The sequence below is a fragment of the Oncorhynchus tshawytscha genome, linkage group LG31 (assembly GCF_018296145.1).
Source record: "Oncorhynchus tshawytscha isolate Ot180627B linkage group LG31, Otsh_v2.0, whole genome shotgun sequence".
In the NCBI taxonomy this organism is placed as follows: Eukaryota; Metazoa; Chordata; class Actinopteri; order Salmoniformes; family Salmonidae; genus Oncorhynchus; species Oncorhynchus tshawytscha.
This window is the reverse complement of record NC_056459.1, coordinates 12,231,063-12,351,101: the sequence shown is the minus strand read 5'-3', so window position 1 is coordinate 12,351,101 and position 120,039 is coordinate 12,231,063. Positions and strand designations below refer to the sequence as shown.

Genomic DNA, 120,039 nt, shown 5'->3' with positions numbered 1-120,039 from the left:
GCCTGTCAGGGGTTTAGCTTTCTGCCTGGCTGACCCAGCTGAGTTCTGCTAAGTAACACAAGCGGGTTAGGTTCCCAAGCACCTGTCACGCTTGGAGGAGCTCATCACTAATCAATAAGATTGTTGCCTTGAATACCCTCATCTATATCCACTGTGTTGAGAGACTAGCTTTGACCAAGGTAGGTGCGGTTTGTTACCATGGTAAAAACAGTGAAGATGTATGTATGTTTGCCCATATTCTCAACCATAAGGTCCATAGTAGAGTTTTGATATGTCCAAGGATGGCGTGTTAGTGTAACATTAGCACCTTTGCTCCCTAGTGCCTGTACTTTCCAAGATTTCTTAGTCAGGTCAAGTGCACAGACTCACACGTGCCGCAGCTCATTCTCTGGCTCTGAGAGGCTCTTTTCACAGGTGGCCATCCAATAAAACCACCCTCTTTGAGCCACTGCTGGTCATCCAATCAGGGCCCCGCAATTATCCAAGCGCTGGCACTGATCCAATTGGATGCTTCTTTCACCATTGAAGGGTAAGCTGGTCCTGGTTAGCATGCGGGATAACCGGATGGGCTTATCCGATTTTATCCTTCTCATTCTACGTCATCACCCCCAGGTCACCAAGTTCTGACCCCGTCCTTCAGGTGACACCGCATGGCGCAGGTTACCGCCCCACTGCCAAATCGAGCCAGGTGAAAGTAGAGGATGGAAGAGGAGGTACTTATAGGACCAGTGCTAGACTTTGCTTTAATCCAGAGTCGGAAAGATTAGAACGCAGTAAGTAAAAAAGAGGATTTGACCAATGAGAATGAAGAGGGTGCACATGTCACAACTTCCCATGGTGTCACACCAGACGGGGAGAGCTGATCAGAAGGAGAGAGGAAGAGGACAACAGGAATATTACAGCAAGGTGATCCCTGTGAAGTGTGCCCAAACCTACGTTTACTGACGCCATAGTGTAGATTCATGCTTCTCTGGTCTTGATGAATCTCTTCTTCCCTAATCTAGCGGCAGGAATAGGGAAAACAGGTTAAAACAGCCGTGATTGTCCGCCGGACCATTACTACCCTTTTCCGAGCCTCGTAAGAATCAATTTAATGAGGCTCTTATTTATGTCCTAAAGGACTGACATACTATTGCAGTTCTGTGGCTGTGAACTATGAATTCAGCTTTCAGCCATTCCTATAGGAAGGGAGTATTACAGGGTAACCGAGAGCCATTACTCTGTGCTAGAACTCCTGACCTCTTAGTTATGAGCCCTACATCCCACATCTCAGGCCACAGGCTGTCTCGAATCTCTAGCACGGCGCTTGAAATACGAGGTCTTCCACTTTGGCCACATCAATGTTATCACCGTATGGCCCCGGAGCAACAGCTCCAAATGACACCAGTCAATTTTGTGCCGTTAATTGTTTGATCCTCTTTCTAACTGTGAGGAGAGAAACTGGTGGGTATTGTCTTTACAGAGAGCTACTTGCTTGTCAAGAGGCATCAGTCTCATTTCCATATCAACTTCAGGTTTGGCTGTCTCTTATGTCATGGCTTCAAAAAAGATCAATCTGAAGTGAAGTTGAAGTGGCTGACAAAAAAGTATCTCTTGTTTGGTATATTTGGCTCAGCCAATGTCTTTTCAGTCTTGTAATTGGTTTAAAACAAAACAGAAAACCGTGACCTCTTGCTGTTTTATGAACATAGCCACTGGTGATTAACACAGGTTCCCTCCTACTTTACCTCTCTTACTCTGAGATAAACTAATCCAAGTGTAATAAACTAATCTAAATCTAGGATTTATCAGGTTCTCGCGAAAGCCATCAAGCCACAGTTGGATTATAATGTTTATGTCCTGTAATCAGTTTATGCTGATAAGGGAGCATATGTGGTCTTTTCTTGCTGAGGCTGACCCTTTTTTCCTCCGTTAATTTGGTGTGGCGTGTCTCCTGACTCCCACAAGACTCCCAGCCTACAAAACACTTCCTGTTTCACCCACAGAACAGAACAAGCTATTCGACAGTGTTTCCAGTCCGGATGAACCCTGACTGTGGGAGGGTCTGCATTAGACTTCCTCTGTTTGTTCGTTTTACAGCTATCGCTTCCTCACAACTTCCTCTGAAATGGGCTTGCTACCCTGAGACTGCATGCTCTTATTATTTCAACAAACAAAGTGTTAGTGTTTCACTCTTACAAAGGTATCAGTAAATATTAAATATATTTCTAATCAAATACCTCGTTGTAATAAACGGGGCATATGATGTAAGACCGGTTTCACACTTTCCCTTTTCTCTGTTTTTCATGTTTCCTCTGTTTTGGATATCTAATAACAAATTTATTTTCTTTCTCGGTTATTATATTACTATGTTGTACTGATCCAGTATCTTACTTACTATATTTTCAACATCAAAGGTTATGTTCTTTATGGAGGAATCACTGATCCGATGAAGCCCTTGTCCCCCAGTTCTCATGATGACCTTTTAAACTTCCTAGATTCAACCAATTACTGTATGCTCTAAACAGTCTGCCATGGGAACAGCCTGTGGCCTGGGACAGCTAACGCAAGAGACACTTTGTTGAAGCCCTACCAGCTGTCAACACTTCCTATGTGGGTGCATGTGGGCCTTCGATAGGACTTGATGGCAGTGTACTTCCACAAGAGCAGCAGATCACTGAACTCTAACGCTTATGAATGAGGAAGTTAATGCTGACGTTATCGCTACCTATAAGGCATAGACCTATCAGGGCACTACATTATATATAATCTATAGTGCTGTGTATTGCGTAGTCATTTGAACTCATTGGCATATTGTACCTTTTGTGGTGGATCTGGACATTTCACATTGCTGTAGGGGTTATGAATGTTATGTAATGGATGTAGGACTAAGCTAAAGGAACATTACATGTCATCTTTAATAGGAAATGACTGGAAGTACAATGATAGACAGAATCGTAACTGTACTTTGAAGGGCAGACCTCTGAAGATGGATGTGCCGTTGTTTTTTGAAGGGTTGTTGCATTGCAAAGTGAAGCACACTCCATCTTATCCAACCAAACTCAAAAGCAGTTTACAGCCATTGGTATCAGAGAGCCTATGCAATATCCATGACAACAATGCAGGCCATAGCCATTTAAATTATTTTGGATGAGAACATAGAGAAACAAAACAACAATATGCTGAAATCTAGTATTTAGCCATAACACAGTATGATACTCGGAACAAGCCAAGGTCAGTAGTGTGTGGCTAAAGTGATTGGTTTTCTTCCATCCTTTGGGAGGATTCCAGTTTTTCTTCTCTGATGTCCTTCCATACAGAACAAAGATTCAGCAGCTGCATCTTAGCAGCATCCACCTGGACAAATCTGTATCCTTCTGCATCCTGAAACACCTGTAATGTAATGCAATCATTCAAACAAATTGAAGTATAGTCTACCCCTTTTCTGTCTACTTTTTTCCTCAAATGGCTCTTTCAAGACTTATATCTCCTTCAATTACACTTGTGCAGAACAGAGGCATGGGACTCCCTGGTCTCTTTCTCTGGCATCCAGCCAAAACCCTCCATGCTCTGTATCCTCTTTATTCCTTACATTAAAGCGTCTCTCTAAGAGGGCCAATCTGTGATATATCGTCATTCGGTTCCTTTGCCAATCCCATGTCAACAAGTTGACACTGAGACAGCGCAACCCTAACCCATGGTGAGACGGTGGGGACATCCATGCTCCGTATTGCCACAACCAGCAGAGCTCAACAGGCCGTGATTGATGCTATTATTAGCCTAGGGTAGAGGGACCGTGTTATGGTATAGTGAGAAGGGCATTTCCCTGCAAGGCATTGCAGCTGCATCGTTACATTTACGTTTAGGGGTAATGGAACTCTCTGGCACATGCAATGCTGTTTAGAGCTTGAAGATGTCCATTGAAATTTTACTGTTGAAAAGTGATATCCCATGTATAAATACAGTAAAGTATGCACATTAAAGGGTAAAGAAAATATGTTTTTGAGCAAAATAGTTTTTTTAGACACAGCTGCAAACTTCAAGGAGTTGATCTCATGGGTATTCGTGATGTCTTCCACTTTTTGCTATGTCATGAGGATACCTGGACCACCTATTGAGATGGGCCTTTTGTTAAGTAAATCAGTTTTTTTTCACCTTTATTTAACCAGGTAGGCAAGTTGAGAACAAGTTCTCATTTACAATTGCGACCTGGCCAAGATAAAGCAAAGCAGTTCGACACATACAACAACACAGAGTTACACATGGAGTAAAACAAACATACAGTCAATAATACAGTAGAAACAAGTCTATATACGATGTGAGCAAATTTTATTTATTTTTTATTTTACCTTTTATTTAACTAGGCAAGTCAGTTAAGAACAAATTCTTATTTTCAATGACGGCCTGTCGTTCTGTTCAGGGGCAGAACGATAGATTTGTACCCTATCAGCTCTAGGGTTTGAACTTGCAACCTTACTAGTCCAACGCTCTAACCACTAGGCTACCCTGCCGTCCCAAGGGAGGTAAAGGCAAAAAAAAGGCCATGGTGGCAAAGTAAATACAATATAGCAAGTAAAACACTGGAATGGTAGATTTGCAGTAGAAGAATGTGCAAAGTAGAAATAAAAATAATGGGGTGCAAATGAGCTAAATAAATACAGTAGATAAAGAAGTAGTTGTTTGGGCTAAATTATAGATGGGCTATGTACAGGTGCAGTAATCTGTGAGCTGCTCTGACAGCTGGTGCTTAAAGCTAGTGAGGGAGATAAGTGTTTCCAGTTTTAGAGATTTTTGTAATTCATTCCAGTCATTGGCAGCAGAGAACTGGAAGGAGAGGCGGCCAAAGAAAGAATTGGTTTTGGGGGTGACCAGAGACATATACCTGCTGGAGCGCGTGCTACAGGTGGGTGATGCTATGGTGACCGGCGAGCTGAGATAAGGGGGGACTTTACCTAGCAGGGTCTTGTAGATGACATGGAGCCAGTGGGTTTGGCGACGAGTATGAAGCGAGGACCAGCCAACGAGAGCGTACTGGTCGCAATGGTGGGTAGTATATGGGGCTTTGGTGACAAAACGGATGGCCCTGTGATAGACTGCATCCAATTTGTTGAGTAGGGTATTGGAGGCTATTTTGTAAATGACATTGCCGAAGTCGAGGATTGGTAGGATGTTTGGCAGCATGAGTGAAGGATGATTTGTTGCGAAATAGGAAGCCAATTCTAGATTTAACTTTGGATTGGGGATGTTTGATGTGGGTCTGGAAGGAGAGTTTACAGTCTAACCAGACACCTAGGTATTTGTAGTTGTCCACGTATTCTAAGTCAGAGCCGTCCAGAGTAGTGATGTTGGACAGGCGGGCAGGTGCAGGCAGCGATCGGTTGAAGAGCATGCATTTAGTTTTACTTGTATTTAAGAGCAATTGGAGGCCACGGAAGGAGAGTTGTATGGCATTGAAGCTTGCCTGGAGGGTTGTTAACACAGTATCCAAAGAAGGGCCAGAAGTATACAGAATGGTGTCGTCTGCGTAGAGGTGGATCAGAGACTCACCAGCAGCAAGAGCGACATCATTGATGTATACAGAGAAGAGAGTTGGTCCAAGAATTGAACCCTTTGGCACCCCCATTGAGACTGTCAGAGGTCTGGACAACAGACCCTCCGATTTGACACACTGAACTCTATCAGAGAAGTAGTTGGTGAACCATGCGAGGTTCAGGTGATAAATGAGCTGAAAAAGAGACTGGAGTATGACTTTAAAGGGGTAGTTTACTCCAAAATCATAGTTTGTCAGACATCTAGAGATCTTTTAATGTGGTGTATTTCCAGGATATCTCTATTTTCTAAGTCCTCTATTATGGAGATCCAGCTATCGGTATGTGACTCAATCCCAAATTAATGGAAAAGGCCATTGAAATGCAGTTGCATTACAGTTGACTGCCGTGTTTTGCAACCCTATCAACAATCAAGCAATACAGTGAGTCATTATCAGATACCTAGTGTAGAGCAGCTCTTTACGAGGGGAGTTAACCTCGTGGTGTCTCTTGTTTTGTTCTCTTTCGCCTGGTATGCTGAAGCTTCAGGTAAACAGCACATTCCGATCCCTCGCAGAGTGTGGGATGGATGTGTTTGCTCAGCCTCACTGCTTGCTCAGCCTCACTCTGCGTGCCTCTGCATGTCCACAAACACACATGTGCACTCATACACCACATGCACGCACAACGCACACACACACACACTCTTTCCCTTTCTGTGTACATTCGTTAACGATCTTTCCCATGACGTTTTGATTCTATCTTCTAATTGTCTTAAAGGAGCACCAAGTGTTTTTCACACATTTGCACAGTCTGAATACAGAGTATTCAGGTCATTGATAGGCTTACTGTATCTCTGTATGTATACTGTATTTTACTGTGCAGAGCAGTGGACTTTACTCTTTCTGTCATGCCCTGGCCATAGAAAGGCTTTTATTCTCTTTTGGTTAGGCCAGGATGTGACTAGGGTCTGCATTCTAGTTTCTTTATTTCTATGTTTTGGCCGGGTATGGTTCTCAATCAAGGACAGCTGTCTATCGTTGTCTCTGATTGGGAATCATACCTAGGCAGCCTTTTTCACACTTGTGTTTTGTGGGTAGTTGTTTTCTGTATAGTTTATGCACCTTACAGAACTGTTTCGGTTTTCCCTCGTTTATTTTGTTCAAGTGTTTTGTGACCAAATAAAATCATGAACACTTACCACGCTGTGCTTTGGTCCAATCCTCATTACGATGAGAGCCGTGACACTTTCATTACTATGATCCAGAAAATGGGTGATAATAGCCGGTTAAACCCAGACTTGGATTAAGCCTAGTCTAGTTTAGTCCTGGACTAAAAAACATATCTAGAAATTCTCCAATTAACTTTTTAGTCCAGGACTAGGCTTAATCTGTGTCTGTGCGAAACTGTCCCTAAAGAGTTTAACCTGGCATGTAGCTACAGATTATGTCTGTGTGTTGTGGGCGGAATAGCAGGTACTTTCTCTTCTTTCAGCAGAGAGCATGTACATGACCCCATTTGAGACATGTGACCGCAGTATCTCAAATTCCACCAGCCCACATCCTGCTTATATCTTTCACCAGTCCTTGTGTTGTGTTTTGTCTTTTACAGTTTTTCTGTGTTAGCTGATCAAATTGATTTTACGCAGCCTGTGTCTCATGTCTATGTGTAAGTCAGTACAGTCCTTGACCATGAAAGTACCTTCTATCTGCGGTAAACAAAGAAGACGTCAAAGATTAGTTTAGTGCTCCGGGAAGTAGTGGTTCAAAACGTGCAAATGTAAGGTAAAAGTGGATGACGTGAAAGAGATGTCACTAGATTTGTTGAAACAATATGCTATGTTAACTTTAGTAGCGTATGCAGACTTGTTTATGTAACTTTAACTGTATGATTTCCACACCCCTTCAGAGCGAAAAGAGACATGTGGTCAAGGGATTCCTCACCCTCATGACTTGAGTGAACATCTTGTCTCCCTCTTCATTAAACTCCATTTTGCCATGGAAGGTCACACAGAATAGAAAAAAAACTTGACCGTCTAAATTCAACCTAACAGTTTAATAATTTGTTTTTCATGTGTTCCCTTCTAGGTTAAGCTCTCTCCTGTTTAACCTCTAGCATCGAGCAATCCCATATCCGGGAGCGTAATCATAGCCTCAAGCTCATTACCATAACGCAACGTTTCCTATTCATGAAAATCACAAATGAAATGAAATAAATATATTCAATCACAAGCTTAGCCTTTTGTTAACGACACTGTCATCTCAGATTTTCAAAATATGCTTTTCAACCAAAGCTACACAAGCATTTGTGTAAGAGTATTGATAGCCTAGCCTAGCATTCAGCAGGCAACATTTTCTCAAAAACAAGAAAAGCATTCAAATAAAATAATTTACCTTTGAAGAACTTCGGATGTTTTCAATGACGAGACTCTTAGTTAGATAGCAAATGTTCATTTTTTTCAAGAAAAAGACCGGAAAATGCAGTCACTTACAACGCCAAACTTTTTTCCAAATGAGCTCCATAATATCGACAGAAACATGGCAAACGTTGTTTAGAATCAATCCTCAAGGTGTTTTTCACATATCTATTCGATAATCTATCAGTGGTGGCAGTTGGCTTCTCATCAGAAGCAAACGGAAAAATACTGCAGCTGGAGATTACGCAATAATTGCGACTGAGGACACCAAGCGACCACCTGGTAGATGTAGTCTCTTATGGTCAATCTTCCAATGATATGCCTACAAATACGTCACAATGCTGCAGACACCTTGGGGAAAACGTAAGCTGACTCCTAGCTCCTTCACAGCCATATAAGGAGTCATTGGCATGAGGCAGTTTTAAAAAATGCGGCACTTCCTGATTGGATGTTTTATCTGGGTTTTTTCTGTAACATCAGTTCTGTGGCACTCACAGACAATATCTTTGCAGTTTTGGAAACGTCAGAGTGTTTTCTTTCCAAAGCTGTCAATTATATGCATAGTCGAGCATCTTTTCGTGACAAAATATCTTGTTTAAAACGGGAACGTTTTTCATCCAAAAATTAAAATAGCGCCCCCTATATCCAAGAAGCTAAACAGAAGACTCATAGCAAAACAGTCTAGGACGGGATTCAATCAAAGATCACTTCCTTGATGTTCACAGAGATCGGATTCACATTGAGAGAACGCTGTGGATATCGGCTCAAGCGTAAAATACCTTGAAGTGCACTTTTGAATCCCTGCCTAAGGAGGAGTCAAACTTAACTGGCGTGTTTGGAGTAATTATTTAACATTTTATGCTTCAGAATTGACTACAGTGGGTACAGTCAAATAGATGGGCAATGGCATAGTTTGGGTTTCAGACGAGTTCCGTGTTATGCCATAGATAGGTTGGTTGTTTAGCACATCTAAAAACAGACAGGGTTGGCTTAGATTGTTTACAACATATATTACTGAAAACATAAATAAGTTTGCACAATGAGCACTTGTCTCTCAAATACATTGTTACAGTTGTTGGTTAGCTAGCTAGCTAGCGAATTTTCACCATATATGTGACATCAGTCAAAACACCTCAGTCAAGACATGGTATCAACAACAAGATAGTCTAGCTGAAACGAGCCACCTATGATTCCCCACATGGCAGCTTATTGTCATTGTTGCTAGCAATTTTCCCATCCAGAATCACAACAACACATGACCTTCTGCCCCATTAAAAAGCGCACATTGTTTTCATGACGTTGTCAGCTAACCTGTCTAGGAAGAGCATAGGCTAGAAGACTCAGCCCATTTAACTGACACGTGTGCCCACTCAATCATGGAAGATGTAGGTCAGTGACTGAGTTATGTGGACGCCACCAATGTAACTTCTACCCAGGGGAGATAGGGAGATTGGAGTGGGGCCCAGGGGTGTAGTGCCATAAGAGTGTGGGAACAGGGATTGATGTAGCAAAATTCACTGGGAACCAGATAAACCAGTGTTTCACATGTACTGTAGCAAAATTCAATGGGAACCAGATAAACCAGTGTTTCACAAGAATGAAAGAAATGGGAAGAAATATTTAGTAACCTTTTAGTAGTGCACATTGAGTGGAGGGGGAAGAGACATTTCTAGCACACCTTGTTCTTCAGGTCCAGTCCATTTGAAGTTGGGCTCCAACGTAGGAATCGGGAGCTCACTCTTAAAACAAAGTTAGTCAGTCATTAGTGGTATGAGGGAGGCCCTGGAGAAAGCCTCTCTTCTAAAAAAAGTACTGTCTCAAGACCACAGCCTGAACTGAACTGCCAGCAGGGGATTCTTACATGCACTCCTCGCATGGCAGCCGCATGCACATGCCCTTCAGCCAATCAGAGAGCGAGTGATAGCGCCTGTCGGCCAATGGGGGTTCTCGTTTTTGTTGAGGATAAGCAGAGAGGAAAAGACTGAGTTCACCTCAAGCGAGGGCCTGTTGTACCATAGCAAATGTTCTGAAGGTCATAAACATTATCTCACCTCATAGAGTATGTGATGAGTTTATTTGATACAGGCTATTAGATTCTTCTAAAACAATATAACCTTCACATGTTTAAATCCACTTTTAACCTGTGATATATCCACGTTTTAGCCCATTTATCACCATCAATTCCGTATACATTTCAATTAGTAATTCCCTATTTAATCAGTGTAGTTTGTACACACATCTGCTTTGACTTTGATCATCCCTGCCGTGAGATCCTCTACTGCTGTCAGATCAGCTCTTCTTTCTAAGCATTTACACAATGACCTAATCAGTTTCCTATTTCAGAGTCAGACTGGGCTATACTGGGAATGAAAGGATCCATGCTTGCATAAGAGAAAGACAGTTAACTAGAGTCACAGAAGCGCCAGTATAGGTTATCTAATGCCTGTGTCAACTTAGTTAACGAAACTGGAGTGACAAAATGTTGGTCAAGTTAACATTCACCTATTCATCAAATATCTTGTGTGTCATGTAGTCTACATACAGTAGGACTACCTCACTCATTTGTCCGGCAAATTGTTATAGGTGAAAAAGGTGTGAGGGGTAGTCTCGGGTCTGTATTTAGAATGGTCAATAGTCAAACTTGTCGAACAGGACTGTGATGTAATGTAAAGCCAGCACGCCAAGTAAGCCTTTGCATTTATCCGGACATGCTCTCCCTTGGGAACATGAAAGAGAAAGGCACAGAAAGGAAGACTGCAAAGTTTGATGAGAGATTTTAGGGACAGAAATTGTTTGCCCGGCCAGTGTGATGGCTTATGGCATTCTTTCACAGACCAGGCTTCATTGTTATCTTACATATAATTTTTACTCACAAACGCTCTACCCCTCTTTTTACAATAAATATGTTAAATATTTGTACAAATATATCAGTCTTTTACATTAATCTATTGTAAACCATGTTATATCAAACTATATTGTGTGCCCTGATTTTATGGCAGTCTTTTAGCGGTGCCTAAGCCTAATAGTTGTAAAAGCAGGTCTATAATTGATCAGAGATGCTTTTTGTTTCCTTTAGCAGCTAGCTAACACATGGTGGCCTGGATTCTCTCAACCAGCTGTAATAAAAGTAGAACAGAGAGGAGGAGGAGAGAAGAGACAAAGGCTTACTTGACTCAGGCCTCTAGAACAGAAACAGGAAATCCACAAGTGGGAGGGCAGGGGTGTCTGATGCAGGGTGTGGTGAACACGCGCTGACTGAATGGTAGCCCTCGTGAACAACCAATATGAGTGATCAAGTGGCTGAGCCAATGAGAAGCCCAAAAAAAGAAACCAGAGAGTGAATACTGAGTTGAGTATAATGGTTTCATACCATCAGAGGGTTTTCTGTGATGAGACAATACTCAAATTTAGAACAAGGGCAGGATAGTCTGTTGCAATGTTGTGCATATTTGCGGAAAGGAAAGTTAGAACACATCTTCCAATCCAGGGGATGGTAACATGATCTTGTTTTTCCTTTTTGATGATGAACAAAAGTTGACATGAGGCTTATTTCCAAAGCTATTCAGAAAGTGAATAGAATTACAGAGAATCATTATTGTAATTTGTGTTAACTGGGTGTCATCCTGGCAAATCTTCCCACAAAATGTAATATTCTATTAACTGTATCATACTTGCTTGTTTCAGAATATGGAATGATTACTGAAGAGAACGACATACACCAAGGACTGCAAACTCTGATTCAAGAGTGACCAACATACAGTAACCACACAATGGGCACAATTCTTGTGTCTGTGTGTTAGTGACTGAAAGTTAGCTGCAAAATTAACTATTACTACAGTAGCTTCAGCGTCCACTGTTTACAATTGGTGGGAAAAGTATTAAATTGTCATACTTTTGTAAAAGTAAAAATACCTTAATAGAAATTGAATCAAGTTAAAATCACCCAGTAAAACACTACTTGTCTAAAAGTATTTGGTTTTAAAAAGACTTAAAAATACTCAAGTATCAAAAGTAAAAGTGTAAATCATTTCAAATTCTTTATATTAAGCAAACCAGATGGCACAATTTTTAAAAACATTTTTAATCGATGGATAGCCACCTCAGACATAATTTACAAACAACACATTTGTGTTTAGTGAGTCTGCTAGATCAGATGCAGTAGGGATGATCAGGGATGTTCCCTTGATAAGTGTGTAAATTAGACAATTTTCCAAGTACTTTTGGATGTCAGGGAAAATGTATGGAGTAAAAAGTACCTTATTTTCCTTCGGAATGTAGTGAAGTAAAAGTTGCCAAAAATATAACATGTAAAGTAAAAGTACAGACACCCCCCCAAAAATACTTAAGTAGTACTTTAATGTATTTTTACTGAAGTAATTTACACCACTGCAGTTTACTAGCCTGGTCAAGTGTGGAAACTGGATGGGGTGTATTTCCTTTTTTCCTAGAAGACCGGCTGCACATATCTTGGCAAGAGACCAGTGTAAGTGTACGTGTGTCAGGAAATCTTGAAGCACATGCCATAGTAGTCAAGGCATACCAGAGCAGCACTGAGCAGGGAAGGAGAGCATTGCAGCAAGACAGAGTAACCTTGTTTGGTCAGAGAGAACGGCTAAGAGAACATTGGGTACTTCTCTCAGCTTTACAATGCTGGCCAAGCTTTCGGTCACAACACAATACTTAACACCGACAGGTATAACATATTATGATCCATTTATAATGCACTGTAAGACTTGTTATCAGCACGTATGACTTCCGGACTAAATAACAGCCATTTTGAGTACGACAATTTGCTACATAGAGAGACATAACATACTGTATAATACAGGAATCCTTAAAATAATAACACATTATAAAGGCTCATAAATGTTATAACAAGTTATAAAGCTTCATGTCTGTCAGGTTTATGTGAAGTAGTTTCCCTTCAATATCACTGGAACATGAATAATGCATTTTATCCTTTCCAACAGTTTGTCAAATGACTGACCACTTCTGTTACAGAAAAGCTATAGGGAACACAAATAATCAAATCAAAACTAAACAAAGTTGTATTTGTCACCTGCGCCGAATACAACCGGTGTAGACTTAACTGTGAAATTCTTACTTACAAGCCCTTTCCAACAATGCAGAGTTAAAAAGTATGAAAAGATTCTCAAAGATGTCACGCCCTGACCTTAGAGAGCCTGGGGACCGCAGCTACGGTGCCCAGTCCGGGGCCCGCAACCAGGGTGCCCAGTCCGGGGCCCTCAGCGAGGGTCCCCAGTCCGGGGTTGGTGGCCAGAGGCGCCACCAAAGCGGGGTGAGCCAGAGGCTACGTCCCCGCACCAGAGCCGCCACCGTAGATAGATGTCCACCCAGACCCTCCCCTATAGGTTCAGGTTTTGCAGCCGGAGTCCGCACCTTTTTGGGGGGGGGGTCTTCTTAGAGAGTCTTTTTTATGTCTCTTTTTGGTTTGGTCAGGGTGTGATTTGGTCTTTGACCATTTTTAGGGCCTTCCTCTCACACCGCCTGGGATAGAGGTCCTCAATGGCAGGGAGCTCGGCCCCAGTGATCTACTTGGCGGTATGCAATACCCTCTGTAGCGCCTTGTTGTCGAATGCCAAGCAGTTGCCATACAAAGCGGTGATGCAGCCAGTCAAGATGTTCTCAATGGTGCAGCTGTAAAACTTTTTGAGGATCTCAGGGTCCATGCCAAATCTTTTGAGCTTCCTGTGGGGAAATAGGCATTGTCGTGCCCTCTTCACGACTGTGTTGGTATGTTTGGACCATGATAGGTCCTTAGTGATGGGGACACTGAGGAACTTGAAGCTCTCGACTAGCTCCACTACAGCCCTGTCAAAGTGAATGGGGGATGCCCATGCCCTCCATTTCCTGTAGTCTATGATCAGCTCCTTTGCTGACTTTGAGGGAGAGGTTGTTGTCCTGGCACCACATTGCCAGGTCTCTGACCTCCTGCCTGTAGGCTGTCTTATCGTCATCGGTGATCAGGCCTATCACCGTCGTGTTGTCGGAAAACGTAATGATGGTGTTGGAGACGTGCACGGCCAAGCAGTCATGGGTGAACAGGGAGTACAGGAGGGGACTAAACATGCACCCCTGAGGGGCCCCCGTTTTCAGGGTCAGTGTGGCGGATGTGTTGTTGCCTATCCTCATCACCTGGGGGCGGCCCACCAGGGTGTCTGGGATATGATGGTGTGATGTGAGCCATGACCAGCCTTTCAAAGCATTTCATGGATACAGATGTGAGTGCTACGGGGCGAGTTCTCTTTACACTAGGACACATACAGAGAGCAAAGAAATTAAACTACAGTATACAACAAAAACTTCTTTGAACAATTTTAACTAAATTTAAGGTTAGATTCATATGATATTTTGAGTGTAAGATCAAGCTGATAAACAACAATGACATTTTTTCACAGCATTTTTTTGTTCATATCTACCTAGGGTGCCATCCTCAGGAGGACACTGTATATACTGGAACCAACATACAGATCGCATTCCCAGTTCTCCAGAAGTTGCATTGCATGCGCACCATGGCGTTCTCCCCATAAGAATCAGGACAGTGAATCATTTCACTGGGTTTTAGTCAAATTCTACGAAAAACCAGCAATCTGTTGTGTTTTGGGGGTTTTTCAACAACAATAAATAAATGTAAAATGTAATGATATCATAAAATCGCAAGGATAAAAAAGACAATCCATTGCTGTTGAACCAGCCTTCGTTAAAGTAGGCTTAGGCGAAGGGTAACCTACAGAGGGCTTGGGTTTAAAAAATATGAAACGGAAAACAAACCTTTTATTACAGGAAAATAACTTATAAATACGAGGTTCACCAGTATTTACCGAGATCCTCATCTCTTGTTTCATGATGGACATGGACACATGTAGCCTACATCATGGAGGGGTTTTTACGCACGTCTAAACATGGTTAAAATAATGTAAGCCTGCCTACAATACATAGATAAAAAAAGGACTGTCCTCTCACTGTTTTTCCCCTCTCAAACTTGATATTTTATTAAAGCTTTATTGATTAAGATTTATTTCCAAGTGGTTGGACTTGACTAGCCTACTTGATTACATTGGGCAGGACAAAAATAAAACAGCCTTCATTGAGAGGAGGAGAGGCTATTCTTGGTTTTGAATCAAACAAAACAAAAGTTTTATGTTTGTAAATACAAAGTAGCCTACACAAGTACCAAAAGCACATCTTGTTACATGCGCATATGGGCAGTGCACGCCCTGACTGGTTAGGCTGCATTTCCGCTGTCAAAATTCACGCCATAACCAACTGTGTTGCCACTAAAATCACTTAAATATCCCAACCAGTGCTGCCTGAAATTTGCATTTTGGATCATGTTTTAAGGTCACATCTCAAATATTTCCATCCCTCCCATCTGAGTGCAAGCAAGCTGATGTTAGACAGGTAAATTGCCGAACCTGGCATTAGGGCTGGAAAATACCAGTGTGCCAGTTTGTACATGAGAAAATTCCAAACTAATGTGCATTTGACACTAGCACTGCCTTAATTCCAGCTGAAAATAGAGCCCTGGGTCAGGGAAAAGGTTGGAAATGTCAGTGAAGACACTTGCCAGCTGGTCAGTGCATGCTCTGAGTACGCGTCCTGGTAATCTGTCTAGCCCTGTGGCCTTGTGAATGTTAACCTGTTTAAAGGTCTTACTCACATTGGCTACCGAGAGCGTGATCACACAGTCATCTGGAAAAGCTGGTGCTCTCATGCATGGTTAAGTGTTACTGGCCTCGAAGCCAGCATAGAAGGTATTTCGCTCATCTGGTAGGCTTGCGTTGCTGGACAGCTCGCGGCTAGGTTTCCATTTGTAATCTGTGATAGTTTGCAAGCCCTGTCACATCCAACAAGCTTCAGAGCCTGGATATGGGCCCTGCTCGGGATAATCAATATGTCCTTCGCCCCCGACTCATTGAAGTAGAAGTCCTCATCCAAATCAAGGTTAGTGATAGCTGTTCTGATGTCCAGAAGCTCTTTTCGGTCATCACTTTCTATTATTCATTTTACCCTCTGAAGAGCAAACCAAAACTTGAAGGGCATTGTGCATAACACAGTAGTGAGGACTTTGTGTTTGTTACAAGTTAGGTCTGTCAATTCATCCATTGTTCATTATTAAACAATTGAGTGCTCCTATTGGATATGCCTGGATGGTGGATCGTAAAGGTGACTAGTATATTCCACATACAGATGTTCTAAGATAACAGCCAGAGGGAAAGAGTCTCTCCTAAAGTACATTGGTTTCTGATATTTGCCATCACCAAGGACTTCCTATTTCACATGCTGACTCAACTCGCTTCTGATTGGCCAGAGAGCTAAATCACTTGCAATGCAATTGGCTGAGAGCAGTTTCACATGGGCTGCCACATGCACTCTCCATGCACAGCACTTCCCAGAGCTCTGGGTCATGCTGGATTTATAATCATGAAACTCTTGATGAACATGAACTGGCAAGTAAGGCATCATCACAATGATTTCACCCTTCAGGAATTTTCATTAAGCAAACACATACAAAAGGCAACATCGTCAGCTTTGTCATAAACATCCTCATTTGTTCAGTTGTCCTTTCTCTTAAAAATACAAGTTCAAGACTTATAAGACTTATCTAGGTTTTGAGTTCTGTTTTTCTTACAAAGTTATATAATGTTTTGTGAGATTGACTTGCTGTGACACACCAAAAACATGAATGGGAGAGGTGGTGACTACTAGAGCCTGAGGCAAGTTATATTGCAAAACAAGAAAGTAATTAGTGGAACAGAAAGTAAAGGCAAAATGAGAACCAAAATCCCCCTTCACCACCACTCTGTCACAGAAACAGAGTTCTTTGAAATTCCCCAAGAGTGAAAACTCCAAGCCAACCAGACAAAACAACAGTTAAACTCCAACATGTGTCACTGAGAAATAGTGGCTTCTCGAGTGTTCTCCGTTAGCTGACCTAAAGTGTTTTTTTGGTTTTGGTGTCCAAGAGAACTCTCTCTACGAAGCCCACACCCATACCAGATGCCATCCTGTTCACCTCTGTAGTCTAGGCCATGCACACCTCAAGGTGATTCTGCAATCTGCGAAGACAACCAAGACTCATACAGTAAAACCATTAGTGTGTTTACTTCGTGTCTCAATCTCTTTTGCCTACGGCCAAAGAAATCTATGAAACTCGAGACATGCTCCAAACTGTAAGGAGCCAAGCAAGTGTCTGGGACATGGCAGCCAATGGGAGACTGGATGAACAACTCCCCTTAACCAATCAGAGCTCTAATAAAGAGAATCTGCAATGCCTTTAGCTACCTGAGATAAGGATGAAACTTCCCATGCTGTTTTTCCTCCAATTACCTCACAAGACTCACCAATCATATACAGTTGAATTCGGAAGTTTACATACACCTTATCCAAATACATTTAAACTCAGTTTTTCATTATTCCTGACATTTAACCCTAGTAAAAATTCCCTCTTAGGTCAGTTAGGATCACCACTTTATTTTAAGAATGTGAAATGTCAGAATAATAGTAGAGAGAATGATTTATTTCAGCTTTTATTTTTTTGTATCACATTCCCAGTGGGTCATACGTTTACATACACTCAGTTAGTATTTGGTAGCATTGCTTTTAAATTGTTTAACTTGGGTCAAATATTTCGGGTAGCTTTCCACAAGCTTCCTACAATAAGTTGGGTGAATTTTGGCCCATTCCTCCTGACAGAGCTGTTGTAACTGAGCTAGTTTTGTAGGCCTGCTTGCTCACACATGCTTTTTCAGTTCTGCCCACACATTTTCTATAGGGTTGAGGTCAGGGCTTTGTGATGGTCACTCCAACACCTTGACTTTGTTGTCCTTAAGCCATTTTGCCACAACTTTGGAAGTATGCTTGGGGTCGTTGTCCATTTGGAAACCCATTTGAGACCAATCTTTAACTTCCTGACTGATGTCATGAGATGTTGCTTCAATTTATCCACATAATATTCCTCCCCCATGATGCCATCTATTTGGTAAAGTGCTCCAGTCCCTCCTGCAGCAAAGCACCCCACAACATGATGCTGCCAACCCGTGCTTCCGGTTGGGATGGTGTTCTTCGGCTTGCAAGCCTCCCCCTTTTTCCTCCAAACATAACGATGGTCATTATAGCCAAACAGTCCTATTTTTATTTCATCGGACCAGAGGACATTTCTCCAAAAAGTATGATCTTTGTCCCCATGTGCAGTTGCAAACCAAAGTCTGGCTTTTTTATGGCGGTTTTGGAGCAGTGGCTTCTTCCTTGCTGAGCAGCCTTTCAGGTTATGTTGATATCGGACTCATTTTACTGTGGATATAGATACTTTTGTACCTGTTTCCTCCAGCATCTTCACAAGGTCCTTTGCTGTTGTTCTGGGATTGATTTGCACTTTGCGCACCAAAGTACGTTCATCTCTAGGAGACAGAACGCGTCTCCATCCTGAGCGGTATGACAGCTGCATGGTCCCATGGTGTTTATACTTGCCTACTATTGTTTGTACAGATGAACGTGGTACCTTCAGGCGTTTGGAAATTGCTCGGCTGATTTCTTTTGATTTTCCCATGAGGGCAAGCAAAGAGGCACTGAGTTTGAAGGTAGGCCTTGAAATACATCCACAGGTACACATCCAAATGACTCAAATGATGTCAATTAGCCTATCAGAAGCTTCTAAAGCCATTTTCCAAGCTGTTTAAAGGCACAGTCAACTTAGTGCATGTAAACATCTGACCCACTGGAATTGTGACACAGTGAATTATAAGTGAAACAATCTGTCTGTAAACAATTGTTGGAAAAATTACTTGTCTCATGCTCAAAGTAGATGTCCTAACCGACTTGCCAAAACTATAGTTTGTTAACAAGAAATGTATTGAGTGGTTGAAAAATGAGTTTTAATGACCCCAATCTAAGTGTATGTAATCTAAGTGTATGTAAACTTCCAACTTCAACTGTAAATAGGCTTTCTTACATCGTTAACATTTTTATAAGGATAGTGATGTTGTTTGTAGAGTTGTCATATATCTTTCTAAAAGTCAAATCTAGAACTCTGAATTGTATTCCAAGATGTGAATTGACCCTCTGTTTTTAATCCCATTTGACTGCTCGTGAATTTGGCACTGTGACAGTGATTGCAGGTGTAAAAATACTTTATCCTACAGTATGCCAGGGCCTCAGAGCACTAATGAGCACTGTATAAAATTAGCCCCCACTAATCTAAGGATTTCAATGGCTTAATCAACAAGCTGCTATCTGACAGTGTGCACACTTGCCCTGTCCCTGTAAAGACATTACAGCACCTTTTAAGTATGGAATGGATGGCTCAGCAATCATTTGCAATGCTTGCATTAACATATGCACATTTAAAATAGAATTATATATATTATATATATTAAATTATATCATATGAATATTGTCTGGCGGTGCGGGAAGCACTAGCTAGCTTTACACGTATTGTCCTGGGGTTCAATGGAGTGGAGTGTCTTCTGTGACACAATTCTCAGATGAGTTTCCTGAAAGGCACAGTGTACAAAACATTAGGAACACCTGTTCTTTCATGACATAAACTAACCAGGTGAATCCAGGCGATATCTATGATCCCTTATTGAGGAGACACGTTAATAAATAAGGATATTTAAGCCTTGAGACAATTGAGACATGGATTGTGTATGTGTGCCATTCAGAGGGTGAATGGGCAAGACAAAAGATTTAAGTGAATTTGAGCAAGGTATGGTAGTAGGTGCCAGGCGCACCAGTTTGAGTGTGTGAAGAACTGCAACGGTGGGTTTTTCACACTCAACAGTTTCCCATGTATCAAGAATGGTCCACCTCTCAAATGACATCCAGCCAACTTGACTCAACTGTTGGAAGCATTGGAGTCAACCTGGCAATGAATTGAGGCTGTTCTGAGGGCAAAAGGGGGTGTAACTCAATATTAGGAAGGTGTTCCTAATGTTTTATACACTCAGGGGTCCTTTATTTCTTTTGACGACCCAAAAGCACACCACTCACAGAACTGCTTTATTTGATGAATTTGGTTTGCTCATAGACAGAGGATTCACTGTCTCATGTATGTTATACTTATTACTCTATAACGACTGAGCTTTAGGGAAAAAAGAACCGTGTTTCTTATAAGATCCTGAGATAGGCTTCTTTACTGGACCTATAAACTGAAGTGGATTTTTATACATTTATAACCACGTAATTTCTGCGTATATCTCAATACATGTATTTTTCATTGATTACGGACAGAATAATTTTCACAACTGTCTCAGAAATATAATCCATTTTGTTCTTGAGGATTCTTATCTTGCCAACTGGGTGAAAGGGAAGATGGTAATGAGATCAGTCTAGATGGGGCTACTCAGTAAGCCCTGTTTTGATATAATTCTCTCAGAAAGATCCCAGAACAGGCCTCATATTACGTCCTCTTGTCGCAGGACATGACCTTGTTTGTTCCACCTCTTGGCTTCGCTTGGCATTGAACATTCCAAAACAAACACATTTACACCACATGTTGCATGTCTCCCAGAGTGCCAGGATAAAAAAATATTTAAGAGAAATGTTGATGTCGCTGGCTCCCCAGCAGGTGATGGAAACTGGAGAACAGGTTTATCCTCTCACCTTTGTTCCACATGGCGTAATGTAACGTAAAAGGCTCATCAGGCCAATTTTCCCACTCACACTGTACACATACTGTACTCCCAGCTCATGCTGCTCCACAGTACATTCAGTTCCATTTGTGATGCTAAAGATATGCCTCTTCAGAATGCAGAGATTCTAATACTGCTTGATTCAAAGTTGTTTGTTTTTGTAGCATTTAAGGGCCAATCCGCAGTTGAAACATTAACAAAGTGGACACCACGCCTCTGTTTTGGTCAAAAGCTGAGGGATGGGGCTGGAGAAAATGTAACTACTCTCAAATTCATAGACTGCGCTGTGGATGCAAGGACTGACCATCCATGATTAAAAAATATATCGTTTTAACAATTTTCTGAGGCTATACAGGGTTTGTTTACATTTGCTATGTTTACAAAACATTGGAGTCAAACAAGCTTATATTCTGAGTTCTGTTATATTCTTCAAGAATCAACGGCTATATATCATAAATGTATAGGTCCAAAAATGTATGTAGCATCTGCAGATTGCCGCTTTAAGTTGAATTTAGTTATTTCCATAGTCTATAATGCTATAGTTATAGTTATATATATATATTTTTTTTATCCCAGCCGCTGTCCCCGCAGGAGGCATTTTGCCTTTTGGTAGGTCGTCATTGCAAATAAGAATTTGTTCTTTAACTGAGTTGCCTAGTTAAATAAAGGTTCAATAAAAATAAAATAATTCAACTAATAGTTCCACAAAGATCCAAAGGATCTCAAGAAAAACCTTCAAAATAGAGTTCTCGGTTACAAAGGGTTTATGGGATGTAAGGGCATAGTTTGGGGTCAGTGCAAAAACAGCTTAGATGTAAATAGAGCAATCCTAAGCTTTTTTATTTATCCTTTATTTACCTCAGGTGGGTTGTACCAAAAGATTGGTGGGATCAATGACGTCTAACCGAACATTTAACTGTCACATTTCCAAATTACATCGACACTACCTTCTCTCACAAACACAACAAAGTATCCATGACTTGCCTAGTTAAATAAAGGTTAAATATTATATATATATTTTTTAATCCATGGAAATAGCATGAACCTGGATCATAGGATCCAGGTTCATGCTATTTCCATGGATTTAAAAAATATATATATAATATTTAACCTTTATTTAACTAGGCAAGTCATGGTGAGGTGGGGACATGTTGACAAGGTTGGTACTATCATTAAAACAAAGCCAATTGTCATAAGTTGGTGATGAGAGGATAGTAAATGCTCACACATTATGGGGAAGTGGTGATGGAAGGGAGGAGGGCAGGGTTTGACCTGGCCTCACTTGACGCTCCCTCGTGTCTGGTTTCCCCTGTAGTTACCTGGACTGCTATTTTGACAGCTAGGGGTTTGATTGGCCAAGGGGTGAGGGTAAGGAGGTGAGAGGTAGTGGAGTCAAGTCCAAAGGGGAGTCTTGCTCTATTCTAAGAATAGTTGCAGGTGGAGTAAACAACAGTGTTGGGTTGCTAATGGGGTGTCTGTAGGGGCTCACTAGGAGACGGACCAATGGGACTGCTGGGCTATGTTGGTGGACAGAGGAGCCAACAGTTAAATGTAAATGGCCAATGCATTAACCAATGTGTTTTTACATTGCTGACATGATTGTTATCATAGTATACAGTGCATTTGATTTCAGAATTTTCATGTCCACTGTGTAATTGCATTTTGTAAGAAAATTAATTAATAAAGAACAAATTGCATTTTTTTTTAACGTCATATAGTGTGTGGAGTATGCATTTCTATGAACATATATTGTCACCATTATTCCTTTCAATTCCAATCACATTTATTTTCAATACCAGCCATTTGAACCTTACCGCTTCAAATGATAATGGTGCCTTGTGGTGTGCAGGGCCTGCGGGGGTAAGGCATGAAGCTTTCAGCGATGAGTCTCCCGAGTGAAGAGGCTACCTCCGACAGCAAACTGCACAAACCTTGCCACGCTTGATATATTCAACTTTTACCATAGCCAGTTGGCAAGCATGCCACAGTACAAGGTCTCTGCCAGTCAACCTTTTAAAACACATCTGTTGGAGTGACTTTAAACAAAGGGATGGAATGGACATGGCTAAGATTCGAAATAGCAGTGTCGAAAACATGCTCGCACACTTTCATGTTGACACTGCATGGGTGGTAAACACAGGTGAAAGGAAGGGTGGGGGCTTTGGCAGAGAGTTTCCATTTACAAGGCTGGAGACTTCGCAAATCCCGTTATCACATTTTCTAACATGTCTCTCCCCAGAGCATCTGACCAAATTACATGAGGTTTTAGTTCTGGGTTAACCGAGATTACGCTAATGCTAACCGTTCCCTGTCTCCGCTAGGTTTAGGGCCTAAGATTAGAGGTATGCCCTGGCTAGGTCATGCAACGGACAAAGGGAGCGAGGGATCGAGGATTACAACGCTCTCACACTCTTTATTTATAAATTGCTTGTCTATCTGAGTGCACAAATGCAATGCCATGGAAAAAGTTTGAGTTTAGAATGAAAAGCCTCTTCTATATATTTCACCAACCTTAAATGACCTCAGAAATTGTGCACAGAAATCTGAGTGGAAGAAAGTAAGGAGCTGCTCACAAACTAAACTATTTATATTAGCAGATAAGCAGTCCACACAGATAAGGTTTCTGCCTTTGTACTTAGCAAAGTACTGGTTACTCCCAGTGCCCTATATTTCCCATTGAGTAACACTGTTTACAGCACACGCTATGTACGTATATGCAATTACAGGTTTTGTTTTGGGATAAATACATGCAACAGTTTTCTAATGACAGAAATGGGGAAACATAGCAATAGCATGTCGATTTTGGACATCGAGTTGTCCTCTTCATAACCTGGTATGACTATGTGAAAGACGACCATAATGTAACACCGGAGATATCTTTCCACACTCGGCTGAGAAATAGTTTCTGTCATATGCCAATGGAACATAGCGAGACTTCCAGTAGTGATTTTAAGAACTGGCTCTAGTGTTCAATTGATTTTAGGGGGCCTTGATCATTTGCATACATGTCTGAAATAGAGTGCCTTTGGAAAGTATTCAGACCCCTTGACTTTTTCCACATTTTGTTACGTTACAGCCTTATTCTAAAATTGATTAAATAATAAAAATCCTCAGCAATCTACACACAATACTTCATAAAGACAAAGCGAAAACAGGTATGTCGAAATTTTAGCCAATTTTTATACGAATAAAAAAAGATACCTTATTTACATAAGTATTCAGACCCATTGCTATAAGACTCAAAATTGAGCTCAGGTGCATCCTGTTTCCATTGATCATCCTTGAGATGTTTCTACAAATTTATTGGAGTACACCTGTGGTAAATTCAAGGCACGCATCTGTCTATATAACTTCCAACAATTGACAGTGCATGTCAGAGCAAAAACCAAGCCATGAGGTCGAAGGAATTGTCCATAGCGCTTTGAAAGAAGATTGTGTTCAGGCACAGATCTGCGGAAGGGTACCAAAAAAAAGTCTGCAGCATTGAAGGTCACCAAGAACACAGTGGCTTCCATCATTCTTAAATGGAAGTAGTTTGGAACCTCCAAGACTCTTCCTAGAGCTGGCCACCCGGCCAAACTGAGCAATCGGGGGAGAAGGGCCTTGGTCAGGGAGGTGACCATGAACATGATGGTCACTCTGACAGAGCTCTAGAGTTCCTTTGTAGAGATGGGGGAACCTTCCAGAAGGACAACCATCTCTACAGCACTCCACCAATCAGGCGGTCACGTATACTGCCTCCCCAGCCTCTAGGTCATCAGGCTGCTGATTATCCCGCACACCTGTCACCATCGTCAAGTGCACCAGCGCCTCATGACACTCACCTGGACTCCATCACCTCCTTGATTAATTTCCCTATATCTATCACTCCCCTTGGTTCTTTCCTCAGGTGTTATTGACTATGTTTCATGTTGGTGTGTTGTTTGTGTTTCGTGTTTATCATTTTGTTTATTTATTAAAACACTCACTCCCTGTATTTGCTTCCCGACTCTCAGCGCACTCGTTACACAGGCCTTTATGGTAGAGTGGCCAGATGGAAGCCACTCCTCAATAAGAGGCACATGACAGCCCGCTTGGAGTTTGCCAAAAGGCACCTGAAGACTCTCAGGCCATGAGAAACAAGATTCTCTGGTCTGATGAAACCAAGAATGAACTCTTTGGCCTGAATGCCAAACGTCTGGAGGAAACCTGGCACCATCCCTACAGTGAAACGTGGTGGAGGTATCATGCTGTGGGGATGTTTTTCAACAGCAGGGACAAGAAGACTAGTCAAGATTGAGGGAAAGATAAACAAAGGTACAGAGAGATCCTTGATGAAAACCTGCACCAGAACGCTCAGGACCTCAGACTGGGGTGAAATTTCACCTTTCAACAGGACAACGACCCTAAGCACACAGCCAAGACAACGCTGGAGTCTCTGAATGTCCTTGAGTGGCCCAGCCAGAGCCCGGACTTGAACCCTATCGAACATCTCTGGAGAGACCTGAAAATAGCTATGCAGCGACCCTCCCCATCCAACCTGACAGAGCTTGAGAGGATCTGCAGAGAAAAATTTGAGAAATTCCCCAAATACAGGTGTGCCAAGCTTGTAGTGTCATACCCATATATCTGACAAAGGTGCTTCAACAAAGTACTGAGTAAAGGGTCTGAATACATATGTAAATGTGATATTTCAGGTTTTATTTTGAATAAATTTGCAAACATTTCTAAAAACCTGTTTTTGCTTTGTATTTATGGGGTATTCTGTGTAGATTGAAGGTTGATGAGGGAAACAAACAATGTAATACATTTTAGAATAAGGCTGTAACGTAACAAAATGTGGAAAAAGTCAAGGGGCCTGAATACTTTCCGAATGCACTGTACATGTGGGTGGTATCCCCCATTACATAACACTGGATCACTGGTCAGCCAATCGATTGTGAGATAAACAGGGGCTGCTGACAGCTCTGGTGGTGGTCAGTCAGCTACAGAGATATACAGTATATAGCTGTCAAAAGATGGTACTTGTATTCATAAGGCTGGCTCTGGGGGTGGGTTGTGGGGGTAGTAGTTGAATAGTTGGGTTACAGACCAATATCTCTTCTACACTGCAATTATAAAATACTCAGAATCAGGCTGTTTAAATAGCCTTCTGTTGTACCCAAACTACAAAAAATATTTTAGTTGCGCAATTTTACATCTAACTATAGTGTTTGGTGCAGTATTTCGCAAGTATTGTGTTGTGTGGTCTTATGTAAACAAAATCAGAACTACTGGGCAGGTCTGTCTCAATGTCTGTAGATGGGTTAGCTGACAACGTCACGAAAACAATGTGCACACTTCAATTGGGCAGAAGTCCATGTGTTGTTTTGATTTTGGATGGCCAGATAGCTAGCAACAATGACAAGAAACTGCCATGTGGGGAATCTTAATTGGCTCGTTTCATCTTGTTCTTGATATAGCATGTCTTATTTTGAGGTATTTTTACTGATTTCATGTAAACGCTAATATGGCTGAAATTCGCTAGCTAGCTAACCAACAACTGTAACGATGTATTTGAGAAACAGCAAGTGCTCATTGTGCAAGTGTATTTATGTTTTCAATAAACGTTGGAGACAAAATATTTACTTGTTGTCAACAATCTAAGCCAACCCCGTCTGTTTTGCCCCATAGTTGTGCACGCGTCGGTTTTGTTGCTAAACAACCAACCCGTCTATGCTATTGGATAGAGAGCAATCACCACAGCTGTTCACCCCATGTTAGTGGGAAAATGGACATTGTGAAATCAAAATCCAACCTTCATTTACCCATTGTGACGCACGGACAATTCTGTTTTAGACAATACTGACTTTATGACCAAAGTTATAATATTTACACTCTAGTCAATTTTGACTCTAGATGAACTGTTTCTGACTCATATCGATGCCACATACAGTACGCCATTTTCAAAGGGATTCATTGCATTAAGTCCAGGGACTCTGAAGTCTATTTTGTGTGTTCTTATTTAATTGCTTACATATAGACTGAGTATACAAAACATTAGGAACACCTTCTTTATATTGAGTTGCAATTGTTTTTTTTCTGTCAATGACGTTTGGCTTATAGATGTGATGTGATTGGTGTGAAGTCAAATCCAGACTGGCTTCCCTTGAAGTTTGCTAGCAAACGTGCAATCTTTGGACAATAAAATAGATAACCTACACGGAAGATTAAACTACAACGGCACATTCAAAACTGTAATATTTTATGCTTCACGGAGTCGTGGCTGAACGACGACACAATCAACATTCAGCTGGCTGGTTATAAGCTGCACTGGCAGGATAGAACAGCGGCGTCTGGTAAGACAAGGGGCGACGGACTATGTATTTTTGTAAATAACAGTTGGTGCACGATATCTAAGGAAGTCTCGAGCTATTGCTCACCTGAGGTAGAGTATCTCATGATAAGCTGACCACACTATCTACCTAGAGAGTTTTCATCTGGATTTTTCATAGCTGTTTACATACCACCACAGTCAGAGGCTGGCACTAAGACAGCACTGAATGAGCTGCATTCTGCCATAAGCAAACAAGAAAACGCTCACCCAGAGGCAGCGCTCCTACTAGCCGGGGACTTAAATGCAGGGAAACTTAAATCCCTTTTACCAAATGTCTATCAGCATGTTAAATATGCAACCAGAGGAAAAAAATCTCTGGACCACCTTTACTCCAAACACAGAGACGCTTACAAATCTCCCACTCGCCCTCCATTTGGCAAATCTGACCATAATTCTATCCTCCTAATTCCTGCTTACAAGAAAAAATTAAATCAGGAAGCACCAGTGACTAGATCAATAAAAAAAGTGTTCAGATGAAGCAGATGCTAAGCTACAGGACTGTTTTGCTAGCACAGACTGGAATATGTTCCGGGATTCCTCTGATGTCATTGAGGAGTACACCACAACAGTCATTGGCTTTATCAATAAGTGCATCAATGACGTCGTCCCCACAGTGACACAGTACATACATACCCCAACCAGAAGCCATGGATTACAGGCAACATCCGCACTGACCTAAAGGCTAGAGCTGCCGCTTTCAAGGAGCTGGACTCTAACCCGGAAGCTTATAAGAAATCATGCTATGCCCTCCGATGAACCACCAAACAGGCAAAGCGTCAATGCCGGACTAAGATCGAATCATACTACACTGGCTCTGACGCTCGTCGGATGTGACAGGGCTTGCAAATCATTACAGACTACAAAGGGAAGCACAGCCGAGAGCTACCAGACGAGCTAAACTACTTCTATGCTCGCTTTGAGGCAAATAACACTGAAACATGCATGAGAGCACCAGCTGTTCCGGACAAATGACTACTGACCCGTAGCGCTCACGTCTGTAGCCATGAAGTTATTTGAAAGGCTGGCCATGGCTCACATCAACACCATCATCCCAGGAATACTAGATCCACTCTAATTTGCATACCGCCCCAACAGATCCACAGATGATGCAATCTCTATTGCACTCCACACTGCCCTTTCACACCTGGACAAAAGGAACACATATGTGAGAATGCTAGTAATTGACTACAGCTCAGCGTTCAACACCATAGTGCCCTCAAAGCGCATCACTAAGCTAAGGACCATGAGACTAAACACCTCCCTCTGCAACTGGATCATGGACTTGTTGATGGGCCACCCCAAGGTGGTAAGGGTAGGTAACAACACATCCGCCACGCTGATCCTCAACACGGGGGCGCCTCAGGGGTGCGTGCTCAGTCCCCTCCTGTAATCCCTGTTCACTCATGACCGCATGGCCAGGCACGACTCCAACACCATCATTAAGTTTGCCGATGACACAACAGTGGTAGGCCTGACCACCGACAACGACGAGACAGCCTATAGGGAGGAGGTAAGAGACTGACCGTGTGGTGCAAGGACAACAACCTCTCCCTCAACGTGATCAAGACAAAGGAGATGATTGTGGACTACAGGAAAAGGAGGACCGAGCATGCCCCCATTCTCATCGACAGAGCTGTAGTGGAGCAGGTTGAGAGCTTCAAGTTCCTTGGCGTCTACATCACCAACAAACTAACAAGCACACCAAGACAGTCATGAAGAGGGCACGACAAAACCTATTCCCCCTCAGGAGACTGAAAAGATTTGCCATGGGTCCTCAGATCCTCTACAGCTGCACCATCGAGAGCATCCTGACGGGTTGCATCACTGCCTGTTATGGCAACTGCTCGGCCTCCAACCGCAAGGCATTACAGAGGGTAGTGTGTACGGCCCAGTACATCACTGGGGCCAAGCTTCCTGCCATCCAAGACCTCTATACCAGGCGGTGTCAGAAGATGGCCCTAAAAATGTTCAAAGACTCCAGCCACCCTAGTCATAGACTGTTCTCTCTGCTACTGCATGGCAAGCAGTACCGGAGCACCAAGTCTAGGTCCAAGAGGCTTCTAAAAAGCTTCTACCCCAAGCCATAAGACTCCTGTACATCTAATCAAATGGCTACCCAGACTATTAGCATTGCACCCCCCCCTCCTCTTTTACGCTGCTGCTACTCTCTGTTATGATCTATGCATAGTCACTTTAATAACTCTACCTACATGTACAGTTTACCTTGACTAACTGGTGCCCCTGCACATTGACTCTGTACCAGTACCCCTTGTATATAGCCTCGCCATTGTTATTTTACCCTTTAATTATTTGTTACTTCCTTGGTGGGTAATTTCACTGTAAGGTCTACACCTGTCTACATGAAATTTGATTTGATTTTGAGTGGGGAATATGGGTGAAATGCCTTGCATTTCTCAGGACATGCCGAGCATGTTACCAGCTGTGTTCATGCAATGTCCCTGTGACTGGCTTCATAGTTTGAAAAGCTGCTGGGGATAGGGTGAATAATCTGACTGATTTGTAACTCTGCAGGAGTTCAATGCTAATGCTTTGGTGCCTTGATGGAGAACACAATATCTGAGAAAAATATGCTTTGTCGGAGAGGCTTTATTTCAAGGGAAGCAAAATGCTACAAAGCATTAAATATCATTAGAAAGTGTACATTTTTTACATTTTGTCAGTGAAACAGTGTTGTTATTGAAGACTTTGAACAATTGAACTATCCCCAGCAGCTTTTCAACCTAGGAAGCCAGACACAGGGACACTGACAGCTGGCAACATGCTCTGCATGTCCTGGGAAAAGCACCCATATTCCTCACTCAAATTCAAATCAAATTTAATTTGTCACATGCGCTGAATACAACAGGTATAGATAGACCTTACAGTGAAATGCTTACTTACAAGCCCTTAAACAACAATGCAGTTTTAAGAAGAATGCCAACAAAAAAAGTGCCATCCAATGATCACACATGCATATTATTAACAGCTGTGTGCTACAACCTGTTTGAGCATACAGCATTGGTGTTATACACAACCGTTTTCATTTTGAGAATATAATCGAGTAATCTACATTGAAGAAAATGTATACTGTAAATGCAACATGTAAAGTGTTTGTCCCATGTTTCATGAGCTGAAATAAAAGATCCCAGAAATTTTGCATATGGACAAAAGGTGTATTCCTCTCACATTTTGTGCACAAATTTGATTACATCCCTGTTAGTGAGCATTTCTCCTTTGCCAAGATAACCCATCCACCTGAGAGGTGTGGCATATCAAGAAGATGATTAAACAGCATGATCATTGTGGGGACAATAAAAGGATACTCTAAAACGTGCAGTTTTGTGTCACAACACAATTCCACAGATGTCTCAAGTTTTGAGGGAGCTTGCAATTGGCATGCTGACTGCAAGAAAGTCCACGGGAGCTGTTGCCAGGTAATTTAAATGAAATGCTGATGTTACGTCTTTTAATGTTTGTTATCGGTGTCCATTCTGGTCAGCTGACAGAGTTATCTATGCAGCCCCTCACCACATCTCATCTTTAGGGAGCCATGCCCTCTGCACATCATCCCCACATTAAAAAATACTATAGTTTAATATAGAATTCTACAGTTTTTAATTTTACCTTTATTTTACTAGGCAAGTCAGTTAAGAACAAATTCTTATTTTCAATGACGGCCTAGGAACAGTGGGTTAACTGCCTGTTCAGGGGCAGAACGACAGATTTGTACCGTGTCAGCTCGGAGATTTGAACTTGCAACCTTCCGTTTACTGGTCCAACACTCTAACCACTAGGCTACCCTGCCGCCCTGTAGAACACTATACTACACACTGTAGTGTCCCTCGATCATGTGTAGAATATGATAGTAAATACTACAGTATTATCCCCCACAAGCTCTGTAGTAAGTACCACAGTAATGTCCGCAAAAACACTACAGTTCGCAAAAACACACACAACAGATCCACCACTTCTTAAACTTGCTTGCAATTAAAATGACAGATCTATAACTCATATTTCTATGTGAATTTGGTCAGGTCGCCCAAAAAGTTACATATTGCAGCTTTAACTGTAAATACTACAATATTAGTCCGCAAAAACACTACAGTGTATAATATATATATATAATATATATATATATATATATATATATATGTATAATACTACAGTGAATAATATATTATTTATAACATTTCCTATAGTATATTTTAATGTGGGTAGCTCTGTTATCTGCTGTTGATATTTCTTCCACAGCCACCACATTAACCATACCCACTCATTAAGTTCAGAATGGGCAAGTAATGGTGACTCAATGGAGTGGAACAATCTCAAGGGAAACAGCCATTAACCAATATGCGTGGGTGGGTTTTTCAACCATTTCAGTTCGCCATCTGCTACTCCTTTGGTCAACCATTAACTTTGGGAATGTTTCCAGAAGGTGGACATTACAGTTTTTTTTTTCAAATCTGTCCTATGCCACCCTCATCCTTTGACCACAGGGAAGTTGTGTACACCTGTACATGCAACTACCCACCCATGACATATGGCCAAACCAAACAGTTTGCCCATGTACATTAGTGCAGATGTTGGCAAAATGGCAACGGAAAAGCATGGCACGGCATGAGGATGGGCACTTCTACTACTAATGTAGCTAGTCGGTGTGCCCTCACAGAGCTGTGTGAGGCCATGTGTCCACAAACGTGAGGGGATCCTGAATGGATACGAGGGATGGGCCCAGGAAACAAATTTGTTAAGGTTTCCCCAGGGCATGTGACCGGTGACCCTATGACGTCTGAAGAGTCAGGCCTTGCGGATCTCATCTTAGGATCAACCCTATATGTTCAGACAGAAAGTGAAATTGAAGCATAGGCTTCAGAGGTTAAGTCAGAGAAGAGAGGGGGTGGAGCTGCTGGACAGAAGATAAGCGACGGCCCTTATCGCTCTACCCACAGGAGCACTCAGGCACGTCAGCACCGAAAGAAAAGAGAATATGCTTAGGAAAAATGACCCCTGTTCATGCTTCTCAGTCTTGACTGAATCCATCACTAACTAGACAAGGGCACAAACAATTAAGGAGTCCTCTCCAAACTCCATATCTGCCTGTCTCCCTCAATCAAGCGTTAAAAGGCCAAATTACCAAAATATTCTGGCCACAGGCTTGTAGGATAACCATCGCATTCAGGTAATATAAGCAAGATTACATGACTTTGGATTCCCACGCTAGACAGACAAAAAGGAGAAAACATCTCATTTGGGACATAAACTCAGCAAAAAAAGAAATGCCCCCTTTTCAGGACCCTGTTTTTCAAAGATAATTCATAGAAATCCAAATAACTTCACAGATCTTCATTGTAATGGGTTTAAAACACTGTTTCCCATGCTTGTTCAATAAACCATAAACAATTAATGAACATGCACCTGTGGAATGGCCGTTAAGACACTAACAGCTTACAGACGGTAGGCAATTAAGGTCACAGTTATGAAAACTTAGGACACTAAAGTGACCTTTCTACGGAACCTGAAAAACACCAAAAGAAAGATGCCCAGGATCCCTGCTCATCTGTGTGAACGTGCTACAGGCATGCTGCAAGGAGGCATGAGGACTCAAGATGTGGCCAGGGCAATAAATTGCAATGTCCGTACTGTGAGACACCTAAGACAGCGCAACAGGGAGACAGGACGGACAGCTGATCGACCACATGTAACAACACCTGCACAGGATCTGTACATCCGAACATCACACCTGGGGGACAGGTACATGATGGCAACAACAACAGCCCGAGTTCCATTAGTGCTCAGACTGCCCGCAATAGTATGAGAGACGCTGGACTGAGGGCTTGTAGGCCTGTTGTAAGGTCCTCACCAGACATCACTGGCAACAACGTCACCTATGGGCACAAACCCACGGTAGCTGGACCAGACAGGACTGGCAAAAAGTGCTCTCCTCTGAAGAGTTGCGGTTTTGTCTCACCACGGGTGATGGTCAGATGTTGTCGTGTTTATCGTCGAAGGAATGAGTGTTACACCGAGGCCCGTACTCTGGAGCAGGGTCGATTTGGAGGTGGAGGGTCCGTCATGGTCTGGGGTGGTGTGTCACAGCATCATCGGACTGAGCTTGTTGTCATTGCAGGCAATCTCAACGCTGTGCGTTACAGAGAAGACATCCTCCTCCCTCATGTGGTACCCTTCCTGCAGACTCATCCTGAGATGACCCTCCAGCATGACAATGCCACCAGCCATACTGCTCGTTCTGTGCGTTATTTCCTGCAAGACAGGAATGTCAGTGTTCTGCCATGGCCAGCGAAGAGCCCAGATCTCAATCCCATTGAGCACGTCTGGGACCTATTGGATCGGAGGGTGAGGGCTAGGGACATTCCCCTCGGAAATGTCCGGGAACTTGCAGGTGCCTTGGTGGAAGAGTGGGGTAACAATCTCACAGCAAGAACTGGCAAATCTGGCAGTCCATGAGGAGGAGATGCACTGCAGTACTTAATGCAGCTGGTGGCCACACCAGATACTGACTGTTACTTTTGATTTTGACCCCCCCTTTGTTCAGGGACACATTATTCAATTTCTGTTAGTCACATGTCTGCGGAACTTGTTCAGTTTATGTCTCAGTTGTTGAATCTTATGTTCATACAAATATTTACACGTTAAGTTTGCTGAAAATAAATGCAGTTGACAGTGAGGACATTTCTTTTTTTGCTGAGTTTAGTATTATAAGGTGAAATGGTAAAAACCTGGGGACAGGTGTTCTTTTAATCTCCCTCTATTTACAAAACATAATTGGGATCACTAGACATGGAGGTAACTTGAAAGGATAAAAGTACAAGCTTCCCAAAGACAAGAGGTCACAAACTCAATAGTGTATGCACCATGTATGCATTGCAGTTGGTAAGGGAAGTTTTTAAAGCGCAATCGGATTGAATCCTGGTTCAAGTATATTTGCTCTCGTTATTGTGGGTCTCTTGAAATATTGTACCCGATTTTAGTTCTGAAAAGGTGCTACCTCCAATAGTCGTGAAGCTGTAGTTACACAAGTTCAATAAAAATAAAGTCAGTATGACTGGTTATAAAATGGAATTTGGTGAAACCGAAGGTTTCAGAACCAGTGTAAATACTAGGGGCAGAACTCAATCCATATCGCAGATCTGCATTAAAAAAAAAAAATCCCATTGCGCCGTAAAATTGAGCTATTACGAGGATTTTTCTGCAATACAGATTGAATCCCACCCTAGACTTTTAATTAAAATTCCCTTTCAGCGAAGGGATCGTCTCTATAAGCAATTGTGGCCTCGTACCATTAACACTTGGCTAAACCGTAATGATTGTAGGTTGTCGTCATGCACATTAGATTTGTACCACAAGACAAATTAATTCCAACTTTTTATTAATAGATACTAACCCATAGGGTCTCACAAAAACAAAATTTCATTTATGATCTGCACAAAATATAAAAGATGCATTGCATATGTGTCCTCACAGATCAGTCTTAAGTCATTCAGTTGAGGGCCTGCTTAGGCATCCCACAGTGCAACACTGTCTAGGAGAAACCAAATATGTTGACAATAATATTCACATATCAACGTCTGATAGCATGTGCGAGGAGTTAAGCCTAAATACACCTGTTTGGCTTAGTGATTCAGCCCCCATTTGGAATAAGAAACCATTTGAGCCCTTGCCATAATATATTGAAGTTTGTTTTGGACACTCAAACATAACATTTCTCTCTCAACAGAAACAAATCTAAACCAGGAGATCTCCTGTAGGCAGTTACAGAGCAATAGAATCAACATTTTCAAAAACACTGGTACAGAAAAATATATGGACTCGGCACGATTGTCTTGGGAGAATATATCTCTCTCTCAACATGTCGCAATTATCAAAAGCAACAAATATTCTCTTAACATCAGTCTGTCAAACAAACTCCATAATAAAATTGCTTACTTTCATTTTAGAAATAAACAAAATATGGTTGCTCAGATGAAATCCCAATTTTCATGAAATACAGGAATTATAAGAATTGACTACACACTATGAAGGACGGACACCCAACAAGCAAAGAGCTTATTCATAATCAGTTGGGGACTTGTCAACGTGTGCTTGGCCCCGGTGGGAAACTAATGGACAAGACATCGCAAACCACAAGGTCTGCAGTGGCACGTTCAGAAACCGGAACAGCAACAGAACAAGATCAGCTTAGATGGCGCAGCAAAGATTGCCGACAGCGCAGGCACAAGAACTCTTCAGCTTCTTGCCCTTCACATCCTCTTCCTTTCTCGATGCAGGGCCAGCTCCGATATCCGCCACATCACTTCTCAAAGTCCGTCCAACACTTCTCCATAAGTAGTTTGGCTCTTCTACTCAATTGAGCTAAGTGCCGAAAGTGGCCCTTGTGCAGTGGACCAGAGTTCTGGAAACTACAAGGTAGTTCAGCAGACCTGCAGCATGTGAGCGTTGCCACTGAACTCCTCATCAACCTGAAACATATGAGACACTTTGTTAGATCACCTGCTCATCAATTCAATCACCCTTCAACTAGTGCCATCATGGAGATATCACTTAATCACTCTGCATTTATTTTCGAGACACTCACCTCAGAGTAGGCAGGCAGGTTCGGGAACTGGAACGCAGAGGCGTGCATGAAGATGGGGCTGTCGTCACCATCGTAGTCATTCAGAAGGGGCGTGAGGGGCTGGTCCAGGCGGCAGTCACGTGTGACGTCACAGTAGCTGGGGGGAGCAGAAGGCATGCGCAGGGACACCCAGCTGGCTGAGGCGTTGCTGACCGAGCCATCTGTGCTGCTCATGCTGTTGGTGCGGCTTCCCAGGCCGGCTGTGCCGATGACCAGCGGCAGCTCCAGGATCAGCTTTTCGCTGCCTGGGATGTGCATGTAGATCTGGAGGTCGGGATAACATTAGAAACCAGACTTGCCGAGTGGCCATTTCAAAAGGCTGCATGTCTAAACTAGTGCGGTCACTTGGCTAATCCCCTTATCAAACTGAAGGCGGATTTACTGATCTGGCGGATTTACAGTAATGACCATAGTATTACAAGCATGTCTATGATGTGTTAGTTTGAAGGTTGATCAATACACTTAATTTCCCCAATGAAAGTTCTTTGCTACTCGAAACGGCTGCTTACCACCAAAGCCATTAGCACTCTGCTATTTTGCTAGTTGGAGGGGATCAAGATGCTCACCATGAGGGCGTACTCTACACGGATGATGTTGCAGCCCAGCATAGAGGGCTTGATCTTGGGCACCCGGATGGTCTTTCCCTGCCAGGCGTCGCACATGCCGGAGATGATGTGGTTGCCGCGCACAGAGGAGAGCTTCTGCCGGAAGACCTTGGTCCTGCCATTGGCCTGGTAGGTGTGCTTGGAGATGATGGCCGCCTTGGGGACCACAATCCGTGAGCAGGTGTTCTCAAACTTGGCGCAGATGCAGATGTCTTCACCCTCACAGAACCCCTTGCGGTCAATCTTGGCATTCAGGGATACCTGGCCATCAGGAATGAACATGCAGGTGACCTTCTTCTCCTTCATGCCACCTGTAGGAGACTAAAGAGAGGACAAGAAAAATAGTGGTTTCACAGGGGCTCACTTGAACAGATGTTTAACCATGTTTTTTAGAGCTCCAATTCAATATCGCTCTTCCTTCATGTCCACATAAATGCCAAGTTAACGTAATAATTTGAAGACTTCTAGGGACAAATCTGTCCATGCTTTAAGGCTTTACAAGGCAGATGCGCAGCATATGACAGACCCGCCCGACCTGAAGCTTTACATCAGGACCCGACTAATCCCACATTTGAAATTATAGTGCAAGGGAAAAGTCTGCGATACAGACTGCTCACTCTTAACTTTTTAGGGATAGGGGGCAGCATTTTCACTTTGGATGAATTGCGTGCCCATAGTCAACTGCCTCCTACTCTGTCCCAGATGCTAAGATATACATATTATTATTACTATTGGATAGAAAACACTGAAGTTTCTAAAACCGTTTGAATTATGTCTGTGAGTATAACCGAACTCATATTGCAGGCAAACTTCCAAACAGGAAGTGGAAATTCTGGGGCTGGTTGATTTTCAACTCATCGCCTATTCACATCCCAGTAAGATATAGATCTGTTCGCACTTCCTACGCCTTCCACGTTCTACTGACTGAAGCCTCTAGTGTGATGTGGGACCAGATGGCAGCTATTTGAGTCAGTGGTCTGGCAGAATGCCAGGTCCTGGTCAGGTGCATTTCTCATGATATCGCCATGCGTTCTATTACTCTGTAGACAAAAACGAATGCTCCAGTTGGAACGTTATTGGATATATATGATAACATCCTGAAGATTGATTCTCTACTTAATTTGACCAGTTTATTCGACCTGGAATATAACTTTGACGTTTTCGTCCCGAGTTCGCATGGACTGGCGCCAGCTTTTGGACATGTGAACTAAACATGTCAGCAAAAGTAGCTAATTGGACACTAGTAATGGACATTATCGAACAAAACAACGATTTATTGCGGAACTAGGATTCCTGGCACTGCATTCTGATGAAAGATCATCAAAGGTAAGGGAATATTTATGATGTAATTTCGTAATTCTGTTGACTCCAACATGGCAGAGAAATATTGTGTACCTCTGAGCGCCTTCTCAGATTATTGCATGGTATGCTTTTTCCATAAAGTTTTTTAAAAATCTGACACAGCGGTTGCATTAAGAACAAGTGTATCTTTAATCATATGTAAAACATGTATCTTTCAAAGTTTATGATGAGTATTTCTGTTATATGACGTGGCTCTCTTTAATTACTCCGGATATTTTGGAGGCATTTCTGAACATGGCGCCTATGTAAACCGAGATTTGTGGATATAAATATGCACATTATCGAACAAAACATAAATGTATTGTGTAACATGATGTCCTATGAGTGTCATCTGATGAAGATTATCAAAGGTTAGTGATTAATTTGATCTCTATTTCTATTGTGTAACATGATGTCCTATGAGTGTCATCTGATGAAGATTATCAAAGGTTAGTGATTAATTTGATCTCTATTTCTGCATTTGTGACTATCTTTGGCTGGGAAAAATGGCTGTGTGTTTTTTTTGGATTTGGTGGTGATCTAACAAATATATGTTGTGTTTTCGCTGTAAAACATTTTAAAAATCGGACATGATGGTTAGATTAAAAAGATTATCATCTTTAATTTGCTGTATTGGACTTGTATGAAAGTTAAATATTTCTAAAAAATATTTTTGAATATCCCGCACTGCCTTTTCAGCTGAATGTTGGGGGGGGCTCGCTAGCAGAAAGTGTGTCCTAGACAGGTTAATGCTTTCAAAATGTCATATGTTGTGTATCAGAAATACTATTAAAAGAGGAGTTTATTTTCAGACTTCCAAGTGGCAAGTTAGCGTGCACCTCAGCTATTTCTACCTTTGCAGTTCAGGCTGCAGTAAGTGAGAGATTAACTCACCAACAGATCTGGTGTGTTCACATCCAGGGGCTCCTCCACCTCAAAGTGTTTCTTGCACTCCAGGGCAGGCTGAGCAGGTCTCTCCATAAAGGCCTTGACGTAGTATTGGACATAGCCAAACTTGCCCTTGTAGGAAGACACAATCTGCCTTTGGGGAAACAAAAATGTAAAGATAAGACAGAGACACAGACCCAGAGAGGAAGATGTATTGTATTGACAATAAAAGAATACAGGCCAATGCAGAGACATACCCTTGCTGGGGGAGCTCAAATCCAAACATGTACTCATACTTGTTGCCAGGTCTAAGGATAACTGAGCCATCATGATCTGAAAATGAAAAAGAAAGCCATTTAATAAAGGTGATTTATCTTGCCAATTCCACTAATCAGGCAAAAGGTTGGTTTATTTTATTTTTACTTTAGACAATCAGCTATGTTAACTTCCTGCCAAGCCTTGTGTTGGGGGGGTTTGCAAAGGACACCATGCCACTCTGCCAAGTATGGTGAAACATGGATACTAAATGCTTGACACCTCATACGGGGATTCCCTGTATCGACTGACCATGCACTGCTCAGTTAATGCTGCCAAAATCTTTTGCGTTGTTCATTCCTTGAAATTCAACTCTAAATCAATGACTCCTCATAAGTAGGGGACACTTTCAGTCTAAATAACAGCTCGGTAAACTAATCTAATAATGTTATTTCACATTAATATGTAATTCAACCCTTAGTGACATTTGAAATGCATGTCAATCACGAAAATGATTTGAGTCACTAACCTTAGCTAGCAAGTTAATCATCATCGACAGCAGCACCAGCTAAACGGGCATCCACATGGCTACACTTGAAAACAAGTTATCATGTTGATTGCTTGGAAGATTTATATGAGGATCTTACCAGCTGGCTGGTCATCAAGTTGAACAACCTCTTCGTATCTCAAGTACTCATTCTCCTCTCGGCATTTCTGCTTTCCTTTGGCATATTCCACCTTTGCGCATCCAACTCCGAGCACTTTCATAGCCGAGACTCTCGTCACCTCAGCTACTTCCACCAGGATCTTCCCGGCTACTTTGTCTCCACTGCAGTAAAAAGTCTTGCTAGGATCGCTGAAAATAACCTCGAAGGTCTTCACTCTCTTTGACATAACAACCATGTTCGCTATTTAATCGATATCCAAGTCGAAGAAGATTTGAACTGCAAGAAGTTCAGAGCTATTCCAATTCTTAGTTTTGTTGTTCAATTAGACTGTCAATATGATTGGGCGAGGTTCAGAGGTCTACGATTGGGATGCAGCGCAAAATGCTTGCTTTGTAGCGTCCGACTAAACTCATATGTTACCTTCTCTCATGTTAACAGCGTGAGCTATAAACCAAGAAGGCGCAGCTTTTATATGTGGAGACCAGCCAGTGATTCACCAGGGTTGTCGATCACCTCAGCTGAGCATGTGGAAGCAGAATGCACAACATGGCTCAGCGCATGCACATCACTGTCATTGGTTGAAAAATATGCTTGTGTCGTCTTTAACCAATCACCACCCGGGAACTGCGCGTGGACACCTCGTGGCTGAGAAGCGAGCGCGAGTGCTCAGCAGTTGTAACGGATGCGGAGGAGTGGCTAGACTAGACGCTTGTCTGGAGAAAAAAATTAACTTCACAAGCCCGGGACAGGAATAAGATAATTAATTTGCCCTCAAATCTATAACGTGATTTAGTATTTTACAGCCCCATCGATTTACATTTTCCATCTTGGTAGTGGATAAATGAGTGTTAATGGCTCTAACTATTGTCAGGTCGTCTTGGGAAAACAATTTGACAGAGTTGTTTGAGGACAAGCTTGCTTTGGAATATTTTTGTAAAACCTTTTGGTCATATTTCTACATAGGCTTGGCCATGCCTTCAGTAGGCTTTCAAGGAAGCACATCGTGATTAGGTTCACAGTCAGACATGTCACTGCACACAACATAGAACTTACAACCATCCCCAAAAATGATCAAAATGAACTACATACATTTTCCTCAGGTTTGTTATTCCATGAAACCAATTTAGAAAAAGTAGCCAGATCTGCATTTTAACGAGATTTATGAGGGGTGATGTTCAGTGTACATCCACTGCTATTATCAAATCAACATCCAAAACGACATATTGATAACTAACATATGGACTCTATAGTTCCCAGCATAGGCTGTAGACCTTGTAATTAAGAAATCATTGGCCCCATGGCTTTGTTTTTTTTCATGCAATTCTAAGTAATTTACATGACAGAAGAGAATAGCTGATTATTTTTTAATAACAGACAAATTACATAAATGAGTGGCAACTATTGACTGACAAACTGAGATCAATTGGTATTGAATTCGTCAGGGCATGGACTCTAAAAGGTATCGAAGCACTCCACCGAGATTTCGGCCCATGTTGATTCCAATGCTTCCCACAGATGTATAACATTTGCTAGATGTTCTTTGGGTGGTGGATCATTCATGATACACACAGGAAACTTTAGCGTGGAAAACACTGCGCCGTTGCAGTTCTTGACAAAAGCCGGTACGCAAATTGATAGCGGGTGCCAGAACAAGGGGGAGTTCTTATAGACCGCCAGCAAAAAAAGCCTCTATTTACATGTTTGCATATGAGTGCATTTCACACTACTTTTGGATTATAATTTTACTTTAAAACTGGGATGAAATTCGTTCTTAATAGAATTTTTGTGTCATCATCGCAAATCAACTGCATTATACTTTAAAAAAAACACTTCAACTTCAACCAGTAAAATGGCTCTTTGGCTAGCTTTTGGTATTAAATTAGTTAACGTGACAGCCTATCCTATATCAATGATTTTAGCTAACAACTGCTGCATCCAAAATAGTTATTTATGCAAAGATCACAAGCAAATATAATCTTAGCGACTGTTCAAGCAATAATCAAAACATCATTATAAGCGTATGATAACCCAACAGTCCTTTTATTTAGAAGTAATAAAAACGTACATCTATGCTATGTTGAAAGGAGGGCGGTTGGCGATGGCTTTCTTACCGCCGCCTAGAGTCGCGCACATCTGGAAAAGGGTCTATGGCTTTCACCTGTTCAGTCTATGTCATGGAAAGAACATATGTTCTTAATGTTTTGTATACTCCGTGTATATCATAGGCTACAGTAGGCTACTAAATACAATTTCAAGTGGCACACTGACTCACCTAATGATGAAGGTGTTAGCCATAGCTAGGCTACTCATGGACCGTTGGTGGCCAATGCGCTCGTAGTGGCAGTCGCGTACTGTTGTTACCTAATCTCAAAATGCTGTTAGCAAAAAAATAGTTTCTAACGGTTCTACAGACAGATAAGTACTCTCTTTTCAGCTGTATGCATTTTCTTTCCAAACTACGTTTTTCCTTCGGTTTCTGAAACCAGCCCTAAATATAATCCATACATGGCTGTTCCCATTCAAGTCAGGACTGGCATACATTGCTAGGGCCCATGAGTTTAACATTCGAATTGCCAGAGTAAGAGGTTACAAGTCCCTTCTATGGGGTATATGTCTATGACCACAAGGCATATTTGCAGTGGTGGGAAAAGTACCCAAGGTTATACTTGTAAAGATACCTTAATAGGAAATGACTCAAGTAAAAGTGAAAGTCACCCAGTAAAATTCTACTATATTAAAAGTATTTGGGTTTAAATATTTTTAAGTATCAAAAGTAAATGTAATTGCAAAAATGTACTGAAGCATCAAAAGTAAAAGTATAAATTATTTAAAATTCCTTTTATTAAGCAAACCAGACTGTGGAGCGTTGGACTAGTAACCGGAAGGTTGCAAGTTCAAACCCCCGAGCTGACAAGGTACAAATCTGTCGTTCTGCCCCTGAACAGGCAGTTAACCCACTGTTCCTAGGCCGTCATTGAAAATAAGAATTTGTTCTTATCTGACTTGCCTGGTTAAATAAAGGTGTAATAAAAATAAATAAAAAAATAAAAAAAGACTGCACAATTGTTTACGGATAGCCAGGGGCACACTCAAACAGTCAGACATCATTCAGAAACAAAGCAGTTGTGTTTAGTGAGTTGCCAGATCAGAGGTAGTAGAGATGACCAGGGATGTTCTCTTGATAAATGCATGAATTTAACTTTTTTTGTCCTGTTAAGCATTCAAAATGTAGTGTTTCAATAATACATCAATATTGCTACAACGAGTACGTTTGGGTGTCAGGGAAAATGTATGGAGTAAAAAGTACATCATTTTATTTAACAATGTAGTGAAGTAAAAGCTGTCAAAATATAAATAGTAAAGTACAGATACCCCAAAAAAACAACTTAAGTAGTACTTTAAAGTATTTTTATTTAAGTACTTTACACCACTGCATATTTGGTGCACGCTGCCCAAACTGTGGCCTTCCCAAAGGTAGGCATTCTGGTAACTGCCAAAATAAAGGATACATTTTCCTGGCATGGTTAAGGTCCACTTGTAGAATTTATTGCCAAGGCGGATTGAGGCTGTTCTTGCAGCTCGTGGTGGCCCAACACCCTTTTAAGACTCTTTGTGTTGGAGTTTCCTTTATTTTTGTCAGATACCTGTATGTGCTTGTGATACAACTTAATCCACAGTATTTTTTAAGGAACTATTGATCCTCTGTAGCTAAATTATGCTCTCTGGTGTATTTTGAACATTGAGAGCAGGCTCCTGTGGTTGGATTTTAAAAAATATTACAATAAAACAAAATAACCTCATTTTTTATTTATTTGTTTATTCTTTTGCCTCTTGGGCCCAGCCCCTGACTCACACAATTGACCAGTCACATTTATTTATTATGCCAGTTACCCATGTGTATCTCCTACCTTCTCTCCACCCCCCATATGATGATTAGCAGAGTGGCAGCAGCAAGCAGTCTACTCTCATTGCGAGCAGGCTCTTGAATCCTCCTGTGATTGGTGGTTGCAGTAAAATAAAAAGACAAAATATATACTACATATATAATATATACTGTATATACAGTATATATTTCCTTTTTATACAATTTTTTTGCTTCCTCATGGGTCCCCCACTGGCCTGGGCCCTGGGGCTTCAGCATAGGCCTACATGCATGCATGCAGGAGCACGCACGCACGCATGCATGCACACACACACACTTAATGGCTTTGGGTTCTTTTCAACCATGACAAGGACTGAAGACCCTGCAACCTTGGGTCACAGGAAAGCTTTCTCAACAACTGTCATCTTTTTAGCATGTAGATCCTATGTCTTATCATTATCCCATAAGTAATGATCCTAACTAAATATCAGCCATTTTGAGTCAGTTCAAAAAATTATACATAGAGAGACATATTACATAACCCTTATAATAACACATCATGAAGGCTCATACATGCTTATAAAAAGTTGTATATAACAACCTCTCCCTCAACGTGATAAAGACAAAGGAGATGATTGTGGGTGGAACGAGCACGCACCCATTCTTAATGACGGGACTGTAGTGGAGCAGGGTGAGAGTTTCAAGTTCCTTGGTGTCCACATCACCAACAAACTATCATGAGGGGGTATATTATTGTGGCCGTGGTGGCACAAAATCAATAGTCTGACTGCATGGAGATGCTTGGGAATATGGTCAATACGGGGGACCGTGTTGTGGGTGTTTCAGGGGAAAGGGGTACATCTAGGACGTGACAATGGTTAATAAAATCTCCCCATTTCTGTCCATTTTTTGCAGTCTTGCAGGCCTTCTCATACAGCTGCAACTGTATATGCATTCGTAAATCAAGACCTTTCTTGAGTTGGGCTCTGGGATGGTGCAACTGTTGAAAATGTGAGCCTATGGTTGTGTGAGGGAAAGGGGTTAAGTGTGTATGAGTGTGTGGGTGTATGTGTGTATGCCACAACTGTTGCGAGGGAGTAAAATATGTTAGGAACAATACAGGATGATTCACAATAATTGTTTGCTAATATAATAATGGCTTGCAATAATGTCATTTTGGTAATGGCGAGACTGGTGAGAGGTAAAATCCTTTGCATAAATTGCCTACATTACTACAAATATTAATAGCTAATTATGGAAAATAAGATAAACAGGATTTTTTTTCTCTCTCTCTATATATATATATATATATATATATATATATATTATTATTATTTTTTTGATGGCTATATTTATACAAATCGAGGTGAGGGCGATGGAAATGCATTTGGCAATTGAGGTACTTCTGTTCTGTGAGTGGCACTGTGTGCTCTTTTCGAAGGATGGTTCCCAGTCTCTTCAGGGCTATGGGATCCGGGGGGTCGGGGGTGGTCTGCCGGGCATTGGCGATGACAACCCAACTCGGGATGAGGAGGGCTTTTAGTGGGTGGAATAGTGGGGACCAATTGGAGGTTTACTTAGTAGCAATGCAAATATCATGGTACAGCTATATAGACACTCAATAATTATGTTACTTTTTAATGGTATGTTTACAAACATATATTTTGATAAATAGAATTGAAAGTTGTGTCACATTATGGAAATGATTGTAATGGCTTAGCAGATAATAACAAAAGATTATCATTTACCTGGCTAAAAGAGAAGGGATATCATTTCTATTGTTTACAGGAAACTCATTCAACAATTTTAGATAAAGTTTTGTGGAAAAAAGGAATGGGGGGACGAAATATATTTCTCCCATGGGTAAAGAAATTCAAAGAAATTGGAATGAATTAACAGTCATTTTGATCCAATTGTGCAAATTGTCCAAACAGATCATCAAGGTAGATGGATTATTTTAAATATGTTATTGGACAATAAACAGATATGGCTTATTAACCTATACGGTCCAATAATGATGATCCAAGCTTCTTTGAAAATATATATAAGAATTGATCAACTCTATAAGCAACACTAGACTCTATTATTATGGTGGGAGATTTTAATACGGTCTTAAATACCTCTATTGACCGTAAAGGAAATCACACTACAAACTATCACCCTCAGGCACTTAAGGAAATCATGAATGTCATGGATATATTGGAATTAGTGGATATATGGAGGCTTAAATACCCTGACCTAGTGAGATATACATGGCGGAAGCTTAATCAAGCTAGTCGTTTTGATTACTTTCTTATGTCATTCTCTCTGGCACCAAAAAAGTGTTGATAGGTGTTGATAGCGGACAGGATGTGGTCGGATCATCACATAATTGGCATATATATTACTCTTACAGAATGTCCACGTGGGCAAGGATATTGGAAATTTAATCGAAGCCTACTAGATGATAAATTGTTTATAACTAGGACAGAAGAATATATAACAGATTTTTACAGACATAACATAGGTACTGCAGATCCCCTTATTGTATGGGACACTTTTAAATGTGCCTTTAGAGGCCATGCAATTCAGTACTCATCTATAAAACAAACGCAATTTAGATCAAAAGAGTCCATATTAACAAAGGAAATTGAAGGGCTAACAGTGCAGTCAGATAGCAATAAAAAGTGTACCATAGGCAGAGAATAAGTTATAGGAAAATCAAAAAGAAATGGATGAACTTAATCAAGAAAGATCCAGTGTAATATATTAAAGAAATAAAGGAAACTGGATGGAATATGGGGAAAAATGCACCAACTTCTTTTTCAATCTTCAATATAGAAATGCTACCAAAAATAATGTATTGAAACTTGTTACAAATGATGGAGTCACGCATGATTCACCGAATGATATTTTCGTTTCAGTCTCCTCCATCTCCACTAACCAAAGCTAATTGTATGGATTTTTGTCCTAGTAACAATGTAAAATTAACATCTGAACAGAAAGACTCATGTGAAGGCCATATTACAGAGGAGGAACTTCTTGATGCAATTAAAGCCTTTAAGGCTGGGGAACACTACAGGGCTGGATGGCATACCAATGGAAGTATACCAAACTTTTTTTGATATACTCAGAGGACCATTATTAGCATGTTTTAAGCACTTCTATATAAATGGTAGATTATCGGACACGCAACAAGAAGTTCTGATATCATTATTACTGAAACAGGACCCAAGTGGTATATATAAAGATCCAGTCCATTTAAAAAAATGGAGGCCTCTTACACTTCAGTGTTGTGATGCAAAAACCCTAGCTAAATGCTTGGCGCATAGAATTAAAAAAGTATTGTCAGATATTATTCATCCTAATCAGACATTTTTTTTTTACATGGACGATACATTGGAGATAATATAAGACAAGTACTGGAAACAATAGAATACTATGAAATATCGGGAACATCAGGCCTGGTTTTCATAGCTGATTTTGAAAAGGCTTTTGATAAAGTACATTTGGAGTTTATATAAAAATGCCTAGAATATTTCAATTTTGGGGAATCTCTTATAAAATGGGTAAAGTTATGTATAGTAACCAGGTGTAAAATAGTAAATATTGGCCACATCTCAGAACGTTTTAAACTGTCTCGAGGAGTAAAACAAGGTTGTCCACTATCGGCATATCTATTTATTATTGCCATCGAAATGTTAGCTGTTAAGATTAGATCCAACAATAATATTAGAAAGAACAAAGGTGTCATTGTACGCTGATGAATCATGTTTTCTTTTAAAACCACAATTAGAATCCCTCCATGGCCTCATAGAGGATCTAGATACTTTTGCTAACCTTATATTACGTTTAAAAAAATGCTAATTGTACATTACCGTGTAGTTTACCAATAAAATGGTCTGACGGGGATGTGGACATACTCAGAATACAAATCCCAAAAGAAAGAAATAATCTCACTCCAATACATTTTTATAGAAAGTTAGCAAAAATAGATAAGATCTTGCTACCATGGAAAGGAAAATACCAGCCTATTTGTGGAAAAATCACCCTGATGAACTCTTTAGTCATATCACAGTTTATCTATTTGCTTATTGTTTTGCCTACACCTAGTGACCTACTTTTTATATTATATGAACAAAAAATGTTACATTTTATTTGGAATGGCAAGCCCGACAAAATTAAAAGGGCCTATTTATATAACGAATATGATTTTGGAGGACAGAAACTATTAAATATTAAAGCATTAGCCTATAGTCATAGAAAAGTTATACTTAAATCCAAACTGGTTCTCTAGTAAATTGGTAGGAATGTCTCACTCCATGTTCAAGAATGGCCTTTTCCCTTTAATCAGATTACAACTGCTCACTTTCGGTTGTTTGAAAAGGAAATAATCCCCAGACTATTTCTGCTGGTACACTGTTTATTATCTATGCATAGTCACTTTAACTCTACGTACATTTACCTCAATTACATTGTCTAACCTGTGCCCCCATACATTTTTTATTTTACCTTTATTTAACTAGGCAAATCAGTTAAGAACAAATTCTTATTTTCAATGACAGCCTAGGAACAGTGGGTTAACTGCCTGTTCAGGGGCAGAATGACATATTTGTATCTTGTCAGCTCGGGTTTTTGAACTTGCAATCTTCCAGTTGCTAGTCCACCGCTCTAACCACTAGGCTACCCTGCTGCTACATTGACTCTGTTATTTTACTGCTGGTCTTTAACTATTTGTTATTTTAAATTTTTCTTATCTATTTTTTACTTAAGCACTTATTTTTCTTAACTGCATCGATGGTTAAGGGCTTGTAAGTAAGTATTTCACTGTAAGGTCTACTACACCTGTTGGATTCGGCTCATGTGACAAATACAATTTGATTTAAAGCATTATACCATTCGGCTTTAAGAAAAGTGTTACTAATATACCCTAGTCCTTCATCAATTCATACAGTATGAACATGCACCAGGATATGGAAACGGAAGTGTAATGGAATTCTAATCAAAACTGTTACTCTGTAGCTTCGCTTGGGTGATATTGCTGTTTTGCAATGAGAAAAGCGCCCTCTAGTGAGAAACCACAGCATGAATAAAATATTCAGTAAAACACCAAACATGAGACAAACTAATTTGGGGTTGAAGACACATTTGGTAAACAATCTCATAATAATGGGTCACACACATAGCTCATTCCTGAAATTGCTTGTAATATCCATTACAAAACGACAGCTGGCTTTGTGCCAATTACATAATGTATGAATAAAGTTTGAAGAGAGGTCGACTGCTGTTGCTTTTGCGGCGGATGTTTATGAGTATGCCAGGTGCTTTCTTAGAAGCAGGAAAACAACTGACTCAAGCAATGTCAATGTTTAAACGCTGGCTTCATAGGTAATATTCATACTGTAAGTTTGACCTATGACTGAATATGAGCCACATTACAGAGTTCCAAATAGTTATAGATTCTTAAGTTATAAAACGTACACCTGGGTGTTTACCTACATTCCTTACTTTTTTCTGTGACTTTATTTAAATGCTGCAAAGTTATCAAGACTTCAAGTGTTACCCTTTTTTCCGGAGACATTAGATTGTTAGATTGGATGTCATGACATACAGTGCCTTGCGAAAGTATTCGGCCCCCTTGAACTTTGCGACCTTTTGCCACATTTCAGGCTTCAAACATAAAGATATAAAACTGTATTTTTTTGTGAAGAATCAACAACAAGTGGGACACAATCATGAACTGGAACGACATTTATTGGATATTTCAAACTTTTTTAACAAATCAAAAACTGAAAAATTGGGCGCGCAAAATTATTCAGCCCCCTTAAGTCAATACTTTGTAGCGCCACCTTTTGCTGCGATTACAGCTGCTTGGGGTATGTCTCTATCAGTTTTGCACATTGAGAGACTGAAATTTTTTCCCATTCCTCCTTGCAAAACAGCTCGAGCTCAGTGAGGTTGGATGGAGAGCATTTGTGAACAGCAGTTTTCAGTTCTTTCCACAGATTCTCGATTGGATTCAGGTCTGGACTTTGACTTGGCCGTTCTAACACCTGGATATGTTTATTTTTGAACCATTCCATTGTAGATTTTGCTTTATGTTTTGGATCATTGTCTTGTTGGAAGACAAATCTCCGTCCCAGTCTCAGGTCTTTTGCAGACTCCATCAGGTTTTCTTCCAGAATGGTCCTGTATTTGGCTCCATCCATCTTCCCATCAATTTTAACCATCTTCCCTGTCCCTGCTGAAGAAAAGCAGGCCCAAACCATGATGCTGCCACCACCATGTTTGACAGTGGGGATGATGTGTTCAGGGTGATGAGCTGTGTTGCTTTTACGCCAAACATAACGTTTTGCATTGTTGCCAAAAAGTTAAATTTTGGTTTCATCTGACCTTCTTCCACATGTTTGGTGTATCTCCCAGGTGGCTTGTGGCAAACTTTAAACAACACTTTTTATGGATATCTTTAAGAAATGGCTTTCTTCTTGCCACTCTTCCATAAAGGCCAGATTTGTGCAATATACGACAGATTGTTGTCCTATGGACAGTCTCCCACCTCAGCTGTAGATCTCTGCAGTTCATCCAGAGTGAACAAGGGCCTCTTGGCTGCATCTCTGATCAATCTTCTCCTTGTATGAGCTGAAAGTTTAGAGGGACGGCCAGGTCTTGGTAGATTTTCAGTGGTCTGATACTCCTTCCATTTCAATATTATCGCTTGCACAGTGCTCCTTGGGATGTTTAAAGCTTGGGAAATATTTTTGTATCCAAATCCGGCTTTAAACTTCTTCACAACAGTATCTCGGACCTGCCTGGTGTGTTCCTTGTTCTTCATGATGCTCTCTGCACTTTTAACGGACCTCTGAGACTATCACAGTGCAGGTGCATTTATACGGAGACTTGATTACACACAGGTGGATTGTATTTATCATCATTAGTCATTTAGGTCAACATTGGATCATTCAGAGATCCTCACTGAACTTCTGGAGAGAGTTTGCTGCACTGAAAGTAAAGGGGCTGAATAATTTTGCACGCCCAATTTTTCAGTTTTTGATTTGTTAAAAAAGTTTGAAATATCCAATAAATGTCGTTCCACTTCATGATTGTGTCCCACTTGTTGTTGATTCTTCACAAAAAATACAGTTTTATATCTTTATGTTTGAAGCCTGAAATGTGGCAAAAGGTCGCAAAGTTCAAGGGGGCCGAATACTTTCGCAAGGCACTGTATATTATACCCAGATAGCACACATACATCTCGCCGATGTTGTACACATGATACATCGGGAAAATGTTGTATGGAGAATGTTTGCTAACTGGCAAGACGTGGTGAGACTATCTGGGTAGTGTGCTAGCTGGGTAGTCAACGGTCGAAATTGGTCAAATTTCATCAAATAATCTGCATCACCCACATTTGACTGGTGTTTGAATTTGAATGTCTGGAGCGTGAATCAGTGAAATGCAGAGAAAGTTCATGTTTCCCCTGTCACCACTAAAACTGTGACCACATTGCTCCATCTAGAGGTCAACGTGTGCTGCTATAGTTATTTTCTATGTAAACGCCTGCCTCGTCTTTTTTTAAATCCATGCCCACGGTTGTTCCCTGTGAGAAGGAAGAACGCTAGAGACCAAAACAAAACATTTCCAACCATACCTTGCATTTTCCCAAATGTGAATATAAAGCTGCATTAAAATAGATTTTTAGTGAGCGATTTCAGCCAGACTGACTGACCAGATGGATAGCATCAACATCAATGATAGTTGCATTGTTTTTGGAGGTAATTAAACTGTGAATTCTAACAAGTGTTATTTCTATTTGACACCGCTAACTTTTTTATTTTACTAGGCAAGTCAGTTAAGATTCTTATTTACAATGGCGGCCTAGGAACAGTGGGTTAATTGCGTTGTTCAGGGGCAGAACGACAGATGTTTACCTTGTTGGCTCGGGGATTCGATCTAGCAACCTTTCTGTTGCTAGGTTGAAAAGAAAGAAACGGAGAGGGACCTACCTGAATTTTTTCAATAGAAATGATCGTTTTCGTCTCAAAATGTTTTCTGTTTGGAGTAAATGGTTTCAGTTGCAACAGACGAAATGTTTTGCAACAGAGTCTGCGTAATGAATACACCCCTGGTTATAACATGAATCCTGTGTCCTGATCTTGTCCTCATTCTTTTTGTGCCCACATTTTCAGACTTGTCTACACATGGTGTTAAAATGTATTTTATCCATGCACTGTGTATGCATTGTGACCAGATTTCCCGGCCCTCCTGTAAGACGCACAGCCTGCTGATGCCATAAGTCAGTGGTGCCAGTTGTAAATTATTTTAGAGGGCAGAATAATAATTTAAATGGATTTCACTGTCCAGAGCCGTCTACACTTGTAAGATATCCAGACACAATGCGTGCCTGACTACCTCCGAAGATGAGCAAGAGGATCTGATCACATTCAGATCACAATGCATCTTAGTTTTTTGCCCCCCATTTTCATGATATCCAATTTTTAGTTACAACCTTGTCTCATCCCTGCAACGAGGCGAGGGTTGAGACACGCATCCTCTGAAACGTGACCTGCCAAGCCGTGCTGCTTCTTAACACACTGCTCGCTTAACCCCGGAAGTCAATGTGCTGAAGGATTCCAGCTTTTATCCAAAGTTGGCATTTTAGCTAACCTTAAGCCTATTCCTAACCTTAATCTAATTCTCCTAACCTTCTACTTTAATTATCCTAACCTGTTGCATAAGATCTTCTAATTTGCTACAAACAGTCAAATCTGACGTTAATTTGACCAAAGCTGGATGCCTTCTAGCCATGACCTGTTTTCTCCGACACATTGGTAAGGCTGACTTCTGGGTTAAGTGAGCAGTGTGTTAAGGGTTACATACAAACAGACTCAGTAAAAAAGATGGTGGATGGAGATTTGGATGTTTATTACTGTGAAATGTGTTTCTCGCAGGCTTCCACATAGGTCTGTCTTATCTCATTCTTCACAAAAGTCAGTGAGATATACAGTACTTCTCTTGAATTACTTCCATATCTGTAATAGCTATGTATAGCATTATTTCCTTATTGGGCAAAAATAACACACACACACCTTTGTTTTCGATGATCCTCATAGAAACAACAAGTATAGAATTCATTATAAACTCAGCCTTGTGTTAAACCCTTCATCATGAGAAATATTGTACAATTTAACAGTGGATTCAGTGGTGTGTAATATGACAAGTGTGAGTCTGAAACCTTCATGATGCTCAGTTTAAGTCTAAGATTAGGCTTTTACATTTTTCCAACATATATTCACTACTAAAAAAAATGCATTTAATTTTCCATTCTACACATACACTGAGTGTACAAAACATTAGAGTGCTTCAAAGGGTGAGTGGGCATGACAAACAATTCAAGATCTGCAACGCTGCAGGGTTTTTCCACGTTCAACAGTTTCCGTGTGTATCAAGAAAGGTCCACCACCCAAAGGGCATCCAGCCAACTTGACACAACTGTGGGAAGCATTGGAGTCAACATGGGCCACATCCCTTTCGATACTTTGTAGAGTCCATGCCCCGACGACTTGAGGCTCTTCTTATTCAATATTAGGAAGGTGTTCCTAATGTTTTGTACACTCAGTGTCGTCCTGTACCTTGGGATTTCACAATCTTGATTTATTAAAAGTATACTGAACAAAAATGTAAATGTATAGTGTTGGTCCCATGTTTCATGAGAAAGATCCCAGAAATGTTCCATATGCACAAAAAGCTTAATTTCTCTCAAATTGTGCACAAATGTGTTTTCATCCCTTTTAGTGAGCATTTCTCCTTTGTCAATATAATTAATCCACTTGATAGGTGTGGCATATTAAGAAGCTGATTAAACAGCATGCTCATTACACAGGTGCACCTTGTTCTGTGGACAATAAAAGGCCACTCTAAAATGTTCTGTTTTGTCATACAATACAATGCCACAGATGTCTTAAGTTTTGAGGGAGTGTGCAATTGGCATGCTGACTGCAGAAATGTTCAACAGAGTTTACCCAGAGAATGTAATGTTAATTTCTCTACTATAAACCGTCTCCAACATAATTTTAGAGAATTTGGCAGTACGTCCAACCGACCTCACAACCGCAGACCACGTGTAACCATGCCAGCCCAAGACGTCCACATCTGGCTTCTTCTCCTGCAGGATCGTCTGAGGAGATGAAGAGTATTTCTGTCCTGTGATAAAGCATTTTTGTTGGGAAAAACTCATTCTGATTGGCTGGGCCAGGCCCACCCATGGCTGCGCTCATTGCCCAGTAATGTGAAATCCATAAATTAGGGCCTAATTTATATATTTAAATTGACTTATTTCCTTCTATGAACTGTAACTAAGTAAAATCTTTCAAATGGTTGCATTTTGCTTTATCATTTTTGTTCAGTATAGCTTTCATTCTTCATTTTATATAATAATAATAAAAACTATTATTTTGTCAATCAATCTTTAACTCTTGACTTGGCCAACCTGTAGTCGGGTGTAAGGTTGCTGTGGAGTTAAAGACAGAAAGAGCACCACTGTAAATTAAATGTACCTTAAAAACACACAAAAGTATGCATGTATATGCGCACACACAGACACACAGGATACAGCGAAGGCACAGGTGATGTAATGTAGCTGCACAGATGCTGTGCTAGGCTTAAAATCACACCCTGATGTGGATCTGCTTGCGGTAGAACTCATAGTCCTCTGGTACAGTATCTGATGGGAAAAAGAAAGAAAGGTTATAACCAGGAAGCCATAACAATTTGAATTGAATTAATTCAAGACGTTAAATTCCAATTCAAGAAGGTTGACATACCGTTGCAGCGATAGCCCAGGTTGGACCAGATGATTTGCTCCTGGGAGAAGCAGAAGACGCCCAGCCTCCCGCCCCTCATTGAGGTGTCCACCAGCACGCCCGAGTCTGCCACCAATGTCATGCCTTCATACAGCCTCACTCTGGCATAGATATACACAATGAAAAGCTGTACATATCGCGCTATCATCTGAATTATATATAGATACTGCATAGCCATAAAGAGCTATAGATCTATCTCTATACAGTAAACAGCTCAATGAAACAGTGAGGAAGGCCCTACATAATAACCTTCCATCTTCTCTAAATTTGCTGTTGAATTACAGATATCTGAGTTACCTAACTTTTTCACATGATTGGTTAACTTGATGTTCCTAGGGCCTCCACCGAGCTACTGTATGTATATGTATGTACAGTCATGGCCAAAAGTTTTGAGAATGACACAGATATTAATTTCCACAAAGTTTGCTGCTTCAGTGTCTTTAGCTATTTTTGTCAGATGTTACTATGGAATACTGAAGTATAATTACAAGCATTTCATAAGTGTCAAAGGCTTTTATTGACAATTACATGAAGTTGATGCAAAGAGTTAATATTTGCAGTGTTGACCCTTGTTTTTCAAGACCTCTGCAATCCGCCCTGGCATGCTGTCAATTCACTTCTGGGCCACATCCTGACTGACCATTCTTGCATAATCAATGCTTGGAGTTTGCAAGAATTTGTGGGTTTTTGTTTGTCCATCCGCCTCTTGAGGATTGACCACAAGTTCTCAATGGGATTAAGGTCTGGGGGGTTTCCTGGCCATGGACCCCAAATATCAATGTTTTGTTCCCCGAGCCACTTAGTTATCACTTTTGCCTTATGGCAAGGTGCTCCATCATGCTGGAAAAGGCATTGTTCGTCACCAAACTGTTCCTGGACGGTTGGGAGAAGTTGCTCTCGGAGGATGTGTTGGTACCATTCTTTATTCATGGCTGTGTTCTTAGACAAAATTGTGAGTGAGCCTTGGCTGAGAAGCAACCCCACACATGAATGGTCTCAGGATGCTTTACTGTTGACATGACACAGGACTGATGGTAGCGAACACCTTGTCTTCTCTGGACAAGCTTTTTCCGGATGCCCCAAACAATCGGAAAGGGGATTCAACAGAGAAAATGACTTTACCCCAGTCCTCAGCAGTCCAATCCCTGTACCTCTTGCAGAATATCAATCTGTCCCTGATGTTCTTCCTGGAGAGAAGTGGCTTCTTTGCTGCCCTTCTTTACACCAGGCCATCCTCCAAAAGTCTTCACCTCACTGTGCGTGCAGATGCACTCACACCTGCCTGCTGCCATTCCTAAGCAAACTCTGTACCTGGTGGTGCCCATGTCCCGCAACTGAATCAACTTTAGGAGAGGCGTCCTGGCGCTTGCTGGACTTTCTTGGGTGCCCTGAAGCCTTCTTCACAACAATTGAACTGCTCTCCTTGAATTTCTTGATGATCCGGTTGATTTAGGTGAAATTTTACTGGCACAAATATCCTTGCCTGTGAAGCCCTTTTTGTGCAAAGCAATGATGACGGCATGTGTTTCCTTGCAGGTAACCATGGTTGACAGAGGAAGAACAATAATTCCAAGCACCACCTTCCTTTTGAAGCTTCCAGTCTGTTATTTGAACTCAATCAGCATGACAAAGTGATCTCTAGCCTTGTCCTCGTCAACTCCCACACCTGTGTTAACGAGAGAATCACTGACATGATGTCAGCTGGTCCTTTTGTGACAGGGCTGAAATACTTATTTTCCATCAGAATTTGCAAATAAATTCATTAAAAATCCTACAATGTGATTTTCTGGATTTTTTTCTCATTTTATCTGTCATAGTTGAAGTGTACCTATGATGAAAATTACAGGCCTCTCATCTTTTTAAGTGAGAGAACTTGCACAATTGGTGGCTGACTAAATACTTTTTTGCCCCACTGAACAAAAATATAAACGCAACATGTAAAATGTTGGTCCTGTGTTTCATGAGCTGAAATAAAATATCCTAGAAATGTTCCATGCACACAAAAAACGTATTTTTCTCAAATTTTGTGCATACATATTTTTACATCCCTGTTAGTGAGCATTTCTCCTTTGCCAAGATAATCCATCTGACATGTGTGGCATATCAAGAAGCTGATTAAACAGCATGATCATTACCCAGGTGCACCTTGTGCTGGAGACAATAAAATGCCACTTAAAATGTGCAGTTTTGTCATACAACACAATGCCACCGATTTCAAGTTTTGAGGGAGCGTGCAATTGTCATGGTGACTGCAGGAATGTCCACCAGAGCTGTTGACAGAATAGATAGTTAATTTCTATACCATAAGCTGCCTCCAATGTCATTTTAGAGAATTTGGCAGTACGTCCAACCAGCAGACCTCGCGTAACCACACCAGCCCAGGACCTCCACATCCGGCTTCTTCAACTGTGGGATCTGGGGGATGGAGGGGGGGGGGGTATTTCTGTCTGTAATAAAGCCCTTTTGTAGGGAAAAACACATTCTGATGGACTGGGCCTGGCTCCCCAGTGGGTAGGCCTGGCTGCACCCCTGCCCAGTCATGTGAAACCCATAGATTAGGGAATTTATTTCAATTGACTGACTTCTTTGAAATTGTTGCATGTTGCATTTATGTTTTTGTTCAGTATATATACTTTTTGGGTTGTGTAAAATGTGTATATTTCTAGATCTCAAAATGTTTTCCATGTTAAAATAAAGGTTAAATAAAAATTATAAATTGGCAGAAGAATACAACTAGGAGTAGAGCATTTGTGGTTGTAATGCCCTTTGACGTTTTGCTCACTTGATGTAGCCCATCTGCGGGCGGTGGCTGAGGTGCCAGCGGTAGGATGTCTTGTCCCTCCAGCCCACATTCCGGGGGTCCTTCCACAGCAGGGTGACCTCGCCCGGGGTGTCGCCCGTGTGCCACAGGGCGTTCCGGAGGTACTCGCCTGGACCTGTACGTGACTTCACTGCCTGTAGAGAGAAGCGAGTAAAGTCAAGTGTGTGGCTGGGGTAATCTAATATCTATTACATTTGGAGTTGAGACACGTAGCTAGAACTACCCAACTGGATGACGTGGGATGTGGACTCCTATTGACACAAGACTACTTTGAAGGTCTAAAAACATCTGACAAACTTCTGATGTTTGAGTGTAATGTCCCTTTAAAGCCAACTGGTGCAGTTTCCTGTGTGCCCCACCTTTAGTTGCAGGCCTGGCTGGGCCATGGCCCTAAAAGGCAGCGACTGCCAGTAGGTCTGCTCCGTCTGTTTCCACATGACCACGTAGAAGCTGGACGAGTCCTGGTAACCGAAGATGAAGCCCACATAGTCATCGTCTGTGGCCGTGTTGATGTGGAATGTCCCTTCAAAGTCTACCCCGTTAAAGGCTGTGTAGCCTGGTGGGGATCGGGTTGAGGGAGAGAGAGAGAGCGAGATACTTGACTTTTCATGCTCTTTTTTTTAGACATTTTCACATAAAAGAGAGAGAAAGTGGGATAAAGAGGGGTGGGGTCAGAGGAAGACAGACAGAAAGATACACCACAGAGTGGCAGAAGGAGGTTTACAGACTTACCTATGGCCAAACCAGGGTCACTGTTCATGGTTTGAACAATTTCCATACCCTAAAAATACATTTCAGAACAATACTAAATTAATTGAAGTACATACAATATAATGTTTGTTTTCTATATGGGAATATTCCAAATGGTCACCCGATTGAGCACAATCCACTTGGGTTCGATTTGGGCATCGCCCTCCGGGTCCAGGATGACCGTCTGATAGTTTCTGAAGTCGGTCATTGTGACTTCAGCGCTCTCTGGACACACGTCAATCAAGTCTATCACGGAGTCGTTGTCAAAGTCATTCTCGCACATGTCACCAATGCCATTTCCTGATTGGATAAGGGGGACACAAAAATACACAAACATACACCACTCTGAGAACACAGATGGGGAGGGGAGTATAGCGGAAATAGGTTACTGTAGTATGACATACAGTATAGGTTAGGACAAACATAGGTGGCCTGTGGTAGTTTGCCAGCAGTCCAATAAAATGCCAAACCAACAGAATACGAAATTCTACTCTAACTTTAATTTCCAGTAAAAAATGCTACCCCTCTGTGTGTCTGAAAAGTTACAGATTGGGCCTTTAAATCCTGGTCGCCTTCTCACGTGTGAGTTTCAACTATCTCGAACAGTCGCCCCAGTGTGAGTCTCTTTATGCACGCGATGTCAGAATATACTTACTCACTGTTCCAAAATGTGATTCAAACCAAGCCACGCTGCCTGCTAATTATCTATAGGCGATGTTTCAACTAGTCAATTCACATATAAGTAGTCAATTTCACTGTTGCGGACAATTTACGTTTGAGGCTTTACTGAGCAGGACATACTTCTCTCTTCAATGAAAGCCCAAGCACAAACTTTTTCCTCCCTGGCACATTTTCCAGCTTCCTCCACTACTAATAATAACTTTGACATGTGTACATTCCTATCAAAGTAAATGCCTTGTTACGCTATCATTATAGTTTCTGTATATCGTGTTGTCGTTTCTAATGTAGAACACCGTATGTATGGAGCATAATGTATTAACTGTTTTATTCACGTTTTCAAGTACTGGTGACAAATCATGCATTCCGATTCTTGCATAGATTATAATGGACACATATGAAGTGTGTAAAATACTTTTTTGAAGGATGTAATTATTATGATGAGCTAATGCTAAGCTATTTGCTAGCTACAGTTGAAGTCGGAAGTTTACATACACCTTTTTCACAATTCCTGACATTTAATCCTAGTAAAGATTCCCTGTCTTCATCAGTTAGGATCACCACTTTATTTTAAGAATGTGACATGTCAGAATAATAGTAGAGAGAATTATTTATTTCAGCTTTTATTTCTTTCATCACATTCCCAGTGGGTCAGAAGTTTGCATACACTCAATTAGGATTTGGTAGCATTGCCTTTAAATTGTTTAACTTGGGTCAAACTTTTTGGGTAGCCTTCCACAAGCTCCCCACAATAAGTTGGGTGAATTTTGGCCCATTCCTCCTGACAGAGCTGGTGTAACTGAGTCAGGTTTGTAGGCCTCCTTGCTCGCACACGCTTTTTCAGTTCTGCCCACAAATTGTCTATGGGATTGAGGTCAGGGCTTTGTGGTGGCCACTTCAATACCTTGACGTTGTTGTCCTTAAGCCATTTTGCCACAACTTTGGAAGTATACTTGGGGTCATTGTCCATTTGGAAGACCCATTTGCGACCAAGCTTTAACTTCCTGACTGATGTCTTGAGATGTTGCTTCAATATATCTACATAATTGTCTTTCCTCATGATGCCATCTATTTTGTGAAGTGCACCAGTCCCTGCAGCAAAGCACCCCCACAACATGATACTGCCACCCCCGTGCTTCACGGTTGGGATGGTGTTCTTCGGCTTGCAAGCCTCCCCCTTTTTCCTCCAAACATAACAATGGTCATTATGGCCAAACAGTTCTATTTTTGTTTCATCAGACCAGAGGACATTTCTCCAAAAAGTATGATCTTTGTCCCCAAAGGGAGTTGCAAACTGTAGTCTGGATTTTTTATGGCGGTTTTGGAGCAGTGGCTTCTTCCTTGCTGAGCGGCCTTTCAAGTTATGTCGATATAGGACTCATTTTACTGTGGATATTGATACTTTTGTACCTGTTTCCTCCAGCATCTTCACAAGGTCCTTTGCTGCTGTTCTGGGATTGATTTGCACTTTTCACACCAAAGTACGTTAATCTCTAGAAGACAGAACGCGTCTCCTTCCTGAGCGTTGTGACAGCTGCGTGGTCCCATGGTGTTTATACTTGCGTACTATTGTTTGTACAGATGAACGTGGTACCTTCAGGCGTTTGGAAATTGCTCCCAAGGATGAACCGGACTTGTTGAGGTCTACACTTGTCTTTCTGAGGTCTTGGCTGATTTATTTTGTTTTGCCATGATGTCAAGCAAAGAGGCACTGAGTTTGAAGGTAGGCTTTGAAATACATCCACAGGTACACCTCCAATTCACTCAAATTATGTCAATTAGCCCATCAGAAGCTTCTAAAGCCATAAAATCATTTTCTGGAATTTTCCAAGCTGTTTAAAGGCACAGTCAACTTAGTGAATGTAAACTTCTGACCCACTGGAATTGTGATACAGTGAATTATAAGTTAAATAATCTGTCTGTAAACAATTGTTGGAAAAATTACTTGTGCCGTGCACAAAGTAGATGTCCTAACCGACTTGCCAAAACAATAGTTTGTTAACAAGAAATTTGTGGAGTGGTTGAAAAACGAGTTTTAATGACTCCAACATAAGTGTATGTAAACTTCCGACTTCAACTGTATGTGTGGCGCCATGTTTGCTGACCTCATACAATGCATTACTTTTATTAGATTTTTAGAAAGGGTTTTACTCAATTATTTAGATCACTGGTGATGTCACCAGCGATGTGATGAATTGTAAATAGTAAATGCCATTAGCCTTATTCATATTATGGTTTCTGTCATCCGAGAGTTAGCTAAATACCACTGCTTGTGTTAGGTCACTCTTTCCTCAGTTAACACTACGACTAATGTGGCCAGCTCAAACACGGACTGTTGCGTCAATCATAACTGTAACCTTCTAAATAAGTGTTCTAATCACAGCGGTTTGAGCGTACGCTGCAGGGACCACTGTAGAATGATCACACACGTGTTCATACGTGTCAAAGGGTTAAAACTCTGCGCTTCAAAGAATTTCTTTCCCTGGAACTCCTCCCATACCATTAGTGTCTGTCTGGCTGGGGTTAGGGATGAGACGACAGTTATCCGGCCCGGGAGGTCTCGCATCTGGAATGCCATCGTTGTCGTCGTCATCGTCGCATTCGTTGCCGATGCCGTCATTGTCTGAGTCCAGCTGGGAGCTGTTAGGGACGTCTGGACAGTTGTCCCTTGAATCCTGGTGGCCGTCCCCATCCCTGGACAAGATTGGGACATTAGGAGAAGGCTCAAGTATACAACCTGAGATCATGGACATTGTATTGTAAAATTATGTTTTTTACACATCTTGTTAGTGACAAGAAAAAGACAGCTTTACCTTGTTCAGCCTGGTTGTCATCTGGTTATATAACCAGATAACAGCTCCAAAATAGCTTCTTTATGTTTTGCTGAAGTCCCCTAAACCAGAAAACTTGTAAGAGCACTCACATGTCCTGGTTGGTGTCACACACATCTCCCACCAGGTCGTTGTCTGTATCAGACTGAACGGAGAAAATAGGTTTCAAAGATTTCCTCTATAAACTATAGTTTTATTTCAACTCTAGAATGTTATTCTTGACCTCTGACCTGCATGGGGTCGTTGACTTCCGGGCAGCTGTCACAAGCGTCCCCCACTCGATCCCCATCACGGTCAGTCTGCATAGGGTTGGGCACCTTGGGACAGTTGTCCAGCACGTTTGGGATACCTGGCGAGAGGACAAGGAGGAGGAAGATGAGCGATTAATTTATGGTTTTGGGCCGGTATTCACAAAGGGTCTCAGAGTAGAGTGGTGATGATCTACAATTAAGTCTTTCCTGTTCATATACTCTTATTTATTATGATTGACAGGCAAAAGTGATCCTATATCAGCACTCTTACTCTGAGATTCTTTGTGAATACTGGCCCTGGAGGGCCAAAACACTTCCGGGAACACTTGCGAAACAAACACTTCCATTCTCTCCCTCTATTCATGAACTAAATCAGACAAGGAACATAATCAATAATATCAACCAATCAATTAACTACCAGGTGGGAAAAAAACCCAGCAGTACTTTGGTCCTTGTGGGACAGTAATTGAATAGTCCTGTCCTAAGCGATCCATAGCCTACCATCCCCATCAATGTCATTGTCACAGGTATCCCCAGCCCCGTTTCCATCTGTGTCCTTCTGGCTTCCGTTGGGAACGTTGGGGCAGTTGTCACACGTGTCCCCATACGAGTCTGTGTCCGAGTTCTGTTGATCTTTGTTGGGGACCAGACGGCAGTTGTCCTAGAAAAACGAAGAGGAAAAACTAAATGGTGTGAAGTGGAAACAGGGAGATTCCATTTTGCCTACTGAACATGATCCCCCACTGACAAAATACAAGCATTTCTAAACCCAGAGGTGCAACCATCGCAAGATTTCCGGGAACACTTGCAAAACAGACCAGACCATGGTTTAAAGAGTCAAAGAGAGAAGGCGTGCGCTTAGCTAGGCAACGTCACCATGACATCGCCTACAAGTGTGGTCGGGGATTTCTGTTGGAGGAACAGTTTTAGCCTGTCTTCATAATGCACTGTCTTGGATACAAGGCTAGACTGACCTCCACGTTCTTGATGCCGTCTCCGTCCGCATCCTCATCACACTGGTCACCTATACCGTCTCCGTCTGCGTCCTCCTGGCCAGAGTTGGGCGTGTTCACACAGTTGTCCTGCATAGGGAACACAACACATAATGATTGTGGTAAGTAAGACATTTTGTTAGTGTTTTGTGTGTGTGTGTGTGTGTGTGTGTGTATGTGTGTGTAACAAGCTTACGGCTCGGCAGTGATAGTCATTGTCTATGCAGGGGAGAGGTTGGTCGGGGTAGCCATCAATGTCTGTGTCTGGGCCACATGTATGCCCATTACCTGCCCAGCCCACATTACACTGTAAGGGAAGAGATATTCAGAGAGAATATACAAAGTGGTAAAAAATTGGAACAGGATTTCTTAACGGTGTCATACTGTATAACCAGATTACAACCAACTGGTCTCTGTTACAACCAAATAAAGACGTCTTTTCCATGGCAACACATTTTGGGGAAAATGTCATATTTTGGTTGTTATCTTTTTCTTGTTGCTAAAAAGACATTGAAGGGATAGTTCACCCAAATTAAAAAATTACATATTGGTTTCCTTACCCCGTAAGCAGTATAGGGACAAGGTATGACAGAAATCCATGCGTTGGTTTAGTTTAGTTTCCACATTCAATATTTTAGCGTTTCTGGCACAAATCCTACTCAAGTCATGGGACCGATATTAGCATTTTTCGCACATCATGTTCAAATAAACTATAAGGGACGTTGTTGAGGTTCACAATCAATTTTAGATACTTTTGGAGGATTTGGACACGATGCACGAAAAATTATAATATCGGTCCCATGACATGAATGGGATTTGTGCCACAAATGCTAAAACATTAGCATGTGAAAACAATGCCAGGGAAACTTAACCAAAGCATGAATTTCTGGAAACCAATTTGTAATTTTGTAATTTGGGTGAACTATCCCTTTAACAACTTCCTTTTAAAAGCGTCTTTAGCCTATTGAGATGTGCTATGCGTGTCTTACCTCGCAGGAGACCCTGGCAGCACCCTTTATGACACAGTGGGCGTTGACGTCACAGGGGTTGAAGCCCAGCGTGGCGCAGGACCTCCGTAGGAAACAGCCCACCGTCTGGTTGCCTACGAAGCTCTCCTTACACGGACCACACCTGAACGAGCCCTTTGGTGGGAGGGCGAGATGGAGGAGGGAGTTGGGGTAAGACAGAAGGGGAGCGAGGAGGGAGACAGAGAGAAAGACACAGAAAGGGAATCATGTATTTCTTTTAAGTGATAAAAATATTTCACCTCGCAACCTCTGACTCCCTTTCCACTACTGACCTCTGTGTTGATGCAGACAGAGTTCGGCACACAGGCCTTGTAGAGGACAGCACACTCATCCACATCTCTGCACTTCTACATAGACAGACAGAACACCTCAATTTAAGGACAAAACATATCAGACCACCTATTATGATGGCCATAGTGGCAATCAGTGCACATCTATGTATACAGTGGGTGAGAAGAGGTGTCAATAGTGGTGGTGTGTGCCTGCTGTGTATGTGTGTGTGCACAATGTTAATGTATGTGTGTAGGGTTAGGGAAAATAGGATTTTTAATGGTCAAACATTTTTACACTCCAAAAAGTCCTGACGTTTCACGAAAACAAAGTGTGTGTGTGTCAGGAGGTCTAATGTTGGTCAGACCTGCTTGTGGCTTTTGGCAAACTCCACCCCAAGCCCGCTAAGGAGGGGTCCGGAGAAGCCGACGGGACATGGTTCACAGGTGAAGCCCTTTGCCGTGTTTACGCAACCCTCGGGCGAGAAACAGGGCCGGGCTAGAGCACACTTAGTAGACATAGAGAGAGAGAGACAGAAAGTAACAATACACATATCAGTGTATTTGTGTTTTTGTCACACCTCAAAGTGATTGGTCGCCAAACATCAACTTTCTAATTGTTACTCTGCAGCTGGGTCGTCTGGGGAAATATTGTTCCACCTTAGCTGCAAAGCTTTTGGGAAACTCAACCAAGAATGTTTAAGAAATGATGGGAGCATATCATGCTATCATCTTGTGGTGCTAAAGAAATATAAATAAGACCCTTAGAATACCTCGTCAATGTCCTGGCAGTGGGTGCCATTCCCCGTCATGCCGTCTGGGCAGGCACCACAACGGTACCCTGGGTACTCCCTGGTCTCTGTACAGGCCAAGCCCTTATAGCAAGGGTTGGGCTCGCAGCGAGAGTGGGTCTCGTGGAAGCCTGGTTAACAAAGATATAGAGCATACCAGAGCTGGGTTCAAAATAGGATTTGAAATCTTTTAGCATGCCTTCGAGCTTGCACAGAGTGCCATATGGGCAGGGTTTGCACTTAAACAGGCAATCTGCAGTTGCTACTTAGAAATTAATTATATGTATCCATTGATTCTTGAAGAATATAACGTATAAATGCTTAATGAGCTCAGTTCAACTGTCACATCCCATCAGAGCCCAAAATATAAGCTTGTTTTACTCCAATGTTTGTAAAGAAATTAAATGTAAACACACACCGTATAGCCTCAAAACTATCATTTTTGGTATCATGGATGGTCAGTCCTTGCATCAATAGCTCTTTCTATGAATTTGAGAGTGGCTACATTTCTCCAGCCCTTTTCCTCAGCTTTTTACCGAAACAGTGGCGGGGAACTCTTTTTTGCTAAATTGAAAGGGGCAATTTTTCCATTGGTTCCATTGCATCAAGAAAGATCAATCAAAGACAGCTAAAGTACTTCATATATTTCAATCTCTCTCTCGCTCTGATTTCCTGTGCTTCTCATCTCATCTTGTTTATCTTTTCTTTATATGAATCCCCTCTGTTTTATACACGGAGGCCCAGCCTGATGGTATGGTACTGCTCTTCATGCACTCACCACACACTTGGCACTCCAGGATAGTGTTCCTAATCAGAGACATCTCCTTTACCTGTGAAAACCACAAACATACAGCAGTCACCAGAACTGTTTAATGTATTCAACTCTAAATGTAGTATACTGTAGTTGCTCTATAGAACAGTGGTATACCGTAGTTGCTCTATAGAACAGTGGTATACTGTAGTTGCTCTATAGAACAGTGGTATACCGTAGTTGCTCTATAGAACAGGAGTATACTGTAGTTGCTCTATAGAACAGTATTATACCGTAGTTGCTTTATAGAACAGGGGTATACTGTAGTTGCTCTATAGAATAGTAGTATACTGTAGTTGCTCTATAGAACAGTATTATACCGTAGTTGCTCTATAGAACAGGGGTATACCGTAGTTGCTCTATAGAACAGTGGTATACTGTAGTTGCTCTATAGAACAGTGGTATACTGTAGTTGCTCTATAGAACAGGGGTATACCGTAGTTGCTCTATAGAATAGTAGTATACTGTAGTTGCTCTATAGAATAGTAGTATACTGTAGTTGCTCTATAGAACAGTAGTATACTGTAGTTGCTCTATAGAACAGGAGTATACTGTAGTTGCTCTATAGAACAGTATTATACCGTAGTTGCTCTATAGAACAGTGGTATACTGTAGTTGCTCTATAGAACAGTAGTATACTGTAGTTGCTCTATAGAACAGGAGTATACTGTAGTTGCTCTATAGAACAGTAGTATACTGTAGTTGCTCTATAGAACAGGAGTATACTGTAGTTGCTCTATAGAACAGTATTATACCGTAGTTGCTCTATAGAACAGGGGTATACTGTAGTTGCTCTATAGAACAGGGGTATACTGTAGTTGCTCTATAGAACAGGGGTATACCGTAGTTGCTCTATAGAACAGTGGTATACCGTAGTTGCTCTATAGAACAGTGGTATACTGTAGTTGCTCTATAGAACAGTATTATACCGTAGTTGCTCTATAGAACAGTGGTATACCGTAGTTGCTCTATAGAATAGTAGTATACTGTAGTTGCTCTATAGAACAGTGGTATACTGTAGTTGCTCTATAGAACAGTATTATACCGTAGTTGCTCTATAGAATAGTAGTATACTGTAGTTGCTCTATAGAATAGTAGTATACTGTAGTTGCTCTATAGAACAGTAGTATACCGTAGTTGCTCTATAGAATAGTAGTATACTGTAGTTGCTCTATAGAACAGTAGTATACCGTAGTTGCTCTATAGAATAGTAGTATACTGTAGTTGCTCTATAGAACAGTAGTATACTGTAGTAGCTCTATAGAACAAGGGTATTCAACTGGGGGAGGTACAGGAAGTCAGCACATTTTTAAAGTGGAATGTTAATGTTTAATGTTTATTTAATGAATATCGCTAGGAACAATACAATGAACTAAGTTTGAATTGTCTACCCACAGTAGAAAATAGGAAAATATCTTCTTTCTAATGATGTCAACTTTATTTCTCAACTCCTAATATTGAGTAAATTACACTCATTGGAGCCAGTTACACTCACTGGAGTATCTGACATAGGCTTTGAAAAGGCGTCCTCGAATATAATAGGCTATAATGGGGCTGTGGAGGTCAAAATAATGAAAAACTATCTAGCAAATCTATTCATTTTAAAATATGATAACTGCTCCTTGCCTGATGATAAGACATGACATATAATGGGGGTCCCTGTTTGGTTTTCCGAGGAGGTCGTCCCTGGGCAAGAAAAGCTTGAAAACCCGTGCTATAGAACACTGCCATCTCTCAAACAGTTACGTTCTTGTTTATGTGAGCACACAATTGATGAACCTGCACATTTCTGCTTGTTTCCTCTCTCTTTCATCTCTCTATTTTAGTCCCCTCTCACCCTCAGTCCATGTGCCTCTTATCCAGTCACCCCCTCCCCACACACCCCTTGCCTTCTCCCCTCTCTCTCTTTCATTCCCCCTGGGCCTCTTCCCCCTCTCATTCTCTCTCCATCTCTTACCTGTTCCCTGATGTCCTCTCGGAGTTCGCCAAGAATCTGGTTGAAGATGATCAGCTGGCCAATCAAAGCCTTGGTGTGGTCACCTGACACAGTGATGTCCAAGCATTAGAACATAAGCACAAGGAAACCATTAAAGTAAATGATAGCATTATACCGGTAACTATAATTGTTAGGTAGCATTTGGGTAGGGGGAGGTTGATAAACCAGTGTTTCTGATTGATACTCACCCAGAATGGCATTGACATCGGCGCTAACTATGGAGACAAGAAAGTCCACTTTAATCATTTCAATCACAACACACTACTCATTTTAATATACTATTCCTAACAATGCCTTTCACAGACATGAACTAGTACATGTAAACAGAGATGGAAAAAGGACAACCAACATGACAATTATATGTTAGTTACGTGGGCTCACCACTAGATGGGGTTAAAGTGATAAGAATACATTACTGAGATTAGCTTCTGCTGACCAAATACCTAATGTGAGGTATGGCTAGGAGGAACAAGTGGATGGAAATATATATCAGCAGATATCAAAGTGAACACTCTCTATAGACAGACAGGTTTCCTCCCACAATGTACCAATATTCTGGCTTACATGTCTGTACATAATAAATGTCAGTTTGGCACAGAGGAAAAAGCAGAGTTGGGACATCTGGCTTTCCTACATCACTGTCTTATCCGCAAGTTGCCATAGCGTAAACCCCCAGACACAAAATGTATCTTTTTTTGTTACCAAGACAATGTCATTAATCCCAGATCTAGTGATGTTACTCCTAGGTCTGAGTTTCTATGACTAAAGTTTCTATGACTAAAGTGAATATAACATTATACACTGAGTTAGGAACACATTAGGAACAACCTCCTAATACTGAGTTGCACCTAGGGTTGTGGCGATCACAAATTTTGTCCGCTGGTGATTGTCAAGCAAATAACTGCCGGTCTCACTGACCATTAATTAACAAACACATTTAGCATCTTGTGGCTTCCACACATAGCCTACTGATGCAGACCTTTGGAACATCTACATTTTAAAAAGTATAATAAACCCATGCAATATAGCCTACAACTTCACAATAAATACATTATTTATTTTAGACAGGTCTAAAGAAACATGATATGAAGAAAATGTAGTCTATTTCAGAAGAACAGAATAGCATACTCTGAGTTGTCTTTATGTTAAGTCCTGATCTGGCTATGCCATATGGCTGTGGGCTACACTAGTTCATTTTAGCAGACAAGATTCGCTTAGAATTCCGTGGCATTATTTTCTAGTATTTTCTAGCATAAATTAGAAAGGGTCTTTCTCTAAATGATTTGAGGGAGTGTGCACATGCAGCTATTCTGTGTTGAGCGGTTAACAAAGACACAGGTACTCCTACATGCTTAATTTAGAGTTATTAATGTAACTTTAGTTATGATACAAAGGCTTGTCTGTATGTTTTGATTTGTAATACATTCTAAGGCTGCATGACGCGACTCTAATGATTATTTGAAAAAAAGTTGAATGAAAGGCATGAGCTCAATATGTTTTTCATCAGTCTCTCATTCACAATTTGACAAATGCCTTGAATTTCCCAGTAGCATCCGCTTTGTGTGGCCGTAATTTCCCCAAAATATCCATGCCTTTTGTGGCCAGTGGCTGTTGGGCTGAATATAATAAATTATAATTCCTTTTCCCTGTGTGCTGCTTGCTCCAAAGCACCTCTCACTCACATGGCTCTGTCACGGATCCCTCGGAACTTTCATTAAGCACACCTGTCCCCTATTCCCACTGATTAGTACTTGTACAGTTGAAGTTGGAAGTTTACATACACTTAGGTTGGAGTCATTAAAACTCATTTTTCAACCACTCCACAAATTTCTTGTTAACAAACTATAGTTTTGGCAAGTCGGTTAGAACATCTACTTTGTGCATGACACAAGTCATTTTTTCAATAATTGTTTACAGACAGATTATTTCACTTATAATTCACTGTATCACAATTCCAGTGGGTCAGAAGTTTACATACACCAAGTTGACTGTGCCTTGAAACAGCTTGGAAAATTCCAGAAAATAATGTAATGGCTTTAGAAGCTTCTGAGAGGCTAATTGACATAATTTAAGTCAATTGGAGGTGTACCTGTGGATGTATTTCAAGGCCTACCTTCAAACTCAGTACCTCTGCTTTTCATCATGGAAAAATCTAAAGAAATCAGCCAAGACCTCAGAAAAACAATTGTAGTCTCCACAAGTCTGGTTCATCCTTGCGACCAATTTCCAAACCCCTGAAGGTACCATGTTCATCTGTACAAACAATAGTACGCAAGTATAAACACCATGGGACCACGCAGCCATCGTATCGCTCAGGAAGGAGACGCGTTCTGTCTCCTAGAAATGAACGTACTTTGGTGCGAAAAGTGCAAATCAATCCCAGAAAGGACCTTGTGAAGATGCTGGAGGAAACAGGTACAAAAGTATCTATATCCACAATAAAATGAGTCCTATATCGACATAACCTGAAAGGCCGCTCAGCAAGGAAGAAGCAACTGCTCCAAAACCGCCATAAAAAAGCCAGACTACGGTTTGCAACTGCACATTTTGGAAAAATGTCCTCTGGTCTGATGAAACAAAAATAGAACTGTTTGGCCATAATGACCATCATTATGTTTGGAGGAAAAAAGGGGAGGCTTACAAGCCGAAGAACACCATCCCAACCGTGAAGCACGGGGGTGGCAGTATCATGTTGTGGGGGTGCTTTGATGCAGGAGAGACTGGTGCACTTCACAAAATAGATGGCATCATGAGGAAAGAAAATGATGTAGATATATTGAAGCAACATCTCAAGATGTCAGTCAGGAAGTTAAAGCTTGGTCGCAAATGGGTCTTCCAAATGGACAATGACCCCAAGCATATTTCCAAAGTTTTGGCAAAATGGCTTAAGGACAACAAAGTCAAGGTATTGGAGTGGCCATGACAAAGCCCTGACCTCAATCCCATAGAAAATGTGTGGGCAGAACTGAAAAAGCATGTGCGAGCAAGGAGACCTACAAACCTGACTCAGTTACACCAGCTCTATTGTGGGAAGGTGGTGGAAGTCTACCCGAAACGTTTGACCCAAGTTAAACAATTTAAAAGCTGCGCTACCAAATACTAATTGAGTGTATGTAAACTTCTGACCCACTGGGAATGTGATGAAAGAAATAAAAGCTGAAATAAATCATTCTCTCTACTATTATTCTGACATTTCACATTCTTAAAATAAAGTGGTGATCCTAACTGACCTAAGACAGGGAATTTTTACTAGGATTAAATGTCAGGAATTGTGGAAAAACTGAGTTTAAATGTAGTTGGCTAAGTTGTATGTAAAGTTCCGACTTCAACTGTATAAGTGTGCCCTTTGGTTTCCATTGGGCTGTCGATTATTATTATAATGTTCGTTGGTGCATGTGAGTACCTGTGCTGTGTGTTTTGGGCTTTCGTGCCCTTGTGGATTGCGCAGATGATTACGGGTCTCGTTCCGTGGGTGCGTGTGTGTATATTTTCAAGGTATTCCTCGCTCTTTTGTTTGGGTTTCAACCCTGTGTGTTGTATATGTGTTTGTTTGGTCTTCGTCCCCGTGCCCTCACACGGCACGCCATAACTTGGGGGCGTAATAAAAAACCCTATTACGCATTCCTGCGCCTGTCTCCTGAATCATTGTTACCAACGTGACAGGCTCTCTATCACGTGATCAGGTCTTTCTCACAGGCTGCAAGACCAATACATCAGGGATGCAACTGCTTGTGTCTTTATCCAATTCTGAGGCGCATACTGAAGATATTGAACGGTCCACATTTAATTTGTCAGCCAACTAGGTGAGTAGGCCTAACAAACAGCAAAAGCACTAGCCTATGTCAGTCTACTATCCCCCATGGTACAAATGCTGACCTATTCTGTGCGAGAAATAAATGTTACAAACATAGTCTGGGACAGTTGTGGGATGCAATAGATCACACATTAATACAACCACTAGCATCCAAACCCCTTTTTTAATAAATCTTGTTAGGGAGGATGTTCCTGTGGCGGGATCAAATCAGCGGATATTTTAGAGCGCCGCCGAAAGTTTTCGATAAAACTCAAACTTTCATTAAAACACACATACAAGGTACTGAATTAAAGCTACACTCGTTGTGAATCTAGCCACCAAGTCAGATTTGTAAAATGCTTTTCGGCGAAAGCATGAGAAGCTAATATCTGATAGCATACACCCCCCAGAATACCAGACCGTCAACAAAACAACAGATTTTGCGGTAGCCGGCGCTACCCAAAACGCAGAAATAAAATATAAAACATTCATTACCTTTGACGAGCTTCTTTCTTGGCACTCCTATATGTCACATAAACATCACAATTGGGTCTTTTTCCCGATTAAATCCGTCATTGTATACCCAAAATGTGATTTGCTGAAGACCGGTCTGATCCAGAAAAATGCCCCTTTACAAGACGCAACGTCACTTTTTAAAATTACAAAAGTTGCCTATATACTTTTACAAATCACTTCAAATTACTTTTCTAAACCAACTTTAGGTATTAATAAACGTTAATAATCTATTAAATTGATCACGGGGCGATCTGTATTCGATAGCAGCAAGTCTTGAAATCATCGTCCATGTTTTCACATTCAAAACATCCTGTGGTGAGCCCAAAGAAAGGAAATGCGTCACGTTTCCAAACCAAGGATAAAGCAGCTCCTAAATGACAGCATTGGCGACATCGTGTGGAAGCTGTAGGCGTTTACAGGGGATTGCCATGTATTTTCTTCAGCCTTAGACAATACATTGACTGGCGGATGGATATTATTTTTGTGTTTTTGGTGACCAGTTTTTCGAAGGATTTTGACTCCTAAACACGTTCTGTTATAGCCACAGACACGATTTAACCAGTTTTAGAGACTTCAGAGTGTTTTCTATACACACACACTTATCATATGCATATACTATATTCCTGGCATGAGTAGCAGGACGCTGAAATGTTGCGCGATTTTTAACAAAAAGCTGCGAAAATTCGCAGCCTCCTTAAGAGGTTTTTTAAGCAATGAGGCTTACGCAACAGATAAGAATGTTTAGCTTAAAATGTTGGTAAACTATTAGGCTATTTCTTCACATTATAAGCGCAGCCATTCGCACACGGCAGTAGGCGATAAGCGCAAATGTTCCATTCATGGGAAAACACCATTATCAAAAGTGACCGCACAATAGATTATGCATGTAATGCTTTTATTATAGAGGTGCATTTTTATGGTGAAAATTATCTACCCAAAATTTAAAACTCACGCACTGCGTATGTATGCCAGTTAGGCTCTACGCCTGTTGCAAAGTGGATTAATGTGCTTAATTTTAAGAAGTTATTTGGCCACTTTAGTTGTGATACAAACCATACCAAAACATATAGGCCTATGGGCTAGGTTACATGAGTTGTGCGACTAAAAAGTCACAAAAAAAGGTATGTCTTCTTTCTTGCCTTATGATGGTCATCATTCACAAGAGATAATAACCTCAGCAAAAAAAGAAACATCCCTCTCACTGTCAATTGCATTTATTTTCAGCAAACTTAAAGTGTGTAAATATTTGTATGGACATAACAAGATTCAACAACTGAGACAAACTGAACAAGTTCCACAGACATGTGACAAACAGAAATTGAATAATGTGTCCCTGAAAAAAAGAGGGTGGGGGGTCAAAATCAAAAGTAACAGTCAATATCTGGTGGGGCCACCAGCTGCAGTAAGTACTGCAGTGCATCTCCTCCTCATGGACTGCACCAGATTTGCCAGTTCTTGCTGTGAGATGTTACCCCACTCTTCCACCAAGGCACCTGCAAGTTCCTGGACATTTCTGGGGGGAATGGCCCTAGCCCTCACCCGCCGATCTAACAGGTCTCAGACGTGCTCAATGAGATTGAGATCTGGGCTCTTCGCTGGCCATGGCAGAACACTGACATTATTGTCTTGCTGGAAGTCACACACAGAACAAGCAGCATGGTTTGTGGCATTGTCATGCTGGAGGGTCATGTCAGGATGACATGGGGGAGGAAGGGGAGGAGGATGTCTTCCCTGTAAAGCACAGCGTTCAGATTGCCTACAATGACAACAAGCTCAGTCCGATGATGCTGTGACACACCGCCCCAGACCATGACGGACCCTCCACCTCCAAATCGATCCCGCTCCAGAGTACAGGCCTCGGTGTACCGCTCATTCCTTCGATGATAAACGCGAATCCGACCATCACCCCAGGTGAGACAAAACTGTGAAGAACACTTTTTGCCAGTCCTGTCCGGTCCAGCGACAGTGGGTTTGTGCCCATAGGCGACGTTGTTGCCGGTGATGTCTGGTGAGGACCTGCCTTACAACAGGCCTACAAGCCCTCAGTCCAGTCTCTCTCAGCCTATTGCAGACAGTCTGAGCACTGATGGAGGGATTGTGCATTCCTGGTGTAACTCGGGCAGCTGTTGTTGCCATCCTGTACCTGTCCCGCAGGTGTGATGTTCGGATGTACCGATCCTGTGCAGATGTTGTTACACGTGGTCTGCCACTGCGAGGAAAATCAGCTGTCTGTCCTGTCTCCCTGTAGCGCTGTCTAAGGTGTCTCACAGTACTGACATTGCAATTTATTGCCCTGGTCACATCTGCAGTCCTCATGTCTCCTTGCAGCATGCCTAAGACACGTTCACGGAGATGAGCAGGGATCCTGGGCATCTTTCTTTTGGTGTTTTTCAGAGTCAGTAAAATTGCCTCTTTAGTGTCCTACGTTTTCATAACTGTGACCTTATTTGCCTACCGTCTGTAAGCTGTTAGTGTCTTAACGACCGTTCCACAGGTGCATGTTCATTAATTGTTTATGGATCATTGAACAAGCATGGGAAACAGTGTTTAAACCCTTTACAATGAAGATCTGTGAAGTTATTTGGATTTTTACAAATTATCTTTGAAAGAGGGTCCTGAAAATGTGACGTCTCTTTTTTGCTGAGTATATAATTCACAAGTGATAGGCTAATATTGTCACCCATCAGACTATTCTTGATTTAGTCTTGTCTTTACATATAGTAAATAATATGTGTATAATTTGTTTTGATTTAGAATGGACCATTATCACCTGTCTCGAAACAGGGGCAAGGCAAAAAAAATACATGTCATCTATGCACTTAAATAGCGAATGGAGGATGCTTTTCCTGTAGTTTATTTTCATGCCAGCTAGGTACGCTATACTCCTGTTGTAAAGAGAATCAATTTTCTTAATATTAGAAAAGTTGTAAATATAGTATACCTAATCTATAGAACGCTGATGGGATCATCCTCATTTTAATAGAGGCCATCACTCTGTTTTCTCACGCAATTGCAGAGTCTATGGAAATGTGGTAGCCTACAGAACAAGTTTGGACACCTCTACTCATTCAATGGTTTTTCTTTATTTTTACTATTTTCTACATTGTACAATATTAGTAAAGACATTGAAACTATGAAATAACACATATGGAATCATGTAGTAACCAAAAAAGGGTTAACAAATTAAAATATACTTTTTATTTTCGATTTTTCAAAGTAGCCACCCTTTGCCTTGATGACAGCTTTGCACACTCTTGGCATTCTCTCAAACAGCGCAAACCAGATGGTATAGTGTAAAGCTGCAGAATGCTGTGGTAGCCATGCTGGTTAACTTCTTGGATATAGGGGGCGCTCTTTTAATTTATGGATAAAAAAACGTGCCCGTTTTAAGCGCAATATTTTGTCACGAAAAGATGCTCGACTATGCATATAATTGGCAGCTTTGGAAAGAAAACACTCTAACGTTTCCAAAACTGCAAAGATATTATCTGTGAGTGCCACAGAACTCATGCTACAGGCGAAACCAAGATGAAACTTCAACCAGGAAATGGGCAGAATTTTTGAGGCTCTGTTTTCCATTGTCTCCTTATATGGCTGTGAATGCGCCGGGAATGAGCCTGCCCTTTCTATCGTTTCTCCAAGGTGTCTGCAGCATTGTGACGTATTTTTAGGCATATCATTGGAAGATTGGCCATAAGAGACTACATTTACCAGGGGTCCGCCCGGTGTCCTGTCTAAATTGGTGCGTAATCTACAAGCTGCACGCAGTCATCCAGTGATTGAGAGGAGAGAGGAGGCTTTCAACGAACGATATATCATGAAGAGATATGTGAAAAACACCTTGAGGATTGATTCTAAACAACGTTTACCATGTTTCAGTCGATATTATGGAGTTAATTTGGAAAAAGGTTCGGCGTTTTGATGACTGATTTTTCATTTTGTTTTGGTAGCCAAACGTGATGCACCAAACGGAGCGATTTCTCCTAAACAAATAATCTTTCAGGAAAAACTGAGCATTTGCTATCTAACTTAGAGTCTCCTCATTGAAAACATCTGAAGTTCTTCAAAGGTAAATGATTTTATTTGAATGATTTTCTGGTTTTTGTGAAAATGTTGCCTGCTGATGCTAACGCTAAATGCTACGCTAGCTGCGCTAGCTGTTACACAAATGCTTGTTTTGCTATGGTTGAGAAGCATATTTTGAAAATCTGAGATGACAGTGTTGTTAACAAAAGGCTAAGCTTGAGAGCTAGCATATTAATTTCATTTCATTTGCGATTTTCATGAATAGTTAACGTTGTGTTATGCTAATGAGCTGCGGGGATAATTACACTCCTGGATACAGGTTTTTTCGTAGCTAAACGTGACGCACCAAACGGAGCGATTTCTCCTAAACAAATAATCTTTCAGGAAAAACTGAGCATTTGCTATCTAACTGAGAGTCTCCTCATTGAAAACATCTGAAGTTCTTCAAAGGTAAATGATTTTATTTGAATGATTTTCTGGTTTTTGTGAAAATGTTGCCTGCTGATGCTAACGCTAAATGCTACGCTAGCTGCGCTAGCTGTTACACAACTGCTTGTTTTGCTATGGTTGAGAAGCATATTTTGAAAATCTGAGATGACAGTGTTGTTAACAAAAGGCTAAGCTTGAGAGCTAGCATATTAATTTCATTTCATTTGCGATTTTCATGAATAGTTAACGTTGCGTTATGGTAATGAGCTTGAGGCTGTATTCACGATCCCGGATCCGGGATGGCTCGACGCAAGAAGTTAAGTGTGCCTTGAATTCTAAATAAATCACTGACAGTGTCACCAGCAAAGCACCACCACTCCATCACACCTCCTCCTCCAAGCTTCACGGTGGGAAATACACATGCGTTCACCTACTCGGCGTCTCACAAAGACACAGCGGTTGAAACCAAAAGTCTCAGATTTGGACTCATCAGACCAAGGGACAGATTTCCACTGGTCTAATGTCCATTAAGGCTAGGGGGCGGTATTTTCACATCCGTGATTTGTTTAACACTTTTTTGGTTACTACATGATTCCATATGTGTTCTTTCATAGTTTCGATGTCTTCACTATTATTCTACAATGTAAAAAATAGTCAAATAAAGAAAACCCTTGATTGAGTAGGTGTGTCCAAACTTTTGACTGGTACTGTATATTTGCATTTATGTCAGAGTGATTAGAGGGACAATTGAGTGCTGAGTACCAGACAGTTAGCAAGTTTGGTAGGCTACTAATGACCATCAGCAGCATCAGAGCTTGGAGAAGCCTAATTACAAGTGGAATGTGACTGCCTTCATGACTCGTGACTGCCATTGTGGCGGTCATACGGTCCCCATAACAGCCCTGGTTGTCTCGTCCCCTTCATCTACACTGATTTAAGTAGATTTAAACAGGTGACATCAATAAGGGATCATAATATTCACCTGGATTCACCTGGTCAGTCTATGTCATAGAAAGAGCAGCTTTTCTTAATGTTTTGTATACTCAGTGTAATAAATTAGTATGAGGATCATTTGCATGTGTTTATGGTTGTATACAAAGATTTTACCTGAATTCGGAAAATGTGTATCTCCCTGAAATGGACAGTCGGTAAGGATTCCTGCTTTGGCTATAGAGCCACCCAAAGCCAGTTTCAAAGAGTCCACTGAGCCCTGAAACATGCACACACAAGCACAGTACAGTTAAATCAAGTTAAATTAATTAACTCTCTCACACACACAAAGGGGCATGGTAGGTGGAAAATCATGCTCATTTGTATTCGGAGTAAACTGTCACTTTTAAATGAATGTTTAGGCCTAGGGCTATGTTATGCAACTGACAACATGCAATGTTCCCTACAACTCCTCTGGGACTGCAGCTCCCCCATGACTGCTGCGCTAAAGAAATACCAGCTCGTGCATAGAAGTACAACAAAAAAAATCCCCGTTAGTTAACACAATCAACATTTCCCTCCACTCAAAATATTTCATAAAATCAATGTAATATTTGCCACTTTCAATGCAACGTGACGAGCATGAGCGGTTGCGAGTAGATTCACTTGTTTTGAGATCAAAGCGAGTACACATTTATTCATCTTCTTTGCTAGTTATTGAGTTATGGCTAATTTATGGTCAGCATCTTTGAAAAACGAGTCAGGTAAAGAGCTTTTTTATGTCTTAAAGGGGCAGTGTTATATTTTGAGACAGGCTTGAATAAGCTAATAAGTAGCCAATAGGCAGAGGATACCATACATTTGTGTCTGATTCATTGTAACAATAATAATGGTATGGGAATAATAATGCATTTTATTTTGTAAAGTGGTTTCTTGCATCAAACACAACACAGCAACATTTTCTGGCACTTCCTTGTCTGAAGGACAAGTGGATAAACTGGTTAATGTCAAGCCCTGCATGGATTTTGAAAAAGTCTCATGGAATGTAATTCTACATTGAATACCAAACATTGGCTGCTACTGTAGGCTGAATGCTAGAACTGCTATTTCCATGTAAATAATATCGTTTTTCATGGTAGGCCACTCTGGTAGGCCTACATTATGATCACTGTTAAAACTGCCACTTAAAGTGGGTACAATCTCAGTGTTCACAGTAAACGCATTAGGAAGGTGCACAGAATATTCACAACATTCAAGTTTGCGCTCAGTAGACCTGAAATTTGCTCAGTGCAAAAACAATTAGAGGGTCTTACTTAGTCTTACTTAGACATATTGAGGCACATGCTCTGGGTTGTGTTCATTGGGGCACACCGAAGCAAAAAATAATCAAAATGTTGTGCAACGGAAAGCGAAACACGTGTTTCTTATTGGACAAATTCTGATAGTACCTCCCAGTTTCACTCCCCTTCTGACCGTTTCCTTCTGTTTTATGCCTAGTGAACATGACCCTGGTCAGTACCCGTGTACATCTGCATGCATATCACCTGAGCGGTCCATTCAAGATAAGAGATACAAACTAGGAACAATAGCTGCAGTGTGCCCTCTCATTTTAGATATTTCCTTTTACAATTCCCCCCCTCCTCCTTCCTGTTCTCTCTTTCATCCATCCTGACAGGGAGTGTGGCATCTATCAGTCAGATAGTCACACATGCAAACAGCACCACAGAGTTACAGATAACTACAGAGTTCTCCATATAAGCCTCAGCATGAGCCATAAAAATGTAGCTGATAGATAGGATGTACAGCTCTAGTCCATGTTATTCCATTTTTTTGATGAAAAGTTACTTATAAAATAGTAGACATTTGACAGTTCACTCAATTTACGTATGTGCATACCCCAACCAGAAGCCATGGATTACAGGCAGCATCTGCACTGAGCTAAAGCCTAGAGCTGCCGCTTTCAAGGAGCTGGACTCTAACCCTGAACCTTACAAGATATCCCGCTATCCCCTCCAATGAACCATCAAACAGGCAAAGAGTCAATACAGGTCTAAGATCGAGTCATACTACACCGGCTCTGACGTTCGTCAGATGTGGCATGGCTTGCAAACCATTACAGACTACAAAAGGAAGCACAGCCGAGATGCTGCCCAGTGAAACGAGCCTACCAGACGAGCTAAACTACTTCTATGCTCGCTTCGAGGCAAATAATACTGAAACATGCATGAGAGCACCAGCTGTTCTGAAAGAATGTGTGATCACACTCTCCGCAGCCGATGTGAATAAGACCTTTAAACAGGTCAACATTCACAAGGCCGCAGGGCCAGACGGATTACCAGGATGGGTACTACGAGCATGCACTGACCAACTGGCAAGTATCTTCGCTGACATTTTCAACCTCTCCTTGTCTGAGTCTGTAATACCAACACGCTTTAAGCAGACCACCATAGTCCCTGTATCCAAGAACACTAAGGTAACCAGCCTAAATGACTACCGACCCGTAGCACTCACGTCTCTAGCCATGAAGTGCTTTGAAAGGCTGGTCATTGCTCACTACAACACCATCATCCCAGAAACCCTATACCCACTCCAATTTGCATACCGCCCCAACAGATCCACAGATTATGCAATCACTATTGTACTCCACACTGCTCTTTCTCAACTGGACAAAAGGAACACCTATGTGAGAATGCTATTCATTGACTACTGCTCAGCGTTCAACACTATAGTGCCCTCAAAGCTCATCAATAAGCTAAGGACCCTAGGACTAAACACCTCCCTCTGCAACTGGATCCTGGACTTCCTGACAGGCCGCCCCAGGTGGTAAGTGTAGGTAACAACACATCCGCCACATTGATCCTCAACATGGGGGCCCCACAGGGGTGCGTGCTCAGTCCCCTCCTGTACTCTCTGCTCACTCATGACTGCACGGCCACGCACGACTCCAACACCATCATTCAATTTGCCGATGACACAACAGTGGTAGGCCTGATCACGGACAATGACGAGACAGCCTATAGGGAGGAGGTCAGAGACCTGGCATGTGGTGCCAGGACAACAACCCCTCTCAACGTGATCAAGACAAACGAGATGATTGTGGTCTACAGGAAAAGGAGGGCCGAGCACGCCCCCATTCTCATCGACGGGGCTGCAGTGGAGCAGGTTGAGAGCTTCAAGTTCATTGGTGTCCACATCGCCAACAAACTAACATGGTCCAAGCACACCAAGACAGTAGTGAAAGGGCACAAAACCTATTCCCCCTCAGGAGACTGAAAATATTTGGCATGGGTCCTCAGATCCTCAAAAGGTTCTACAGCTGCACCATCGAGAGCATACTGGTTGCATCACTGCCTGGTACGGCAACTGCTCGGGCTCCGACCGCAAGGCACTTCAGAGGGTAGTGCGAACGGCCCAGTACATCACTGTGGTCAAGCTTCCTGCCATCCAGGACCTCTATACCAGGCAGTGTCAGAGGAAGGCCCTAAAAAAAATTCAAAGACTCCAGCCACCCTAGTCATAGACTGTTCTCTCTGCTACCGCACGGCAAGCAGTACCGGAGTGCCTACCTACATGTACATACTACATCAACTAACCTGTGCCCTCGCACATTGACTCTGTATCGGTATCCCCCCTGTAAATAATCTCGCTATTGTTATTTTACTGTTGCTCTTTAATTACTTGTTACTTTTATCTCTTATTCTTATCCATATATTTTTTAAACTGCATTGTTGGTTAGGGGCGCGTAAGTAAGAATTTCACTGTAAGGTTTCACTGTACCTGTTGTTTTGGTCACATGTGACTAATGAAATTACATTTTACTTCATAACTAATATCTACGACATCTTATTAGCCATGCAAAATCTAGGTAATTTACTTAAGTGGCATAGATGGCAGTTGTGGATAGAAGATTAGGCATGTAAATCAACCATAAATGAGCAACACTATTAAAATGAGGAATCCATTGTGGTCAGGCTGGCTTTGTGTTTCATGTACTGTATGGCTTAATTGCTTTGGTCTTATAAAAGCTAATCTGCCAGACTCCTGCCAACTACATACAAGTAGTGTAGTACAAATGGTTGAGTTAGGAAGTATGATTAGAGACTTTGAGTCTGAGAGCATGCTCTAAAATGTGCTCTGAATAAATAGAGGTAGACTAAGCAATATGACATCATAATGTTGCTGCCCTGCCACCTTCTGCTATACAAAAACAATTAGCTCTTCCCAATTGTTGCACTCCCTTGAGGCACACATGCCCACATTGGGGAGAGTCAATTGTGCAAGCCATAGGGCAGATTTAAATGTTGTTGTTGATTTCTGTAAGCAGGATGCCCCACTGTGTATGATGATATCTTATTGCTAAGTCTACCTTTAACTTCATTCTAGGTCTGTTCGGAACTTATTAAAGTTGTGTTTCATCACCTGTAGCCTGGCATAGGCCTTCTGCCCGTTGCGTATCTCCACAGACTCTGCCTCGGCTGGGAGCTGGACCATGGAAGGCAGGACCTGTGCTGAGTCAGCCAATCGGCAGTTGACATAGAGTTCCATGTGGAGGTGGTTTCGTTGGAGCCCACCCACACGGAGGATGAGTGACTGGGTGCGTCCATCAGAGAGGCCGGGGTTCTGGAGGTTCACTGTGTGGAGTTTACCATCCTTGCGTACGTAGCGCACCAGAACTGAGAAACAGAGAGGATTCTAAGATCAGGTAATCTCTTGTAGACAGATCTATGTAAACATAACTGGTACCATAGAATCTGCCGGGAAGAAATGGGATACGTTGGATAACGAGCAGCAGTAGTTCCTGTGTTTGGATTTTTCATCACTGGTTATTTGGACAAATCACAATTTCATAGGTGTTAGCATCTTTCAAATTACAGAAGGGAAGGGGACATTCAGTCCATAACCCGCAATCTCTCTTGGACAGATTCTCGTGAAAAGATGAAACGGCAATAATCTAGTAGTTCCTGGTTTGGAGTTTTAGACGTTGATTATTTGAACGAATCAGGATTGGATGAAGTCGGTTCATAAACTGGTGGGGTGATTTTCAAGCTTGTGTATGATAAACACTTTCCACTAGATTCCACAGCCACAAAGTCAGAATTGGCTATTCGATAAAAATTCATACAAATACAATAAAAAATGTTTTTTTTGCTAAAGATAAACACAAGTGAAATGAGCGGGAAGGGAGGTGTTTAGCCAAGAGTTACCATTTGCGAGGGAGAAGACTAATCACAATTGTTAACAGCATTCCCCCAGAAAATAAAACAGGAAATTACACACTTCAGGGGAGAATTTTACTTCTAGGTAACCGAGATTAACTTGCCTGTAATTTAGCAAAGAGAGAAGGTGGAGATCCTCGTTCCGGTTCCGCTCCTCGTTCTAGTATCTCTTAATCCCTTCTCTTAAAATGTACTGTATGTACCCAGAACATAGAGATCAGGCAACCCTGAGCATCATTGAAGTTAACCTACATACTGTAGAAGAGTTTGTAGAACGAGAGCTCCATATGAAAAAACAACATACATATTGTTAATTGTTTTGCAACTATCTTAGATGTATGGGTGTAGGGGCTAGGGGTCGATTGGGGAATCCCACTATTGGGATTGGATGATTGTGTCTTAGTTATAGGCCATGAAGAGAATCAATTTAGGCTACACCAAAATATCTATCTACCACACTTCCCTCCCTATCCCCTCTACTGACAGTACACCCTACCTTTGTTGACCTTGCCCATGAGGGCCACCTCCAGGTACTTCCTGTTGTCGCCTTTGTTGTAGACTCCCAACAGCACTCCTCCCAGTTTGGGCGGCAGACGAAGAGTTGACACCAGGTAAAGGTCCGACACGAAGCCCAGAGCCCCCGACATCTTCCCCACCGCGGACGCACTCTGCCTGGCATCGTGCAGCTCCAGCATGTCAATCACTGAAAGATGGAGAGGTGGTGGTGAATTACATGGGTCCAGTTGGAATACTTTGGAAATGCCTCCTTAAAGTGTGCACGTGTGTCGGGTGTGAAGAGGAGGAGGGATGGATAGTGATGGAGAAGGTAGAGAAAGAGGGATATTGCAATAGAGAGAAAATAGGCATACACAAAAGAAAGAAGGCCAAACAGAGGACACAAAAAAGGAGATATCGGATGGAGTAAGAGTGAAAGAGAAAATATGAATGAATAGACAAATGGGGGATTCATCCTTTTTGCGTTTACTGCAAGGGTTTTTTGAGAATTTATAAGCCAGACACAAACTCAACACCTCGTCTTCTTTCTGTTCCGTCGCCCCTGCCACAAAATAAACACTGTCACTGAAAAGACCAGCCTTCGCTGTCACTGTTGGTGGCAGAATTTATGTCTGTCATTAAACTGGGTGCTGCTGGAATCTTTTCTTTATGAGACGTCTCTCCATTTATGGTGAATTTCAGGGGGGGTTATAATGGTAAGTTATTGGCCATGGTTGGCAATGGCGACTGGCGTGGGGCTGCAATATACATTATGCTCCTTCGCTTAAAAAAAAAACGGTTTCTTATATTTGTCTATGAAGATATTGGAAACCCCTTGAGAGGTTGGAAATACTGCAGGGAGAAAAACATGGGGTGCAGATGACAGGAAAAGTCTTAAAATGCTTGTAACCATCATGAGTTGCAAATGTGTGCAGCAACAGAACGCAGACAAAAAAAATGTCACGTGTAACATTCTCAATTGTTGTAACAAGTATGTTCAAGGCCTAGATAAGAGTCCATTTATCCTATGAGCATTTTGCCTGAGCTCTCGTCCAGGTGAGTGAGTGAGAGAGAAAGATGACAGACGTATCGGATTAGACATTCCAGCCTCTCTCTAATCGTTCTCGTGTCTCCCTAGTGGCTGCCCATTCAGCAATCTGACTAAAGCCAAAGACATCAGGGGTGCCTCTAACCACTAATTCTCCCCTTGCAGACGTCCGTCTCTGTATATCTCCCCCCTTATAATACAAGCCCAGGATTTGTTCAGTCTGAATTATGTTGAATATAGACCTGGACCTAATGTGTGACCAACTGCGTTCGGACCCAGTTCTCTTGCACGCCAGAAGATTAGCTAACTCAGCTAAAACCTTCATGTGTCAGCCAGTTACAGTACTCATCTCTTCATGGTTTACCAAATCACCAGTTAGTAATGAACCTTAGGATTTAGTTTAGCGGGTTAATACAGTATTGTGGTGTGCAGGAGACCCAGGTTCAAACCAATAATGTATATAAACCCAGGATTGCTGATGCTATGTATTGGCTAATGAGAGGATTTGAAGCAACCGGTTGGCAATATTGGCACTCCTCAGAAGAAGCAGTCCTCGATAGGAATGAATGGAATTCTACAGTATTTCATTTAAATGTTTCAAGAACAAAATGACATGTATTTCAGTATTGTTTTGTGGTAGTTGGGGCAGTATCATAACGAATAGCACAAAATTGTACTTTAAGGATTTATTTTATGTTTAGCTCACATATAATTTAAAAGTATGCATTAAGATGTATGTAATATAATAAATGTAGCAAAAATAAATGTAGACATGAATAAATGCATTTGTATAGCTTCCAAAATGTTTTTTTTTTACAGTGGTGGGGGAGTGCCATGTTGGAGGCTTGAAAACAGCGCCCCCTGTCAGTCATATAGTGTATATATAAATCATTGGTTTGAACCCAGTTGGTCACATCAGCACCCCAGGCATTCCATGGCATCTTATTCCATTGTCACACAATGCTAACTCCTCTTGTTGGTCACCTTTGCTTTCAATCAATTTTTTCTCACTCTCTACCTTGGTCTCCTCCCCATCTCAACTGCTGCGTTGCTTGTTGGTTAGTTCTACTTGGTCTCCTTTTTATTTTCTTTGATGATCTTCCTCCAAGTCCTTACCATCTCACACTCATTCTCTCTTCAGTCTTCTCCCATTCTCTCTCACTTCAGATATTCACTCTGACACATGGCTGAAAGTCAAAGCTGCAAGAATTGATTGGGGTAGAGCTCAACATCATTGTAAGTCCCGCGAGTCGGTCCTGGCTTGCAAAAACAAGGCTCTCTGCATTTGATATCCCCCTTACCAAAGTTATTTTAAAACATTTTTTATCAGCCTCCACTGTTTGATCGAATCCGAAAGGTCTCCTTCCGGACACCCTCTTCTTTACTCTATCCCCAACTTTCAGAACACTATTAAATCACTTGTAAACTTGGGATGGGCTTGTTCAGTAGACCAGAACACTTACCACTGCAGATAGAAATGCACCGTATAGAACAGATTCCCAATTGTATAGGTGACGAGTGAGTCCAGTCTATACCATTTCTATCTGCACCATTCTGAATGTTCAGTCCCACTTAAAGCAGCCCTAGTGAATGAAAAGGCAGGGCAGCAATGACCCTAGGGGTTAAGCATTTGTGAGGTGATCCTTCTGTTGGACTGTTGTACGGGCCAGTAACCATTAGTAATCCGTGTGATGGACAGGTGTCATTAGAATATCTCTTTCTCGCTCTCCCTAAGTCATAGTTGACATGCGCACACCTTGAGCTGACAGCCATTCGAACGCTGCATCATCGTTGTGGGCATGTCCCTGTGAAAACCTATTGATGCCCATCATCTGTTTGGCCCCATTGCACCATATGGTTCAGCAAACACCTTCTAGTGGGAGGCGGACCCATCAGTGAGTGTTCCTTGTTTCACTGGTTGAATCTTATTGCTATCTTAAACTACATTTAGCAGGACATCTGGTCATCTCTATTGTATAGAGACGGCAGCCATTGTATGCAGAATTAAGAAGGAAAAGAGTAGGCTAGACATGTTTACCATTTCAAGTTTAGGAGCTTTTTATAAAGCAAATGTATGCTTAATATGCAATTTATTATTCTGATGGCATTGCAATGTAATGATAGAGATGATGTAATACGCAGCCACAAATTGAAGGAAAATAGAAGGGGGGATTCTGGCCGGGGGGAGATTTTCGGCACAACACGCAACAACAAAAAAGTCCTTCATTTGCATGACCTCAAATGTTGAAGAGGTCGTGGGCGATGGCAAGCATTCCACAAGAGCACACATTTCGTGTTTGCCACATAAGTGTCTATTTTGTCTATTTTTAATACACTCGAGTCTATAGTGGTTAAATTGAACATAGCCTAATCATAATGCCTCAACAGCGCGAAAGTGAATTTGATAGGAATTACCATAATAATCATGAAACTTTTTACATATAGGTTGTGGCATACAGCCACTGAACGATGCAGTGGCTTCACTTACAATACAATTAAAACTAACATCAGAATACTATTTTGTCAAATCATGCGTTATAGTTTTCATTACCTTGCATTTCTGAAGCCCTGGTCAAGCCCAACAGAACCGCCGCGCTCGCAAGCAGCAAATTTAGCACAAACCTCACCATATCCATCCTCAAGGCACAAGGTTTATGAACGTTACCTAAATAATCGAATGTATAACTTTTCAACTGTGACTACACCGAAGTAACGAAACGTGAGTGGGAGTGTGTGAAGAACACTCCTCGACCGGCACGCTGACCAGCGCCGGTGGAGTTGTCAAGGAGTTTAGGCACGCACAGCCAGGCAGGTCAGCGGGTCTCGCTCGTGATCCGCGCAGCTTGGGGTGTGCTGCACCGAACACTTTCCCCATCTCCCAAATGAGAAACATGAGCTGGTCTGCGAGCTACTACAGACAGTGAACAGGGATATTGCCTCTGTGCGCTCCCTGTCTCCAACTTGCATACTGATAATCTGAAAAGTATTCAAACGAAATGAAAACAAATATCACTTCTTACTGTACATGAATTGCAATCACACAATTAATGTTTAATTATGGTGCAATGATTCCGTTTCATATGTGTGCATACATACGATTTGCTTAAGAGCTGGTAAATACGGGATATTCATTTAACAATAGCACCATTTTTATAAAAAATCATCCCACAGGATCTAATTGACAATCCTACTAGACCAGGTCCAAACACCCAAACTTTACCCATGACAACATTGGGAATGACCTGCCAGAAGCTTTGAGAATTATCTTATGTATTTATGAAAACTTGTTTTTTTGGTTCAAGTACCACTGTTGAGATTATGTCATGGCTCTGGGCTTTTGCCTTCAAGTTATAGTTTTCTTTTCTGAAATAATGTGGTTGTAGATTGATTACTGAGACTGTTTAAACTAAAGTACACTTAGTGTGATTTCATCCATATGTTGTGTCTCATTGGCAATGTTTTGGCCTACAATGTACACAATGACAACACACAGGTCAAATGATGAATGTGGAGACAAAACATATGGTGAAAATAATATCGCCCTCCTTGTAGTAGTTGCCTGAAGTGTGGCTCATAGAACACACAAACAATGTCAGTTGGAGCCATTTTTCAGCATATTATTAAGTGTACTGTATTTCACTGTTTATATGCTTCAGTTCAACCTCAGCGTAAGAACCAGGGTGTGTTTAGGAGGGTGTAACATAACATAACATTCAGATAGGTGTATATTGTCTCTCCAAAGCATTTCTAACAAAAATATTAAATGCAACATGCAACTATTTCAAAGATTTTACAGAGTTACAGTTCATATGAGGAAATCAGTCAATTTAAATGAATTCACTAGGACCTGAATCTATAGAATTCACATGACTGGGAATACAGATATAATATGTTGGTCACAGATACCTTAAAAAAAAATGGGCCTAAAGGATCTCATCACTGTTTTTCTGTGCATTCAAATTGCCATTGAGAAAATGCAATTGTGTTCGTTGTCCATACCATAACCCCACTGCCACCATGGGATACTTGGTACATGACGTTGACATCAGCAAACCGCTCGCCCACACAACGTCATACTATCTGCCCAGTAGTTGAAACTGGGATTCATTTGTGAAGAGCCCACTTCTCCATAGGCCATCAAAGGTGAGCATTTGCCTGCAGTCAGGTCAAGACCCTGATGAGAACGACGAGCATGCAGATGAGCTTCCCTGAGATGGTTTCTGACAGTTTGTGCAGAAATTCTTTGGTTTTGCAAACCCAGTTTCATCAGCTGTCTGTAATGAAGCCCTTTTGTGGGAGAAAACAAAATTCTGATTGGCTGGGCTATGCCCTCCCAGGCCCACCCATGGTTGTGCCCCTTCCCAGTCATTTGAAATCCATAGATTGGGGGATAATCCATTTATCTCAATTGACTGATTTCCTTAAATGAACTGTAACTCAGTAAAATCTTAGAAATTGTTTCATGTTGCGTTTATATTTTGGTTCAGTGTATAAATGTGTTTTTTTTCTGTTGTGAAAGATACCTTCTCTGTGTTAAACTAAAGTCTGTCTCCTTCCCCTTCTTGGAAAGATCAAGCAATTTAAATAACAACTTCCAGTTAATATATCTGCTGTACTGTATCATTCTGTCTATGTTTTCCATTGTGATTTTAGGGGTAGGGTAACATATTTGAAGCTTGGAGAAACTGGAATGTTGGCAAACATACAACAAACACCTTGTGACAGATGGTTCAGCATTTTTACTTTTAATGACCTGAAATCAAGTCAAAATTCTGTTTGTATAAGTGAAACCTGACAAAACATTTCAGAAAGTGGCTCAACCCTCATAACCTCTACCTGAAAGAAAGAAACCTGAAAAAAGAAAAGGCATACCATTCTTGAATTAAATTAAAGCGTTCTTGAAGATTCTGAGACAAGAAAAGGTATGCCTTCCTGGGATGTCGAGAAAACAAAAATCAAGCACCAAAAACAGAGACTGCATAACTAGGCATGTTTGTGGATGCCTAGAAGTGGTCTGAACTGACAGAGGATTATCGTGCATTGTGGGAGATTGAGATGTTTGAGGAACGTAATTCCTGTCCATCTATTCTCCGTCAATATGCACAGAATAAGTCAGAGAACGTCCATTTTTCCCTCACAACACCTCCTTCTACCTGGTCCTACACCGAGACAGTACTGCTCATTCCTCTTCCTCTTCCTCTTCCTCGCCTCCTTCTTCGATGTGGCGGGGTCCCACTAGCGCTGCCTGCGGTCGGACGTGCTGGATGCTGACAATCCCCATCAAAATGGCGTAGCCCAGCATCGAGCCCATGGCGAACAGGACCGACAGGATTTGCTTGCGTCGTTTATGGGGCTCGCTGTCAAAGTCACTACTGTCCGAATGGACTGACACCTTGTGAATGGGTGGCTCTAAAACAGAGAAGAAAAAACAGGATGAGAGTCCAAGAGCAGAAAGCATGAAGTCTCTGCACACAGTGGATCTAACATTTTAGCAATAGATTCTCAATACAGTTAAGCGTTTTCAGTGTTTTGGAATTGAGTATCAGACTGCTAGACTAGGCACTCAAGATCAGCATTTTTAAACTCTGGTTCTCGAGTATCCCAAACAGTACAACTTTTTTTGATGTAGCCACGGACAAGCACACCTGAATCAACCAGTCAACCAATCATCCACTTGACTATTTGAAATCAGGTGTGTTTGTCCTGTGCTACAACAAATGTGTGTACGGTTGGGGGTACTGCTGGAGAACCGGAGATGAAAAATAATACTCCAGGGAACTTACCTCCGCCCTCTGAGGGGAAATAGAGGATGAGGATGTTGGTACAGTAGTGCCGCAGGTTGTCTAGGGAGTTGAGGTGTTGCTGGAGTTTCCCATTGGGCAGCTTCACCTTCAGCAGGGGGGCTAGGTGACCAAACACATAGGCATCCAAAGAGGATGGGCTGTGGAGACAATCCACAAATGACAGTATACACACACTCATATGAAAGACAGTGTGGCAAACATGTTATACATGCAATTTGTTTGCAGTTTGCACACAGCAGCCACTTACGAATCCCCGAAGAAGAACTTGTGTGAGCCCAGCCGTTGAGAGAGCAGGGTCATGCACTCTAGCGCATCCTGGTAGAGCTGTGGAGAAGATGAAAAGCCCCTAGACAACCATCAGCATGGACACACAGGGCATTCACAGCCTGATCAGCTGTATCTGCATTCATGAAAAAGGTAGTCAGCGAGCAAGTGCCCATGGGGCTTATTTACAAACCATCCTTCAACGAAGCCAGAACATTGTTGTGTGTACAGTTAAACCAGAGATGGGCAACTCTGCCAAGGACCAGATTTGCCCATCCAGAGTTAGAGTCAATAAAGTATAGCATAAAAAAACAATACCCCCTTTACCATGGAGATAAACCACCTGACCCAATTACCATGTGTTGTGAAAACACAGACTGTTTTGGCTTTTTGGGATTACTATGAACTACCCTCTCCATGTCAGTGTACCAAAGAGCCAATTCAAGGGCCTCTATCTAGTAATAGCTAGCTGCCATTTTAATGATAATAGTCCTTCCATAGACTTGACTGTATAACCCCTAATTTATGCGGTGATACTCGTTTTTCACCTCCTTCTCAAGACCCTCTTTCATCACTCCCCTCCATCTCTTCATTCTCACCATCTGAATAAACTCTTTGTAAACTCTTTGTTCCTCTCTTCTGCATCAACCTCTTCTTCACCTTCTATCTCTCCCCTCCACCTGCTACCTGCCCATTTGCAGAATCCCATTGTGTCAATTCACACGCTCTTATCTTCTTCCATAATATGTCTTTCTCACCCTCAACCATTCCTCCTCACCTCCTTCTCCAGCTGCTCCCCAGGCTCCAGTGTGGAGTCTCCCCTCACCAGCCTCAGCCTTTCCAGTTGCTGGTTGTGAATGCGGTTGGGCAGCAGGAAGTTGAGTGGGAAGGGGATGTTCTCGGCGTACCAGCGCCGCGTCACGTCCACATAGTTTTTTGAGTCCACCCACTGTGTGTAGATCTGAGGAGGGAGATGGAGAGAGACAGAGAAAGGCAGGGACAGACACATACAGTGCCTTCAGAAAGTATTCATAACCCTGGACTTTTTTTTTATAGACTGAATTTAAAATTGAGATTTCTTTTGTTACTGGCCTACACACATATAATTATCATCCCTCAGTTGAGCAGTGAATTTCAAACACAGATTCAACCACAAAGACCAGGAAGGTTTTCCAATGCCTCACAAAGAAGGGCACCTATTGGTAGATGGGTACAAATAAAAAAAGCAAACATTGAATATCCCTTTGAGCATGGTGAAGTTATTTATTACAGTTGGGATGGTATATCAATACACCCAGTCTCTACAAAGATACAGGCGTCCTTCCTACCACAGTTTAATGACATTGTAGTTACTCCACAAGACTAACCTAATTGATTGAGTGAAAAGGAGGAAGCATGTACAGAAAACAAATATCTCAAAACATGCATCCTGTTTCCAACAAGGCACTAAAGTAATACTGCAAAAAAATGTGGCAAAGCACAAAGTGTTATGTTTGGGGCAAATCCAATAAAACACATTGCTGATAACCACTTTCCATATTTTCAAGCATAGTGGTGGCTGGATCATGTTATGGTTATGCTTGTAATCGTTAAGGACCGTGGAGTTTTTCAGGATAAAAAAAATAAATGGAATGGAGCTAAGCACAGGCAAAATCCTTGAGTAAAACCTGGTTAAGTCTGCTTTCCACCAGACACTCTGAGATGAACTCATCTTTCAGCAGTACAATAACCTAAAACACAAGGCCAAAACTACACTGGAGTTGCTTACCAAGAAGACAGTGAATGTTCCCAAGTGGTCGAGTTACAGTTTTGACTTAAATCTGCTTGAATCTATTGCAAGACTTGAAAATGGTTGTCAAAGGTGTAACATGTATTGACTCAGGAGTGTGAATATTTATGTAAAAGGAGACACACTATATATACAAAAGTATGTGGACATACATACCCCTTAAAGTAATGGATTTGGTTATTTCAGCCACACCTGTTGCTGACATGTCTATAAAACTGAGCACACCGCCATGCAATCTCCATAGACAAACATAGGCAGTAGAATGGCCTTACTAAAAATCTAAAGATGTCATAGGATGCAACCTTTCCAACAAGTCAGTTGGTCAAATTTCTTCCCTGCTAGAGCTCCCCGGTCAACTATCAGTGCTGTTATTGTGAAGTGGAAACATCTAAGAGCATCAACAGCTCAGCCACGAAGTGATAGGCCACACAAGCTCACAGAATGAGCGAGTAAAACTTGTCTATCCTTGGTTGAAACTAGAGGTCGACCGATTAATCGGAATGGCCAATTAATTAGGGCCGATTTCAAGTTTTCATAACAATCGAAAATTGGTATTTTTGGACGCCGATTTAAAAAAATGTTTTTTTTTACAACTTTATTTAACGAGGCAAGTCAGTTAAGAACACATTCTTATTTTCAATGACAGCCCAGCAACGGTGGGTTAACTGCCTTGTTCAGGGGCAGAAAGACAGATTTTTACCTTGTCAGCTCAGGGATTCAGTCTTGCAACCTTATGGTTAACTAGTCCAACGCTCTAACCACCTGCCTCACGGGGAGCCTGCCTGTTACGCGAATGCAGTAAGAAGCCAAGGTAAGTTGCTAGCTAGCATTAAACTTATCTTATAAAAAAAACAATCAATCATAATCATTAGTTAACTAAACATGGTTGATGATATTACTAGTTTATCTAGCGTATCCTGCGTTGCATGTAATCGATGCGGTGCGCATTCGCGAAAAAGGACTGTTGCTGTCCAACATGTACCTAACCATAAACAGGTGAAATTGTGTCACTTCTCTTGCGTTCATTGCATGCAGAGTCAGGGTATATGCAACAGTTTGGGTCGCCTGGCTCATTGCTTACTAATTTGCCAGAATTTTACGTAATTATGACATAACATTGAAGGTTGTGCAATGTAACAGGAATATTTAGACTGATGGATGCCACTCGTTAGATAAAATACGGAACGGTTCCACATTTCACTGAAATAATAAACGTTTTGTTTTCGAGATGATAGTTTCCGGATTCGACCATATTAATGACCTAAGGCTCGTATTTCTGTGTGTTATTATATTATAATTATGTCTATGATTTGATATTTGATAGAGCAGTCTGACTGAGTGATGGTAGGCAGCAGCAGGCTCGTAAGCATTCATTCAAACAGCACTTTCGTGCGTTTTGCCAGCAGCTCTTCGCTGTGCTTCAAGCATTGCGCTGTTTATGACTTCAAGCCTATCAACTCCCGAGATGAGGCTGGTGTAACCGATGTGAAATGGCTAGCTAGTTAGCGGAGTGCGTGCTAATAGCGTTTCAATCGTCACTCGCTCTGAGACTTGGGAGTGGTTGTTCCCCTTGCTCTGCATGGGTAACGCTGTTTTGAGGGTGGCTGTTGTCAATGTGTTCCTGGTTCGAGCCCAGGTAAGAGCGAGGAGAGGGATGGAAGCTATACTGTTACACTGGCAATACTAAAGTGCCTATAAGAACATCCAATAGTCAAAGGTATATGAAATACAAATCGTAGAGAGAGAAATAGTCCTATAATAACTACAACCTAAAACCTCTTACCTTGGAATATTAAAGTCTCATGTTAAAAGGAACCACCAGCTTTCATATGTTCTCATGTTCTGAGCAAGGAACTTAAACGTTAGCTTTCTTACATAGCAAATATTGCACTTTTACTTTCAACACTTTGTTTTTGCATTATTTAAACCAAATTGAACATGTTTCATTATTTATTTGAGGCTAAATTGATTTTATTGATGTATTATATTAAGTTAAAATAAGTGTTCATTCAGTATTGTTGTAATTGTCATTATTATAAATAAATGTTTTTTGGTCCTCCAATAATCGGTATCGGCGTTGAAAAATCATAATCGGTCGACCTCTAGTTGAAACACTTTCTACCGAGTTCGAAACTGCCTCTGGAAGCATCAGTACAATAACTATTGGTTGGAAGCTTTATGAAATGGGTTTCCATGGCCGAACAGACACACACAAGCCTAAGATCACCATGTGCAATGCCAAGCGTCGGCTGGAGTGGTGTAAAGCTCTCTGCCATTGGACTCTGGAGCAGTAGAAACACGTTCTCTGGAGTGATGAATAACACTTCACCATCTGGCAGTCCGACGGTCAAATCTGGGTTTAACGGATGCCAGGAGAACATTACCTGCCCGACTGCATAGTGCCAACTGTAACGTTTGGTGGAGGAGGAATAATGGTCTGAGGTTGTTTTTCATGGTTTGTGCCAGGCCCCTGAAGACCAGTGAAGGGAAATCTTAAAGCTACAGCATAAAATGCCATTCTAGACGATTCTGTGATTTGTGGCAACAGTTTAGGGAAGGCCCTGTGCACAAAGCCATGTCCATGCAGAAATGGTTTGTCAAACATATTTGGGATTAATTGGAACGCCAATTGCGTGCCAGGCCTAATCACACAACATCAGTGCCCGACCTCGCTAATGCTTGTGGCTGAATGGATGCAAGTCCCTGCAGCAATGTTCCAACATCTAGTGGGAAAGCCTTCCCAGAAGAGTGGAGGCTGTTATAGCAGCAAAAAGGGGCACCTACTCCATATTAATGCCCATGATTTTCAAATGAGGATGTTCAATAAGCAGGTGTCCACATACTTTTGGTCATTTAGTGCATTTCATTTTCAATACATTCGCAAACGTTTCTAAAAACATGTTGTTTTCATTGTCATTATGGGGTACTGTGTGTAGAAGAATTTTTTAAAATCCATTTTGAATTCAGGCTGTAACAACAAGATGTGGAATAAGTCAAGGGGATATGAATACTTTCTGAAGGCACTGTAAATGGATGTAGGAGGAGGAGAACAGAAGAGGCAGGTACCATAGACTGCGACCATAAAGTACTGCTAGAGCAACTACAACAAATGATCAAAGGCACGTTATAGAGCCAACACACAACAATGAACATCAAATGCAACTTTTTTCAAAACACACCTGTGATCTTTTCAAGGTGCAGAAACGTGCGTGTTCCACACTAGCTCCTACCCGGTCAACACCATAGGTTATCAAAAGGTCAACTCCCAATACCAGACAGAATTAATAGGACAGGACCACCCTGACTTTCCAATATGGGAAACAGTTGATCCTATTGTTGAAAATACTATCAATGGCTAGGACTCCAATTTTGAAAACTGGATGTTCGAAGACATAATTCATGCGATTTAACCAGGGGCACAATGGTATTTAACCTGACCATCTTGGGGTGCCATTTTCCTAATAGTAAGGCTACACTGCTGCTCTATTCCCAGGGGCTCAGTGCAGATGCAAGGGGTCACCCCAGGTATGGTCAAACATACTTGAGACTCTTCATCTTGTTTCCAGACGCATCTCCTTCCCCTCAGAGACAACTTCTGTCGACTGTTTCATGATTTATTTATTTTTACACAGGAAGCCAGACACTTTTATACAGGAAATGCAGCACAGGTTGGGCACAGTAAACTTATGAGGATTCTCCGCAGGGCCCAAACAGTAAACACAGGCAAACCTGTCTTGCTCAATCACTGTCCCTGAGCCATGTTCCAATTTCCATATTAGCCTACTGATAAGAATGCATGCCCAATACATTGCTGCACACTAAGTGGTATGCTAGAATGAAAATTGGTACATTACCATAGAGCTGGGTACTATCGCTGCTAATCAATGCTCAATTAAGCTTCAAAAGCTTTGACGATGAATGCCTACTTTCCCTTCAACATTAAGCTGAGTAGAAATCTATTATTTCACAGTTCTAAAGCATATTTCACAATAACTTACTTTTCTTGTAATATTAAGAGAGCAATTGCATTACCAATACCTGGCATTTAACCTTGCCCACTGAAGGTCATGCCAGGCAAAAGCATTTAAAAAAGGTGACATTGATTAGGAGTGGGTCATATGCTGACCACACAGCTCGCGTCGCAAAATAAATGTACACATACATGTTTTTCAAATCATTGCACCCACACTGCTCGCGCACGCCAACGAGCGTCTGTGTTGCCAGGCGCTAAAATAGAAGTTTGTTCTATTTGTGACGATGAGCGTGGTGCAAGTTCTGCCTCTCCCATCGCCTCATTGGTTTATAGACGCAGATACCCACGTGCCATCTCCTCATTGGTTATACCCACATGGTTGATTGAAAGACGAATTATGGTCGGTCGTCGTCGTGGTAATACTATGAAAGTTAGATGCCAATCGCCATATAACATCCAAAGAAGAAAAGGCCTGGAAGGAGGAGCGATGACTAGAAACGATTTGGTTAACTGTTTTATGTGTGGATTAATTGTCGGAGTAGAGGACCTTGTGCATTTCAGGTAAAATAGCAACTCAATGTTTATATCCCGGGACAAATTAGCTAGCAACTGCAAGCTAGCTAGCTAAATTGCCATAAATGTTTAATGCTTTTCGACCTGTCTCCAAATTAATATAATTGGTTCAGAGTTTTTGATATTTCAACATGCGTGTCGTGATCGCGTTTGGTGTGGGGGGGACAAAATCAATTTGCGCACGATGGCGGGTGGACGAACACACGCGCCCGGTTTGGGTATGGTGTCAGACAGAATTTATTTTCCTGAATCCACAGGGGTAACTCCAACTCCTCCCCCTGGCACAGACTGAAAGAGCCGAGACCTTTGATAATGTTTGGATCATCATCAACCACCATAGAAAGGCAATAATGGGAATGTTAAGATGTGGATATGGTTATGTGTGTGTGTGTGTGTGTGTGTTGACCCCATGCCCCTGTTTTACCCTGATCTGCTAAACCATATCCACCCTTTACCCCTTTTCTCATCTCACTTTCCCTTTCTTTTTCTATGTTCTACGGTATGTGAAGAGAGAAAAACAAACTGTCATCTCTTTCCTCTGGCCTTCCCTCGCCACATGTAGACGTTATCTCACCAATGCGGGCAGCAGTTTCTCCTCCAGTAGTGACACAAAGGCCAGAGTGTCCGCCCCTTCCTTGGCTGAGAGGTCATAGTCAGCGTTGTATTTCTGAAAGACAAGGACGGTCAGTCATTTAGTTTAGATATGGGATATCAGGTCCTAGATGAGGGTATGGATGCCGTTACAAAATAGTCAATAGAATTCACCAGGTAAAAAGACAGTCATAGCAAAAGTTCCGGTGAAAAGGCCTTTACAAAGCACAGAGAGGAATCTATACTGAACCAAAACAGAAACGCAACATGTAAAGTGTTGGTCTCATGTTTCATGAGCTGAAATGAAAGAACCCTGAAATGTTCCATACGCACAAAATGCTTATTTATCTAATTTTGTGCACATTTGTTTACATCCCTGTTAGTTAGCATTTCTCCTTTGCCAAGATAATCCATCCACCTGACAGGTGTGGTATATCAAGAAGCTGATTAAAAAGCATGATCATTACATAGGTGCACCTTGTGCTAGAGACATTAAAAGACCACTCTAAAATGTGCAGCTTTGTCACACAACACAATGCCACAGATGATTCAAGTTGGGGGAATGTTCAATTGGAATGCTGACTGCAGGAAAACAACATAAGTTTAGATATTTTTGCATTACGTCCAACCGGACTAAAAACCGCAGACCACATGTAACCACGCCAGCCGAGGACCTCCACATCCGTCTTCTTAACTTGACGGATTGTCTGAGATCAGCCACCTGGACAGCTGATGAAACTGAAGAGTATTTCTGTCTGTAATAAAGCCCTTTTGTGGGAAAAAAATAATTGTGATTGGCTGGGACTGGCTCCCAAGTGGGTGGGCCTATTCCCTCTCAGGCCCAACCATGGCTGCACCCCTGCCCAGTCATGTGAAATCCGTAGATTTGGGCCTAATGAATTTATTTCAATTGACTGATTTCCTTATATGAACTGTAACTCAGTAAAATCTTAATACAAAGTTGAGAGCCATTTCCCTGTAATGCTTAGAGAAAATCTAATGTCAAGTGTTATTGAAGTGTTGTGGTTGTAGGTTCACCTGCCTCATCAAACCCCTATTATTTCAGGGAGTTACTATACTGTAGGTCACCAAGTGCTAACAATCAGTATCTATATAATGTGTGTGAAATGCTTGATATTGTATGTGATGTAAACAGGTCTACTTTCTTGGGGACCTGAATATTGATTGGTTTTCATCAAGCAGAAGCTTCTAACTGTAACCAGTGCCTTTAATCTGGTTCAGGTTATTAATCAACCTACCAGGGTGTTTACAAACACTACAGGAACTATATCATCCACGTGTATTGATCACATTTGTACTAATACTGTAGAAAAGGGATCTTCAACTAGATTAAACCGCCAGGCCAATTTTTTATTGAGCGGATGGTCAGGGGGCCGGAACTTAATTACAAATATTTTGTAGACTGCAAATTGACCACAAGTAGTACAAAACCGTTATATACCTCAGCTGAATCTGGTAATGAATGGTGTGGCTGTTGAGCAAGTTGAGGAGACTAAAGTAACCATAGATTGTAAACTGTCATGGTCAAAACATATTGATTCAAATGGTTGTAAAGATGGGGAGAGGTCTGTCCGTGATAAAGTGATGCTCTGCTTTTTGACACCACACTCCACAAAGCAAGTCCTGCAGGCTCTAGTTGTATCTTATCTTGATTATTGTCCAGTCAGAAGTGCTGCAAAGAAGGCTGTAGCTGGCCTAGAACAGAATGGCAAGTTTTGCTCTTCATTGTAATCAGAGTGCAAATATCAATCTCTTAGCTAATAGTTGAGGAAATACTAACTGCATCGCTTCTTGTTTTTATAAAGAGACATTGTTTACATAGTCAATTTACACACAGCACTGGCAAAATTCAAGGAAACATACAGTATGATCCAGAGCCATGATAGCATGGAACTCCCTTCTTTCTCATACAGTGCAGGTGAACAGCAAACCTGGTTTCAAAAAACAAATAAAGCAACACCTCTTGGCACAATGTAAATAGTCTGGTGGCCATTTGATGAACTGTTCAGCAGTCTTATGGCATGGGGGTCGAAGCTGTTAAGGAGCCTTTTGGTTCTAGACTTGGCGCTCTGGTACTGCTTGCCGTGCGGTAGCAGAGAAAACAGTCTATGACTTGGGTAACTGAAGTCTGACAATTTTTTGGGCCTTCCTCTGACACCACCTAGTAGTATATAGGTCCTGGATGGCAAGAAGCTTGGCCCCAGAGATGTACTGGGTCGTACGCACTACCCTCTGTAGCGCCTTACGGTCAGATGACGAGCAGTTGCCATACCAGGCGGTGATGCAACTGGTCAGGATGCTCACGATGGTGCAGATGTAGAACTTTTTGAGGATCTGGGGACCCATGCCAAATATTTTCAGTCTCCTGAAGGAGAAAAGGTGTTGTCGTGCCCTCTTCATGACTGTCTTGGTGTGTTTGGACCATGATAGTTTGTTGGTGATGTGGACACCAAGGAACTTGAAGCTCTAAACCTGCTCCACTACAGCCCCGTCAATGTTAATGGGGGGATGTTCGGACCGCCATTTACTGTAGTCCACGATCAGCTCCTTTGTCTTGCTCACATTGAGGGTGAGGCTGTTGTCTCATCGTTGTTGGTGATCAGGCCTACCACTGTTGTGTCGTCAGCAAACTTAATGATGGTGTTGGAGTCGTGTTTGGCCACGCAATCGTGGGTGAACAGGATGTACAGGAGGGGACTACACATCCCTGAGGGGCCCCAGTGCTGAGGATCAGCGTGGCATATGTGTTGTTGCCTACCCTTACCACCTGAGGGCGGCCCGTCAGGAAGTCCAGGATCCAGTTGCAGAGGGAGGTGTTTAGTCCTAGGGTCCTTAGCTTAGTGATGAGCTTTGTGGGCACTATGGTGTTGAACGCTGAGCTGTAGTCAATAAACAGCATTCTCACATATTTCTTCCTTTTGTCCAGGTGGGAAAGGGCAGTGTGGAATGCGATTGAGATTGCGTCATCTGTGGATCTGTTGGGGTGGTATGCGAATTGGAGTGGGTCTAGGGAATCCAGGAGGATGCTGTTGATGTGAGCCATGACCAGCCTTTCAAAGCACTACATGGCGACCGACGTGAGTGCTACGGGCGGTAATCATTTAGGCAGGTTACCTTTGGTTCCTTGGGCACAGGGATTATGGTGGTCTGCTTGAAACATGTAGGTATTACAGACTCGGTCAGGGAGAGGATTAAAATGTAAGTGAAGACACTTGCCAGTTGGTCTGGGCGTGCTTTGAGTACACATCCTGGTAATCTGTCTGGCTCCGCAGCTTTGTGAATTTTGACCTGTTTAAAAGGTCTTGCTCACATCGGCTATCGAGAGCGTTATCACACAGTCGTCCAGAACAGCTGGTGCTCTTGTGCATGCATCAGTGTTGCTTGCCTCGGGTCCATAAAAGGCCTTTAGCTCGTCTGGTAGGCTCGCGTCACTGGGCAGCTCACATCTGGGTTTCCCTTTGTGGTCTGTAATAGTTCTCACCCCTGCCACATCCAACGAACGTCAGAGCTGGTGTAGTAGGATTCAATCTTAATCCTGTACTGACGCTTTGCTTGTTTGATGGTTCATCTGAGGGCACAGCGGTATTTCTTAAAAGTGTCCGGATTAGTGTCCACCTCCTTGAAAGCGGCAGCTCTAGCCTTTAGATCAATGAGGATGTTACCTGTAAATCCATGGCTTCTGGTTGGGATATGTACGTACGGTCACTGTGGGGACGACGTTGTCAATGCACTTATTGATAAAGCCGATGACTGAGGTGGTATACTCCTCAATTCCATTGGATGAATCCCGGAACATATTCCAGTCTGTGCTAGAAAAACAGTCCTGTAGCGTAGCATTCGCATCATCTGACCACTTCTGTATTGAGTGAGTCACTGCTACTTCCTGCTTTAGTTTTTGCTTGTAAGCAGGAATCAGGAGGATATAATTGTGGTCAGAGTTTCCAAATGGAGGGTGGGGAAGAGCTTTGTATGCATCTCTGTGTGTGGAGTAAAGGTGGTCTAGAGCTTTTTCCCTCTGGTTGCACATGTGACATACTGGTAGAAATGAGGTAAAATGGATTTATGTCCCTGGCCACTAGGAGTGCCGCTTCTGGATGAGCATTTTCTTGTTTGCTTATGGCCTTAAATAGAGTTGGTTGAGTGCGGTCTTAGTGCCAGCATGGGTTTGTGTTGGTAAATAGACACGAATAATAGATAGTAGATAGTATGGTCTACAGTTTATAAGGTACTCTACCTCAGGCGAGCAATACCTCAAGACATTGCGAACCAACTGTTATTGACAAATAGACACACACCCCTCGTCTTACCAGACGCCAACACCTACTTCTATCTGTCCTGCCGGTGGGTGGAAAATACCGCCAGCTCTGTATTATCCGTGTCGTCATTCAGCCACGACTCGGTGAAACATAAGATATTACAGTTAATGTCCTGTTGGTAGGATAATCTTGACCGTAGGTCATCGATTTCATTTTCCAATGATTGCACGTTGGCAAATAGAATGGATGGCAGTGGGAGTTTACTCGCTCGCCTACGAATTCTCAGAAGGCAGTCTGACCTCTGATCCCCTTTTTCTCAATCTTTTCTTCATGCAAATGACAGAGATTTGGGCCTGTTACCGAGAAAGCAGTATATCCTTCGTATCGGACTCGTTAAAGGAAAAAGCTTCTTCCAGTTCGAGGTGAGTAATCGCTGTTCTGATGTCCAGAAGTTATTTTCGGTCATAAGAGACGGTAGCAGCAATATTATGTACAATATAAGTTAAATGCTATTATTTTTTATACAAATATAGCATGTGACCTACTTGTTGTGTGTATGAACTGACGTATGTGTAACTGATGCAAACACACACGCACACTACAGTAGTCACTTTAAACAATGCCACTTTAATAATGGTTACATATCTTATTACTCATTTCACATGTATATACTGTATTTTATACCGCCTATTGCACCTTGCCTATGCCGCTCGACCATCGCTCATCCATATACTTATATGTACATAGTCTCATTCACCCCTTTAGATTTGTGTGTATTAGGTACAGTTGAAGTCGGAAGTTTACCTACACTTAGGTTGGAGTCATTAAAACTAGTTTTTCAACCACTCCACAAATTTCTTGTTAACAAACTAGTTTTGGCAAGTTGGTTAGGACATCTACTTTGTGCATGACAAAAATCATTTTTAAAACAACTGTTTACAGACAGATTATTTCACTTATAATTCACTGTATCACAATTCCAGTGCTTCAGAAGTTTACATACACTAAGTTGACTGTACCTTTAAACAGCTTGGAAAATTCCAGAAAATGATGTCAGGGCTTTAGAAGCTTCTGATAGGCTAATTGACATCATTTGAGTCAATTGGAGGTGTACCTGTGGATGTATTTCAAGGCCTACCTTAAAACTCAGTGCCTCTTTGCTTGACATCATGGGAAAAGAAAAAAGAAAATCGTCCAATACCTCAGAAAACAAATTGCAGACCTCCACAAGTCCGGTTCATCCTTAGGAGCAATTTCCAAACGCCTGAAGGTACCACGCTCATCTGTACAAGCAATAGTACACAAGTATAAACACCATGGGACCACGCAGCCTTCATACCGCTCAGGAAGGAGACGTGTTCTGTCTCCTAGAGATGAACGTACATTGGTGCAAAAAGTGCAAATCAATCCCAGAACAACAGTAAAGGACCTTGTGAAGATGCTGGAGGAAACAGGTACAAAACTATCTATATCCACAGTAAAACAAGTCCTATATTGACATAACCTGAAAGGCTGTACAGCAAGGAAGAAGCCACTGCTCCAAAACCACCATAAAAAAAGCCAGACTGCGGTTTGCATCTGCACATGGGGACAAATATCGTACCTTTTGGAGTAATGTCCTCTGGTCTGATGAAACAAAAATAGAACTGTTTGGCCATAATGACCATCGTTATGTTTGGAGGAAAAAGGGGGAAGCTTGCAAGCCGAAGAACACCATCCCAACGCGAAGCACGGGGGTGGCAGCATCATGTTGTGGGGGTGCTTTGCTGCAGGAGTGTCTGGTGCACATCACAAAATAGATGGCTTCATGAGGAAAGAAAATTATGTGGATATATTGAAGCAACATCTCAAGACATCAGTCAGGAAGTTAAAGCTTGGTTGCAAATGGGTCTTCCAAATGGACAATGACCCCAAGCATACTTCCAAAGTTGTGGCAAAATGGCTTAAGGACAACAAATCAAGGTATTAGAGTGGCCTGACCACAAAGCCCTGACCTCAATCCTATAGAAAATGTGTGGCCAAACTGAAAAAGTGTGTGTGAGCAAGGAGGCCTACAAACCTGACTCAGTTACACCAGCTCTGTCAGGAAGAATGGGGCAAAATTAACCCAACTTCTTGTGGGAAGCTTGTGGAAGGCTACCTAAAACGTTTGACCCAAGTAAACAATTTAAAGGCAATGCTACCAAATACTAATTGAGTGTATGTAAACTTCTGACCCACTGGGAATGTGATGAAATAAATAAAAGCTGAAATAAATCATTCTCTACTATTATTCTGACATTTCACATTCTTAAAATAAAGTGGTGATCCTAACTGACCTAAGACAGGGATTTTTACTAGGATTAAATGTCAGGAATTCTGAAAAACTGAGTTTAAATGTACTTGGCTAAGGTGTATGTAAACTTCTGACTTCAACTGTAGTTTTTTGGGAATTACTTGTTAGATATTACTGCACTGTCGGAACTAGAAGCACAAGCATTTTGCTACACTTGCATTAACATTAAAAAATATATCGATTTTTTTTTCACATTTATTTAACCAGGTAGGCCAGTTGAGAACAAATTCTAATTTACAACTGCGACCTGGCCAAGATAAAGCAAACAGTTCGACAAAAAACAAAACAGAGTTACACAAACAAACATACACAATAGAAAAATCTATATACAGTGTGTGCAAATGTAGTAAGATTAGGGAGGTAAGGCAACAAATAGGCCATAGTGGTGAAATAATTACAATTTAGCATTAACACGAGTGATAGATGTGCAGAAGTTGATGTGCAAGTAGGGATACTGGGGTGCAAAAGAGCAAAAATAAATAACAATATGGGGATGAGGTAGTTGGGTGGGCTATTTACAGATGGGCTGTGTACAGATGCAGTGATCGGTAAGCTGCTCTGACAGCTGATGCTTAAAGTTACTAAAGGAGATATAAGACTCCAGCTTCAGTGATTTTTGCAATTTGATCCAGTCATTGGCAGCAGAGAACTGGAAGGAAAGGCAGCCAAAGTAGGTGTTGGCGTTGGGGATGGACCAGTGAAATATACCTGCTGGAGCGTGTCCTACGGGTGGATGTTGCTATGGTGATCAGTGAGCTGAGATAAGGCAGGGCTTTACCTAGCAAATACTTATAGATGACCTGGAGCCAGTGGGTTTGGCGACGAATATGAAGCGAGGGCCAGACAATGAGAGCATACAGGTCGCAATGGTGGGTAGTATATGGGGCTTTGGCGACAAAACAAATGGCACTGTGATAGACTACATCCAATTTACTGAGTAGAGTGTTGGAGGCTATTTTGTAAATGTCATTGCCGAAGCCAAGGATCGGTAGGATAGTCAGTTTTACAAGGGTATGTTTGGCAGCATGAGTGAAGGAGGCTTTGTTGCGAAATAGGATGCCGATTTCAGATTTAATTTTGGATTGGAGATGCTTAATGTGAGTCTGGAACGAGAATGTCCAGTCTAACCAGACACTTAGGTGTTTGTAGTTGTCCACATATTCTAAGTCAGAACCGTCCAGAGTAGTGATGCTAGTCAGGAGGGCGGGCAGCGATCGGTTGAAGAGGATGCATTCAATTTGCAGCAGGGGGTGCAGAGCTGTTGGCCGGGGTTGGGATAGCCTGGTGGAAAGCATGGCCAGCTGTAGAAAAATGTTGATTGAAATTCTCAATTCTCGTGGATTTATCGGTGGTGACAGTGTTTCCTAGCCTGAGTGCAGTGGGCAGCTGGGAGGAGGTGCTCTTATTCTCCATGGACTTTACAGTGTCACAAAACTTTTGGGAATTTGTGCTACAGGATGCACATTTCTGTTTGAAAAAGCTAGCCTTTGCTTTCCTAACTGACTGTGTATTGGTTCCTAACTTCCCTGAAAAGTTGCATATCACGGGGGCTATTCGATGCTAATGCAGTATGCCACAGGATGTTTCTGTCCTGGTCGAGGGCAGTCAAGTCTGGAGTGAACCAAGGGCTATATCTGCTAACCATGTGTATGTGACCAATACAATTTGATGTTAATGTTTTTAAACGTATGTAAATAAAGTTTTTTGTCTGTAATGTATTTTTTGTTATGTGTCGGACCCCAATAAGACGGTTGCCATTGGCCCTAACCCCTCAATCTGTAAGGTCGAAGCAATATGGGAGACGTTTTACCACAACACTGCTAAACAAATCAAATCTGTTGCTCAACCTGTGGGGTATACTACAAAGTAGGATCAATGAGTTAGCCAACTAATTTGATAAACAACCAGAAACAACTATTGATTGATTTCTGAAAGCTAAACTTAGATGTGTTTTTGGTTGTTGTAGTCAATTAGACCATGTCCATTTCAAGCTTATCTTTCTAAATTGTAAAAGGTTATTTTAGAATATTAAGGCAAGTTAGCTGGCTAATTTATTCATCCTGATTTGTAGTATACCCCTCTGGTGAATTGATGAGAGACCCCTTCCATCTATGCAGAGTTTATGGCCAAAATTTCTACACCAGAGGCTCACAACCCAGCCTAAACCACTAAATTAAGCCTAGTAAATCACTATGCCAAGACTTTCTACCAATAAAGGTCAATGCAACAACTCATAACCAGTTAATCTCCACCCCCAAGACAGCAATATATTTAAGGACCTCAAGTTTTGCCTACGGCCTTCCTTTTGCATACCAGTTGTATCAGTTTGGCAGATGAGAAAGACCCCTTGCACTTATGCAACAGTGTGCCTTTTTTAAGCTTCTTAATATGGTTGGTTAAATGGTTATATCAAATAAAAAATTGTTTAACGTAAACTTTAAATCTGAGTGTGTGAACCTCCACTTTGAGTACTGACGATTTAACTTGAACGCACCAACAAAATAACTTGTGCCCAACCCAACTATAGATGTGGAGGTCTTGTAGAGATTACCATGTTGTTACGGGAGCTCAAGAAAACACCCGTGAAACTAATTTGTGCCTTGAATCTGCATGCCCAGAATTTATAAGCAAGGGAATATACCTTGAAACCAAAAGCAGTACACATTGGAAATCAGTTCCTGACTATGACGATATCTACAAATGGCTCCGGATGTCACTCACCTGTTTGTTACTAAGAATGTCTCAACCTTTTAGTGTTACATTAACACACGTTTCCTATAGAACAGCTCATAATTTGGCAGAGCATCATTACCCACCTGTTCCCTCTCCAAAAGGATAGGGGTGGAGGGGGAGGTTGTCTTTCACCTGCTTACCATTCATCTCCCCTGTGGGAAGAGGAAGAGACATGGTAGGAATAGGACTCACCTGTTTTCTAAGGTGAATGATGATATTACTGGGTTTGGAAAGACTACGAGTACTTTCCTCCGTGGTCTTCAGTGCCGGCAAGGTACCTGAAACGAGGGACCAGAGCAGTCAGCCGAAAGGGCGCAATCAAGGTCGTCTTTATTGCAATCGCTCTGCGCAGATTATCAGACCTCACTCACAACGCGTGGAAAAGTGTTTAACATCTCAGGAAACACATTAAAATGATATAGCGATCTTCTGAAATGGATAGCAGGAATGCAAAAAACAACGATCCAGACAGTAACCATAAAGACCTCAGAGTCGTCTGAACCCCCTGTGGTGTGAGGAAGCCAGGAGGGTGCAGCAAAACTGGGCTGGCATACAAAGAAGGTGGTACTGAGAGATATGAGAACGTCAGGTGCTCGCTGACCTTTTGACTGTTACCACACGACCTGTGACCCTTGTTCTACTCCAGTGAGAAGAGGGGGAAAGTAAGAGCTTCCTGTTCTCATATATCAAACCATGGCTTTCTTCGTTCCTAAGGGTGAGTGAACGCAGACGGTAAAGTAACGCTATGGGAGTTGTGTGATGTGTGAGCCTGTACTGAGTTCAGTGAAGTCATTCCAAAAAAGGCATGGTGAGTACTAGGGCTGGGAATTGCCAGGGACCTCATTACGATATCAAAATGCTTAGATACTGATAAGATATGAATTGCAATTCTCCCTATTCTATATGTATTGTGATTCGATTGCAATTTGATGTTCCAAACATATTGCTCACTATACACTGTGTACAAAACATTAGGAACACCTTCATAATATTTACATGCACACCCTTTTGCCCTCAGAACAGTCTCAATTCGTCAGGGCATGAACTCTAAACGGTATCGAAAGCATTTCACAGGGATGTTGGCCCATGTTGACTCCAATGCTTCCCACAGTTGTGCCATGTTGGCTGGATGTCCTTTGGGTGGTGGACCATTCTCGATACTCACATGATACTGTTGAGTGTGAAAAACAGCAGCATTGCAGTTATTGACACATTAAAACCGGTGTAGCTGGCACCTACTACCATACCCTGTTGAAAGACATTTCAAGCTTTGTCTTGCCCGTTCACCCTCTGAATGTACACATACACAATCCCTGTCTCAATTGTCTCAAGGCTTAAAAATCCGTCTTTAACCCATCTCCTTCCCTTCATCTAGACTGATTGAAGGGGACTTAACAAGTGACATCAATAAGTTTTCACCTGGATTCATCTGGTCCAGTCTATGTCATGGAAAGAGCAGGTGTTCCTAATGTTTTGGACACTCAGTGTGTGTCTGCTGAAGAGAGACGAGACAGCATAAGAAAATGACTTTTGATCAGTCATGGAAATAAAAGTGCTGAAAACGTATTTAAAAGAAGATGAAAATACTGGAGTTTTAGCGCAGGTACTGCCAACTAGCGCTAGCCAAGCTACCTAGCAAAAAAATACAACATTTCAAATTGATACTTGAAGTCAAAATATCAATATAATATCATCCAAAATAATTTTGCAATATGTATCGATTTTTACGATAGTGAGAACAGAACATAGCAGTGCTCTGGGTTGGAATTACCTGTGGGGCTTCTCCAGGGGTTGGTGATCTTGTGGACTTTGAGTGGAGCACCAGCAAACTTGGCATAGGCCTGAGAGAAAGAAAGACAGAGAAACAGATGAGCAAACAGTTTCCAATAAAGTTTATGACTGAATATAATAAATGCCATTTAGTAGAAGCTTTTATCCAAAGCAAGTTACAGTAACGTGTGCATACATTTTACATATTGCTGGCCCCGGGAATCAAACCCAGAACCCTGGCTGTGCAAGCCCCATGCTCTACCAACTCTCTCATACAGGACCACAGTAATGGAGTCTTATGGATTACTTTGGTGCCTTATACTTTAGGACAGAGAGATGCCTCTTTCACCACAGAGAAACTATTCAAGCAAGAAGAACACCACTTCTTCCAGATCGCACTGAAGAAATTACATGTCTTTGGAACTGAAGAGAGGTGCATGACTCTTTTCCGGCCAAAATACCAGATTACAAAGCTCATTACCTTCTTGAAAATTCAGTGAATGTTTAAATAACACAACGACTCCTTCAAAGACCGAGAGATCTCGTTAGGAAAACTCAAAAGGCAAGAATATTCTGACATTTTCAACCTCCCCTGTCAGAGTCTGTAATACCAACATGTTTCAAGCAGACCACTATAGTCCCTGTGCCCAAGAACACTAAGGTAACCTGCCTAAATGACTACCGACCCGTAGCAATCATGTCTGTAGCCATGAAGTGCTTTGAAAGGCTGGTCATGGCTCACATCAACACCATCATCCCAGAAACACTAGACCCACTCCAATTTGCATACCTCCCTAAAAGATCCACAGACTATGAAATCTCTATTGCACTCCACACTAGAGGTCGACCGATTAATCGGAATGGCCGAATAATTAGGGCCGATTTCAAGTTTTCATAACAATAACATTTATTTTTTTTACACCTATATTTAACTAGGCAAGTCAGTTAAGAACACATTCTTATTTTCAATGACGGCCTAGGAACTGTGGGTTAACTGCGTTGTTCAGGGGCATAATGACAGATTTTTACCTCGTCAGCTCAGGAATTCAATCTTGCAACCTTACGGTTAACTAGTCCAACACTCTAACCACCTGCCTCACGGTGAGCCTGCCTGTTACATGAATGCAGTAAGAAGCCAAGGTAAGTTTCTAGCTAGCATTAAACTTATCTTATAAAAATCAATCAATCATTAGTTAACTAAACATGGTTGATGATATTACTAGTTTATCTAGCGTGTCCTGCGTTGCATATAATCAATGCGGTGCGCATTTGCAAAAAAGGACTGTCGTTGCTCCAACGTGTACCTAACCATAAACATCAATTCCTTTCTTAAAATCAATATACAGAAGTATATATTTTTAAACCTGCATATTTAGCTAAAAGAAAGGTTAGCAGGCAATATTAACCAGGTGAAATTGTGTCACTTCTCTTGCGTTCATTACACGCAGAGTCAGGGTATATGCAACAGTTTGGGTCGCCTGGCTCATAGCGAACTAATTTGCCAGAATTTTACGTAATTATGAGATAACATTGAAAGTTGTGCAACGTAACAGCAATATTTAGACTTAGGGATGCCACCCGTTAGATAAAATACGGAACGGTTACGTATTTCACTGAAAGAATAAACGTTATGTTTTCTAAATGATAGGTTATTAATATGGTCGAATCCGTAAACTAAGGCTAATTTTTCTGTGTGTTATTATGTCTATAATTAAGTCTATGATTTGATATTTGATAGAGCAGTCTGACTGAGCGGTGGTAGGCACCAGCAGGCTCGTAAGCATTCATTCAAACAGTACCTTAGTGAATTTTGCCAGCAGCTCTTCGCAATGCTTCAAGCATTGAGCTGTTTATGACTTTAAGCCTATCAACTCCCGAGATTAGGCTGGTGTAACCGATGTGAAATGGTTAGCTAGTAAGATGTGCGCTAATAGTGTTTCAAACGTCACTCGCTCTGTTTCAAACGTCACTCGCTCTGAGACTTGGAGTAGTTGTTCCCCTTGCTCTGCAAGGGCCGTGGCTTTTGTGGAGCGATGGGTAACGCTGCTTCGAGGGTGGCTGTTGTCGATGTGTTCCTGGTTCGAGCCCAGGTAGGGGCGAGGAGAGGGATGGAAGCTATACTGTTACACTGGCAATACTAAAGTGCCTATAAGAACATCCAATAGTCAAAGGTATATGGAATACAAATCGTATAGAGAGAAATAGTCCGATAATTCCTATTATAACTACAACCTAAAACTTCTGACCTGGGAATATTGAAGACTCATGTTTAAAGGAACCACCAGCTTTCATATGTTCTCATGTTCTGCGCAAGGAACTTAAATGTTAGCTTTCTTACATGGCACAGATTGCACTTTTACTTTCTTCTCCAACACTTTGTTTTTGCATTATTTAAACCAAATTGAACATGTTTCATTATTTATTTGAGGCTAAATTGATTTTATTGATGTATTATATTAAGTTAAAATAAGTGTTCACTCACTATTGTTGTAATTGTCATTATTACAAATAAAAGATACATTTTTATTTATTTTTTAAGTCGGCCGATTTATCGGTATCAGCTTTTTTTGGTCCTCCAATAATCGGTATCGCCGTTGAAAAATCATAATCGGTCGACCTCTACTCCACACTGCCCTTTCCCACCTGGACAAAAGGAACACCTATGTGAGAATGCTATTAATTGACTACAGCTCAGCTTTCAACACCATAGTGCCCTCAAAGCTCATCAATAAGCTAAGGACGCTGGGACTACACACCTCCCTCTGCAACTGGATCCTGAACTTCCTGACGGGCCGCCCCCAGGTGGTAAGGGTAGGTAACAACATATCCACCACGTTGATCCTCAACACGGGGGCCCCTCAGGGGTGTGTGCTCAGTCCCCCCCTGTACTCCATGTTCACTAATGACTGCACGGGCAGGCCCGACTCCAACACCATCATCAGGTTTGCTGATGACACAAGTGGTAGGCCTGATCACCGACAAGACAGCATATAGGGAGGAGGTCAGAGACCTGCCCGTGTGGCACCAAGACAACCACCTCTCCCTCAACGTGATCAAGACAAAGGAGATGATTGTGGACTACAGGAAAAGGAGGAGCGAGCACGCCCCCATTTTCATCGACGGGGCTGTAGTGGAGCAGGTTGAGAGCTTTAAGTTCCTTGGCGTCCACATCACCAACAAACTAACATGGTTTGAGGGCACGACAAAACCTATTCCCCTTCAGGAGACTGAAAAGATTTGGCATGGATCCTCAAAAGGTTCTACAGCTGAACCAGAGTATCCTGACTGGTTGCATCACTGCCTGGTATGGCAACTGCTCAGCCTCCGACCGCAAGGCACTACTGCGAAGTACATCACTGGGGCCAAGCTTCCTGCCATCCAGGACCTCTATACCAGGCAGTGTCAGAGGAAGGCGCTAAAAATTGTCAAAGACTCCAGCCACCCTAGTTATAGACTGGCGAGCAGTACCAGAGCGCCAAGTCTAGGTCCAAGAGGCTTCTAAACAGCTTCTACCCCCAAGCCATAAGACTCCTGAACATCTAATCAAATGGCTACCCAGAATATTTGCATTGCCCCCCCCTCTTTTACACCGCTGCTATTCTCTGTTATTATCTATGCAGTCACTTTACCTACATGTACATATTACCTCAATTACCTCGAATAACAGGTACATTGACTCTGTACCGGTACCCCCTGTATATAGCCTCATTATTGTTATTTTACTGCTGCTCCTTAAATTATTGTTAGTTTTGTTTATTATTCTTTCTTTTTTTTAGGTACTTTAAAAATGTTAAACTGCATTGTTGGTTAGGGCTCGTAAGTAAGCATTTCACTGTAAGATCTACACCGGTTGTATCCGGCGCAATAAAATTTGATATCCAGGATTATCCTACCTTTACGAGGTAGAGCTTACAGCACTCCGAAACCCTTAAGGGCACATTACTTGCATTATGCTGACAGGGCAAGTGTCCAAATATTTCTATTTTACCTCAACTTTAAGTTAAACCCCGAGGACGTCAGGCCACCAAAATGAAACAACCAACCTGCACTCCCTAAATTAGGTCTACATGTAGGCTAGGCCTCTTGAAAGTTGAGGGGGGATACATTCAATATTCACTAGACTCAAACTAGCTGGGTTTAATTGAAAACAAAGACGTCAATCATCGCTTTGGCATAAAGTAGGCTAAAAGTAGTCACCCTTACAGGGGTTAACTTAAAATCTATCTGGGTGGTGGTGGTAGGAGGGGAAAGAAAAAGAAAGGAGAGGAGGGGTGACGAGCCCCTAAGTCATCTTCCTGAGGTTCAAACCCCCCATTTTCTGAAACCCCTAGGAAACCGCAGTTAAAAAACATAAAAACGCAGATACCCTCAACCGCGGAACTGTTGGCAAATTTCACTGAGGATTGAGGTACTCTGTGGCGCTCGGAGCGCTCTATAAATCATCTTCATTTTTGGGTGTCTTTAGGGATGGAGAGGAATGCATAGCCTATTTCACATAGAGCAATAAAAACCTACAGTACCCTAAACAAACACTGACTGACATTTACAAGGATATACAAGCCAAGTATGCTACAGCCTAAACTTGGCCCAGCTATCACATTCATTTTGAAATCCATCCTGCAAATGTTTAAAACGGGGGCCTGAACTAAACTCAGCAAAAAATAAACATACCTTTTTCAGGACCCTGTCTTTCAAAGATAATTAGTAAAAATCCAAATAACTTCACAGATCTTCATTGTAAAGGGTTTAAACACTGTTTCCCATGCTTGTTCAATGAACCATAAACAAAACTTAGGACACTAAAGAGGCCTTTCTACTGACTCTGAAAAACATCAAAAGAAAGATGCCCAGGGTCCCTGCTCATCTGTGTGAACACGCCTTAGGCATGCTGCAAGGAGGCATGAGGACTGCAGATGTGGCCAGGGCAATAAATTGCAATGTCCGTAGTGTGAGATGCCTAAGACAACGCTACAGGGAGACAGGACGGACAGCTGATTGTCCTTGCAGTGGCAGACCACATGTAACAACACTTGCACAGGATCGGTACATCCGAATATCACACCTGCGGGACAGGTACAGGATGGCAACAACACCTGCCCGAGTTACACCAGGAATGCAAAATTCCTCCATCAGTGCTCAGACTGTCCGCAATAGGCTGAGAGAGGCTGGACTGAGGGCTTGTAGGCCTGTTGTAAGGCAGGTCCTCACTAGACATCACCAGCAACAACGTTGTCTATGGGCACAAACCCACCGTCGATGGACCAGACAGGACTGGCAAAAAGTGCTCTTCACTGACGAGTCGTGTTTTTTTCTCACCAGGGCTGATGTTTGGATTTGCATATATCGTCAAAGGAATGAGCGTTACACCGAGGCCTGTACTCTGGAGCGGGATCGATTTGGAGGTGGAGGGTCCGTCATGGTTTGGGGCAGTGTGTCACAGCATCATCGGACTGAGCTTGTTGTCATTGCAGGCAATCTCAGCGCTGTGCGTCCTACTCCCTCATGTGGTACCCTTCCTGCAGGCTCATCTTGGCATGACCCTCCAGCATGATAATGCCACCAGCCATACTGCTCATTCTGTGTGTGATTTCCTGCAAGACAGGAATGTCAGTGTTTTACCATGGCCAGCGAAGAGCCCGGATCTCAATCCCATTGAGCACGTCTGGGACCTGTTGGATCGGAGGGGAGGGCTAGGGACATTTCCCCCCAGAAATGTCCGGGAACTTGCAGGTGCCTTGGTGGAAGAGTGGGGTAACATCTCACAGCAAGAACTGGCAAATCTGGTGCAGTCCATGAAGAGGAGATGCACTGCAGTACTTAATGCAGCTGGTGGCCACACCAGATACTGACTGTTACTTTTGGCTTTGATCCCCCCCTTTGTTCAGGGACACATTATTCCATTTATGTTAGTCACATGTCTGTGGAACTTGTTCAGTTTATGTCTCCGTTGTTGAAACTTGTGATGTTAATACAAATATTTACACATGTTAAGTTTTCTGAAAATAAAACGCAGTTGACAGTGAGAGGACATTTCTTTTTTTGCTGAGTTTACAAATAAGCTAGACTGCTAAAGAATTGAGTTCCTGTAAGGATCTAGCGTAGAGTAGGCTATACCACGAAAATGTGCCAACATTAGATGTTGGCTATCCCTGGATAATAATAACAAAATCAATGACTTTCCCAGAATTCCCAGTTTTTCCATAAATCCTGGTTGGCAATATCCTGGAATCAGGAGGGAATAAGTGCAAAATCCAGAATCCAGGATTTCTAGAAAACCTGTGGATTGTAGGTAAGTTGCAACCCTACACCTGACCAAGACACCTTTATTGTTAAGTAAAAATAGGTATAGGTAGCTAGAAAGTCAAATTAGGTAAACTGGCCTGGATGTTGATACTGTGAATGCATGCTGTCAAACAATGGTTCTTAATACCATGATGTGTTTTGTGCCCAGTATGTGTGGGTTCACATAGCAGGACAACACTGACACAGCTTTAGAAAACGGCCCATGACTTAGGAAAATATCTTAAGTGAAAGAGATGAATTCTGTGGCCTGACAAAATAAAGCCCTGTCTGCCTTGTCATGGCAGATCATATAACACTGCCAAGTAGCCTCCAACCCCACAGTGACTGCTGTGCAGCTTTAGAGCAGCTAAGCAGAACATTCCTCCCTCCCTCAATCTGAGTGTGATGAAGTCCAAACATCACTTTCTCAGCACAGTAACTAAACAGTAGATTCCCTTATGTCTGAATGTAGACAGTTTGGGCCTATAGAGCTCTCATCTCTCTTTGAGTAGCTCAATTATCATAGCCTACCCTTTAGGCACTATCGTGCTGACCCGAACTGTGCTGGTCTGGCTTGGATATGTCTTTGACCCTAGATCATCATTTCTAGCATGGTTCGAGCAACTAACCTATGCGTAACCAGGTCAGCACAGAACAGTTCATCTCGGCTTGTGAAATGGCTATTAGACACTTTAAGCTCTCAGAATGAAGACAACCTTAATACTCGGATGTGTATACAAGAAAATCACCTTTACCCCTCCCATATGGCCTCTGTGTGTGACTGTAGTTATAATAAGAGAGGGTTCAGGACATTGTACCATATGTTAGAAACCATAACCCCACCCTCATCCCCCTCGGGTGTGGGTTTAGTAAATGGAGACCCCACTTTGTTGCAGATGAGAATGAAAATCATTACATTTTTCCCTGCCACAGGAAAAATAGTGGGAGTGTTTCCTTCCCACTGTGGGATTTGCCAAATGCTTTTAAATCCCATTTCCTTGGGTTTGACAGCTGAAGCTATTTGGGTTTGCCAGCTGAAGTGTGTCCTGCTCGAGGGAAACAAAAGAAACACTAAGGTCTAGATCACTATCCTAGTATGCCTAAGTCATTAAACAGACGCTGTGGAATGAACATTGTTCATTAACATGGTTTTAACTACTGTTGATTATGCCAACACCTGCCTGAGATGGGGAGAGAGATGATGTAGTCTATGGTTTATGCTGTATAGACGGCATTGGAGCTTTAAAGTAAGAGCGTGGTAGTATTGTGCAGTGCAAATCATGTAAATTGAGAAAGCTCGACAAGCATTGGGTTTCAGATCCCCTAAAAATACAGACAAAGGAGGGAGCTACAGTAATTGACAGAGACCTTTGTCAGGCAGCAGGACATTTCCTTGAGGCTCCCAATCATGTCTACACATATTTTGTTGGAACTTACACTACATGACCAAAGGTACACCTTCTCAAAAATCTTATCCCAAAACCATGGGCATTAATATAGAGTTGGTTCCCACATTTGCTACTATAACAGCCTACACACTTCTGGGAAGGCTTTCCACTAGATGGTGGAACATTGCTGTGGGGACTTGCTTCCATTCAGCCACAAGAGCATTAATGAGGTCGGGCACTGATGTTGGGCGATTAGGCCCGGCTCGCAGACATTGATCCAATTCATCCCAAAGGTATTTGTTGGGGTTGAGGTCAGGGTTCTATGCTGGCTAGTCAAGTTCTTCCACAGAGAGGTCAGTACAGGTCCATCAAAGCTTGGACCGAGAGCCTAAAAAACAGCTTCTATCTCAAGGCCATCAGACGGTTAAATAGCCATCACTAGCTGGCTTCCACCCGGTTACGCAACCCTGCACCTTAGAGGCTGCTGCCCTGTATACATAGACTTGGAATGACTGGCTACTAATAATGGAACACAAGTCACTTTAATAAATGTTTAAACAACGCTTACATATGGCTTTACTCATCTCTTATGTATATACTGTATTATATTCTACTGTATTTTAGTCAATGCTCGATTTTATAGACCTGTCAGCAGCGGGTGTGGGGAGGGGGTAACAGGGCATCTTTCCAAAGGAAACACCATTTTTTTGTCAATTATACAAGGGGAAGAGTGTGTGCTTATTTATGTTTTCTTCCCCTTTCTTGGCTTTTCTCTAGTTTCTTAGAACCCCGCTAGTTGGGTGGTGGTGGTGATGATGATGGCTGCATGCTGTTTAGACAGCTGCACTGGACAGTGAGATAATCCATGCTGGGTAAATTAAAACAAAGACAAGTAATAACAGGCTAGCCAGGGTTCAAAGCAAGTCCCTATAACACCAACAAAAGGGGGCTAAAGTAAGAGCCGGTCCCTTTCCAGTCGCCACCATTCACAATGACATCAGCATCAATTGTGTGTTAGTTAAATGAAGTCTGCCATAGAATGAGGAATTATAATAATGTAATAGGATCTCTATGTTACCAGACCTCCGATGTTCACTGGAGGAATGAGCCTCCATATTAATTAATTACCCTATAATTACCCGAATACAAAGAAAACACCAGGCTAAAATCGGTTAAATTATTGACACTTTTTCTTACAGTCAAAGATCTCAAACACCATCTGGGAATTAAAGTCATGAAATAGCCTAGCCTAGTGTTTAATCTGTCCACAAATATTTGGGTGTATGAGAACACATTCTCATTTGCAGAAACAACCTGGGGAATAGTTACAGGGGAGAGGAGGGGGATGAATGAGCAAATTGTAAACTGGGGATTATTAGGTGGCCAAATTGGGAATTTAACACCCCTACTCCTGTGATAAGTGCCATGGGACCGCAGAGAGTCAGGACACCCGTTGAACATCCCATCCGAAAGATGGCACCATTGATTTTTCACCTTTATTTAACTAGGCAAGTCAGTTAAGAACAAAGGAACAGTGGGTTAACTGCCTGTTCAGGGGCAGAATGACAGATTTGTACTTTGTCAGCTTGAGATTTGAACTTGCAACCTTTTGGTTACTAGTCCAACGCTCTAACCACTAGGCTACCCTGCCGCCCCTAATGCAGGGTGGTATGCTGCTGGTGAATTGTATGTTTAGTTAGAAGTAGTAAATTAAACTAACTCTAAACTAAAAATGATTGCCATTGTAAATAATGTAAATGTTTCACTTCACAAATGAATGCGTATTGTGAACTGGACATTGCAGTGGCCACTTATTAGTCACTTTAAGAAAAATGACACTATAAATGACATTTATTTTAGGCCTAAATATTTTTTTCCGGGGGCAAATTATGAAATTGGTGTCTGAGCAAAGACAGTTGAGCAAAACAGAATGGAAAGCGTTTAACATAACCTTTGACAATTTAGTCCATTACTCGATCCTTGGCTTTAGCTAATACCAAGACATGTAGCTAGTTCAAACTGTCATCAAATTCAGCACCAGAAATTCTCAACACAATATTCCAACAGAGTAGTACAGTAGGCCGTTTAAGTCATGTCACACTTGACTTGTCAAAAGCAAGCAACCAGAAACCTGAAATTGGCTGTTCCCTGACCAAGTTGCATATCCAACTAGTTAACGTTACCTGGCTAAATAATAAGAGCATGTTTTACTGGATTTGAGCTAAATGTTATAACTGAGCTAACATAATGGGAACGTGACGATCATTGACCAGCCTAGGATTGTTGGATCAATGTCATGTTGTCAATAACACATGATGTAGTTAGTTAGCTAGCTAACATGAGTGTGCATTCAAGTCATTCATCAAAGCGGAGCTAACCGTTAGCTAGCTAGCTAGGTCACCTCAGTCCTCACCCACTGTTGCCTTGTGTTGAAGGGAAATTATTTATGCGACGACAGTAACGGTGAATAATAATTTACGTATTGTAATCACCTATTGTATTTCTTACCAAAACGGTTAGACAGTCTGTATCAACTGAGGGTAAACCCCAATCGCCTTTCCAGCAGTACAACTCCAAGGGGGCAGCCATCTTAATTTGTTAACCCTTCACTCGGAAGCTAAGCTGCGAACGCCTCGATAACATCGACAGTGTCATTGTGCAAAATCGTACGCAGCATCATCTGGATGTGTCCAATAAAAGTTAAACATTCACATTCTACTACCATTTCGGTCAAGCCTTCTGTGCATACAATTTGATGCATACGTTCGATAAATCCACACAGAACGCACTGCTTCTGCAACGCAATGCTGCAAGGCACACACGCAGCGTCCCATTGGAAATGAATGTACTTCTGGGGTACCAAAACCCTAAATACTGTCGGTGTGATCAAGGCGTTCGCGCCACTGTAACCACTGACAACAATCTCAGGACTTCCTTAGCAACGTTGAATGAAGGAACAGATATAACAATGAGCTATTTGATGAAGACACAAGAAGGGAGGACAAAGATGGTGAATACATGAAGATACCGGTAATTCACTGAGGCTGTTTACCAATGAAAAAAAATATTATTCTTCGATGAGATTTAATGGCGGTTGGCATCCAATAAATGTTGTATTACCGCCACCTACTAGACTGGAGTACAACCCCGTACACTTTGCTTGAATAAATAAATAAACACATACCCTACCATCTAACACCACACTCATATTTGTATTTATTTTTATAACAAATAACACCACCCTACCCTATTTAAATCTATTTAGTCCTACCTCAGGCCAACAACCTGAAAGGCTGCGACACCACCACTTAACACACCCAATTACTTCTCTGCAGCTGCCACCACAACCTCAATTTTCTGCAACTTACGTTCCATCCCTGCTGTACAGTTGATAACCATTGCTATAAATGCTAAAAATCCAATCTCACTGAAACATATATCACTTGTTGGCCAATCCATATGTACTGGTAAAGATCTACTACTCACACCACTCCTCTAATGATCCTGCCCACTTTACCCATCTACCTCTACTTTCTTCACTGCCTCAACATATGACAACTTCTGCACTACTCTAACCCTGGAAACCTCAACCTGCCTCTCTCACACGGGACATTTCTGATCCCCAGCCCCATGGGCACCCCTACAATTAACACATACCACTACTTTCCCCTATGCTACACATTATCTCATGCCCTTCTGCACACTTCTCACACCTATGATCAAATCAAATCAAATGAATTTATATTGCCCTTCTTACATCAACTGATATCTCAAAGTGATGTACAGAAACCCAGCCTAAAAACCCAAAGAGCAAGCAATGCAGGTGTAGAAGCACTGTGGCTAGGAAAAACTCCCTAGAAAGGCCAAAACCTAGGAAGAAACCTAGAGAGGAACCAGGCTATGAGGGGTGGCCAGTCCTCTTCTGGCTGTGCCGGGTGGAGATTATAACAGAACATGGCCAAGATGTTCAAATGTTCATAAATGACCAGCATGGTTAAATAATAATAATCACAGTAGTTGTCGAGGGTGCAGCAAGTCAGCACCTCAGGAGTAAATGTCAGTTGGCTTTTCATAGCCAATCATTAAGAGTATCTCTACCGCTCCTGCTGTCTCTAGAGAGTTGAAAACAGCAGGTCTGGGACAGGTAGCACGTCCGGTGAATAGGTCAGGGTTCCATAGCCGCAGGCAGAACAGTTGAAACTGGAGCAGCAGCATGGCCAGGTGGACTGGGGACAGCAAGGAGTCATCATGCCAGGTAGTCCTGAGGCATGGTCCTAGGAACCTCCCTCCTACACACTGCCGCCACATGCCCAGAAGCTTGACAACTGTAACAACACAATTTATTCGGCACAAAAGCTGAATAAATTATATATCCTAGCATCACTTTGTCGGTCAAAGACTCAACATCAAAACTCATAAGAACAGACAATGACTCTTCTGTTTCCCCACTCACGCCACCCTGTCCGTCGCACCAAATGACGAGCATCACAAACACAGGGAATCTTCCCCTTCAGTTGGTCAACTTTTACATTTACTGTTACCCCGGTAATCACTCCTTTCAATGGCACC

At 41.8% G+C, this 120,039-nt stretch overlaps 3 protein-coding genes across 6 annotated transcripts; all 3 read right to left on the bottom strand.

Annotated features, from left to right (window-relative positions):
- Positions 1–34,301: 34,301 nt before the first annotated feature.
- LOC112229696 (thioredoxin-interacting protein) lies at positions 34,302–39,780 on the bottom strand. Its single transcript, XM_024395674.2, has 6 exons — positions 39,300–39,780; positions 38,655–38,730; positions 38,404–38,551; positions 36,130–36,489; positions 35,525–35,827; positions 34,302–35,408 (listed from the first exon to the last, which is right to left on the bottom strand). Exons 1-6 carry the CDS (start codon positions 39,553–39,555, stop codon positions 35,361–35,363), a joined length of 1,191 nt encoding a protein of 396 aa, XP_024251442.1. The 5' UTR covers positions 39,556–39,780; the 3' UTR covers positions 34,302–35,360.
- Positions 39,781–53,256: 13,476 nt separating this feature from the next.
- Positions 53,257–86,557, bottom strand: LOC112229692 (thrombospondin-3b). The gene is made up of 23 exons (XM_024395663.2): positions 86,243–86,557; positions 82,645–82,851; positions 81,352–81,605; positions 77,110–77,212; positions 67,427–67,453; positions 67,200–67,282; positions 65,210–65,261; positions 64,414–64,562; positions 64,009–64,149; positions 63,644–63,718; positions 63,333–63,485; positions 62,540–62,650; positions 62,326–62,433; positions 61,853–62,012; positions 61,331–61,449; positions 61,193–61,245; positions 60,770–60,963; positions 57,713–57,891; positions 57,574–57,622; positions 57,201–57,397; positions 56,803–56,975; positions 53,982–54,121; positions 53,257–53,881 (listed from the first exon to the last, which is right to left on the bottom strand). Exons 1-23 carry the CDS (start codon positions 86,325–86,327, stop codon positions 53,826–53,828), a joined length of 2,868 nt encoding a protein of 955 aa, XP_024251431.1. The 5' UTR covers positions 86,328–86,557; the 3' UTR covers positions 53,257–53,825.
- A 1,858-nt stretch (positions 86,558–88,415) lies between these two features.
- On the bottom strand, positions 88,416–118,493 carry LOC112229699 (metaxin-1). Of its 4 annotated transcripts, none has more exons than XM_042310304.1 (9): positions 117,979–118,037; positions 107,802–107,871; positions 107,450–107,525; positions 106,223–106,308; positions 96,669–96,761; positions 90,538–90,720; positions 89,743–89,819; positions 89,475–89,632; positions 88,416–89,100 (listed from the first exon to the last, which is right to left on the bottom strand). In XM_042310304.1, exons 3-9 carry the CDS (start codon positions 107,457–107,459, stop codon positions 88,871–88,873), a joined length of 837 nt encoding a protein of 278 aa, XP_042166238.1. In that variant the 5' UTR covers positions 107,460–107,525; positions 107,802–107,871; positions 117,979–118,037; the 3' UTR covers positions 88,416–88,870. The 4 variants fall into 4 exon arrangements, with proteins under 4 accessions (XP_042166238.1, XP_042166239.1, XP_024251446.1 ...); XM_042310305.1 differs by having other exon boundaries at positions 117,963–118,030; XM_024395678.2 differs by lacking the exon at positions 107,450–107,525 and having other exon boundaries at positions 117,979–118,486.
- Positions 118,494–120,039: the final 1,546 nt, after the last annotated feature.

Coding starts and splice junctions, on each gene's coding strand:
- LOC112229696 (XM_024395674.2), bottom strand. CDS start 39,555: ATGGTTGTTATGTCAAAGAGAGTGAAGACCTTCGAGGTTATTTTCAGC. Junction 38,552..38,654: donor TTTGAGCTCCCCCAGCAAGG/GTATGTCTCTGC, acceptor GTTTCCCCAAAG/GCAGATTGTGTCTTCCTACA. Junction 35,409..35,524: donor ACCTGCCTGCCTACTCTGAG/GTGAGTGTCTCG, acceptor CATATGTTTCAG/GTTGATGAGGAGTTCAGTGG.
- LOC112229699 (XM_024395678.2), bottom strand. CDS start 118,059: ATGGCTGCCCCCTTGGAGTTGTACTGCTGGAAAGGCGATTGGGGTTTA. Junction 106,309..107,801: donor CCCCTGGAGAAGCCCCACAG/GTAATTCCAACC, acceptor CCCTCGTTTCAG/GTACCTTGCCGGCACTGAAG. Junction 89,633..89,742: donor AAGTTCTTCTTCGGGGATTC/GTAAGTGGCTGC, acceptor TTGTCTCCACAG/CCCATCCTCTTTGGATGCCT.
- LOC112229692 (XM_024395663.2), bottom strand. CDS start 86,327: ATGGATATGGTGAGGTTTGTGCTAAATTTGCTGCTTGCGAGCGCGGCG. Junction 82,852..86,242: donor CAGGGCTTCAGAAATGCAAG/GTAATGAAAACT, acceptor TCCATCTTTCAG/TGATTGACATGCTGGAGCTG. Junction 63,486..63,643: donor CTGTCTGCATCAACACAGAG/GTCAGTAGTGGA, acceptor CTCCCACCAAAG/GGCTCGTTCAGGTGTGGTCC.